General features: G+C 45.5%; 1 protein-coding gene and 1 long non-coding RNA gene across 2 annotated transcripts; one reads left to right on the top strand and one right to left on the bottom strand.

Annotated features, from left to right (window-relative positions):
• Positions 1 to 30,077: 30,077 nt before the first annotated feature.
• LOC123763908 (salivary peroxidase/catechol oxidase) lies at positions 30,078 to 107,824 on the top strand. Its single transcript, XM_069330166.1, has 15 exons — positions 30,078 to 30,156; positions 52,451 to 52,704; positions 55,300 to 55,450; positions 69,238 to 69,476; positions 85,883 to 86,062; positions 86,663 to 86,851; positions 91,425 to 91,619; positions 94,321 to 94,448; positions 96,965 to 97,149; positions 98,933 to 99,176; positions 99,374 to 99,507; positions 102,304 to 102,473; positions 103,090 to 103,195; positions 103,451 to 103,732; positions 106,177 to 107,824. Exons 1-15 carry the CDS (start codon positions 30,137 to 30,139, stop codon positions 106,304 to 106,306), a joined length of 2,607 nt encoding a protein of 868 aa, XP_069186267.1. The 5' UTR covers positions 30,078 to 30,136; the 3' UTR covers positions 106,307 to 107,824.
• A 611-nt stretch (positions 107,825 to 108,435) lies between these two features.
• On the bottom strand, positions 108,436 to 120,795 carry LOC138367901 (uncharacterized). The gene is made up of 2 exons (XR_011229463.1): positions 120,562 to 120,795; positions 108,436 to 110,991 (listed from the first exon to the last, which is right to left on the bottom strand). It is a non-coding gene; the product is annotated as an uncharacterized lncRNA (long non-coding RNA).
• Positions 120,796 to 136,537: the final 15,742 nt, after the last annotated feature.

The raw sequence follows: 136,537 nt of genomic DNA, 5'->3' as shown, positions 1-136,537 counted from the left end.
GAGATAGATTAGGTGTTACGTCCACACCCAGGTCTCTTTCACGCGTCGTCACAGGTAGGCTGTTCCCCTTCATTGTGTACTGTCCCTTTGGTCTCCTATCTCCTAGTCCCATTTCCAAAACTTTACATTTGCTCGTGTTGAATTCCAGTAGCCATTTCTCTGACCATCTCTGCAACCTGTTCAAGTACTCTTGGAGGATCCTGCAATCCTCATCTGTCACAACTCTTCTCATAAACTTTGCGTCATCCGCAAACATCGACATGTAGGATTCTACTCCTGTAAACATGTCGTTAACATAAACTAGAAATAGAATTGGTCCTAGCACCGATCCTTGTGGTACTCCACTTGTCACTGTTCGCCAGTCCGACTTCTCGCCCCTTACCGTAACTCTTTGGCTCCTTCCTGTATAAAGGAGCATAAAGAGCACAGACACAAATGGTCTCCTTTTCACTTAACAAAGACACCCGTGTGTGTGTTTGTGCGACACGGAATTATTACGGGTAAAAATGTTGAGACTGTTTAGGCTACCGAAGGTTATTATGTCCACCACAACACCTTACTCACCAACCACCAAGTGTACTTTACCCCTAAGTGTAGTCCAGGACTCAAGTGAACTCTCAGATTAATACATGCAGTGTATATACAATGAAAAATGAAGCTGGGTATGTATTCGTGATCAATACGTAACGTTCAGTCAGTGGCGCGATTCAATATTTATTTTATTGCAAACAGTAAACTTTTTAATAATAATAATAATAATAATAATAATAATAATAATAATAATAATAATACAAACAATAATAATAATAACTTATTATTATTATTGTTGTTAATAAGTAATGTTAATATCTTCTCACAGACATAATAACAGTAGGATAAAAATACACAAATGTTGGTTCTAATCCATTATTATTGTTGTTGTTAACGTAAAATGTTTAAATTATGGAATTGCGTCTTGTAAAGATATATTTAAATACATTTGCATTTTCAAAACCAACGAAACAAGTTTAACTGAATTTGCAATTACAATCAAAAGGGCCAAGAGCTTAGAGCCACTTAAGTAGAGGCAAACAGCTTTCATATTATTGGTTAAACACCAAATAACAAAAATTGAATTAGTCCATTTGGGAGCTACATTGTAGACAGACTCCTTGTTCTCTTCTGTAAGGAATCTGCCGCTTTCTACAAGAGATTATATTATAATCAGTGAATATTAATCACGAGACGAGCTATGAATTACCTAGGATCTGCTTCATGAACTTTACTCCAATTTTACACCTCGGGGTCAGGGAATTTCCAGTAATATGGAGTAAATAATGCCCTTAAAAACTGGACCTCCTTGGTGGTGCAGGTAAGGCGGGGGAGGCCGCCCCTCACCCTAGCTTCCTGCTGTCTCATAGCTCTCTCCCTGGAGGCCGCCCCCTCACCCTGGCTTCCTGCTGTCTCATAGCTCTCTCCCTGGAGGCCGCCCCCCCTCACCCTGGCTTCCTGCTGCCTCATAACTCTCCCTGGAGGCCGCCCCTCACCCTGGCTTCCTGTTGCCTCATAACTCTCCCTGGAGGCCGCCCCTCACCCTGGCTTCCTGCTGCCTCATAACTCTCCCTGGAGGCCGCCCCTCACCCTGGCTTCCTGTTGCCTCATAACTCTCCCTGGAGGCCGCCCCTCACCCTGGCTTCCTGCTGCCTCATAACTCTCCCTGGAGGCCGCCCCTCACCCTGGCTTCCTGCTGCCTCATAACTCTCCCTGGAGGCCGCCCCTCACCCTGGCTTCCTGTTGCCTCATAACTCTCCCTGGAGGCCGCCCCTCACCCTGGCTTCCTGTTGCCTCATAACTCTCCCTGGAGGCCGCCCCTCACCCTGGCTTCCTGCTGCCTCATAACTCTCCCTGGAGGCCGCCCCTCACCCTGGCTTCCTGCTGCCTCATAACTCTCCCTGGAGGCCGCCCCTCACCCTGGCTTCCTGCTGCCTCATAACTCTCCCTGGGGGCCGCCCCTCACCCTGGCTTCCTGCTGCCTCATAACTCTCCCTGGAGGCCGCCCCTCACCCTGGCTTCCTGCTGCCTCATAACTCTCCCTGGAGGCCGCCCCTCACCCTGGCTTCCTGCTGCCTTTTAATGAGAAATTAACGCCCATTTTAGATAAGTTATTGCGCGGCCAAAAAAGACCACCTTTATATAAGTGTTAATATAGTTGTTGTTGTGGCGGTTGGTGGTGACGCCCCCTGGTGTAGGGCCGCCACGCTCAACCCTTCCCCCCGCCAGCACCTCCCTCTGGTCCTCTGTTACCTCCTCTGGTGGGCTCTGTTGTTGCCTCCGGTAGGCTCTATGGCTCTGCTACCGCCTCCGGTGGGCTCTGTGGCACTGTTACCGAGTTTGGTGGGCTCTGTGGCTCTGCTTCTGCCTACAGTGGGTTCTGTGGCTCTGTTTCCGTATCCGGTGGCTCTGTGGCTCTGTTACTGCTGCCAGTGGAGTCAGACTCACCTGTTGGAAATATTCGTAAAACGTAGGAATGTGGCCACCATTCTATAAGCTGTAGGTCAAGGGGAGTCCACACTATTCTCGGCACGCTATTATAATGTAACCTGTCCTCAGGCCGTGCTCGTCCAGCAGCGGCCGACCTCAACCTGTCCTCAGCCCGTGCTCGTCCAGCAGCGGCCGACCTCAACCTGTCCTCAGGCCGTGCTCGTCCAGCAGCGGCCGACCTCAACCTGTCCTCAGGCCGTGCTCGTCCAGCAGCGGCCGACCTCAACCTGTCCTCAGGCCGTGCTCGTCCAGCAGCGGCCGACTTCAACCAGTCCTCAGGTCGTGCTCGTCCAGCAGCGGCCGGCCTCTAACATCATGAGTTATAATGACAGTACACACTGTATTGGTCGTGTGTAAAGTGACTTTTTTCTATTCATGAAATAGGTGTTTTGGCGGCTTGATTAACGAACATTTGGCGCATGTTTATACGGCCGGACTGTGACACGACAAATTCTCGTGAAGCTTGGCCCGCGTCCTTGTCATTAATACACAACGGACTGGCTCAAGACTTTTTTTTTTTTTTTTAAATTTTGCCCCGAGGGGTGAGTTTATTGACTTATTACTAACGCGACACGCCCGAACATTCCAACATATTTTACAGTGAAAACTTTCATTCAGGGATTCATTATACTGTGTAAGGATTTCATTCACTTGGATCACTGAAGAGTGGAACACGACCCTCAGGTTAAGGTGGAGCCTTTACACGACTTTATAATGGTCCACGACTGACCGAAACGTCACTAATTCTTCATATCTAGATTAGTGGGTTGGGTGTGTATTCTTCGGCCAGGCTATTGTGGTCAGCAAGGTGCAGCCTGTCTCCCCGGGGGCGTCCGTGACGTTGGTAGCGTGTTACAACGAAAGATTACTGCCATGTTTTAACACAGTTGTCATTTTCCCTTGATCACTGCCTGGCAGCTGTTGGTATTCTCACCGTCAGTCTTGATGGTCACTTTCATCACAATCACTGAGACTGTATTTTGCTCACGTGCAGATGAAGTCATTTTGAGTAAGGCTGAATTATCTCTGGCTTTTCCTCTCTGAATCATAAATGGAAGAACGTTTGAATAATGGGCATAGCTAATGTCAGTCTGTCATCTTTTTCGTAAACAAAAAGGTTGTTAGGCACTGTAGTTAGTAGATTATGACAGAATAAGTTTCATGTTAAGAACAACTTTAAGTGATGTTCTCAACGACTTGTTTTTTCCTTCACATCTCCAAGTTTCAGTGAGTGTTATAACAGACCACAATATATCTTCCAGCCTGTGCTGCCCCACACCTGTCCAGTCACAAATACCAGCTTAGTGGTTTTTGCGCCTAAATCACCAGACCAGCGGGAGGTTGGTGCGTGTTGGAAGCACAGGTGCGGTCTGGAGGCGACTTTTGCTTTCTTTATAGCTACGTACGCAGCAGGAGTTGGCGGGTGGCGAGGCAGTGGCTTCTCTGTTCTTCAGGTGGTGAGTGGTCAATATTAGCGAGCACGAATGACTTGTTACAGTGTGAAAATACACATCGTCGTATGGTAGTCATCAGTCCATGGGAGCATGGTATGGTAGTCATCAGTCCATGGGAGCATGGTATGGTAGTCATCAGTCCATGGGAGCATGGTATGGTAGTCATCAGCCCATGGGAGCATGGTATGGTAGTCATCAGCCCATGGGAGCATGGTATGGTAGTCATCAGTCCATGGGAGCATGGTATGGTAGTCATCAGTCCATGGGAGCATGGTATGGTAGTCATCAGTCCATGGGAGCATGGTATGGTAGTCATCAGTCCATGGGAGCATGGTATGGTAGTCATCAGTCCATGGGAGCATGGTATGGTAGTCATCAGTCCATGGGAGCATGGTATGGTAGTCATCAGTCCATGGGAGCATGGTATGGTAGTCATCAGTCCATGGGAGCATGGTATGGTAGTCATTAGTCCATGGGAGCATGGTATGGTAGTCATCAGTCCATGGGAGCATGGTATGGTAGTCATCAGTCCATGGGAGCATGGTATGGTAGTCATTAGTCCATGGGAGCATGGTATGGTAGTCATCAGTCCATGGGAGCATGGTATGGTAGTCATCAGTCCATGGGAGCATGGTATGGTAGTCATCAGTCCATGGGAGCATGGTATGGTAGTCATTAGTCCATGGGAGCATGGTATGGTAGTCATCAGTCCATGGGAGCATGGTATGGTAGTCATCAGTCCATGGGAGCATGGTATGGTAGTCATTAGTCCATGGGAGCATGGTATGGTAGTCATCAGTCCATGGGAGCATGGTATGGTAGTCATCAGTCCATGGGAGCATGGTATGGTAGTCATCAGTCCATGGGAGCATGGTATGGTAGTCATCAGTCCATGGGAGCATGGTATGGTAGTCATCAGTCCATGGGAGCATGGTATGGTAGTCATTAGTCCATGGGAGCATGGTATGGTAGTCATCAGTCCATGGGAGCATGGTATGGTAGTCATCAGTCCATGGGAGCATGGTATGGTAGTCATCAGTCCATGGGAGCATGGTATGGTAGTCATTAGTCCATGGGAGCATGGTATGGTAGTCATCAGTCCATGGGAGCATGGTATGGTAGTCATCAGTCCATGGGAGCATGGTATGGTAGTCATCAGTCCATGGGAGCATGGTATGGTAGTCATTAGTCCATGGGAGCATGGTATGGTAGTCATCAGTCCATGGGAGCATGGTATGGTAGTCATCAGTCCATGGGAGCATGGTATGGTAGTCATCAGTCCATGGGAGCATGGTATGGTAGTCATCAGTCCATGGGAGCATGGTATGGTAGTCATCAGTCCATGGGAGCATGGTATGGTAGTCAAGAGTGGCAACATGGCATCCCGTCAGAGCCAGACTCGAAGGTTGAGACGAGACAGACAACATTGCTTTCATGCATTAAGAGCTATTCTTGGTCGCTTGAGGTGGTGATAATGAGAGCGCTTATTATTGTTTAAGTCAGGCGGAGTTACTCAAGCTCATCACTCTCTCTCAAGACACGAGGGAAGGAGCTCTTTATTTGTTTGTCTTCGTGTTTGCTGGCTACTTATTTCATTATAATAAGAACGTAGAAATAAAGGAAATTATAGAACGCCAAGTGAGCCAATAACGGCAGCCCTTATGGAGGGGGGTGCCGGAGGGTGGTGCTGGAGGGTGGTGCTGGAGTGGGGTGCAGGAGTGAGGTTCTGGAGGGGCGACCGACGCATTCCGTGTTCCAGAAACTCATCAGTAACAGGTCTGGAAGGTTATTGTGACTGGTGAGTGGGCGTACTTGTGGCACAGGCTGCACCCGGAGTTATATAAGCGCGTGTCTGCTGCCTCTTACTACCCATCCTGCTGGTTAAGCCAGTGTCTGCTGCACTTTCCCTCTCAGGGACTGCTTACTACTGGTGGGAGGGGGGGGGGGACTGAAAGGGGTGCTTGATGGGGGTGCTGGAGGATGGTGCTAGAGGGGGGTGCTGGAGGGTTGTGTTGAAGGAGGTGTGTTGGAGGAGGTGCTGGATCGGAGTGCTGGAGTTTTTTTCTACAACAGACGAGGCCACACATTTATAATACTAACTAACATATATATATATTGTTTTCTGATCTCCAAGGACAGGGTTAAAGATATGTTAAACATATAGTTCAAGGATATATTGAATAATCAACCACATAAGGTGATTCGATGCTTTTAGAATGCTAAGCTAACCTACATACGTAAATACATAGATTTACGTATGCCCCTCATAAAGCGTTCGATGTGTCTTTTCCATAGTGTCATTAATATGCATTTACAAAGGTGAAATGTAATTCTGATCATCTTTCACATATACTTTATACACATATACATACTCATACATATACATATATATACACACACATGCATACATATACATTTGTCTCTTTTACTGTGACAGAGTGATATAGCTGATAGAGAAACTAGTGTGCAATTAAGCTTTTAATAAATGAAGGTGATTAAGGTGCTTTTACAAGCTTAGGTTATATAGTTACATCATATATATATATATATATACATTGTATAATTGATATATTACATGGTCAATCTTGGGTACAAGTCCAATATATCATCAAGTGTTCCAGTACTCATATAGTAATTACACAGTTCAGCATACCTTAGCCCAGGAGGGCGAAAGTCAGTCAGTATGGGACATTCTACAATATAATGTTCAAGAGAGTGCATGTTTTCTCTTTCACAAAGTTGACACATTGTGTACTCGACATTTGGGGTTTGAGAAAGCTGCCAGATACGTCTATATCCCAGGCGTATTCTGGCCACTATAACATCACATTGCCGGGTTCTTGTTCTATTAGTCCCATATGTGAATGTCTCCTCACGATATCTATCATAATATTTAATGCTACAACTTTCAGGTCTTTGTGAATTTGTTAGGTTGGTGAGATCTTCATTGGATATATGTTTAAGTATTGTCTTTGTCACTGCTAATGAAACACCCATATCAATTTCTACTAATGGTTTTCTACAGGCTGTCTTTGCAAGCATATCAACAGTGTCATGCCTTGAGATGCCAACATGTGATGGTTACCTTGAGGTTACCTTGAGGTGCTTCCGGGGCATAACGTCCCCGCGGCCCGGTCGTCGACCAGGCCTGCTTGTTGGTATCCATAGGAATTTATTTTCAAATCAGTTTTCTTTAGCAGCTAAAATATTCATTCGAATATCACTGACTATTTTCTGGGTGGTACAACTATGTGCGTTCAATGCCAGAGGAGGTGTTGGAGGGGATGCTGGAGGGGGAGTGCTGGAGGGTGGTGTAGGAGGGTGGTGTTGGAGGGGGGTGCTGGAGGATGGTGCTGGAGGGTGGTGCTGGAGGGTGGTGCTGGAAAGGGTGCTGGAGTGGGGTGCAGGAGTGAGGAGCTCGAGAGGGGGCGCTGGAGGTGGTTACTGGCAGGGGTGCAGGAGAGGGGTGCTGGAGTGGCCACCGATTCCGTGTTCCAGGAACTCAACAGTAACAGGTCTGGAAGGTTATTGTGACTGGTGAGTGGGTGTGCTTGTGGCACAGGCTGCACCCGGAGTTATATAAGCGCGTGTCTGCTGCCTCTTACTACCCATCCTGCTGGTTAAGCCAGTGTCTGCTGCACTTTCCCTCTCAGGGTCGGGTTACTACCTGGTGGAGGGGGGTGCTGGTGGAGGGGGTGCTTGATGGGGGTGCTTGTTGGGGGTGCTCGAGGGGGGTGTTGGAGGGGCTGCTGGCGAGGGGTGCTGGGAGGGAGAGTGTTGGAGGGGTGCTGGAAGGAGGTGCTGGAGGTTTTTTTTTCTACCACAGACGTGGCCACACATTAACAATGCTAACTAACATATATACATTTTCTTCTGTCCTCCATGGACAGGGTTAGAGATGTGTTAAATATGTACTTCAGGGATTTATTGAAAAATCAACCACAGAAGGTGAATCGATGCTTTCCGAATGCTAAGCTAACCTACATACGTAGATACATAGATACACAGATTTACGTATGCCCTACATAAAGTGTTCGATGTGTCTTTTACATAGTGTCATTAATGTGCATTTACAAAGGTGAAATGTAAATCTGATCAACTTTCATATATACTTTATACACATACATATACATACACACACATATACATGCATATATACACATACATGCATACATATACATTTGTCTCTTTTACTCTGACAGGGTGAGATAGCTGATAGAGAACCTAGTGTGCAATTAAGCACTTAATCACTGAAGGTGATTAAGGTGCTTTTACAAGCTCAGGTTATATAGTTACATCATATATATATATACATTGTATAATTGATACATTACATGGTCAATCTTGGGTACAAGTCCAATATATCATCAAGTGTTCCAGTACTCATATAGTAATTACACAGTTCAGCATACCTTAGCCCAGGAGGGCGAAAGTCAGTCAATATGGGACATTCTACAATATAATGTTCAAGAGAGTGCATGTTTTCTCTTTCACAAAGTTGACACATTGTGTACTCGACATTTGGGTTTTGAGAATGCTGCAAGATACGTCTATATCCCAGGCGTATTCTGGCCACTATAACATCACATTGCCGGGTTCTTGTTCTATTAGTCCCATATGTGAATGTCTCTTCACGATATCTATCATAATATTTAATGCTACAACTTTCAGGTCTTTGTGAATTTGTTAGGTTGGTGAGATCTTCATTAGATATTTGTTTAAGTATTCTCTTTGTCACTGCTAATGAAACACCCATATCAATTTCTACCACTGGTTTTCTGCAGGCTGTCTTTGAGGTGATCATTTGCATGATGGAATACTCAATTCCAGGTCCTGATCACACGTCTCCGGTTATCTTTGAGTACATGTCTTGAGTTATCTTGGTGTATACGTCTTAGGTTATCTTGTATTACACGTTCTTGGTTATCTTGGATTTTTCTGATATTTCACTGTGGTCAGGAGCAGCAGTACAGCAGCGGAGTGTGAGAAGTGGGACGTTAAGGTCAAGATAAAGTCAAGTGGTGAGGCTGAGGAGAACAAGTCCAGACCTGGTGATTATGTCTCTACTCCCGCAGAGACATAGTCACCAGGTCACCAGGTCACCACAGTTATCATGACCATGACTATACCTGGTTTTGCGTGGCTAGAACATCGTGTCAGGAAAATGCTGCACACTCCTGGCATTTGTCCTGGTTAATCAACGGGGCAACTGCTACTGAAGTATTTCTATGTTAGAACTACGATTGTCTTAGATCCTTTCTTTGAGTTGCATTGAAGTCTCTGGAGGTGGTCGAGCTCGGGTCTCTGGAGGTGGTCGAGCTCGGGTCTCTGGAGGTGGTCGAGCTCGGGTCTCTGGAGGTGGTCGAGCTCGGGTCTCTGGAGGTGGTCGAGCTCGGGTCTCTGGAGGTGGTCGAGCTCGGGTCTCTGGAGGTGGTCGAGAGCGGGTCTCTGGAGGTGGTCGAGAGCGGGTCTCTGGAGGTGGTCGAGAGCGGGTCTCTGGAGGTGGTGTCGAGCTCGGGTCTCTGGAGGTGGTCGAGCTCGGGTCTCTGGAGGTGGTCGAGAGCGGGTCTCTGGAGGTGGTCGAGCTCGGGTCTCTGGAGGTGGTCGAGAGCGGGTCTCTGGAGGTGGTCGAGAGCGGGTCTCTGGAGGTGGTCGAGAGCAGGTCTCTGGAGGTGGTCGAGAGTAGGTCTCTGGAGGTGGTGGAGAGCAGGTCTCTGGAGGTGGTCGATCGCGGGTTTCACAGATACGGAACCATTTTTCTGGGCGTGAGTCCGTAATTGCGGGTGTGTTTAATTAGTTGCCTTCCTGTATTGGCTCTCCTTCTGTACATTCCTGATCTTCTTTCAGTTCCCGTTGGACCATCCCGGCGTTGCAGTCGTGTTCTGAGGTAACAGTATGAGTGCCTTCGTTAACAATGTTGCTGGCCCACTCGCCACTTTACAGTGTGCTTTACGACCAATCAATATTCGCAATGTGTTGCTGGACCACTCGCCACTTTAGTCTTGGTCTACGTTCAGGACTAAAGTATACTTGCTCGTTGGTCAGAAAGCTAATGTGGTGGCCTTAATAACATAAGGCAACCACATTAGCTGTCCCAGAACTAAAGTAAACTCTCAGTGTATATACACAGAAAAATGGTGATACATCTCTCGATGTATGGAATGAAAGCTCTCAGCTCCTCTTTAGTGACCCCTATCACCATCCTATCCCCTCAGTCATCCACGTTCCTCCTCTATTCATATCCTCCTCACTCCACTCTGTCTCCCCTCTACACCCCCCACACAGAGGGGTGAGCCACACCACACCACCAACACCCGCATACATCTCTTACCTGTCCAACGCTATCAGTGGCATCCTAATTATTAATGTAGTAGATGGCGTACCCGGGAGTGCCAGGCTCCACCCTGGGGCCCAGATGGCCCTCCCACTTCTACCCCCCCCCCAATGGACCCTTCACATAACTTTCAACAAATCTTCCACATGACCTCCCACATACACTCCCTGTCTCCTCCCAGCGCTCCCACACGCCCTTCCCCAGTCTCTTTCTTCCCTGCTCACACACATTCCTCCCCCATCCCCTCCCTCCCTGCCCATACACGCCCTTCCTCTGTCACATCTCTCCTTGCTCACTCAGATCCTTCCTCCGTTAATATAACCAAAAGGGTCTGCCCAGAATGCTAACCTTTCACCTGAACACAAGTTTTGAAAATGAATTTTTGAATTCACGATTATTGAAACTCATGGTAAAGTCTATTGACTAGACACTGAATATTTCACATCCACAGAGTTTGTGGAGGCGAGACCTGGAGCCGTGCTGCCCTTGGGGAAGGCACTGGGCCTACTCCAATCTCCTTATGACACTCGCAATAAAATCAGCAGTGACACTGAGAACTTTAACGAGGCTGGCCCAAAGCACGTGGCCCCCAGCCTCGGACAAACATACAGACAGACATGCGCTTTCACATATATTATTCAGAATCTTACTAACAAATTACTTGTGATAATTGAATCACTGGCGATATACCTACATTTGTTAATACGTACAAACACGTGTGCAATTCTCTCCGGCGTCTAGTCGCAAAGGCAGCTGCAAGAACAGTTAGTGATGCAGCGGCCAACATGCTGAAGCCAAAACAGCTCGGGTTCGGCATTCCACAAGGGTGTGAGGCGGCAGCCTATGCAGCTCGAGCCTTCATCGCCAACATCACAGACGAAAAGGCCCTTATCAAGCTAGATTTCAAAAATGCCTTCAATTTGGTGCGGAGGGATGCTGTACTCCGAGCGGTTCATAGTCATTTCCCTTCCCTCTACCCTTTTGTACATTCATGCTACAGTATGGACCTTAAGCTACTTTTTGGCGAACATGAAATTGACTCGCGAGAAGGCGTCCAACAAGGTGACCCCCTTGCTCCTCTCCTTTTCTGCTTAGTCATCAAACAAGTCACAGAGGTCCTGTCCAGTGAGCTTAACATCTGGTTCTTGGATGATGGTACCCTAGCTGGTTCCCAAGACTCCCTCCTGGAGGACATCAGAAAAATCCAGGAGCAAGGTGCAGTTTTAGGCCTCACCCTGAACCCTTCTAAATGTGAAATAATATGTTCCAACCAGGGCATCGTAGAGAGAATAGAGGGTCTTCTGCCAAATATCCATAAAACTAAACCTGAAGACAGCACACTCCTAGGAGCTCCCCTGGGGTTGAAAGCCATCGATGAGGTCCTTGATAAGAAAATCGCCGACCTTAAGAGGATGGATGGGAGGATTGAGGATATTGATGCTCATGATGCACTCTACCTCATCACCAGATGTCTGTCCCTCCCCAGGTTAACCTACTTTCTGAGGTGTTCACCATCTTACAGTAGCCAAAAACTAGCTGAGTATGACCGGTTACTGAAATCAATGCATGCTAGAAAAAGCCCTTAACCTCTCTCTCGATGACCTACAGTGGAAACAAGCCTCTCTTCCCGTAAGACTTGGGGGCCTCGGAGTTAGAACAGCAACGCAAATCGTTGTTCCAGCCTTCCTGTCCTCCTTATCGGCATCCTTGTGAAGGAAATTCTACCTGCCCACTTACATCAGCTGGCAGGTGTACATGATCCCAATTTTACACGCTGTGCCACAGAGTGGGCCTCTCGTGCAGGTCAATCACCTCAACCGACATCCCCGAAAGCCCACAAGCAATCCAGCTGGGATGGTCCCATTGTAGACCAAGTTGCTGCAGAGTGCCTGGGTGCTGCAACAACACAACATGACATTGCTCGCCTCACAGGAGTAGCAGCCCCACATGCAGGGGATTTCCTGTTAGCAACCCCAATGTTGGCAACTGGCACGCGTCTCACACCACACGCCCTCCGAATTGCTGTGGCCCTCCGTCTTGCTGCCCCAATCCACGCCAGATATAGGTGTATTTGCGGCGAGGTGGTGGTCCTTACTTCACCAACTTCGAGGTCATCCCCGGAACTTACAGTTCCTTCGACGGCTCTGGTACCAATCGTATTGGCGTTTGCCTTTCCATTGGAGACTTTCAGCGCCGTGGAGAGGGGGGACCTGCTGCCTGGATAACAGCTTCTTTCCCATATCAACCTACCCTGGCTTTGCGCCCTGGTGAGGCCATTCCAGACCAGGCCGACACCAGAGCGCAACTCCATAGTCTCCTGAGACTGATGGATGCCTACTATGGTGGCTGACAATTACGGCCACCATGGCCTACTCTGCCAAAGCACAGGGGGATGGCACTCGAGGCACAGTGAAGTTAACGACATCATCAAGAGGAGCCTCACCACAGCTGGATGCCCAGCTGAAAGAGAGCCCCGTTACCTAACGCCCCGTAACTCTGATGCTCTTATTGGTCGCCCGGATGGTATCACAGTGAACCCCTGGAAGAACGGCAAGCAGTTGGTATGGGACTACACGTGCGTATCAACCCTGGCTAACACCTACATTGATCTCAGTGTTGCACAACCAGGTGGCGCTGCCACCCACAGGGAAGCAGCCAAATCCTGTAAGTACAGAGAACTGGATCACCACTAAAATTTTGTCCCCATTGCTTCTGAGACACTCGGCGCCTTGGGTAAAAGTGCTACCAGTTTTTTGAAGGAACTGGGTTCTAGGCTCATTGAAACAACAAGGGACCCTAGAGCTGCCAGCTTTCTTTTCCAGCGCCTCAGTGTGGCGATACAGAGGGGAAATGCGCACTGCATCCAGGGTTCCTGCCCGCCATCTGAGGAGCTGGAGGAACTCGACAACCTATGATAACCATCTTTGTACCCTATGTGTAACTCCTTTTTTGTAACAAAGTTCAAATAAAACAAATGTATATGTGTACATACAAAAGAATGGGGGTGGTAGGAGAAGATAATATTAGTGTTCAGTGATGTTACGGACCCGGATTCAGCGTCCGAGCCTGGAGCAGTGACAAACACGCCATCTGTGGGTCAGCTCCCGAAACCCCCGCCAAACGAACGACGACACCTAGTGAGGACAGCGTGTACTGGCCTCGAGGACCCGTTTCCAGTCTGGTTCAGCGCTCAACACCGCCGCTCCTGACCTCTGGTGAGGTGGTGCTCCGACGACAGCGCCATCTATGGACTGGATACGTCAGGTGTTAGTATCTGAGCCTGTAAGTGTGGTGTTTTAGTGTCCCTGTTATTGATGACGTGTCTGCTTACAGAGCCGACCTGGGACCACTGTGTTGAAGGTGGAGAGAGTCTACCCGAGGCAGCCAGTCTCCATACAGTGAAGTTTGCTGCAGCTGTCGTGACGTCGTCCCCCCCCCCCCGGAAGAACACTGTGGTGTGTTAAGCCTGCCAGTGGAGTGGCAGTGGAAGGATTTACCCGGGACCGACGGTTGGAGACGATAATCCACTGGGGTATTGAGGACAGGAGGGTGATTGGTGATATCACACGAGACTCCTGTCTGGGGCGTACCCCTTATATCGTTCGTGGAGTGGCCGTACCAGCCTTGGTGGCTCTGTACCTGCCAGCAGACCTGCTGGACGTGTGGTTGACGGCCTCCACGACGGTGCCCCCAGTGGACCTGTGTTGTGGCTGACCTGTGGCCAGGGTAGGCTCGGTGTTCTCAGAGGACACGTCTTAAGGCCACGAAGAAAGCACCAAGGAATCGGCACCGAAAGTGGTGTGGCACCAGAGTCTTCAGCAGAAGACTACAGTGAATAATCCCCTTGCATAGCATTAATACCCCTCCCCCTGTGTACTCCTTTTATGTAATATTTATTTATTGGTGGTGGTCAATACATTATATTAAGTTCTTAACTTTCTTTCCCTACTCCCTTTAAGTTACTTGCGTCACGGATCGCATCCCTTGATAGCCTCTACTGGCTTGGGGCCGGATATATATCTTCCTCTAACTACATCAGAGTAAGAACCCCGTTGCGTCCCGAGAGGGCCGTAACAAGTGAGAAACCATAAGGTCTCCTGTGAATACTTTTTATTTTCTTCTCCGAGGCTATGGGTCCCCACATTGGCACCAGAGGTGGTACCCTCACATATAATAAAATAAAATAAAATATATATATATATATATATATATATAGTGTGTGTGTGTGTGTGTGTGTGTGTGTACATAATGTATAATGAATTTCAGCTTCTCCATTTTAACCTCCCACCCCCCTCTCTCTCTCTCTCACACACAGCTCCTCATTCCTCCCAAGGAATCCGCAGGTGTTTCCTGTCCGTGCATCCTTCAACAACGGGTACATGTTGCACAGAGGCAACAGTAGAGATGCTGGCTAGGGAATAGGGATACGCACGGTTGGGATGGGTTGCCGACCAGTGTTAATGAGTGAGTGTAACAGGTGACAAGAATAGAGTGGATAGGTATATGTGTGGGCAACATGTCCTCGGTCGCATTTTGGCTTCAAAATCCCCAACGGACAAAATTTGATGCTATAAATCATAGCAGCTTGCAAACGTTCACATTTTCTATGTGAAGGTCATAGGTTAGGTTAGGTTCGGGAAACTGAGTGCAAAGTCGCGAGAACTGGACGGGACGGGTCTGGGGTGAGAAGGGTGGCCGTGACGTCACCCCGCCTAGTTCTTTTTATTTATTATTTATTTATTTTTTATTTTTTTCTACCACAGACGTGGCCACACATTTACAATGCTAACCAGCATATATACATTTTCTTCTGTCCTCCATGGACAGGGTTAGAGAAGTGTTAAACATATAGTTCAAGGGTTTATTGAACACTCAACCACAGAAGGTGATTCGGTGCTTTTAAAATGCTAAGCTAACCTACATACGTAAATACATAGATACACAGATTTACGTATGCCCTATATAAACTGTTAGATGTGCCTTTTACATAGTGTTATTAATTAATGTACATTCACAAAGGTGAAATGTAATTCCGATCAGCTTCCATATATACTTTATACCCATACATATACATACACACACACATATACATACATATATACACACACACACATGCATTCACACACATTTGTCTCATTTACTCTGACAGGGTGAGATAGCTGATAGAGAAACTAGTGTACAATTAAGCACTTAATCACTGAAGGTGATGAAGGTGCTTTTACAAGCTCAGGTTATATAGTTACATCACATACATATATACATTGTATAATTGATACTATTACATGGTCAATCTTGGATACAAGTCCAATATATCATCAAGTGTTCCAGTACTCATATAGTAATTTACAGAGTTCAGCATACCTTAGCCCAGGAGGGCGAAAGTCAGTCAGTATGGGACATTCTACAATATAATGTTCAAGAGAGTGCATGTTTTCTCTTTCACAAAGTTGACACACTTGTGTACTCGACATTTGGGTTTTGAGATAAGCTGCCAGATACGTCTATATCCCAGGCGTATTCTGGCCACTATAACATCACATTGCCGGGTTCTTGTTCTATTGGTCCCATATGTGAATGTCTCCTCACGATATCTATCATAATATTTAATGCTACAACTTTCAGGTCTTTGAGAATTTGTTAGGTCGGTGAGGTTTTAATTAGATATTTGTTTAAGTATTCTCTTTGTCACTACTAATGAAACACCCATATCAATTTCTACCACTGGTTTTCTACGGGCTGTCTTTGCAAGCATATCAACAGTGTCATGCCTTGAGATGCCTAACATGTGATGGTATCCATAGGAATTTAATCTCAAATCTGTTTTCTTTGGCAGCTAAAACATTCATTCGAATATCACTGACTATTTTCTGGGTGTCACTACTATGTGAGTTCAATGCCAGGAGTGCACTCTGCGGGTCACAGTATATAAGTCCACTGCATTTGTCTTTTAAAAATTCAGTGGCAAGGTATATGCCTGCAAGTTCGGTTTGAGTTGTACTTGCCCAGTCATTGACGCGCTTCATTGCCCCGCTTAGAGTGGAACAACAGTGTTAGTGTTGTCTTCCCCCAAGTCCTAGCGTCAAGTTGCTTCCCCGTCCCTCCCCACCCATCCCCTTCCTTCACCCTCTCCCCAACCATTACCTCCACCCCTTCCCCTACCTACCCCTCGTCCCCTCCTCGTTCAAGGAATTCCAAGAACTACGAAGCCGCCAGCGGTGTGGTTCACCTTGGCGCGGCCGCAGGACACGCGAACCCCAATACTCGCGGCGTTGTCTAATAAAGCGACCTATTTACCACCTGTGTCTATATACTGGGCTGATCTGTACTCACTCTCCTAAATGTACTTGCAAGGTTGAGCGCTAACTGCTGAGCCCCGCCTTCCCAGCTATCTTGTCACGTCTACTTGTGTAGCACTAGTTGTACTCACCCTACTGTCACCCATCTAGTTGTACTCACCCTACTGTCACCCATCTAGTTGTACTCACCCTACTGTCACCCATCTAGTTGTACTCACCCTACTGCCACCCAACTAGTTGTACTCACCCTACTGTCACCCATCTAGTTGTACTAACCAACATAATGTCTATGTGGCTCATCATAACATCTGTGTGGCTCATCATAACATCTGTGTGGCTCATCATAACATCTGTGTGGCTCATCATAACATCTGTGTGGCTCATCATAACATCTGTGTGGCTCATCATAACATCTGTGTGGCTCATTATAACATCTGTGTGGCTCATCATAACATCTGTGTGGCTCATCATAACATCTGTGTGGCTCATTATAACATCTGTGTGGCTCATCATAACATCTGTGTGGCTCATTATAACATCTCTGTGGCTCATCATAACATCTGTGTGGCTCATCATAATGTCTTTGTGCAAATTTGTGGTACCCTGTGGCCTGCCTCCTGTTCCCAGCACCTAGCTTCTTTACTTTGAGTTAAATTCTAATTGTTAATACTTGATCAATCTTAAATTGTGTCGAGGTAATCATTTAGCTGATGCAGTCTTGTGCCGTGTTGATCCTTCAGGTGACTGTTGCGTCAGTAGTCACCTCACCAGTGAGGGGGAGTAGTAGTAGTCAGTAGTAGTCTCCTCCCCCTCGCTGGGGAGGTGACTACTCCTCTGCCAGGTCAGTCACACAGGTCAGGCTGGAAGATTTATCCCTATTAACTCCTCCTGTGGGACCCCGCGGGCAACACCTCACCATTCTGAGCTTTCTTCTCTCATTATGTTTCATGCTGCCTAGGTACTCCCTAATCCGTTAGAGGAACATGTCCTGCCGTGTCGCTGTTTCTCCAACTTGTTCACCCGACTCATTTTGGCTTTCTATCAGTCTAAAATATAGTCTTTCAACCCTTCTCTGATCTCTCGGGTTCTTTCATTGAATTCGTTTAAGCTTGTGAGGCACAATTTGTTATTAAATCCCTGTTGGCGCTTGTCTATAAAGTACCTTTCTCTCGTTGCGGATGTACTAGTCTATTTCTATGGTAGTTTTAGTAACTTGCATGGAATGTAAGAGACACGTGTCTGTAGTTTAGCGCCTTCTGTCTTTATCACTTTTTGTGTATAGGTAGTACACTGAGAGTCTTCTAACTTTCTGGTAGTTCTCCTGTCATTTAACAGCAACTTGATAAATAAAACGATAAGTGCTTAAGTACAGGGCTTAAACACCGTCTTCAGATGCCCCATTCCCATTCATTGGGCAGAGTTGGACCCATACCCATGTTGTGGTGGGTGCCGCAGGTGCTCGGGACACACCGTATCCTAACCTCTCTACAGTCCTGGGAAGAGCGCAGACACCAGCGTGCAGGAGAGGCACGCTCAGAGGTCCCTCAGACCTTCCCGTGGTAGGCAGTGAAAAAGGTCACATGTCGAGGCGAAGGTACTAAACTCTGGTGTCATTTTAGGTATTTACATAGCAAACATACCAGTACAAACACAGTGATTGCGTTAGCAGTTCCCAGGACGATAACCCGCCTATTAGCAAACAAAATAGACGGATATCAGTCCCTGAAATCCAAAGCATCATCAGATATCCCAAAGAAATCTTCGCTGTATGAATAAAAGCATAACTTTTTTGTAATACCACCTGGAGCGGCAGCTTTACCTGAGGTACGTGACGGAGCGCTCGGACCCGCCCAGACCCGCCCGGACACGCCCGGACACTAACTGCGTGGCCAGAAGTGCCATTTGAGTGGAATTTGGTGGACATGCTCGAGGTGGGTCGGGGCGGAAGATGACGGAACTGTGAACATTGTACACTAATGGGGCGCTGCTCCAGACACCCACACATTATCTCCGTTCATGTGCTATTGTGTGTAAATTAAGTTATGGTAAACATTCTCTTCAAGGCTACATCTTAGATACCGATTGTAATAGTGGCGAGAGAGAGAGAGAGAGAGAGAGAGAGAGAGAGAGAGAGAGAGAGGAGAGAGAGAGGAGAGAGAGAGGAGAGAGAGAGAGAGAGGAGAGAGAGAGAGAGAGGAGAGAGAGAGAGAGGAGAGAGAGAGGAGAGAGAGAGGAGAGAGAGAGGAGAGAGAGGAGAGAGAGGAGAGAGAGGAGAGAGAGGAGAGAGAGGAGAGAGAGGAGAGAGAGGAGAGAGAGGAGAGAGAAGAGAGAGAAGAGAGAGAAGAGAGAGAAGAGAGAGAAGAGAGAGAAGAGAGAGAAGAGAGAGAAGAGAGAGAAGAGAGAGAAGAGAGAGAAGAGAGAGAAGAGAGAGAAGAGAGAGAAGAGAGAGAAGAGAGAGAAGAGAGAGAAGAGAGAGAAGAGAGAGAAGAGAGAGAAGAGAGAGAAGAGAGAGAAGAGAGAGAAGAGAGAGAAGAGAGAGAAGAGAGAGAAGAGGGATAGAGAGGGGAGGGCATGAAGCAGGAGAGGACCCAGCCCACCCTGGTCCACCAGTGGCTGCAACAGTAACGGTTTTTGCCCTCACCTGCACAGATTAAGGTCGAGGTGGATGGTTGGGGCAAGACTTGCCTAGTCGTGGTTATATAAGTGGGGGTGGGGGGAGGAGGTGGGGGATCATGAGGGGGGGGGGTCGTGAGGGGTGGGAGGGGGATCATGTGGGGGGGGGAGGAGAAAGGTGTATGAGACAGTTGGAATAGTCAGGAGGAAATGAACTGAAACAGTGACAACGAATCAGTTTATGCTGAAGGCTGTATATAGATGTTTTAGGGCTGCGTTGGGGAGGTTGCCGAGTTACATCTTGGGTTGAGGAATTGGACCTAACTGGTCTTTAAACTCACTCATTTCAATTTGTAGTGAACTTGTAATACGCATTTAGATATTGTCTATCATGCAACCCACACCACTCCCGTGGGCGACGGTCGAAAGGTCACAAACTTTTTAGACATCTCTTGAACATTAGTGATCGAGTTATCTCTAAATTCTGGATTTTTCACAATCCCAACGTGGTGATGCAAGGTGTCGACCACTTTTGCCGACACAGTTTACAGTTGGTCAGGTCCACATTGGCAGGTAATGTGAACTGCTCAGGAATACTTATAACTGAGTGTAAACCGACCAGTAACATCTAGGAGGTCTGCATGATTTTATTCGGATGATCCATAAATAAGGATCATCCAAAAAAAGAGATTGGGGGATCCTTAGTACTTCTTGCATGACAATATGATGATGGATGGCATAGTGAGAGTACAACTCACTTTATTTCAGGTTTATGATGATTGTTGAAGCTGGTGGTGAGTACTGCTCCTGCCAGGCGGCTTACAGGCAGGCCAGCGTCCAGCCCAACATCAGACGCACTCCACACCAAACGCACTAAGGTGCCATCATAAATATTTCTGATGTATGTATACATGATATATAGTGTGGGTTCTGGCACTTCTTATACTACCCAAGCCCGGCCCTTAGGTCAAGCTTGACTTATAAAAGCGTGATCTAAAGGGCTGTTGCTTGAAGCAGCCTGCAAGGCCCACATATCCACTACAACTCTGTTGATCCGGCACTTCCTTAAGGAAGGTGTTTAATTGTTACGGTATCGACACCATCGTCGGAGTGTAGAATGGCAACGTCAGCACCATCTATGGGCCTGCACTTCAACTCCTCTAGTATTGGACGATATGTAGACAATTCCATCTGTTGGTGGTGATTGGTTGATACCTGGTTGATGGGGTTCTGGGAGTTCTTCTACCACCCACTACGAAAGTACTTAAGGAAATTCCTGTTTCAATTCTTCCTCCGTGGTCTGACACTGTCACATTTTGCATCACGTGTTAATTTTCGTGATTTACACAGCATATAGGTACATGTGAATGTAACAGTAACAATTGTGTAACTAGCTTCAAGAGATTGTCACTTGCTTAACTAAACGAACTATTGGGGTCTGAGTTCTTGATACAATTATGTGCCTCTGTAACCCTTTCCACCACGGCAAAAGGCATGGGTATGGGGTGCATAATAAAGAAGGAAACTGAATTGGTGGAGCTGAACACTAGAAGTAAACCAGATGGTGCTGGTTGTCCAGCATCCCCCCCCCTCTCTCTCTCTCTCTCTCTCTCTCTCTCTCTCTCTCTCTCTCTCTCTCTCTCTCTCTCTCTCTCTCTCTCTCTCTCTCTCTCTCTCTCTCTCTCTCTCTCTCTCTCTCTCTCTCCCAACATTTAATATACAGACAAATACCTGCTTAATTATCGATTATTAATTACTTGTTTCAGGTCAGTTGCTGTGGTTGACATTTACCGGGATTACCAGATGTGTGTATCAGTGGTCTGTTTCTCACCTAGTAGTACTCACCTTGTGCTTGCGGGGGTTGAGCTTTGGCTCTTTGGTCCCGCCTCTCAACCGTCAATCAACTGGTGTACAGGTTCCTGAGCCTACTGGGCTCTATCATATCTACACTTGAAACTGTGTATAGAGTCAGCCTCCACCACATCACTGCCTAATGCATTCCATCCGTTAACTACTCGAACAGCTTGTGGCAGTACTGGGTTGCCAGATTGAGTGTCAAGTGTCAGGGGTAGTACTGGGTTGCCAGGTGTGTGTCAGGTATGTGAGACAATATTGTGTTGCCAGATGTGTGTGTGTGTCAGGTGTCTGTTGAGAACGATTGGGTGACTGCAAGTTGGGCCGAGCTTAACAACTTCTAAGTCGTTGCCACACCCACAGCCACCAAACAGAACGCCTTGAAAGAAACCAACGTCGTCTATGCCTTCACATGCCCACTTGGGGACTGTCAGCCCCAAAGAACTCAGTATATAGGCTAAGACAACACCGTCTCTTTCTAGGCGATTAATCTAACAGATAATTTTAAGTAGGTAATTTCTATCAGAATTGATAAATGATAACAAATACATTGCAAGAGAAAAATGAGATGAGAGAGATTAGTAAGTATATTAAAGCACATTGTTATATTAAAGCTCTGATTGATTACATTGACATACATTGTAAGTTAAAGAAGATTAATAGACACCATACAGCAGATTGGCGGCACATTTTTTTTTTTTTTTTTTTTTTTTTTTTTTGAGATATATACAAGAGTTGTTACATTCTTGTAGAGCCACTAGTACGCGTAGCGTTTCTGGCAAGTCCTTAATCCTATGGTCCCTGGAATACGATCCCCTGCCGCGAAGAATCGTTTTTTCATCCAAGTACACATTTTACTGTTGCGTTAAACAGAGGCTACAGTTAAGGAATTGCGCCCAGTAAATCCTCCCCGGCCAGGATACGAACCCATGACATAGCGCTCGCGGAACGCCAGGCGAGTGTCTTACCACTACACCACGGAGACTGCTAAACATATAAATACATATATGTTTAGCATCTCAACACATATAAGAAGACAGCAATGATCACAATGGTAAAGATGTTAAACAATAATATATTTATATATATATATATATATAGATATATATATATATATATATATATATATATATATATATATATATATATATATATATATTAATTACAAACAATTGTGGCAAATTCAAACTACAGAAACGCTGAACAAATTTACATTAGTTTACCAACTCAACAATCAGGGTTTTCTATCTCAGTTTATAAAAGAAAATGAACTTTATTTGAGGATAGACAAAATAAAACATTAAAGTTCGCAAAAGCTGAAGCTAATAATAATGCTTATTATAATACATATAATATTTTATAAAAATGGGGAATCATGTTACATTTGTTACTTATTGGGTACAATATTTATACAGTTTATAAAATCAATAATTACTTAAGTGTACAGGAAATCTATAGGTTTTCAACAACAGTCTTGGCTCAGCGGACGGACTCTCGCCCGAAAGAAACATTATAACTACCTTTAACTCCTTTAAACCAGTGTGGCAGTTCTGTTCCCTAAATGCCCCCCCCCCAACCCATGTCAATAAATTCCATGGCTTTCAAAAAATAAGGTAAGCACTGCAAAGTAATTATTAATTAAACACTTCTGTGTGGGTATTAACTAGATTACAAACGAATTGCCTTAGACAATAAAGAAAGACTGAAAACAAGAAATATATTTGCTAGAAAGTGCATTGTTATTTATGCTAAGTATGCCAGAATGTTCTACACGATGTTCGTTAGTCTCTAGCTGACAACTACGCTTATACATCTCACCAGCCACCAGGATAATTCTTGAAGACTCCCAACATGTATACAAGAACTGTGCCGCGAAACACGGCCCTCTGGTCTTAGGTCATCACAGACTCCACTTCACTTGGCTCATGTGCAGTGGTTACACGTTCTCGACTCATAATTCAGATTTCCAGGTTCGATCCCCGAGCGAGACAGAAATGGTTGGGACTGTTTCCTTTCACCTGATGCTACTGTTAAGCAACTGTCGTGGGGGTTTGCATCCTGGGGAAGGTCAGTAGCTCCACCTATATATAAGTATATAGATTACCTAAGTGTAGTTACAGGATGAGAGCCACGCTCGTCTTCCCAGCACTCTGTCATATAACGCTTTGAAACTACTGACGGTCTTGGCCTCCACCACCTTCTCACCTAACTTGTTCCAACCGTCTACCACTCTGCGAAAGTGAATTTTCTTATATTTCTTCGGCATCTGTGTTTAGCTAGTTTATATCTATGACCTCTTGTTCTTAAAGTTCCAGGTCTCAGGAAATCTTCCCTATCGATTTTATCAATTCCTGTTATTATTTTGTATGTAGTGATCATATCACCTCTTTTTCTTCTGTCTTCTAGTTTTGGCATATTTAGTGCCTCTAATCTCTCCTCGTAGCTCATGCCCTTCAGTTCTGGGAGCCACTTAGTAGCATGTCTTTGCACCTTTTCCAGTTTGTTGATGTGCTTCTTAAGATATGGGACACCACACAACCGCTGCATATTCTAACTTTGGCCTAACAAAAGTTGTGAACAATTTCTTTAGTATATCGCCATCCATGTATTTAAAAGCAATTCTGAAGTTAGAAAGCAGTAGCATAGGCTCCTCGCACAATATTCTTCATGTGGTCCTTAGGTGATAGTTTTCTATCTAGAACAACCCCAAGATCTCTGTCTTTATCAGAATTCTTTAAAGATTTCTCACATAATATATAGGTTGTGTGGGGTCTATGTTCTCCTATTCCACATTCCATAACATGGCATTTATTAACTTTAAATTCCATTTGTCAAGTGGTGCTCTATATACTTATTTTGTCCAGGTCATCTTGAAGGGCATGACAATCATCTAAGTTTCTTATCCTTCCTATTATCTTGGTATCATCAGCAAACATATTCATATAATTCTGTATACCAACTGGTAGATCATTTATGTAGACAATAAACATCACTGGTGCAAGAACTGAACCCTGTGGTACTCCACTTGTGACATTTCTCCAGTCCGATACATTGCCTCTGATCACTGCCCTCATTTTTCTATCAGTCAGAAAATTGTTCATCCATGTTAGAAGCTTACCTGTCACCCCTCCAATATTTTCCAGTTTCCAGAACATCCTCTTATGTGGAACTCTATGTATGTCAAGTTTTGTGAAATATATGAAAAGGCACAAAAAAATTTATTCCAAAACAGAGATACAGAACTAGTTAACAGGATTGGTTTAACAGAAATTGCGAGAGGGCCAGAGACCAAAAGACACAAAAATGGAATCAATACAGGAAGAGGCCGAACCCCCAAACATACCAGCGATACAAAGATGCGAGAAACAACTACACGGCAGTGAGGAGAGAGGCAGAAAGAAATTTTGAAAGAGGGATTGCAGACAAATGTGAAACAGAACCATGTCTATTCTATAAATTCATAAACAACAAATTGCAGGTAAAGGATAATATTCAGAGGTTGAAAATGGGAAATAGATTCACGGAAAATGAAAAGGAAATGTGTGAAACATTAAACGAAAAGTTCCAAAGTGTGTTTGTACAAAATGAAATCTTCAGGGAACCAGACTACAATAAGAATTCCAGAGAACAACATAGAGCACATAGAGGTGTCTAGAGACAAAGTGGAAAAAATGCTCAAGGAGCTAAATAAGAACAAAGCAGTTGGTGTGTGTGTGTACTCACCTAATTGTGCTTGCGGGGGTTGAGGTCTGGCTCTTTGGTCCCGCCTCTCAACTGTCAATCAACTGATGTACAGATTCCAGAGCCTACTGGGCTCTATCATATCTACATTGGAAACTGTGTATGGAGTCAGCCTCCACCACATCACTGCCTAATGCATTCCATCTGTTGACTACTCTGACACTGAAAAGTTCTTTCTAACGTCCATGTGGCTCATTTGGGTACTCAGTTTCCACCTGTGTCCCCTTGTTCGCATACCACCCGTATTAAACAGTTTATCTTTATCTACCCTGTCAATTCCTCTAATAATTTTGTAGGTAGTGATCATGTCTCCCCTTACTCTTCTGTCTTCTAGTGTCGTAAGGTGCATTTCCCGCAGCCTTTCTTCGTAACTCATGCCTCTTAGTTCTGGGACTAGTCTAGTGGTATATCTCTCAACATTTTCCAGCTTCGTCTTGTGCTTGACAAGGTACGGGCTCCATGCTGGGGCCGCATACTCCAGGATTGGTCTTACATATGTGGTGTACAAGATTCTGAATGATTCCTTACACAGGTTCCTGAATGCTGTTCTGATGTTAGCCAGCCTCGCATATGCCGCAAACGTTATTCTCTTTATGTGGGCTTCAGGAGACAGGTTTGGTGTGATATCAACTCCTAGATCTTTCTCTCTCTGTCCGTTTCATTAAGTACTTCATCTCCTATTCTGTATCCTGTGTCTGGCCACCTGTTTCCACTGCCTAGTTTCATTACCTTGCATTTACTCGGGTTGAACTTTAGTAGCCATTTGTTGGACCATTCATTCATTCTGTCTAGGTCATCTTGTAGCCTCATACTGTCTTTCTCTGTTTTAATCCTCCTCATAATTTTGGCATCAAGAGCAAACAATGAGAGGAATGATTCTATACCATCTGGAAGATCATTTACATATATAAGAAATATTATGGGTCCAAGGACTGACCCCTGCGGAACCCCACTGGTGACAGTCTCGCCAATCTGAGTCCTCACCCCGCATAGTGACTCGCTACCTTCTGTTACTTAGGTACTCCGTTATCCAATGGAGTACCTTCCTTTCACTCCAGCTTTTTCACTAGCCTCTTGTGTGGTACTGTGTCAAATGCTTTCTGGCAATCCAAAAATATGCAGTCTGCCCTCCCCTCTCTTTCTTGCCTGATCATAGAATTCAATTAATCCTATGAGGCATGACTTGCCATCCCTGAATCCATGTTGGTGTTGTGACATAAAGTTCCTTCGCTCCAGATGTTCGACTAGCTTTTTTCGCACAAATTTCTCCATTAGCTTGTATGATATACAAGTTAAGGACACTGGCCAGTAGTTCAGTGCCTCCTGTCTATCCCCCTTCATGTATATCGGGATTACTGATACTAATTACTGTCAAATTTCTGGCAGTTCACCTGTTACCAGTGATTTGTTATACACCATGGAGAGTGGTAGGCACAGTGCTTCTGCTCCTTCCTTTAGTATCCATGGGGATATTCCATCCGGGCCTATAGCCCTTATCACATCCAACTCTAGCAAAAGCTTCTTTACATCACCACCGTTAATCTCAAACTCTTTTAGTGGTTCCTGGTTAACTATTCCCTCTCTTATCTCTGGAACTTCCCCTTGCTCTAATGTGAAGACCTCTTTCAATTTCTTATTCAGTTCCTCACAAACTTCCTTGTCGTTTGTAGTGAATATGTCTGCCCCAATCCTCAATTTCATTACCTGTTCATTTACTGTTGTTTTTCTCCTGATGTGGCTGTGCAGCAATTTAGGCTGAGTCTTTGCCTTGCTTGCGAAGTCATTTTCGTATTGTCTTTCTGCCTCTCTTCTCAACCTGACATATTCATTCCTGGCATTCTGGTATATTTCTCTGCTCTCAAGTGTCCTGTAATTTCTATAGTTTCTTTTGAAGTTTATCATTAAAGACCCTTAGAGAAGAGATAGAAGAAGAAAACCCTTAAAAGATTTAGAGATTTGAGATAAAGTTTGTTAAACTTCACTTGTGATGTAAGCAAGTTAGTGCATAATATATATAAGGCTATGGGTCCCCCTTCTTCCAGCCAGAGGTGGTACTCCCTTCCCTATTGTTATATATATATATATATATATATATATATATATATATATATATATATATATATATATATATATATATATATATATATATATATATATATATATATATATATTTTATCATGACACTTACTGTTGACTTTAATAATTATTAAACAAGTAAGATAAAACAGTAAATACAGTGAACAGTGATGCACTCACACCAGGGAATTGGCAGACGCCGTCACCCACACCACAAGTCTGGTGGGCCACACCGTCACCCACACCACAAGCCTGGTGGGCCACACCGTCACCCACACCACAAGCCTGGTGGGCCACACCGTCACCCACACCACAAGCCTGGTGGGCCACACCGTCACCCACACCACATGCCTGGTGGGCCACACCGTCACCCACACCACAAGTCTGGTGGACCACACCGTCACCCACACCACAAGTCTGGTGGTCCACACCGTCACCCACACCATCCCTCCCCCAACAACAGCAGCGTTACAGCGTGTTCGTCACACTCAAGTTTCCAAAGGTTGTCTCAACACCTGTTGCTCGCTGCACCTGTGCTTCCTGCGGTGTTTACAGAACACCTGTGCTGCCACAGGAGGAACTCTACCGTAAATTACGAGTTGGTGTGTACACCAAGTGAGTGAACACACACACACACACACACACCGTGTACTGTATGTATGCACTGTATGTGTGTGTGTGTATAATGCATGTGTGTGTGTGATGTATTTTCGCGTGTGTACTCACCTACGTGCACTCTGCTACTATATCTCACATTCTGCACGCAGTGACATATACTCCTGGTTCACCATCACCTCTCATGCCATTCTCGGCAACAATGCCAACTTCACCATTGCCCCAAAACACTGTACTTCTCGCTTCTCCCGCCACACGATGTCTATACAACAGCAGAAAGCACTTGTAACCTCGATTCTCATACATAGTGAACCTTTAATTAATCTCTCTGTCTCTGTCTCTGTCTGTCTGTCTGTCTGTCTGTCTGTCTGTCTGTCTGTCTGTCTGTCTGTCTGTCTGTCTGTCTGTCTGTCTGTCTGTCTGTCTCTCTCTCTCTCTCTTCTCTCTAAAGTAAGTTATTCAATGCTCAACATTACTCTTCATTCACAGACAACTTCTTTCCTTTCTTCTTTCTGTTCTCTTAATATTAACTTCATTCTACACTTTATTATTAATAAATCACTTTTTTCGGGTCTGACAGCTGAGCTGACAGCGCTTCGGATTTGTAGTCCTGAAGTTCCGGGTTCGATCCCCGGTGGAGGCGGAAACAAATGGCATTCTTTCACCCCTGATGCACCTGTTCACCTAGCAGTAAATATGTACGAGGGAGTTAGACAGCTGCTACGGGCGGCTTCCTGGGGGTGTGTAACCAAAAAGGAGGCCTGGTCGAGGACAGGGCCGCGAGGACGCTAAGCCCCGAAATCATCTCATGTTAACCACAAGACATATTGAACGAAGATGCGCTATGTCCTGGAGATTCAAACGATGTACAGATATTGTGGCGAACAAAGACGCGAAGGTTGCTACAAGTTTAAAGTCAGTAACCCCAATGTAACACCCATTAGGCCAATATTCCTTCACGCTCTGTTATCTCCAGCACCAGACTGCGCCAGCAACAATGACTAAGTACTCTACTGTCCCCCCTCTCTCATGCCCGTTTTCTATGACACGCACGTAAACACTGGCGATTTTATGAAACGGATTACGGGGAGAGCTTCCTGTTGCGGATCGCAGTAACGGGAAGCTCTTTAGATGGGACACTACCTTAATTTTTTACATCAGATTTATATATATACACACATTGATTGATTGATTGATGACGTTAAGCCAGGCAAGAGGTAACACGGGCATGAATAGCCCGTAAGTGGTAGATTTTTTTGGGGGGAGTGAATGTGATCGTTGGTGGTGTATATATATATATATATATATATATATATATATATATATATATATATATATATATATATATATATATATATATATATATATATATATATATATATATATACACAGGAAGCACTCGGTGTATATACACTGAGGAGTTCACCCCGAAATTCCGGTGCCTATACTTGCTTTCCTAATGTCCCTCGACAAAATACTTGGTGCATCCGATGCCTTACATGCCGCTCGCCTGATGTCGCATTTTTGTTCTGACAATGGCGTCCTCAGCGGTATTTAGCGCCTGATAAATACCCAGCGCCACTGATGGCGCTCCTGGTCTCCACGGCCCGTGCCTTCTCATATTTACTCACCGAACACTAACTATGGGGAAGTGAGGTGTAAAGCCATATGCCCCGCCTTCCAGTGTTAGTTGTATCTAGTGTAAATCTGCTCTTAAAGTTGTGGATGGAGGTGGCTTCCACAACTTCCTCTCTCAGTGCAGTCCACTGGTTGCCCACCCGTACACAGTATGAGTATTTCCTCATATTTTCTTCGCCTCATTTTCGAATCCGGCTTCCACTTGCGTCCTCTTGTCCTACTTTCCTCTCAAGATAGGGAGTATTATGAGGATACCTTGCATTGTGAGAATGGTCTGAACAATGAGGAAGGGTGTGTACTGTGAGGAAGGGCTGTACTGTGAGGAAGGGTGTGTACTGTGAGGAAGGGTGTGTACTGTGAGGAAGGGTGTGTACTGTGAGGAAGGGGTGTACTGTGAGGAAGGGTGTGTACTGTGAGGAAGGGGTGTACTGTGAGGAAGGGCTGTACTGTGAGGAAGGGTGTGTACTGTGAGGAAGGGGTGTACTGTGAGGAAGGGTGTGTACTGTGAGGAAGGGGTGTACTGTGAGGAAGGGTGTGTACTGTGAGGAAGGGGTGTACTGTGAGGAAGGGCTGTACTGTGAGGAAGGGTGTGTACTGTGAGGAAGGGGTGTACTGTGAGGAAGGGTGTGTACTGTGAGGAAGGGGTGTACTGTGAGGAAGGGCTGTACTGTGAGGAAGGGTGTGTACTGTGAGGAAGGGGTGTACTGTGAGGAAGGGTGTGTACTGTGAGGAAGGGGTGTACTGTGAGGAAGGGCTGTACTGTGAGGAAGGGTGTGTACTGTGAGGAAGGGCTGGGACTGGAGGTCATACAGTGTGTATGGGTCACAGGAGGGCGGGTGGGGGCTGGGTGGGTGTGAGTGTGTGTGTGAGGGTGGCGGGGGAGGGTGGAGCTGGTCACAGTGAGGGCCGTCCTCAGCCTCACCAGTGTTGCGGGCGGCAGCAGGAGCGGCGGAGCACCACTCAGCAGGGCACCGTTCCTCACCGTCGTCGCCACCATGATGTGCTCCGCTCTCAGGTGGGTGGTGACACCTCCCTCGGGTGCTCGTCCTCGGCTAACTTTCAGCACACAGGACGCGACTGTATGCCGCAGATTACGTTATTACGTTACGCTCAACCTCATACAGCTTCTGTCCGTCCCGTCCGTCTGACGGGTCCTGTCCAGCTAAGACGTTTTTTATTTGTTTTGTCTATGGAAATTTAACGTGGAAAAATGGATGGATGTTGCTCTAGTGATGTTGACAGATGTTCGGTTATCTCACCTAAATTATTGACAGTTGAGAGGCGGGCCGAGAGAGCAAAGCTCAACCCTCGCAAGCACAACTAAGTGAACAACGAAGGGAACTATCCCCTGATAGTTCCCTTCCTCACAAAGTTCATAATTCGCCTGAGTTATGAACTTTGGTTAAATGTTAAATGTTTATTTAATGTTAAACTTATTGGGCGCAGTTTGTTAACACCATTGCTGTATAATCTTACTGGGTAACTGCTTTATAATGGTAATTCCTACCTCACTCGAGGCCATGAGGTCACGTCAGGATAAGGAGAGACGATATGGTAATGAGGACTAGAAGATGAGAGAAAGTCAGATCACCTCAAACTGTCACGATGCCTTGAGGTCCTGGCGTGACCCCAGCGCCCTAAACTTCCTTGTGGCTCTCTTCTGGAATGACCTGACCTTTCACCTGCCTCAGGTGACCGATGTTTGGCCAAGCGTAGATCATGGCGGGATCCCGGTATAACCCACGACTCACAACCTAGGCGTTATGGAGCATTACAAAGTGTCTAGCAAGACATGAAGATTTTGGGATCTTCGCAGAACGCACGAAATAAGTAGGGAGTGAAGGGGAAGAGACTTAATCCCGAGATAGGATAATGAAGGGTGAATGTCTTGCTATGGACCTGAGGGCAGTTGTTGTTGTTTGAGATATGCTACGTAGTGGTACGTGAATATGCTGGGTAGCATACGTGCGTATGCTACGTGAGCCCGTAGTGGACTAACCTGGCACAGGAGCAGGACTGTGACCCGCTGAGGGCAGGGTTGTGTGGCTGATAATTCCAACTTCCTCAGCTGTGAGATGGTGTGACCCCGTGAGACGGAGTGACCCGAGGAAGGAATGACCTGTGATTTCATTCCCTTCATGTTGAGTAGTGGAGTGTGTCACGTCATGACGAGAGAAGTGAGGTGCAGAGTAGTTGAAGGTGTCATTACACGTGATAACAGGGTTGCCAGGTTGGGCTACTTGTAGCGAATTGGGCTACCTTTGAATGTCCTGCGCTCCCAAATGTTTAATTTCGCTACTTGCGACTTTTTTGGGCTAATTTAAAAGCAAGTTGGGCTACTTTGGGCTATTTATGTTAAACTCAATGATCATTATTTATGCCTTTATAATGTAATGTGTATAAATCACAGTCGCGTCCAACAGCCTGATTGATTAGACCACTTACCGCAGGAGGCTTGGTCAGAGACCGGCCCCCTGGGGACGTTGATCCAATGGAACCTTCGAAAGAACAAGTAATTGCAAGGCAAAGTAATCCTCCCCAGGGGCTATAGATGTCCCAACCTTAAGTGTCATTAATACTTCATCCCAAAAGCTACACCTGCTTCCACAGATCTTCATTAAGGGGAGAAAGTTATCTAGACATTTATAGCTTGATAAATGATGGGAAAGATCCCCTACAGTTAATATCTTTGTCAGGAAGACGATGGTTGTCAAGGAGCGGTAGTGTTAAGCGGCTGTTAGATCAGCGGGTTTCTTTAACAACTCATTACCAAATCGCTTCTTCCTCATTGTAATGCAACTATTTTCACTGCACTCTGGTCCCCCAATAAGCTATATTTCACATTTCTCTAACCTTTTCTAAATGATTTTGAAAGGATGAATTTACACTTTTAGCAATTAACAGACAAAACAATTTTGTAACCCAGGAAAAGTTTCAAAATATTCAAGAAAGATGCCATAATTTTTTTAGTGAAGGCTTGCAAATAACTTCTTTCTCGTATTCTAAGTAATGCTGAAACTTTCAAAAAGGTGAAAAATCTGTCACCTGTCATATGCCTTAGCCACACACGGCCACCAACTTTGTTTCAGAACTTCCATAAGTACTGGCTGACCAATGTAAGCTTAGTGAAATTGAAAGTCAGTGGCGCCTACTGTTAACCATTGACTGGTCCAACATTTGTGAGGGACAAGTTACAACAACTGGATTATCATTTTGGACCATGCAATAACTGTCATGAACCCTGCTGGCGATCCCATCCTCATTGACCTCGCTGAGTTTGCGTTGAAAATATACAGTTTACTGATCAGTAGTGCTTTGTTGAACGGGTATTTTCCAGAGTAACATCTGTGAAAACTAAACTGAGAAATCTAATGGGACGTGAACTTTTGGCATCAATATTCAGAATCAAAACATATCTTGAAGAAAACGGAACTTGTCGTCCATAATTTGAACCACTCATGACAATGCGTAAATATGAGTCTGCGATATACAAGAACGAGATTGTGAAATATATATACAGAGATAATATTAATAAAACAATTAAAATCGTGAATTGTACTCTATATATCAAAATCTATTACTTTGAAACCCATATCAGTCACTAAACAAAAAATTGGGCTACTCTTATTATAAATTTGCTACTTTTAGACCCTCAACTCGCTACCTTCAGCAATTTGGATGTGCCAACTCTGCTTGATAGTGAGCTGTTTAGCCTCCCTCACACTCACTACACTTGATAGTGAGCTGTTTAGCCTCCCTCACACTCACTACACTTGATAGTGAGCTGTTTAGCCTCCCTCACACTCACTACACTTGATAGTGAGCTGTTTAGCCTCCCTCACACTCACTACACTTGATAGTGAGCTGTTTAGCCTCCCTCACACTCACTACACTTGATAGTGAGCTGTTTAGCCTCCCTCACACTCACTACACTTGATAGTGAGCTGTTTAGCCTCCCTCACACTCACTACACTTGATAGTGACATAGCCTCCCTATTGGTTGTGTCCGTAATGGTCTCAGTAATAAGGCTCTTGCACGGTCCGCTGGTCACTTCACAGGAGACACAGCTGCTCACACCTGTCAACATGAGGCACCTGTCAACATGAGGCACCTATCAACATGAGGCACCTGTCAACATGAGAAACCTGTCAACATGAGGCACCTGTCAACATGAGGCACCTGTCAACATGAGGCACCTGTCAACATGAGGCACCTGTCAACATGAGAAACCTGTCAACATGAGGCACCTGTCAACATGAGGCACCTGTCAACATGAGGCACCTGTCAACATGAGACACCTGTCAACATGAGGCACCTGTCAACATGAGGCACCTGTCAACATGAGACACCTGTCAACATGAGGCACCTGTCAACATGAGGCACCTGTCAACATGAGGCACCAGTCAACATGAGGCACCTGTCAACATGAGGCACCTGTCAACATGAGGCACCTGTCAACATGAGGCACCTGTCAACATGAGGCACCTGTCAACATGAGGCACCTGTCAACATGAGGCACCTGTCAACATGAGGCACCTGTCAACATGAGGCACCTGTCAATATTGCTAGCAATGCAATATAATAACAAAACATTGTGCATCGTTGCAACATATTGCCTTGTGACTATATGACTTGTGGCACTTGCTTGTGTGCCAGTGTGTTGGTAAGTGTTCGTGCAAGTGCTACATCATGGTCACAACAAGTGCTACATCATGGTCACAACAAGTGCTACATCATGGTCACAACAAGTGCTACATCATGGTCACAACAAGTGCTACATCATGGTCACAACAAGTGCTACATCATGGTCACAACAAGTGCTACATCATGGTCACAACAAGTGCTACATCATGGTCACAACAAGTGCTACATCATGGTCACAACAAGTGCTACATCATGGTCACAACAAGTGCTACATCATGGTCACAACAAGTGCTACATCATGGTCACAACAAGTGCTACATCATGGTCACAACAAGTGCTACATCATGGTCACAACAAGTGCTACATCATGGTCACAACAAGTGCTACATCATGGTCACAGCAAGTGTCACATCATGGTCACAACAAGTGCTACATCATGGTCACAGCAAGTGTCACATCATGGTCACAACAAGTGTCACATCATGGTCACAGCAAGTGTCACATCATGGTCACAACAAGTGCTACATCATGGTCACAACAAGTGCTACATCATGGTCACAGCAAGTGTCACATCATGGTCACAACAAGTGTCACATCATGGTCACAACAAGTGCTACATCATGGTCACCAAATCATTTATATCTTCCTTCAACACTAACTTGTCACGCTCCAAAAAAAGCGTCTTCTTGTGTACTACAGAGAGAGAGAGAGAGAGAGAGAGAGAGAGAGAGAGAGAGAGAGAGAGAGAGAGAGAGAGAGAGAGAGAGAGAGAGAGAGAGAGAGAGAGACAGAGAGTCACATAAATTGAGAGAGAAAACCGCAAGTTCCTTCCCGCTCCATAAAGTTAATGTTGTCATACAGGTGAAGAGTTGTGTGTGAGAGCCATAGAGCAGGTGTTGAGGCCGCCACCGTCGTGGCCGGCCCCGTACACCAGTACCTTAACCAACTTCCTGCCCTACATCACAACCCATTCCCGGCCCTCGAATTGGGTCTTTCCACTGTCTGCTCGTACCATTGTCTCAGGGCTCCTGGTACCTCTGTCTCAGTTCTCCTGGTACCACTGTCTCAGGGCTCCTGGTACCACTGTCTCAGGGCTCCTGGTACCACTGTCTCAGGGCTCATGGTACCACTGTCTCAGGGCTCATGGTACCACTGTCTCAGGGCTCATGGTACCTCTGTCTCAGGGCTCCTGGTACCACTGTCTCAGGGGCTCATGGTACTACTGTCTCAGGGGTCATGGTACCACTGTCTCAGGGCTCCTGGTACCACTGTCTCAGGGCTCATGGTACTACTGTCTCAGTGGTCATGGTACCATTGTCTCAGGGCTCCTGGTACCACTGTCTCAGGGCTCATGGTACCACTGTCTCAGGGCTCATGGTAATCTCTCTGATCAGCCCGTCCTCCAAACAAAGATCCAAAAGTGATTCCATGCACCCGCCAAACCCCCTGTTTATGAATGAAAAGCGGTTTACACACGACTCACAACTGCTGACGTTCGAACATATCCGGAACAAGTGTTTCACTGACGAATTTTGTTCGAATCACAACGCTGTAAATGCTTCACCCACGTACTACAAATGCAAATAATCGCCAACAGAACCTAAACACCTAACCTAACCTAACCTATGCCTATATATGCACAATATGCTAATATATTATAATATTAATTTATACTTGAGAAAATTCCCGTTTTGAATTAACAGTATATTAAAATTTATGAATGCGTCTGTGGGGTCGACCGCTGGATGTAATGGACTTGAGTCGAGGACGGGTTGCTCTCCTCCACTCCAAGAAACAACCGAGTCGTTGCAATTGTCGTGTACAATATTTATGTGTCGCCTCACATATATACATGCGTACGTTTGATAGATAAATACATGTTGCACACCTGTCTGAATATACATGTACACAGGTATATATATATGAACGTATAGTTCATATCATCTACTCATGCTGTATTATCACCTAATTGTAGTGACCTAAGAGTGAGTAGGAAGGTAGTGTTGATAGCTGGGTGTCCCGCCTGGCGGTGTTGGTGGCCCTGGCGCGCTTATTGGCCCGCCGCCGCGAGAGGGAGCACATTACGGCCACCACAACAGCTTATTAACTCCGACCTGCCACTAATATACACTTTAGTCCTGATCATTGTCCAGGAGTAAAGTAAACTCAGTGAATATATATACACCGAGAAGAGGAGTATGGGGTATACACGTCTGTGTGTACACATGTCCATGTATTTCTCAACTTGGCTCACGTTCTTGTTCTCTATGGCATCTGCCCTGGAAGGTGTCCGCACTCTGTACTGACAATAATAATAATAATACCGATGCGGGCGATTCACAAAATTGAGTAATGATTAACAGAGTAATTGATTAGCAATGTGTCAACAAGTGCACGACTCTTGCACCAACAATGTGTCAACAAGTGCATGACTCTTGCACCAACAATGTGTCAACAAGTGCACGACTCTTGCACTAACAATGTGTCAACAAGTGCATGACTCTTGCACTAACAATGTGTCAACAAGTGCACGACTCTTGCACCAACAATGTGTCAACAAGTGCATGACTCTTGCACTAACAATGTGTCAACAAGTGCATGACTCTTGCACCAACAATGTGTCAACAAGTGCATGACTCTTGCACTAACAATGTGTCAACAAGTGCACGACTCTTGCACCAACAATGTGTCAACAAGTGCACGACTCTTGCACCAACAATGTGTCAACAAGTGCACGACTCTTGCACCAACAATGTGTCAACAAGTGCATGACTCTTGCACCAACAATGTGTCAACAAGTGCACGACTCTTGCACCAACAATGTGTCAACAAGTGCATGACTCTTGCACTAACAATGTGTCAACAAGTGCACGACTCTTGCACCAACAATGTGTCAACAAGTGCATGACTCTTGCACTAACAATGTGTCAACAAGTGCATGACTCTTGCACCAACAATGTGTCAACAAGTGCACGACTCTTGCACCAACAATGTGTCAACAAGTGCATGACTCTTGCACCAACAATGTGTCAACAAGTGCACGACTCTTGCACCAACAATGTGTCAACAAGTGCATGACTCTTGCACTAACAATGTGTCAACAAGTGCACGACTCTTGCACCAACAATGTGTCAACAAGTGCATGACTCTTGCACTAACAATGTGTCAACAAGTGCACGACTCTTGCACTAACAATGTGTCAACAAGTGCATGACTCTTGCACCAACAATGTGTCAACAGGTGCATGACTCTTGCACCAACAATGTGTCAACAAGTTCATGACTCTTGCACCAACAATGTGTCAACAAGTTCATGACTCTTGCACCAACAATGTGTCAACAGGTGCATGACTCTTGCACCAACAATGTGTCAACAAGTTCATGACTCTTGCACCAACAATGTGTCAACAGGTGCATGACTCTTGCACCAACAATGTGTCAACAAGTGCACGACTCTTGCACTAACAATGTGTCAACAAGTGCATGACTCTTGCACCAACAATGTGTCAACAGGTGCATGACTCTTGCACCAACAATGTGTCAACAAGTTCATGACTCTTGCACCAACAATGTGTCAACAAGTTCATGACTCTTGCACCAACAATGTGTCAACAAGTGCATGACTCTTGCACCAACAATGTGTCAACAAGTGCATGACTCTTGCACCAACAATGTGTCAACAAGTGCATGACTCTTGCACTAACAAATAATATAAATCTGCTGGGCACCCAAATTTTCCTTAATTGTTTCTCACCGTTTTCTGACAGAGGACATTACAGGAGTAACTGTGACACGCTGTCAAGCTGCCCGCGAGACTGACCAACACGCTCCGGACACAGCAAGTTTTGACAGGAAAATTGCTACATAATGTTGGAACTGAGGGTAATGAAGGCGTATGCTGGTAATCGTATAATTAGGTGGACAGTTTTTTTTATGGGTGTCAAGCTTGTGTAGGCGTGGAGTCTGTTAGGTGGGCGTGATGCGAGCGTGTGTGACGAGTTCATCTGCAGGGTTAGTGATCTTTCCACGCGTAGATTAAATTAAGACTAGTATTGGGGCACATCAGACAAGGGAACAGCGAGGACTGGTTTAATAAGCTCGGGGATGACTCGGGCGCTTGTCACCCATTAGCCAGCAAGCTGGATCCGTGGCTAAGTGTCAAGCTTCTCCTCCGTCATTATGCAGTGCCGTTACCGCAAGGGGCCGTCGAGCAGTAACCTTACGGGAACTAAGAGCAGCTCGCAGGAACCAGGAGTGGTAATTGGGTGTACGGGTGGGTGAGCGCTCAGCGGGCCCTCGCACACAGCCTCCACCGACCCCCGAGGGGCGTCGCTGCCTCTTCTCCACCGGAAGTTGCGTGAAGGTGTGGGTCGACTTGAGGAGCCATTACTCAGAGCATCGTCGGACACGCCCCAGGAACACTGCGGTGATCCACCTTCCAAGGCTGCAGACAGTGACGTCAGCAGTTTAAGATGCAGTGACTGATGAATGCAGACACGTCCACCCCCCCCCCTCCCCCTCCCTAGTCACCTACATGCTGGGATCCATCACCCTGGCTCCCCCGCAGCCCGTCCTCCATAAATGGGGAGGTAAATGTAACAGTACAAGTGCAATTATGTACTATTCATAGCAATCAGGAATTGTACTTTATTCACTTAGTATTAAATCGAACTGTCAAATATATTGTGAATATTTGAGTTTACCCGAAAAGCTGAATAGAAAACCACGACCTAACCTAATCTTCTTAGTGTTTGAAGATAAGCCTTTAATTCCTTCTTAATAATAATTAGTTCTTAACCAATAGCTATATTAATATTACAGTGTTATAAAACTAATAAAATGAAACTAAAATATATCAATACATTGTTAAGTAACTCAGGATACTTAAATTTTTGTTATAAAATATCTATTGTTTAATAAAACTGAAAAAGAAATTCCTGATATTTAAAACATGTATACAGCCGAGGTCAACCCCGACACCTCTGGTTCTCGCAAAACTTGTGCCGGCTGCACTTGGCTGCTGAAGCACGTGGCACGCTGTCTCCTGGCAGTTGACGGCCTATCACTATATATATATATATATATATATATATATATATATTGACTAGATCCCGGGTACCTATTTACTGTGAACAGAGGCCTTTGGTGGCCTCAATGCGTCCCCCAATCATTACTGTCCCGTCCGGGAGTCGAACCAGAGATCCGTGACTGCGAGTCGAGAATGAAGCCAACCGTACTACAAGACCCAGATACAGTATGGGGTTGTTGAAGGAATTTGGCTGGTTAGCGTGCCGGTACCGGAGGTCCAGAGTCTCCACACCTTCACTACTACACACACACTGCTGGGGTATTACCACACTGGCAGGGCGAGTGGGCACGGAAGGTGGAGTGACGCACTTGACGCAGGCCACACCTGGTCTTGACGCAGGTCACACCTGGTCGTGACGCAGGTCACACCTGGTCGTAACGCAGGTCACACCTGGTCGTGACGCAGGTCACACCTGGTCGTAACGCAGGTCACACCTGGTCGTAACGCAGGCCGCACCTGGTCTTGACGCAGGCCACACCTGGTCGTGACGCAGGTCACACCTGGTCGTAACGCAGGCCACACCTGGTCGTGACGCAGGTCACACCTGGTCGTAACGCAGGTCACACCTGGTCGTGACGCAGGTCACACCTGGTCGTAACGCAGGTCACACCTGGTCGTAACGCAGGCCGCACCTGGTCTTGACGCAGGCCACACCTGGTCGTGACGCAGGTCACACCTGGTCGTAACGCAGGCCACACCTGGTCGTGACGCAGGTCACACCTGGTCGTAACGCAGGTCACACCTGGTCGTAACGCAGGTCACACCTGGTCGTGACGCTAGCGGTATAAATCAAAGCTGAGGAAAAAGGAAGATATTCTGAACGAGATTATTTCATAGAATTACAAAGAATTACGCGGGATTACTTACATAATTTCATAGAAAATGAACAATTCACAGATAACAGGAAATCTACCGTTCTGTAACGATGACCAAGAGTTGGCTGCGACAGCGAGGGATCGCTAACAACGAGAGGAAGGAATTTGTTCGAGAGGTACGAGTTTGAGAATGTTGTTGAATGGAGTAGATTCTCGTAGATAGGTAGATGCAGCGTGGTAGACAGTGTTGGGTGGTAGACCGGGTAGATTGGTGGGCCGGGTAGAGTGGTAGGCCGTGTAGAGCCGCTGGCATGCATAGAAAAAACAGGACCGACTGGGTAATAAATTCGGAGGCCTGTTGCCTCTCACGGGTTAGAGCAAGCTATAAGGGAAGGGTGTCTGGGCAAGCTATAAGGGAAGGGTGTCTGGGCAAGCTATAAGGGAAGGGTGTCTGGGCAAGCTATAAGGGAAGGGTGTCTGGGCAAGCTATAAGGGAAGGGTGTCTGGGCAAGCTATAAGGGAAGGGTGTCTGGGCAAGCTATAAGGGAAGGGTGTCTGGGCAAGCTATAAGGGAAGGGTGTCTGGGCAAGCTATAAGGGAAGGGTGTCTGGGCAAGCTATAAGGGAAGGGTGTCTGGGCAAGCTATAAGGGAAGGGTGTCTGGGCAAGCTATAAGGGAAGGGTGTCTGGGCAAGCTATAAGGGAAGGGTGTCTGGGCAAGCTATAAGGGAAGGGTGTCTGGGCAAGCTATAAGGGAAGGGTGTCTGGGCAAGCTATAAGGGAAGGGTGTCTGGGCAAGCTATAAGGGAAGGGTGTCTGGGCAAGCTATAAGGGAAGGGTGTCTGGGCAAGCTATAAGGGAAGGGTGTCTGGGCAAGCTATAAGGGAAGGGTGTCTGGGCAAGCTATAAGGGAAGGGTGTCTGGGCAAGCTATAAGGGAAGGGTGTCTGGGCAAGCTATAAGGGAAGGGTGTCTGGGCAAGCTATATGGGAAGGGTGTCTGGGCAAGCTATATGGGAAGGGTGTCTGGGCAAGCTATATGGGAAGGGTGTCTGGGCAAGCTATAAGGGAAGGGTGTCTGGGCAAGCTATAAGGGAAGGGTGTCTGGGCAAGCTATAAGGGAAGGGTGTCTGGGCAAGCTATAAGGGAAGGGTGTCTGGGCAAGCTATAAGGGAAGGGTGTCTGGGCAAGCTATAAGGGAAGGGTGTCTGGGCAAGCTATAAGGGAAGGGTGTCTGGGCAAGCTATATGGGAAGGGTGTCTGGGCAAGCTATATGGGAAGGGTGTCTGGGCAAGCTATATGGGAAGGGTGTCTGGGCAAGCTATAAGGGAAGGGTGTCTGGGCAAGCTATAAGGGAAGGGTGTCTGGGCAAGCTATAAGGGAAGGGTGTCTGGGCAAGCTATAAGGGAAGGGTGTCTGGGCAAGCTATATGGGAAGGGTGTCTGGGCAAGCTATATGGGAAGGGTGTCTGGGCAAGCTATATGGGAAGGGTGTCTGGGCAAGCTATAAGGGAAGGGTGTCTGGGCAAGCTATAAGGGAAGGGTGTCTGGGCAAGCTATAAGGGAAGGGTGTCTGGGCAAGCTATAAGGGAAGGGTGTCTGGGCAAGCTATAAGGGAAGGGTGTCTGGGCAAGCTATAAGGGAAGGGTGTCTGGACAAGCTATAAGGGAAGGGTGTCTGGGCAAGCTATAAGGGAAGGGTGTCTGGGCAAGCTATAAGGGAAGGGTGTCTGGACAAGCTATAAGGGAAGGGTGTCTGGGCAAGCTATAAGGGAAGGGTGTCTGGGCAAGCTATAAGGGAAGGGTGTCTGGGCAAGCTATAAGGGAAGGGTGTCTGGGCAAGCTATAAGGGAAGGGTGTCTGGGCAAGCTATAAGGGAAGGTGATACAGGTAAGAGGTACAAGGAGCTGATAAAGGAAGGTCGTAAGAATAAGAGACGAGGCTGGAGACGAGATAAGGGGAAGGATCAACAAGGAAGGTGGAATAGGTAAACATGTGCGAGTGGATGGAAGGGTGGATAGAAGGGTGGATAGAAGGGTGGATAGAAGGGTGGATGGAAGGGTGGATAGAAGGGTGGATAGAAGGGTGGATAGAAGGGTGGATGGAAGGGTGGAGGTAGAACACCTGGTGCTACTGTAGCACTGAGGGCGGGAGGGGCATGGACGGAGCATACACTGACCTCTTCCATCTCCCCCTCCCACTTCCCTCCCTCCATCCTTCCTCGCTCTGTCGTGTGCTCACCTAACAGTGCCTACGGCTGACTGAAGCCTAGCTCTATATGGAGGCATTCAGAGTTAGGCTCTATTCATTAGGCCTAGCCCTACCTGGATAGGTTTTGCTGCTTTTGTTCCCAAAGTTTCCTGATATTTCCAGGTGTTGGAGGCGGCTTCCACGACGTGTGCATCACTCCTGCTGGGGGAGTGGTCGTACTGGCTGCCAGTATTACCTTACATTGACTATCTCTCTTTGGGTCTCCAGCTCCCACTGGTGTCCTCTTGTCCTGGGCGACACGAGGGGACACACTGATACATTACCGTCGTCATCACTTTGCTCTGTTCAACCAGGGCTGTTGGTGCTGGCGGGAGCATTAATGTCAATGGTAGCTGAGGTGGTGTTGAGGGTGGTGAAGGGTGACATGCCGGCCGTGGAGCCTCAGTCATCTCCGCACCACACTCAGACGACGCTCCTGTTGTGTGGTGATGCCGCCTGTGGTGTGGCAGGTGTTGTGTGTAGGTGTTGTTGTCCATGTGGTGTGGCAGGTGTTGAGTGTAGGTGTTGTTGTCCATGTGGTGTGGCAGGTGTTGTTGTCCATGTGGTGTTGCAGGTGTTGTTGTCCATGTGGTGTGGCAGGTGTTGAGTGTAGGTGTTGTTGTCCATGTGGTGTTGCAGGTGTTGTTGTCCATGTGGTGTTGCAGGTGTTGTTGTCCATGTGGTGTGGCAGGTGTTGTTGTCCATGTGGTGTTGCAGGTGTTGTTGTCCATGTGGTGTGGCAGGTGTTGAGTGTAGGTGTTGTTGTCCATGTGGTGTTGCAGGTGTTGTTGTCCATGTGGTGTTGCAGGTGTTGTTGTCCATGTGGTGTGGCAGGTGTTGTTGTCCATGTGGTGTGGCAGGTGTTGAGTGTAGGTGTTGTTGTCCATGTGGTGTTGCAGGTGTTGTTGTCCATGTGGTGTTGCAGGTGTTGTTGTCCATGTGGTGTTGCAGGTGTTGTTGTCCATGTGGTGTGGCAGGTGTTGAGTGTAGGTGTTGTTGTCCATGTGGTGTGGCAGGTGTTGAGTGTAGGTGTTGTTGTTCATGTGGTGTGGCAGGTGTTGTTGTCCATGTGGTGTGGCAGGTGTTGTTGTCCATGTGGTGTGGCAGGTGTTGTTGTCCATGTGGTGTGGCAGGTGTTGAGTGTAGGTGTTGTTGTCCATGTGGTGTTGCAGGTGTTGTTGTCCATGTGGTGTTGCAGGTGTTGTTGTCCATGTGGTGTGGCAGGTGTTGAGTGTAGGTGTTGTTGTCCATGTGGTGTTGCAGGTGTTGTTGTCCATGTGGTGTTGCAGGTGTTGTTGTCCATGTGGTGTGGCAGGTGTTGTTGTCCATGTGGTGTTGCAGGTGTTGAGTGTAGGTGTTGTTGTCCATGTGGTGTGGCAGGTGTTGTTGTCCATGTGGTGTTGCAGGTGTTGTTGTCCATGTGGTGTGGCAGGTGTTGAGTGTAGGTGTTGTTGTCCATGTGGTGTTGCAGGTGTTGTTGTCCATGTGGTGTGGCAGGTGTTGAGTGTAGGTGTTGTTGTCCATGTGGTGTTGCAGGTGTTGTTGTCCATGTGGTGTTGCAGGTGTTGTTGTCCATGTGGTGTGGCAGGTGTTGTTGTCCATGTGGTGTTGCAGGTGTTGTTGTCCATGTGGTGTTGCAGGTGTTGTTGTCCATGTGGTGTTGCAGGTGTTGTTGTCCATGTGGTGTGGCAGGTGTTGTTGTCCATGTGGTGTGGCAGGTGTTGAGTGTAGGTGTTGTTGTCCATGTGGTGTTGCAGGTGTTGTTGTCCATGTGGTGTTGCAGGTGTTGTTGTCCATGTGGTGTGGCAGGTGTTGTTGTCCATGTGGTGTTGCAGGTGTTGTTGTCCATGTGGTGTTGCAGGTGTTGTTGTCCATGTGGTGTGGCAGGTGTTGTTGTCCATGTGGTGTGGCAGGTGTTGAGTGTAGGTGTTGTTGTCCATGTGGTGTTGCAGGTGTTGTTGTCCATGTGGTGTTGCAGGTGTTGTTGTCCATGTGGTGTTGCAGGTGTTGTACTCACCTATTTGTGCTTGCGGGGGTTGAGCTTTGGCTCTTTGGTCCCGCCTCTCAACTGTCAATCAACTGGTGTACAGATTCCTGAGCCTACTGGGCTCTATCATATCTACATTTGAAACTGTGTATGGAGTCAGCCTCCACCACATCACTGCCTAATGCATTCCATCCGTTAACTACTCTGACACTGAGAAAGTTCCTTCTAACGTCTCTGTGGCTCATGTGGGTACTCAGTTTCCACCTGTGTCCCCTTATTCGATTGACTGATAAAGATTAGGCCGCCAAAAGAGGTGGCACGGGCATGAATAGCCCGTAATTCCACCTGTGTTAAATAATCCGTCCGTATCTCCCCAGTCAAGTCTTCCAGCGACGTGAGGTGCAGTTTCCTCAGTCTTTCCTCGTAACTCATGCCTCTTAGTTCTGGGACCAGTCTAGTAGCATACCTCTGAACTTTTTCCAGCTTCGTCTTGTGCTTGACAAGGTACGGGCTCCATGCTGGGGCCGCATACTCCAGGATTGGTCTTACATATGTGGTGTACAAGATTCTGAATGATTCCTTTACACAGGTTCCTGAACGCTGTTCTGATGTTAGCCAGCCTATGTTGTATGTTGTATGTAGTTGTTGTTGTCCATGTGGTGTGACACGTGGTGTTGTCCATGTGGTGTGACACGTGGTGTTGTCCATGTGGTGTGACACGTGGTGGTGTCCATGTGGTGTGACACGTGGTGTTGCCCATGTGGTGTGACACGTGGTGTTGTCCATGTGGTGTGACACGTGGTGTTGCCCATGTGGTCTGACTCGTATAGTGTAATGTAATGTTATTCAGTGTTGTGGTGGAGGCGTATCAACCTGTGGAGGGTTATCAAGGCCGCCACACTCACAAGTATACCATAGTCCTGAACATAGTCTTGCACTCTAGTATACATTCAGTGTGTTTAGAACGTATGTCGGGTATACACATCTCTGTGTGTATATGTCCCCTTGAAGCGTGGTACACTGTATATATGTTGCATAGTTACTGTTGCAGGTGTGAAGTAAGGTCACCACCCTGCGGACCTGGCCAGTAATAACGTCCCAACAGGCAATTGTTATCTTGAGGTTATCTTGAGATGATTTCGAGGCTTTTTAGTGTCCCCGCGGCCCGGTCCTCGACCAGACCTCGACCACCCCCAGGAAAGAAGCCCGTGACAGCTGACTAACACCCAGGTACCTATTTTACTGCTAGGTAACAGGGGCATAGGGTGAAAGAAACTCTGCCCATTGTTTCTCGCCGACGCCTGGGATCGAACCCAGGACCACAGGATCACAAGTCCAGTGTGCTGTCCGCTCGGCCGACCGGCTCCCTTGGTGGCCTTGTGTTCTCCAGGTGTCGCCCCGGCCATCATTAGATCACATTTACTTCATATTAAAGTAATATGTGGTGGCGCGTCTCCCGGCCTGGCCACTCACGCCCCCCCCGCCTCCGCCTCATGCACGGGAAATCTTCCATTAATTTAATTTTTGCACCTCATCGTAAAATTTACGTTATCTCAAGTTTTTCTTCACTTAGTAACATTTTCTGTCAGCGATTAATGTCAAGTCGTTCGTTATCACGCATTTGTTAGCAATCAAAACAACGATATATTGAATTAAACAAAAGATATGAAGCGAACTGTAGTGTTTCCGTTTCCCACGTGGGGTAGTAATTAATGCCAGGCTCCAGGCTCCAGGATGAACAAGGTGCTCGGCGCCTGGGCCCAGATGCTCTCAATTGTAAATGTTGCGTGTTAGCAGTGTGCCGCGGAGCCTCCTCCACCAGTAATGGCCACCACACGCGTCATTACTAATAGTTTTATGTGTGAATCTCACTAATGTGTATGTTCGGGTGGCCACACTTCCCTCGTCTGACCTTGCAATATGCTCACGTACATATTGTTGAGATATCTGTGAAGGAGCATTGCAATTTTCACGAGTGAGGTATGGAGTGTATACGGTACACTTCATCACGTGGAGAGGTAAAGTAAGCCGGAAGCGAGTATAGTACACATAACCATTGTAAACTGTGAAGACAGAAGGAAGATACTAACCATAACCTAAAAGATCTTGAAGGGTATAACCAAGTGTATGTCTCGCGAGACCACACAGCAGAGGAAGTTACAGGTGTGCATCATGTGATCAATGCCGCCTCACAAACACAAACTCTTATAATGGGAGATTTTAACCTCGAGACAATAGACTGGGTAAATCTAACATCACAAGCAGAAGGAGGTCAATGTCTACCTGGTTGATACCTGGTTGATGGGGTTCTGGGAGTTCTTCTACTCCCCAAGCCCGGCCCGAGGCCAGACTTGACTTGTGAGAGTTTGGTCCACCAGGCTGTTGCTTGGAGCGGCCCGCAGGCCCACATATCCATCAATAGACCTGGTACAGGACTCATTTCTCAGACAACATGAGGTAGAGCCCACTCGAGATAACAACATTCTGGACCTTGTGGTAACATCAGAAGAGGACATGATCGATCAAGTTCAAGTAGGGAAATGTCTCACTCCATCGTGTGATCACAATATTCTAAGATGGAATACTGTTACAGAAACTCTCGTAAAGGTCCACGATGATGACCTTCTATATTACCATCCAGGAAACTATCAGGGAATGAGAAAGGAAGTACAAAACACCTCATGGTGGGCGGTGATAGGTGATCATGGCATGGTAACATTGTAACATTATGGAGGGTAAATGTCAAGAAGGTCATTGCTAAACTCGTACAAAGATATGTGCCAAAAAAGGAGAAAGAAAAGAAAGGGAACAAGATGGATGACACAAGTAGTAAAAAAGTGTGTTAATAACTAAACGGAACCTCTGGAGGCGATATAAATCCACGAAGAACATCATGGATTACGAGATATATAGAAGGGGCAATATATTCAGCCACTCAGGAAATCAGATTAACCTAAGGTAACTACTTAGAAAACTTGGCCAAAACATAAAGGAAGATCCAAAATCATTCTATGCATAAATACGAAGTAAAACCAAAAGAAAGGACTCTGTAGGACCCCTAAAATATGAGACTAATTAAGTCATATTGGATGATAAAAGGGCAGCAAACACTCTGAATAAATACTTTACATCAGTTGAACAAATCCCGGACGCAGGTTCGAATCCTCGTCACGACCCTTGTGGATTTGTTCATTTGATGCATCACGTTAGTGTGATCTCTGTGTGTTACTTTACATCAGTGCTCACTCTGGGTGCCAAGTCATGTGGGAATGCAGACGAGGAGTCACAGTAGCGTGGCTGAAATATGTTGACCAAACCACACTAGAAAGTGAAGGGACGATAACGTTTCGGTCCGTCGTTGTCATTAAGAATTCGCACTTGAGGACTTGAGAATGATCCAGGACAGACCGAAACGTCGTCGTCCCTTTACTTTCTAGTGTGTGGTTTGGTCGTCATGTGGTAATAATAAGAAATGGCATTGCAGACGAAGCTGCAAAACTTGCAACTAAGAGAAGAAATGTAGACATTTACATACCACAAAGTCTGTCATAAATTAAGAAAGTAATTAGAAACAGATCAATGCAAATGATGTACAGTGACCACAACACAGCAGTTGCAACATCAGGATCTGCGGGTTGGTACAAGAATTCAACCAACTATGAACCACTTAGTTTGATGAAAGGGAAAAGTAGAACAGCAGAAGTACACATACATCGCATCAGGCTTGGATACCCATGTGCATGGGAATTAGGCTTACAGGTTCCGGAAGATGAGAGGAAATGTCAGCACTGTGGAGAAATGCCCGACAGACCACTGGAACATTATCTAACACAGTGCACAGTTACAAACCCATTAAGATTTTACCTTAGATTCAATAGAGCAGGAGAAGTTGTTAAACACATGGGACAAAATCTTACTGAAGCGACCATACGAGTCATAAATACTCATACTCCGCCCAAGTAAAACAGAAACAAGCAACACTTAGTGGGTCAGCCAGAGGCTTAGGGCCCGCGCAGTGGGCCAGCCAGAGGCTTAGGGCCCGCGCAGTGGGTCAGCCAGAGGCTTAGGGCCCGCGCAGTGGGCCAGCCAGAGGCTTAGGGCCCGCGCAGTGGGCCAGCCAGAGGCTTAGGACCCGCCCAGTGGGCCAGCCAGAGGCTTAGGGCCCGCGCAGTGGGTCAGCCAGAGGCTTAGGGCCCGCGCAGTGGGCCAGCCAGAGGCTTAGGGCCCGCGCAGTGGGTCAGCCAGAGGCTTAGGGCCCGCGCAGTGGGCCAGCCAGAGGCTTAGGGCCCGCGCAGTGGGTCAGCCAGAGGCTTAGGGCCCGCGCAAGAATATCCCTGTACAAAAAAAAAAATCGGTTTTCACGCTAGAAAGATTGAACGACATCACATCACCCACACAAATGTTTGAAGGAGGTGAAGAGAATAAATTAAGGGATATATACCCATTACATGCGACACAATCTGGAAGACCATTGACAAACTAAAAGACTCGAAAGCCCCAGGTGTGGATGGATTTCAATCCAAAGTCGTAAAGGAACTGGCAAATGCACTATGCATACCACCGAAGTTCCTTTTCAGCAAATCCCTGGACCAAGGGATAATTCCCCTGAATTGGAAATATGCAAATGTTTCCCGTATTTTCTAAAAAGGCAGAAAGAGCTCGGCAGAAAACTACCGTCCGATCAGCTTGACATCACACATCTGCAAGCTCACGGTGAGAATCCTAAAGGAAGGAATCATACAACATCTCACAGAGAACAATCTTGTAAAATCAACCCAACATGGGTTTGTTAAAAGCAGATCCTGCCTCACTAACCTTCTCACATTTCTGGAAACTGTTACCGGCTATTCAGACAAAGGACTTCCGGTAGATGTGGCTTACATGAACTTTGCTAAAGCTTTTGACAAGGTGCCACATTAGGGACTGGCAAGGAAATTGCAGGCACATGGAATAAGTGGGAGAATACTGGAATGGATAAAACAATGGTTTAAACAGAAAACAAAGGGTCGTGCTATATAGGGAATGAATCTGACTGGGAAAATGTGCTAAGTGGGGGTACCACAGGGGACCATTTTGGGGCCAACCATGTTTGTCATATAAGTCCATGACATAGATGAGATTATTACAAACCACATCATCAAAATTTGCAGATGACATTAAGGTCTATGACAAAGTGGGAAGTGATGGTGATATTGAGACCTTACAAAGAGAGCTACATGAACTCCACAAATGGTCAGACGACTGGCAAATGCTTTTTAATATAGATAAATGTCCACCTTGTGGGGCATAACAATCCACGTCACAACTACCAAATTGACAGCACTTCCTCACAACAAATAGTCAAATAAAAGGATCTAGGAGTCAAAATCCATCATCCACCAAAAGTTGTACAACAAGTGAAAGCGGCAATAAAAAAAGGCCAGAGACAAGGCACCATTTGGGAGATGAAATTCCTTTAGGAAGAGGAAGAAAGAGTGTGATGTTAACCCGGGGGTTAACATCACGCTGGGCCTGTCCCCTGAAGCCCACATCAAGAAAATATCATCAGCTGCATAAGCTAGGTTAGCTAACATAAGAACTATCTTTGAAAATTTGTGTAGGGAATCATTTAGCACCTTGCATACCACATATGTGAGACCAATCCTTGAGTATGCAGCTCCAGCGTGGCGTCCGTATCCAGTCAGGCATAAGACAAAGTTCAAGAAGGTTCAAAACTATGCCACCAGATTAGTACCGGAGCTGAGGGGTATGAGATACGAGGAAAGATTTCTGGAATTAATCCTCACGTCACTTCAAAACGGAAGATTTAGTAAATACGTGATTACATACACAATTCTCACGGGAACTGATAGGGCAGAGAAAGACAGACTATTTAACATTGGTGGGACGCGAACAAGGGGACACAAGTGGAGACTGAGTACCCACATGAGCCACAGGGACGTTAGAAAGAACTTTTAGTGTCAGAGTAGTTAACAGATGGAATGCATTAGGCAGTGATGTGGTGGAGGCTGACTCCATACACAGTTTCAAATGTAACTGAGCCTAACAGTCTCAGGAACCTGTAGACCAGTTGTCTGACGGTGGAGAGAGGACTAAAGAGGCGAAGCTCAACCCCCGGAAGCACAACTATGCGGGTACACCAGCGACCACATACACTGGGGTCCGGACGTGTCCTTGAACCATCACCAACATTAACTTCCAAATAACTTCACCAACAACATGCCCCAAACGATATATTATTTGCAGCGCCCAAGGACGCACTTGTTGAAGGGATGCTCTGGGCGCTCAAGGGTGACAAGTGTGCGCTCCAATGGTGTATTAACTACCTGTGTCTGCACCATCCACCTATTAGCTCCTGGACCCCGCCTTTATAACCAATCTATTTTTTCCTCTATTATAACTATTACATATAATTCTCTCTAACACACGCACAAACACACACACACACACACACACACACACACACACACACACACACACACACACACACACACACACACACACACACATGAAGCAGCCCGTAGCAGCTGTCTAACTCCCAGGTACCTATTTACTGCTAGGCGAACAGATGCACCAGGATGAAAGAAACTCAACCCATTTGTTTCCGCCTCGGCCGGGAACCGAACCCGGGCCCTTAGGACTACGTTTCCCCGAGAACTGTTCATTCAGCCGCGACGCCCCCGTCGTTTTAGGGAGGTAGATCATACTTAGGAAAGAGGGATGGATGGATTGGATATATGGGTGGGTGGATAGGGCAGATAGATCCATGGAATAGGGAGGTGTGGACAATGGGGCCAGGAGGACGGGGGGGGGGGGAGTAATCCACACAATTTATTGGATGATGCTTCTTCGTTATTTGTAATGACAATACCATCAGCTGGATGAGTGGTGAGGATGATATAGTGACAGGGGGATGGTGTTGACAGGACGTGTGATATAGTGACAGGGGATGGTGTTGACAGGACGTGTGATATAGTGACAGGGGATGGTGTTGACAGGACGTGTGATATAGTGACAGGGGATGGTGTTGACAGGACGTGTGATATAGTGACAGGGGATGGTGTTGACAGGACGTGTGATATAGTGACAGGGGATGGTGTTGACAGGACGTGTGACATAGTGACAGGTGATGGTGTTGACAGGACGTGTGATATAGTGACAGGTGATGGTGTTGACAGGACGTGTGACATAGTGACAGGTGATGGTGTTGACAGGACGTGTGACATAGTGACAGGTGATGGTGTTGACAGGACGTGTGACATAGTGACAGGTGATGGTGTTGACAGGACGGGTGATATAGTGACAGGACGGACACAGAGTGGCCAACAAAAGGATGTCACCCGCCTGGCCCTAAGCCTCTGGCTGCCCCACACTATCACACATGCCAATATGGCTGACGATGGCTCAGTATTCATGACTCGTATGGTGGCATCAGTAACGTCATGTCCGAACACCTGTAACATCTTCGTCTGCTGTGTTAAATCTCGGTGATAATCTCATTTGCTTTGTAACAGCGCCATGTATGATAATATTCCGCTAGTCTGCTGGGGATTTCTCCACAATGTTGACGTTTCTTCTCCAGCTGGGGAAGCTGTAAGATAAATAATTCGCCACGCACCTTGGCTGGGATGCCTGCGTCGTGGGGTGCAAGTCTACCCCTGTTCGTCTCTTGTGTTCACTCGACAAACTTAGTGATTCGTATTTGGTTGTATTTTTACCATTGCCCCATACCGATACGTTGTTGCTTGTGTGTTATAATCACTGTGCTTCTTCTCCGTTGCTTTAGTCGTAATTTGATCAATCTGCGCTGGATTGTGTTGTATGTCGCTTCACCTGTAATGTCATTCCCTAGTATTCCTACATGAATGGGGAATCCATTGGCAAGTCGTTGACAAATTTGATGTTTGTGTGTTTGCAATATTGCTATATGTGGCCAACTGGCTGTTGTTGCTCAAGAGATCCTGTTGTAAGGTTTCATTAGCTTAATCTATATGTATGATGGCGTGCAAGCAGTGTTCTGCAAGAACCTGTTCTTGAGCGTTCACAATGGGAGCCGTGTGAGTGCCGACGGCGGTGCTCAGGTAGCGAACACAAAGCGGGGCTCAGCAGCCCCATACGAATGGAAAACTTACCTGTAGTCATGGTTACTAATCAGGACCCAACGGCTCTCAACAACGTGTACAAAACGCCTCCAAGTGATTCCTCTCAGACGCGCAGAGGAAATCTTGTAAAATTTAAGAAACAAAATCCAAGTCTTAGTTATATTTATTATTATGTTGCGGGGGACCAGCATATCACAGCTGCACTGACAGATTCCTGTATATTGAACGATTATATCACACATGTACTCACACCCTGGTGGGCTGACACTGGTGGGCTGACACTGGTGGGCTGACACTGGTGGGCTGACACTGGTGGGCCCACACTGGTGGGCTCACACTGGTGGGCTCACACTGGTGAGCTCACATTAGTCACTGTAGACGCGCCTGGTACCGTAGAGGTGTAATAACCAAGAGCGTCCTCCCACAGGTGGTCAGTATGGCTACTGTGTGCCTCCAGCCTCACCAACGGCCAGTTCAGTAACCTCCGGCCACTACGAGGAGTCCTGCATGACCTGGGAGGCTTCGGGGACCTCAGCAACAGCGTCAGCAGCAGCAGTAGCAGCAGCAGCAGCGGCAGCAGCAGCAGAAGCGGTCATACGCCCGTGCCTCAAGACGTGACCGATGCCTTGAAAGCGGGATTGGATATTGCTCAAGAAATACTAGACATGGAGACAGCTGAAGGTAATTCTTTAAGTTTTCAAGTCCAATAAATATTAGAGATAAATGGTTGTATATGCAACAATGATAACAAAAAACAATGATCACAAGTTTGCGGAAAAAAACACTTGTGAAAAATAGAGAATGCTTAACGCGTTTTCGGCTACATCGCCTTCATCAGAGCAAGGTAGAATGAAGGGATTCTACTTTGCTCTGATGAAGGCGATGTAGCCGAAAACGTGTTAAGTATTCTCTATTTTTCACATGTGGTTTTTCCGCGTGGTTGTATATTTATAATTGAGTTATAACCCGACCACTTGGACTGGACGCTAGAGCGACGGTCTCGCTCTTTGCAAGTCGGCGTTCAATTCCCGACCGTCCAAGTCGTTGGGCACCATTCCTTTCCTTTGTCCTACCCTAAATCCTTATCTTGATACTGTGTCCAAGAGCTGTAGTCATACTGGATCAGCTCTTTCTCATAATTGCTTTACATTATAACTGACTTTACACAAAATTACAGTAAATTATTTATATAAAGGAAAGCCACAATAATAGCACACCATGAAACTTTATCATTATATTCTGCATAATATAGAGTTAGATGCTCCATTTGCCCCAGAGTACAGTACAGAACACTGCACCACATTTGGTGCAGTACAATGTGGCCTGAGGGAACACGTGCACAAGCACAGACAAACATACAGCTGACCATTAGAGCTGTGAGACTTGTACTGGTAGAACAAACAACATATAATTAGCATGACAAAACAATTTAATGTCATATATATATAAACTAATTCTGCTGTGAAGTTATGTCAATTTGCACAGATTCAGCGTTGTAAAATCACTACTCCATATCAACACATTTTGGGGCCAGTCTGGACCAAAATGACTCTGCACGATTAGTCCAAGTAACACAGATCTGATTTCAATGGGATATAAAATGCTGATCAATAAGCAGAATCTTTGTGGTAGTAATTCATTAATACTATCCAGCATCCAGCTGGGTATCTTCCTGCTTCCTCTGGCGACTAGTACCTATATTATATCATGTAGGCCTGCCTCACCATTATATGCTTTAAGGCACAGACGACGTATATATATATATATATATATATATATATATATATATATATATATATATATATATATATATATATATATATATATATAATCGGAATTAATATTTCCTGGTTGATATTTGTTGAGGAGTGTGAGTGGCCAGTGATCAGTAAGTGCCTCAACAAAGTCGTTTGTGTGTGTTGGGGGCAGAGATTCCTCTCACACGAAGGGTATCATTAGATGGATGTTGTTCTCAAGTGTAGAGTAGTGTGGACATGAGGCCAAGTAGGAGACTACAATGAGTGTGAGGATGGACATGCGGGAGAGGTCTTGCACATTGCCTCCATTCGCAGGTAACCTTACTAAGGTCAGCATTCCGTAGGTCCCCCAGGCTTCACATCCAGACAAGCTAAGACATTGGCCGATAAAGAACTTTACTCTCCTTCAGGTCTCTAGATGACCAGATCAGAGATCACTCGTAATTTTCTCTCCTTCAGGTCTCTAGATGACCAGATCAGAGATCACTCGTAATGTTCTCTCCTTCAGGTCTCTAGATGACCAGATAAGAGATCACTCATAATGTTCTCTCCTTCAGATCTCCGAGGCCGTCAGAGACATTGACAAGTAGGTCCTCTGAGGGTGTAATGTGCCCCGGTGACTTTTCGGAATTCTTTATCGGTTTCTCTCTGTACAGCAATTTTTAAGATCTGTTTAAAACAAAATTAGTGATAATAAAGGAGACTTTATTTCATAAAGTTAAAGAGGACATAGATAAACCATAAAGCAGGCTTTAACGGTAGGCTGTATTTGACACTAACTCTTCCGCATAATTCTCTCTATTTTTCTGTAGCATCTTTGGCCAGTGCCGAGCAGAAAACATTAGTTTAGTACCACCTATGTGAGCGTCAGCTTTACTGGTTGTTAACTCTTTCTACCACAAAAGTGTCTCAATTTAGATCAATTTACTAATTTTTTCCCATGTTTCAATGTGTGTCCTTCATGTATGAGCCCATGTATTAGCGTGGTGGCGGCAGGCAATCTGCATAATCAACCTCACTTGCAAATTGACTAAAAATAATGCTGCAGAAGTCAATGTCAGTGACTTGAGTCGGTGGCAAGCGAAAGTGATTTTTAGTTACATTGATGTAAAGAAGCGTGCAGCAGGTGGCCTCGTTAGTTCTTACACGCCTCACACTGATGTTTAAAGATGACCGGAAGTATTTAGGGATGATAAGGTTGCTTACACCACACACTTCACCGCTCACCTTCCTTACCTGTACACTCTCCCACTGGGACCTGCTTTCACAGTCACTCGCAAACACATCCGTGTTCACTTAAAGTCACTAGCACCCACGTAAGCGACACTCACCAAAACAGAGTTGCCAGTGAGTGTGTACTTGCCAGTGAGTGTGTACTTGCCAGTGAGTGTGTACTTGCCAGTGAGTGTGTACTTGCCAGTGAGTGTGTACTTGCCAGTGAGTGTGTTAATGTAGGTGTTTGTCTGGTGGAGAGTATTGTGGAGTGTGGGAGTAAAGGTTATGTCCGTGTCCTTGCCAGGGACCCGTCTGAGGACCACGCTGGAGGACCACCCGCTGGAGCAGAGCGCCATGCTTCTTTTCAACTTCAGACGCGCAGAGCCGGAAGCCAAGCGAGCTGCCGCCTGCCAGGGCAGACTTCTGCTGGAGGCTTCCAAATTCTACGTGAAGAGGTCAGTCCCTATTGCCTTGCCTCTACCCTACGATGTGAGGAGGTCAGTGCCTGCTTCCTTGAGTCAGAGGTCGTTCCTACCAGCACACACGAGGCTAGACACGTGTGCCTAACTGTCCAGTTACGAAACCTGTACATCTTTCGTCAATCTCGGCGGATTAGTTGATATTTTATTAAGGAGTTTGTGGGCTCCGAGGCGCTGCCAGGTGGTCCGTAAGAATAACAACATTAGTTTGAGAAGTTTCGTAACGAGTAATCTGTTCTATTAATCCCATCAAAGCCGCCATTATCGTGGAAAGATGTACAGGTTTCGTACGTGGAGAGGCTAATGTTTGGTGAATCCTGGGTATGAAAGGCAACATGCTCCCTCTCAGTGCTTATACCTTAACCATCCGTATGTCAGTACAGGTCTTGATCAATACACAACACGTGTTAATACACAACACGTGTTAATACACAGCACGTGTTAATACACAACACGTGTTAATACACAACACGTGTTAATACACAACACGTGTTAATACACAACACGTGTTAATACACAGCACAGGTTAATACACAACACGTGTTAATACACAACACGTGTTAATACACAACACGTGTTAATACACAACACATGTTAATACACAACACGTGTTAATACACAACACGTGTTAATACACAACACATGTTAATACACAACACGTGTTAATATACAACACGTGTTAATACACAACACATGTTAATACACAACACGTGTTAATACACAACACGTGTTAATACACAACACGTGTTAATACACAACACGTGTTAATACACAACACGTGTTAATACACAACACGTGTTAATACACAACACGTGTTAATACACAACACGTGTTAATACACAACACGTGTTAATACACAACACGTGTTAATACACAACACGTGTTAATACACAACACGTGTTAATACACAACACGTGTTAATACACAACACGTGTTAATACACAACACATGTTAATACACAACACGTGTTAATATACAACACGTGTTAATACACAACACGTGTTAGAGTAAGGGGTAGAGAGTATAGTATGGAGCACTGGCAACATTAACATTAATGAAATACACTAGAGTCAGGTTGTGAGGTATATTGTGTGACCTGGTGAGTGTGTGAGTGTGTGTGTGTGTGTGTGTGTGTGTGTGTGTGTGTGTGTGTGTGTGTGTGTGTGTGTGTGCCCCTGGGGTGTGTGAGAGTGACCTGGTGTGTGAGAGAGTGACCTGGTGTGAGAGAGTGACCTGGTGTGAGAGAGTGACCTGGGGAACTACCTCCTCGTTTCCTCGACACTGAACCCCTTGTTAAGTGTCTTGTATAATTATATTTCTGGGAAGTACTTGAACCTGTTATCTCAAGCTACCTTGAGTTGTTGTCAGGATAACCCAAGAGATTATCACAACTTTCCGTATAGGATGACTAATAATTCTCACAAATATGGCACCGCCATATTAAACACTTCTCAAGATACATATTAAATTAATTTTCTAGATTTAAAATGGTTTTAGGCCTATTCGCGAGTATCAATAAATATATCACCAGTTATATGCTCAAGACACTCATTATCCCTCACAAGACAGAAACTGACAGAGGCGGGACCAGAGAGCCGAAGCTCAACAGCCAGCAAGCACAACTAGGCGAGCACGTGTTTAAGATTAATGGATGAGGTAAGGTAATTGTGAGGAGAGAACGGCACACCAGTGGCACTGTTCAGCACTTGGACCGGGATTAGGAGAACAATGATCTGGGATATGACGACAAATGGGTTGGGATATGTGACCTAGAGGTTGGGATGTTGGGATGAGAGACCGTCGCTCTACCCACCAGTCCAATATCAACGTGGGTGATGGAGTTTACATTGGTCTACCTCATTTGTCTCACTCTCCTTGTCTACCTATTCCCCTCTCTTCTCCCTCCTCCTCCTGCCCCACCGCAGCCATCATACAGTCAGGGGAACAAGGTGGGCGCTGCGACAAGTGGCTGGAACTGCTGCACTTGATCGGGATGTGGCCAGAGACGTACCTTCAGGATGCCGCCTCGGGTATACAGGCAGCTGCAGGGTTGGTCAACACTAGCCATTACATAACTCTGGACGATCTGATGTCCGGTTACTTACATGCGAGCCTCTTTGATCCTCTCAAGAGTGTGTTAGATAGCCTTAATAAATGGGGACCCGTGGCTCAGCGAGTCACGGGTCCAGCGCCCCACCACTTGCCGGCACGATGGCAAATCATGACATAACTTGTTATAAAAAGATTCATATTCCATAAATGTAGATTCGAAGTCTGTGTTAGTAAATGTTAGTATTGTCGACGAGTGGAACACTGCTTCTTCCCTCCCTCCCCCCTTCCTCGTCTCTTTGTGCTTCGTAGCCTCTCATACGTCTTGGGAGACGACACGCATACACGGATATTCAGACCACTGAACGACCTGGTGTCCGGTTGACTACGCTTACTGGAAGGTGCATTCGTGAAGTGTGCGTGCGTGCGTGCGTGTCACAGATGTGGCCAAGACTCACTCATCCCTCATGACCCATGATTGGGCGAGCGTGGGAATCCTACCCGGATTTGGGAAATGATCTAAATGCTTCACTTAACTCGGGGAGGGGATGATGATAGATGGGGTTACCTTGAGACGATTTCGGGGCTCAACGTCCCCGCGACCCGGTCCTCGACCAGGCCTCCTGGCGGATAGATGGGGGGGGGGGGAATGAAGGACGAGAATATCAACTTACTCGATTATAATAGCCTGAGGATAGACGACCTTGCTACACGATTAATAACTTGTTTATCTCTTCAAGGCTGGAGGGCAGATGTTAAGGGCCAGCCTCACTCAACTTTGCAGGGTGACAGGTGATGGGTTGGTGACTAACATAGGTGGGTCGGCACCATTGCTCCAATGGTGACTTCCATGAAATCCTATTACATACATATACAACAACGATCACGAAAACACTGATCCAATTATGAGGAATAACCACAATAAAAAATAAGGGAATGCTGAACGCGTCTTCGGCTTCATGCCATCCTCAGAGCATAGCCCTTCCTCCGAATAGAAATACGGTTTAATACTAAATGTAATAAGTTCATTCTTCACTGTCGGCATAATACAAAAATACACTTAACTGTGCTACACTTACCTCCCCCATATATTCTCTTCCTTTCGTGTTAATACACTCAAAATTTTAAGATCAAAGATTAAGAACTAAATTCCATATCGTCAAGTTTTAAATGTAAAGAATTTCTTTTTCAGTTTTATTAAATAATAGAGAGTTTATATAAAATTTGAAAATATCCGAAGTTACTTTATAATTTATTGAAATAATTTAGTTTTGTTTTATTAGTTTTGTAAAATTGTAGTATGAATATAGCTATAGGTTAAGTATTAATTGTAATTAAGACGCAATAAATGCTTTTTACATGCTTGTCCTCCTACACTTACACGATTACGTCCTGGTTTTCTATAAAGCTTTTTAGGTAAACTATAATATTCACAATATTTTGGTGCGATGCTGGAGATTAAGTGTATTTATGTACTATGCCGATAGTCAGGATTGTACTTATTACATTTAGTATTAAAACGGACTGTCTAGTCTTAGGATGGGCTGCAGAGCAAAACAGTTCAATGACCCGGCCAGGATTCGAACCCATAACGTCTATGATCACCCCCAAACGTTCACAGTACCGTGACCACCTCACCATAGACCTCTGTACGGGGTTAAATATATATATATATATATATATATATATATATATATATATATATATATATATATATATATATATATATATATATATATATATATACATACATACATACATACATACATATATATATCACCAGTTATATGCTCAAGACACTCATTATCCTTCACAAGACAGAAACTGACAGAGGCGGGACCAGAGAGCCGAAGCTCAACCTCTGGCAAGCACAACTAGGCGAGCACGTGTTTAAGATTAATGGATGAGGTAAGGTAATTGTGAGGAGAGAACGGCACACCAGTGGCACTGTTCAGCACTTGGACCGGGATTAGGAGAACAATGATCTGGGATATGACGACAAATGGGTTGGGATATGTGACCTAGAGGTTGGGATGTTGGGATGAGAGACCGTCGCTCTACCCACCAGTCCAATATCAACGTGGGTGATGGAGTTTACATTGGTCTACCTCATTTGTCTCACTCTCCTTGTCTACCTATTCCCCTCTCTTCTCCCTCCTCCTCCTGCCCCACCGCAGCCATCATACAGTCAGGGGAACAAGGTGGGCGCTGCGACAAGTGGCAGGAACTGCTGCACTTGATCGGGATGTGGCCAGAGACGTACCTTCAGGATGCCGCCTCGGGTATACAGGCAGCTGCAGGGTTGGTCAACACTAGCCATTACATAACTCTGGACGATCTGATGTCCGGTTACTTACATGCGAGCCTCTTTGATCCTCTCAAGAGTGTGTTAGATAGCCTTAATAAATGGGGACCCGTGGCTCAGCGAGTCACGGGTCCAGCGCCCCACCACTTGCCGGCACGATGGCAAATCATGACATAACTTGTTATAAAAAGATTCATATTCCATAAATGTAGATTCGAAGTCTGTGTTAGTAAATGTTAGTGTTGTCGACGAGTGGAACACTGCCTCTTCCCTCCCTCCCCCCTTCCTCGTCTCTCTGTGCTTCGTAGCCTCTCTTACGTCTTGGGAGACGACACGCATACTCGGATATTCAGACCACTGAACGACCTGGTGTCCGGTTGACTACGCTTACTGGAAGGTGCATTCGTGAAGTGTGCGTGCGTGCGTGCGTGTCACAGATGTGGCCAAGACTCACTCATCCCTCATGACCCATGATTGGGCGAGCGTGGGAATCCTACCCGGATTTGGGAAATGATCTAAATGCTTCACTTAACTCGGGGAGGGGATGATGATAGATGGGGTTACCTTGAGACGATTTCGGGGCTCAACGTCCCCGCGACCCGGTCCTCGACCAGGCCTCCTGGCGGATAGATGGGGGGGGGGGGGGAATGAAGGACGAGAATATCAACTTACTCGATTATAATAGCCTGAGGATAGACGACCTTGCTACACGATTAATAACTTGTTTATCTCTTCAAGGCTGGAGGGCAGATGTTAAGGGCCAGCCTCACTCAACTTTGCAGGGTGACAGGTGATGGGTTGGTGACTAACATAGGTGGGTCGGCACCATTGCTCCAATGGTGACTTCCATGAAATCCTATTACATACATATGCAACAACGATCACGAAAACACTGATCCAATTATGAGGAATAACCACAATAAAAAATAAGGGAATGCTGAACGCGTCTTCGGCTTCATGCCATCCTCAGAGCATAGCCCTTCCTCCGAATAGAAATACGGTTTAATACTAAATGTAATAAGTTCATTCTTCACTGTCGGCATAATACAAAAATACACTTAACTGTGCTACACTTACCTCCCCCATATATTCTCTTCCTTTCGTGTTAATACACTCAAAATTTTAAGATCAAAGATTAAGAACTAAATTCCATATCGTCAAGTTTTAAATGTAAAGAATTTCTTTTTCAGTTTTATTAAATAATAGAGAGTTTATATAAAATTTGAAAATATCCGAAGTTACTTTATAATTTATTGAAATAATTTAGTTTTGTTTTATTAGTTTTGTAAAATTGTAGTATGAATATAGCTATAGGTTAAGTATTAATTGTAATTAAGACGCAATAAATGCTTTTTACATGCTTGTCCTCCTACACTTACACGATTACGTCCTGGTTTTCTATAAAGCTTTTTAGGTAAACTATAATATTCACAATATTTTGGTGCGATGCTGGAGATTAAGTGTATTTATGTACTATGCCGATAGTCAGGATTGTACTTATTACATTTAGTATTAAAACGGACTGTCTAGTCTTAGGATGGGCTGCAGAGCAAAACAGTTCAATGACCCGGCCAGGATTCGAACCCATAACGTCTATGATCACCCCCAAACGTTCACAGTACCGTGACCACCTCACCATAGACCTCTGTACGGGGTTAAATATATATATATATATATATATATATATATATATATATATATATATATATATATATATATATATATATATATATATATATATACATACATACATACATACATATATATATCACCAGTTATATGCTCAAGACACTCATTATCCTTCACAAGACAGAAACTGACAGAGGCGGGACCAGAGAGCCGAAGCTCAACCTCTGGCAAGCACAACTAGGCGAGCACGTGTTTAAGATTAATGGATGAGGTAAGGTAATTGTGAGGAGAGAACGGCACACCAGTGGCACTGTTCAGCACTTGGACCGGGATTAGGAGAACAATGATCTGGGATATGACGACAAATGGGTTGGGATATGTGACCTAGAGGTTGGGATGTTGGGATGAGAGACCGTCGCTCTACCCACCAGTCCAATATCAACGTGGGTGATGGAGTTTACATTGGTCTACCTCATTTGTCTCACTCTCCTTGTCTACCTATTCCCCTCTCTTCTCCCTCCTCCTCCTGCCCCACCGCAGCCATCATACAGTCAGGGGAACAAGGTGGGCGCTGCGACAAGTGGCTGGAACTGCTGCACTTGATCGGGATGTGGCCAGAGACGTACCTTCAGGATGCCGCCTCGGGTATACAGGCAGCTGCAGGGTTGGTCAACACTAGCCACTACATAACTCTGGACGATCTGATGTCCGGTTATTTACATGCGAGCCTCTTTGATCCTCTCAAGAGTGTGTTAGATAGCCTTAATAAATGGGGACCCGTGGCTCAGCGAGTCACGGGTCCAGCGCCCCACCACTGGCCGGCACGATGGCAAATCATGACATAACTTGTTATAAAAAGATTCATATTCCATAAATGTAGATTCGAAGTCTGTGTTAGTAAATGTTAGTGTTGTCGACGAGTGGAACACTGCCTCTTCCCTCCCTCCCCCCTTCCTCGTCTCTCTGTGCTTCGTAGCCTCTCTTACGTCTTTGGAGACGACACGCATACTCGGATATTCAGACCACTGAACGACCTGGTGTCCGGTTGACTACGCTTACTGGAAGGTGCATTCGTGAAGTGTGCGTGCGTGCGTGCGTGTCACAGATGTGGCCAAGACTCACTCATCCCTCATGACCCATGATTGGGCGAGCGTGGGAATCCTACCCGGATTTGGGAAATGATCTAAATGCTTCACTTAACTCGGGGAGGGGATGATGATAGATGGGGTTACCTTGAGACGATTTCGGGGCTCAACGTCCCCGCGACCCGGTCCTCGACCAGGCCTCCTGGCGGATAGATGGGGGGGGGGGAATGAAGGACGAGAATATCAACTTACTCGATTATAATAGCCTGAGGATAGACGACCTTGCTACACGATTAATAACTTGTTTATCTCTTCAAGGCTGGAGGGCAGATGTTAAGGGCCAGCCTCACTCAACTTTGCAGGGTGACAGGTGATGGGTTGGTGACTAACATAGGTGGGTCGGCACCATTGCTCCAATGGTGACTTCCATGAAATCCTATTACATACATATGCAACAACGATCACGAAAACACTGATCCAATTATGAGGAATAACCACAATAAAAAATAAGGGAATGCTGAACGCGTCTTCGGCTTCATGCCATCCTCAGAGCATAGCCCTTCCTCCGAATAGAAATACGGTTTAATACTAAATGTAATAAGTTCATTCTTCACTGTCGGCATAATACAAAAATACACTTAACTGTGCTACACTTACCTCCCCCATATATTCTCTTCCTTTCGTGTTAATACACTCAAAATTTTAAGATCAAAGATTAAGAACTAAATTCCATATCGTCAAGTTTTAAATGTAAAGAATTTCTTTTTCAGTTTTATTAAATAATAGAGAGTTTATATAAAATTTGAAAATATCCGAAGTTACTTTATAATTTATTGAAATAATTTAGTTTTGTTTTATTAGTTTTGTAAAATTGTAGTATGAATATAGCTATAGGTTAAGTATTAATTGTAATTAAGACGCAATAAATGCTTTTTACATGCTTGTCCTCCTACACTTACACGATTACGTCCTGGTTTTCTATAAAGCTTTTTAGGTAAACTATAATATTCACAATATTTTGGTGCGATGCTGGAGATTAAGTGTATTTATGTACTATGCCGATAGTCAGGATTGTACTTATTACATTTAGTATTAAAACGGACTGTCTAGTCTTAGGATGGGCTGCAGAGCAAAACAGTTCAATGACCCGGCCAGGATTCGAACCCATAACGTCTATGATCACCCCCAAACGTTCACAGTACCGTGACCACCTCACCATAGACCTCTGTACGGGGTTAAATATATATATATATATATATATATATATATATATATATATATATATATATATATATATATATATATATATATATATATATATATATACATACATACATACATAAATATATATATCACCAGTTATATGCTCAAGACACTCATTATCCTTCACAAGACAGAAACTGACAGAGGCGGGACCAGAGAGCCGAAGCTCAACCTCTGGCAAGCACAACTAGGCGAGCACGTGTTTAAGATTAATGGATGAGGTAAGGTAATTGTGAGGAGAGAACGGCACACCAGTGGCACTGTTCAGCACTTGGACCGGGATTAGGAGAACAATGATCTGGGATATGACGACAAATGGGTTGGGATATGTGACCTAGAGGTTGGGATGTTGGGATGAGAGACCGTCGCTCTACCCACCAGTCCAATATCAACGTGGGTGATGGAGTTTACATTGGTCTACCTCATTTGTCTCACTCTCCTTGTCTACCTATTCCCCTCTCTTCTCCCTCCTCCTCCTGCCCCACCGCAGCCATCATACAGTCAGGGGAACAAGGTGGGCGCTGCGACAAGTGGCTGGAACTGCTGCACTTGATCGGGATGTGGCCAGAGACGTACCTTCAGGATGCCGCCTCGGGTATACAGGCAGCTGCAGGGTTGGTCAACACTAGCCACTACATAACTCTGGACGATCTGATGTCCGGTTATTTACATGCGAGCCTCTTTGATCCTCTCAAGAGTGTGTTAGATAGCCTTAATAAATGGGGACCCGTGGCTCAGCGAGTCACGGGTCCAGCGCCCCACCACTGGCCGGCACGATGGCAAATCATGACATAACTTGTTATAAAAAGATTCATATTCCATAAATGTAGATTCGAAGTCTGTGTTAGTAAATGTTAGTGTTGTCGACGAGTGGAACACTGCCTCTTCCCTCCCTCCCCCCTTCCTCGTCTCTCTGTGCTTCGTAGCCTCTCTTACGTCTTTGGAGACGACACGCATACTCGGATATTCAGACCACTGAACGACCTGGTGTCCGGTTGACTACGCTTACTGGAAGGTGCATTCGTGAAGTGTGCGTGCGTGCGTGCGTGTCACAGATGTGGCCAAGACTCACTCATCCCTCATGACCCATGATTGGGCGAGCGTGGGAATCCTACCCGGATTTGGGAAATGATCTAAATGCTTCACTTAACTCGGGGAGGGGATGATGATAGATGGGGTTACCTTGAGACGATTTCGGGGCTCAACGTCCCCGCGACCCGGTCCTCGACCAGGCCTCCTGGCGGATAGATGGGGGGGGGGGGAATGAAGGACGAGAATATCAACTTACTCGATTATAATAGCCTGAGGATAGACGACCTTGCTACACGATTAATAACTTGTTTATCTCTTCAAGGCTGGAGGGCAGATGTTAAGGGCCAGCCTCACTCAACTTTGCAGGGTGACAGGTGATGGGTTGGTGACTAACATAGGTGGGTCGGCACCATTGCTCCAATGGTGACTTCCATGAAATCCTATTACATACATATACAACAACGATCACGAAAACACTGATCCAATTATGAGGAATAACCACAATAAAAAATAAGGGAATGCTGAACGCGTCTTCGGCTTCATGCCATCCTCAGAGCATAGCCCTTCCTCCGAATAGAAATACGGTTTAATACTAAATGTAATAAGTTCATTCTTCACTGTCGGCATAATACAAAAATACACTTAACTGTGCTACACTTACCTCCCCCATATATTCTCTTCCTTTCGTGTTAATACACTCAAAATTTTAAGATCAAAGATTAAGAACTAAATTCCATATCGTCAAGTTTTAAATGTAAAGAATTTCTTTTTCAGTTTTATTAAATAATAGAGAGTTTATATAAAATTTGAAAATATCCGAAGTTACTTTATAATTTATTGAAATAATTTAGTTTTGTTTTATTAGTTTTGTAAAATTGTAGTATGAATATAGCTATAGGTTAAGTATTAATTGTAATTAAGACGCAATAAATGCTTTTTACATGCTTGTCCTCCTACACTTACACGATTACGTCCTGGTTTTCTATAAAGCTTTTTAGGTAAACTATAATATTCACAATATTTTGGTGCGATGCTGGAGATTAAGTGTATTTATGTACTATGCCGATAGTCAGGATTGTACTTATTACATTTAGTATTAAAACGGACTGTCTAGTCTTAGGATGGGCTGCAGAGCAAAACAGTTCAATGACCCGGCCAGGATTCGAACCCATAACGTCTATGATCACCCCCAAACGTTCACAGTACCGTGACCACCTCACCATAGACCTCTGTACGGGGTTAAATATATATATATATATATATATATATATATATATATATATATATATATATATATATATATATATATATATATATATATACATACATACATACATACATACATATATATATCACCAGTTATATGCTCAAGACACTCATTATCCTTCACAAGACAGAAACTGACAGAGGCGGGACCAGAGAGCCGAAGCTCAACCTCTGGCAAGCACAACTAGGCGAGCACGTGTTTAAGATTAATGGATGAGGTAAGGTAATTGTGAGGAGAGAACGGCACACCAGTGGCACTGTTCAGCACTTGGACCGGGATTAGGAGAACAATGATCTGGGATATGACGACAAATGGGTTGGGATATGTGACCTAGAGGTTGGGATGTTGGGATGAGAGACCGTCGCTCTACCCACCAGTCCAATATCAACGTGGGTGATGGAGTTTACATTGGTCTACCTCATTTGTCTCACTCTCCTTGTCTACCTATTCCCCTCTCTTCTCCCTCCTCCTCCTGCCCCACCGCAGCCATCATACAGTCAGGGGAACAAGGTGGGCGCTGCGACAAGTGGCTGGAACTGCTGCACTTGATCGGGATGTGGCCAGAGACGTACCTTCAGGATGCCGCCTCGGGTATACAGGCAGCTGCAGGGTTGGTCAACACTAGCCACTACATAACTCTGGACGATCTGATGTCCGGTTATTTACATGCGAGCCTCTTTGATCCTCTCAAGAGTGTGTTAGATAGCCTTAATAAATGGGGACCCGTGGCTCAGCGAGTCACGGGTCCAGCGCCCCACCACTGGCCGGCACGATGGCAAATCATGACATAACTTGTTATAAAAAGATTCATATTCCATAAATGTAGATTCGAAGTCTGTGTTAGTAAATGTTAGTATTGTCGACGAGTGGAACACTGCCTCTTCCCTCCCTCCCCCCTTCCTCGTCTCTCTGTGCTTCGTAGCCTCTCTTACGTCTTTGGAGACGACACGCATACTCGGATATTCAGACCACTGAACGACCTGGTGTCCGGTTGACTACGCTTACTGGAAGGTGCATTCGTGAAGTGTGCGTGCGTGCGTGCGTGTCACAGATGTGGCCAAGACTCACTCATCCCTCATGACCCATGATTGGGCGAGCGTGGGAATCCTACCCGGATTTGGGAAATGATCTAAATGCTTCACTTAACTCGGGGAGGGGATGATGATAGATGGGGTTACCTTGAGACGATTTCGGGGCTCAACGTCCCCGCGACCCGGTCCTCGACCAGGCCTCCTGGCGGATAGATGGGGGGGGGGGGGGAATGAAGGACGAGAATATCAACTTACTCGATTATAATAGCCTGAGGATAGACGACCTTGCTACACGATTAATAACTTGTTTATCTCTTCAAGGCTGGAGGGCAGATGTTAAGGGCCAGCCTCACTCAACTTTGCAGGGTGACAGGTGATGGGTTGGTGACTAACATAGGTGGGTCGGCACCATTGCTCCAATGGTGACTTCCATGAAATCCTATTACATACATATGCAACAACGATCACGAAAACACTGATCCAATTATGAGGAATAACCACAATAAAAAATAAGGGAATGCTGAACGCGTCTTCGGCTTCATGCCATCCTCAGAGCATAGCCCTTCCTCCGAATAGAAATACGGTTTAATACTAAATGTAATAAGTTCATTCTTCACTGTCGGCATAATACAAAAATACACTTAACTGTGCTACACTTACCTCCCCCATATATTCTCTTCCTTTCGTGTTAATACACTCAAAATTTTAAGATCAAAGATTAAGAACTAAATTCCATATCGTCAAGTTTTAAATGTAAAGAATTTCTTTTTCAGTTTTATTAAATAATAGAGAGTTTATATAAAATTTGAAAATATCCGAAGTTACTTTATAATTTATTGAAATAATTTAGTTTTGTTTTATTAGTTTTGTAAAATTGTAGTATGAATATAGCTATAGGTTAAGTATTAATTGTAATTAAGACGCAATAAATGCTTTTTACATGCTTGTCCTCCTACACTTACACGATTACGTCCTGGTTTTCTATAAAGCTTTTTAGGTAAACTATAATATTCACAATATTTTGGTGCGATGCTGGAGATTAAGTGTATTTATGTACTATGCCGATAGTCAGGATTGTACTTATTACATTTAGTATTAAAACGGACTGTCTAGTCTTAGGATGGGCTGCAGAGCAAAACAGTTCAATGACCCGGCCAGGATTCGAACCCATAACGTCTATGATCACCCCCAAACGTTCACAGTACCGTGACCACCTCACCATAGACCTCTGTACGGGGTTAAATATATATATATATATATATATATATATATATATATATATATATATATATATATATATATATATATATATATATATATATATATATATATACATACATACATATATATATATATATATATACATATATATATATATATATATATATATATATATATATATATATATATATATATATATACATACATACATATATGAGTAAGTTGTTCTGAACGAGGTGAGAATAGCGTGAGGTACCTCATCCCTTTGTGTGTATTTATATCTCGATAAACATTTTTCAGTTTCTATTTCAACTGAACTCAACAATGTAACCATTTTTATTAAATGCTTTTATCACTTATTTCTGTACACAGAAGAGTACAGGAACTGTAGGGTATAGGTACAGATGACTGCCAACAGGCTGAGAGCCTTCCCTTCCTATAGCTCATGGTGAGCATTACCCACTAGTTACCCTGGAACACTACCTAACAAGCGGTTAACAACCAGGTACCTAATCACTGCTGGGCCAACATTTAAGGATTGGTACCCAGTCAGGACTGTAACCATCATCACTACCCAGGCACCACTGGGTCTCCCCTCTCCTTCACCACCTTCCCGTCATCTCCGTAACTATTTTGGGAACGGCTCCCAATAGTTAAGCCTTTTGGGGTCAGTCCGGACCCCGCTAGGTGCAGTTATCTGGATAATTACCTATTTTTGTTACAGGAGAGGAACTATGTCTCTGAATCCTACCCCCAACTAGACCACTATTTGTGATGAAGCGGTTTTCATTGTCCTAACAACTCCCCAGCGATCAATGACACTATTGTTAGTAGCATTTTTATACTGAACGATTACCATGCCACGTCTTCGTGTCCTTCAGGTACAACATATCTGCCGAGGACGTCCAGTATTTCCTGACGGAGCTGAACGCGCTGATCGAGCCGGAGGAGTGCCGGAGGCTGAGGCCCCGAGGCTGCGAGGCGGCGCTGGGGCCCCCGCGCTGCTCCCCCCTCTACCCTTACCGCTTCGTCGACGGCTCCTGCAACAACCTCCGCAACCCCAAGTGGGGGGCGGCCATGACCCCCTTCGTCAGATACCTGGTCCCTGCTTACGAGGACGGTGAGTACCTGCTCCCTGCTGCATGGCGAGGACGGTGAGTACCTGCTCCCTGCTGCATGGCGAGGACGGTGAGTACCTGCTCCCTGCTGCATGGCGAAGACGGTGAGTACCTGCTCCCTGCTGCATGGCGAGGACGGTGAGTACCTGCTCCCTGCTGCATGGCGAGGACGCTGAGTACCTGCTCCCTGCTGCATGGCGAGGACGGTGAGTACCTGCTCCCTGCTGCATGGCGAAGACGGTGAGTACCTGCTCCCTGCTGCATGGCGAGGACGGTGAGTACCTGCTCCCTGCTGCATGGCGAGGACGCTGAGTACCTGCTCCCTGCTGCATGGCGAAGACGGTGAGTACCTGCTCCCTGCTGCTGGCGAGGGCGGTGAGTACCTGCTCCCTGCTGCATGGCGAAGACGGTGAGTACCTGCTCCCTGCTGCTGGCGAGGGCGGTGAGTACCTGCTCTCTGCTGGCGAGGACGGTGAGTACCTGCTCCCTGCTGCTGGCGAGGACGGTGAGTACCTGCTCCCTGCTTACGAGGACGGTGAGTACCTGCTCCCTGCTGGCGAGGACGGTGAGTACCTGCTCCCTGCTGCATGGCGAGGACGGTGAGTACCTGCTCCCTGCTGGGGAGGACGGTGAGTACCTGCTCCTTGCTGCATGGCGAGGACGGTGAGTACCTGCTCCCTGCTGCATGGCGAGGACGGTGAGTACCTGCTCCCTGCTGCATGGCGAGGACGGTGAGTACCTGCTCCCTGCTGCATGGCGAGGACGGTGAGTACCTGCTCCCTGCTGCATGGCGAGGACGGTGAGTACCTGCTCCCTGCTGCATGGCGAGGACGGTGAGTACCTGCTCCCTGCTGCATGGCGAGGACGGTGAGTACCTGCTCCCTGCTGCATGGCGAGGACGGTGAGTACCTGCTCCCTGCTGCATGGCGAGGACGGTGAGTACCTGCTCCCTGCTGCATGGCGAGGACGGTGAGTACCTGCTCCCTGCTGCATGGCGAGGACGGTGAGTACCTGCTCCCTGCTGCATGGCGAGGACGGTGAGTACCTGCTCCCTGCTGCATGGCGAGGACGGTGAGTACCTGCTCCCTGCTGCATGGCGAGGACGGTGAGTACCTGCTCCCTGCTGCATGGCGAGGACGGTGAGTACCTGCTCCCTGCTGCATGGCGAGGACGGTGAGTACCTGCTCCCTGCTGCATGGTGAGGACGGTGAGTACCTGCTCCCTGCTGGCAATCACCTGTATGACAACAAATTCACATAATCGATATCAATCTGTACAAAAAAGGTATATTGTTTAACATCAAACTTCGCAATAGGCCGACAGAGGGAGTCCACTGTGAGGTCCGTCACCAGGAAGACCAGAGAGTGCAGTCACCGGGTGGCTGTACTCTCCTGACAGTCAGTAACCTCCCGGAACAATAACTGACTGTTCACTCCTCACAGTCACAGGACAACCTCTGGCCACCTACCAAAAAAAGGCCCCAAAAAGGACTTCAAACATTATGGCACTTTGCGACCACAATTTCACGAGCACACTGGAGTCGCCCAGAGGACATTCCTCTATGATAAACGCTCCGTGCAATGTCCCAAAGGAACGTTGCAATGTCTGCAGGGCGAGGCAGATGACCATCGGCAAATAATGCAATTAAACTTGCATGATGATTACCGTCTTGGTCTTTTGTGTAGCGTGTAATGACAGGTTGTACACAGGGGGGACAGGAGACAGGGACAGGAGCGACAGGATAGGAGACGGTGACCCCAACTTGAGTAGCGTGATACTGCAACAACAACATTTGCAATGTAACGTTTGAGATATGGTTGTTGTGGTGCAGGTGTTGTGGTAGTGGTGCAGTTGTTGTGGTAGTGGTGCAGGTGTTGTGGTAGTGGTGCAGTTGTTGTGGTAGTGGTGCAGGTGTTGTGGTAGTGGTGCAGTTGTTGTGGTAGTGGTGCAGGTGTTGTGGTAGTGGTGCAGGTGTTGTGGTAGTGGTGCAGGTGTTGTGGTAGTGGTGCAGGTGTTGTGGTAGTGGTGCAGGTGTTGTGGTAGTGGAGCAGGTGTTGTGGTAGTGGTGCAGGTGTTGTGGTAGTGGTGCAGCTGTTGTGGTAGTGGTGCAGGTGTTGTGGTAGTGGTGCAGGTGTTGTGGTAGTGGTGCAGGTGTTGTGGTAGTGGTGCAGGTGTTGTGGTAGTGGTGCAGGTGTTGTGGTAGTGGTGCAGGTGTTGTGGTAGTGGTGCAGGTGTTGTGGTAGTGGTGCAGGTGTTGTGGTAGTGGTGCAGGTGTTGTGGTAGTGGTGCAGGTGTTGTGGTAGTGGTGCAGGTGTTGTGGTAGTGGTGCAGGTGTTGTGGTAGTGGAGCAGGTGTTGAGGTAGTGGTGCAGGTGTTGTGGTAGTGGTGCAGGTGTTGTGGTAGTGGTGCAGGTGTTGTGGTAGTGGTGCAGGTGTTGTGGTAGTGGTGCAGGTGTTGTGGTAGTGGTGCAGGTGTTGTGGTAGTGGTGCAGGTGTTGTGGTAGTGGAGCAGGTGTTGTGGTAGTGGTGCAGGTGTTGTGGTAGTGGTGCAGGTGTTGTGGTAGTGGTGCAGGTGTTGTGGTAGTGGTGCAGCTGTTGTGGTAATGGTGCAGCTGTTGTGGTAGTGGTTCAGTTGTTGTGGTAGTGGTGCAGTTGTTGTGGTAGTGGTGCAGGTGTTGTGGTAGTGGTGCAGCTGTTGTGGTAATGGTGCAGCTGTTGTGGTAGTGGTTCAGTTGTTGTGGTAGTGGTGCAGTTGTTGTGGTAGTGGTGCAGGTGTTGTGGTAGTGGTGCAGCTGTTGTGGTAATGGTGCAGCTGTTGTGGTAGTGGTGCAGTTGTTGTGGTAGTGGTGCAGTTGTTGTGGTAGTGGTGCAGGTGTTGTGGTAGTGGTGCAGCTGTTGTGGTAATGGTGCAGCTGTTGTGGTAGTGGTTCAGTTGTTGTGGTAGTGGTGGAACTGTTGTGACAGTAAAGTGGTAAATCCCCCCCCCCCCTAGGACAACTGCTGCCTACCTCCATAACGCAACCCACAACAGTCGTTTAAATCCCGGGTGCCTATTTAAAACTAGGTGAACAGAGGCATCAGCTAAGATGAAACATTCGAACCTTGCGCGAGAAGGTCTCAACATCCATAAAGTTGTAAATGGAAGTGGCTTCCACAACTCCTTCTTTCATCGCATTCAGCTTGTTGGCCGCCCCCTCAGGGTAAGATCCGTTCCTTAAATGTCAACATTAGTGTGGTCCACACTGACGTGAGAGAGTTGGCTGGAGGCCTTCACGACGCACGAGCCCAGCTGTGACAAACTACTAAATTCTAAATAAATTATTTAATACGGAACCAGTGTGTCCTTGGAGAGGAGCTGTAACCTCAGCTCACAGGGACGTCTTCTCCTGACATGGGACTCTTCACATAACGTATATGTTTAACGCCAAAACATAAAATTGTGGGTAAATAGTTTTTTAATTAACCAGATTTTTTTGTGAACAACACAGAAGATTTTGCTACAAAAAGTAAATGCACAAAAATTATTTAAACATTTATGAATATAATTGCGAGTAGAGACACGCAGCGACAATGGTGACTCAGTGGTAGAAATGGAGGTAGTGTAGGCCAGTGCTTGTCTACTGGCCGCTCCCTCACCCTCCACTCCTTCTCCACCTTGTGTGTTTGGCCTGTTCCCCCCCCCCCCCCTTCAGCATCCTGCACACCGTGCTGGACACTGTCACACCGTGCTGGACACTGCCACACCGTGCTGGACACTGCCACACCGTGCTGGACACTGTCACACCGTGCTGGACACTGCCACACCGTGCTGGACACTGCCACACCGTGCTGGACACTGTCACACCGTGCTGGACACTGTCACACCGTGCTGGACACTGCCACACCGTGCTGGACACTGTCACACCGTGCTGGACACTGCCACACCGTGCTGGACACTGCCACACCGTGCTGGACACTGCCACACCGTGCTGGACACTGCCACACCGTGCTGGACACTGCCACACCGTGCTGGACACTGTCACACCGTGCTGGACACTGCCACACCGTGCTGGACACTGCCACACCGTGCTGGACACTGTCACACCGTGCTGGACACTGCCACACCGTGCTGGACACTGCCACACCGTGCTGGACACTGTCACACCGTGCTGGACACTGTCACACCGTGCTGGACACTGCCACACCGTGCTGGACACTGCCACACCGTGCTGGACACTGTCACACCGTGCTGGACACTGCCACACCGTGCTGGACACTGCCACACCGTGCTGGACACTGTCACACCGTGCTGGACACTGCCACACCGTGCTGGACACTGCCACACCGTGCTGGACACTGTCACACCGTGCTGGACACAGTCACACCGTGCTGGACACTGTCACACCGTGCTGGACACTGCCACACCGTGCTGGACACTGTCACACCGTGCTGGACACTGCCACACCGTGCTGGACACTGCCACACCGTGCTGGACACTGCCACACCGTGCTGGACACTGCCACACCGTGCTGGACACTGCCACACCGTGCTGGACACTGTCACACCGTGCTGGACACTGTCACACCGTGCTGGACACTGTCACACCGTGCTGGACACTGCCGCACCGTGCTGGACACTGCCGCACCGTGCTGGACACTGTCACACCGTGCTGGACACTGTCACACCGTGCTGGACACTGTCACACCGTGCTGGACACTGTCACACCGTGCTGGACACTGTCACACCGTGCTGGACACTGTCACACCGTGCTGGACACTGTCACACCGTGCTGGACACTGCCACACCGTGCTGGACACTGTCACACCGTGCTGGACACTGCCACACCGTGCTGGACACTGCCACACCGTGCTGGACACTGCCACACCGTGCTGGACACTGTCACACCGTGCTGGACACTGCCACACCGTGCTGGACACTGCCACACCGTGCTGGACACTGCCACACCGTGCTGGACACTGTCACACCGTGCAGGACACTGCCACACCGTGCTGGACACTGCCACACCTGCAGAGGCTTGCGACAAGATTAGTGCCGGAGCTGAGGGTTAATCTATTGGGAAAGGCTCAGGGAAGTGGACCTCACAAGTCTAGAGAAAAGAAGAAACAGAGGAGATATGATCACAATATACAAGATACTCAAGGGGATAGACAAGGTGGACAGGGACAAACTCTTGTTACATAGAAGGTAGTACAAAAGAACACAATTGGAAGCTGGAAACACGTTAGTAGGAGAAATATACGGAAATATATTGAAGAGGTATAAAGAAACTGTTGACCATAAGGAGCCTGTACGGGTGATCAACAGCTTAAAGTCACTGGAAGAGGAGGTTGTGTAAGCCACACAGTAAGGCCAGCCAGGCTTAGGCCCGCGCGGGGCCCTAAATCCCGGCCAAAAAATTCAATCCACAACTTTAAATTAGATTCGTCAAATAATTCAGCCTTGAGAATAGCTAAGATATATATGCCAACATGTGCAGTAGAGTGAGGTTGGGATGAGGAGCATAGTGAGGTGTACCTCACTCACACGTCGACACTCATGACAATTGGACATAATGGGCCGTTTTCTGTCCGTGGATCCTCTGGTAGGTTAGGACACTTTAGTGCAACAGTTTCTTGAGGCTGAGAACGGTGGCGAGAGCGGGCTGGACGGGTAAACAGCGCGCCACCACACCCATTATGTACCGAACGCTTAGTGTCCGTCAGTAAGGCGGGTGGTCAGGCGGGTGCTGGCTCCAGGTGTTCCCACGGAGGCGGCGCTGCGGTGGTCCGGCCATAGGCAGCGGATGTACGATACTTCCCCGTCACCGGCCTGTCTAGCCGGCCGCCGCCCCCGCCGTCAACCAGGCTCCGCTACTGTGTACTAGACGCTGGTGAGGAGGCCGGCGGCCATCACCGTCTGCGCCACACACCCATCTGATGTGGTGGAGGCTGACTCCATACACAGTTTCAAGTGTAGATATGATAGAGCCCAGTAGGCTCAGGAACCTGTACACCTGTTGATTGACAGTTGAGAGGCGGGACCAAAGAGCCAGAGCTCAACCCCCGCAAGCACAACTAGGTGAGTACACCCGGGGAGCTGCGCTGCTTGTACTGACATGTTTACGTGTTCCGTTGTTCTCCCTCTCACCCCCCCCCCCCCCCAGTGTGTGCATGAGGGGAGGTAAGGTAAGGTGACTGTCAAGAGAAACCACTAAGCCATGCCAACTATGTAAATGGAAGGGACGAGGATAAGGATTAGGGACGGTGGGGGGGGGGGGAAGGAATGGTGCCCAACTCCTCGATCGGTCGAGGATTGAACGCCGACCAGCAATAAATAAGATCGTCGCTCTACCGTCCAGCCTAAGTGGTTGAGGGAGGGGAGGTGGTTTGGGGGGGGGGAGTGTCTGGACACCTAAGGGTGGACCAAGGTAAGCGGCCTAGGGGAGGGGGGGGGGGGAGGGGAGAGGGGGGAGACGGGAACTATAGCCAAAAGGTTCCCAGAAGAGTGTGAATGTAACGTTATAATGATGAAGGTGTTTGATAGCCAGCACCGGGCAGGGGGCGTCGCTCCCTCCATGGGGGGGGGGGGGGGGGCTGGAATCGGGGGGAGGGGGAAAGGAACTATCAGGAGAAAGAGCCAAGCCATCAAGACATATAGCACTGGGAAGGGGTCAGGATAAGGACTGGGATGGGACGGAGGGAAGGAATGGTGCCCAACCACTTGGACGGTCGGGGATTGAACGCCGACCTGCATGAAGCGAGACCGTCGCTCTACCGTCCAACCCAAGTGGTTGGTAGGGTGGGGGGGGGAGGGTGTTTAAGACAATTTAGTCATGTATTGTGCACCCCATACCCATCCCATGGGCGGTGGAGGAAAGGGTTACAGAGGCACATAAGGAGTTAAGGAAGTGTGCCCAATAGTCCATTAGCCGAGCAAGTTACAAGCTCGCTACACAGAGGGGTCCCGGGAGTACAGTTGGCTGCGTTCTCTACTCACTATCCTCAATTCCTGGTTCAAATCCCGGGCTTGACAGAAATGATTGGGCACGTTTCCTATTACCTAATGCTTCTGTTCACCTAGCAGTAAATAGAGACCCAGGAGAAAATCAATAGAAGCACTGATGAGGTATGGAACCTGCACACTAGGCCCGTGTGCTGGTCCCCTTCCTCACCCTCGGGGCCACCTCCCCGACCCTCCCTCACCCTCGGGGCCTGATATCCTGACCCCACCCTGGGGGCGCCACACCGTCACATCCAGCGCCTGGGGTGCCGTCCAGGGCGCGTCAGGATCTGGTTAGAGAACATCCCCGTCGATAATAACCAGGAGGCCTTAATACCGGCGTGATCTACACCAAGGTCGGTCAACACCAACAGTCACGCCGCGGCTCCATCGTTCGGGGAAAACTGTTTCCTGCGAGGTTTTTTTCCTATTGTTGGTGTTTAAAAATTTAGTTATTTATCATTCTACCATTTACGTAATTTGGGTATAACTGGATTCTTTATATTTTTTAAATACTAGTCACGGATTTTTTAATTTTAGTCAATCATGTATATCTATATAAGATAATGTCTGATTGTCTATCTTTTCAAAGTAGGCCAGATCCTTGGGGTTAGCTTCACCCGACTTTTCAAGGTGATAGGTGAGTGGTGTGTAACTGTCATAGACTGGTTGTGGACTGTGATCCAAGACGTTTTTTGTAATTTCTGAAATCAGTCAACTTTTCTATTAACATTACGAGCAGTTTTTCCACCTTTTCATTTGTCGATTTGACTTAGTCAGTGACTGACAGTGTCACGCCCCGACCATCCTGTCACTTGGTCAGTGACTGACCACAGTTGTGGGAACCGACCTGTGAGATTTATATTTATTTAACTTATATGAATTTATATTTACGTTAATTTATATACTTCGATAGCAATTTGTATAATGATAAGTGGACTGTATTTCTGCAATAATCTCATAATCTCACAAATCGATCCTCTACACATTAGGGGGGTTTATATTTATATGTATGCAGCCAATCAAACTACAGTAACTACATACATTGAAGAGGTTCCTTATCTTATAGTACAGCAGGTTAGTCCACCAGGTATAACTAGGGTGTAGACACCAAATTATCCTCTTTGAGGTAGCTTCCATATCACCCAGTAACTGGTGCACAAATCTTGCATCCTCGTCTTGACCTGTCAAAAGTGCGCTAGCTGTGAAGCCAGAAACCTATATATGACAAGTATTTCAGAGAAAACTGTATACAGTACATGGAACATGAAAGACCTGGCTTAATTACCTTTAGTTTGAGGCGATTTCGCGTTCTAACCGGCTAACCCTATATCCTGACATTAATGGCCATAAATGAATGATAAACGGGTTTCGGATAGACACTTAACTTGTATTTGTAGACAGCGTGTTGACAATGGTACACCTTTGGGTTCCATAACACTACGTCCAAGTAAATTTAACAGGAGCCGAATTTGCTCCCGTGTGAGCCTCTGGTCTCATATAAACAATGGCTGCCCCTTCCTCCTTCTGACGCCTGGCCTACTTTGTCCAGATTTCAGAAAGTGATAGAAGGGTCACATTTACTCTACTTTAATATTGATAATTAAGTTAATTTATATAAGATGTTTTTATGATGGTAAAGTCCAAAGACTAATGTATTTAAGAATAATTCCCACCATAATAGGTGGTAAATTATAATAGTATGTGGTGATGATATCCCGTTTTCTATAGACGGTAATTCCACTACAAGTTACGTTTTCTATGGTTAACTTGTGGGTAATACAGCAGCACTTATTATCTGTCTGTATGATATTAAATGGTGTCGGATTTTCCGACATAATTCCCCAGGGGGCTGCTCACGGGTCGAAGTCCTATTTAGAACAGACGAACACCGATACTCCTCCTTCGGATTATTAGATTAATTTGCTGTTAGTAGTTAGTAATCACACATTTGTGTGTCTGTTCGTACAGGACGGATGTCCCGTACTAGAGTTGCAAGGGTTAGAAGTCTAATGCGATTTCATTTCCCTGTCAACTCTTGAAAGGCTAATATTCAAGCCTTATTACATATTATTTAACCCAGAAGACTGGATGTGATCAAGTACTACAGTCAAGTATGATTCAGGGACTGCAGTGAGATCAGTGACATTAGATATAACTTGAAGTTTCTTCAGGTAACTGGTCACTGATATATAAACACTGAGGCCCATGGAATACATCTTGATTAAATAATAAATGTATCAAATCAGTCATCAGATTTATTAGGGTTTAATTTAGTTAATTGATTCAGAGGATTGAATAGCTCATCATTAAAGTAAAGTATGGTTCTGAGACTGCAGTGGGTTCAGTGACATTGGTCGCAGTGACTTGTAGCTGTTTTAGGCTACTGTTCACTGATTTGCCACTGAGGCCTCATGAACTCATCTCCAGCTTTAAATGATGATACTAACATCAACCTCTGTTACTATAGTCAGCTGTAATCTCCTTAGTATAATGCTACTGGAGAAATATAATCAGCTGACAAATTTAGATTTCTACTGGTATTGTTTATCTGCAGGCATAGGTCTCCTCAGGCTTGATACTGGGCCTGAGAGTAATTTACCTCCTGCAGAGTTTAACATGGTTATACCCTGATATTTAGTAGGGCTACCGATGAATCGATGACAATAGTCTGTCCCTACAAGGAGACCGAAGTCGGTGAGGTGATCAGACTTAATATTATCTGCCAATTTTATTCCTCTATTTCTCAGGAATTTGGCTGTTGCTCTCAGACCTTGAACTTGTAGGTCTACTGGTATTTTGTCCACCACAATGGCTTGTACTCGACAGACGTACCTGCCTAAGCGTACTGATGGTTGTACCACCTGGTAGACTTGAGGTCCTGCATCTGTTACAAACCCTGAGATGTTGAATGACATCTGGGCTACAGGCCTTAATTGTAATTCATCTGCCAACCTTTTAGTGATGTATGTTCTTTGGGATCCTTGGTCAAACAACCCACGGGTATGGACCTTGGCCCTCTTATTCAGGATGGTAATTTGGGCAGTAGGCAAAGTCGTATTACCTTTAGACTTTGCCGATTGGACACTGTTTGTTTGTTGCACCTTGCAGTACTGTACTGTGGTGGGAATGCTATCTTCCACCTTGGGGTTTGGAGACGTTGTTTTGGTGTCTCTGCACAATGCTGCATGGTGTTGACCTTTGTTACACCTATTACAGGTGTGTAATTGGGTATCACAGTCGATGATGTTATGTTTCCTGAGGCACCTCGTGCAATGTTGCAAATCTTTGAGTCGCTCAACACGGGCGTCACTATCAGGAAAATTAGAGCAGTGGTACATTGAATGTTTCTCATTGCAGAACAAACATGTTCCATAGCTTCCAGTACCCTTTGGTGTCACGTTCTTGGGTGACACAGTAACTATAGGCTTGGAGGGTCCCACTGCATATACGCCCACACTGCTACTGTTCCACTTTGGTGTTGAATTATATTGTCTAGATTGATTTGGAGTACCTTTGGTACTCTGTGGTTTACTATTATTGGTTTCTGAGGGTTTACTTGGTGGTTTTAATTTGTCATGTGTTCGTAATTGATGAACTACTGACTTTAAACCTTCAGATATTTCATTCATGGATAAGATACTTTTATTGTAATGAGCACTCATTTGTCTCAATATGTCCCTAGGTATTTTCTCCTGGACAATTATTTTCAAGACCCACTCAGCCCCGTTTGTATCTGCTGTCAGGCTGAGGGCATTGATCAATGATTCTACCTCCAGCTTGAAGACTTGGAGTGAATCAGCTGAAGCCTCCGGTGGGGGTAAATGCAACAGCTCATGAACTAAATGTGATGTTCTTACTTCTGGATCAGCATAATTATCCTTGAGGAGTTTTACTGCCAGATCATAGCCGTCATTAGTTAATCTCAGATGGGATACTACTGTTTTAGCCTCACCTGATAATTGGCCTTGCAAATAAGAGAATTTACTACTCTTTGGTAAAGATTGTTTTGAGTCTACAAGGTCAACGAATTTGTTCCAAAATTCGTCCCAATCTTCCTCATCTTTTCCTGAGAAAGTGGGTAAATTAATTGGAGGGAGTCGAGCTTCTGCTTGACTCGTATTAGATGCAACTGTTGTTGTTGTTGCTGTTGCCTTGTTCTGGGCAATTAATTTGACATAAGGCTGTAACGTGGCCTGAGTGTGATCTTCATAATTCGCAAGATCAACCATAATGTCGTCTATTTCTGTTTCTGATAAATTAGTGTTGGCAAGTTCAGCCACATATGTTGCTATTTGACATTTGATTTGCTCAAATTTACCTGCAGCTGCTTGATAATAGCTTTCCAGGTCAGCATAATCAACTGTTGATTGTTGTGACAAATCTTCACATTTCTTGATCTGTCTTGTTAAGTGGCCTTTAAGACCTGCAAGGGTTCTTTTCATTCTCCCTGCATTATCCATACTGGCTCGTTGGTGAAGCCTTGTGGGGCTTGTACTTGGGCTGCTCATAATACTGAACAAGCTCTAATGGTAGCCTAGGGTAAATTCTGAACTCACTAGGCAATAATCCTACCTCTACTAGAGGTTAGAACTTAAAATTAATACACATTATATATATATACAATCATACACACTAATGATTTGAGTGATAAACCAGTGTCACTGGAAGTACCTTTAGGTTAGCTCTTCTATATCACCCTAGGATGGAAGAGACACTAATTAATCACTCAAAGGTGTAATGATCATAAGTAATTTATTATATATACAACTCAACTCGAGTTGATAAAAATTACACCCAAAATAGGGTCTGGACCATTCATTAATGGTGTTAGGTTGTTCAATATAGTACAACTGACTATTGTAATAATGGGACTAGGATGAACAATAATAGTTCAACTAGTCATATCCTACCCTGTTGTGGGTTGGCAATTAGTAAATATTATACTATGATCACTAGTGCAATATATATTAAATAATTCTCTATTTTGGAGAAATAATATACACAATTATTGATAATAGCCTCTTAATTAGCCTCTATGAAACTTCTAATATTATCTAGAAGTATTAAATATTATTAGTGACCTCGCGAAATAAAGTCCACAAAATTCGTAGATAATCTCTCGCGAAATGTAACACCACGAAATCCGTGAACAATCTTGCGACAGTCACTAATTGGCTGGCTTCTATATTAGCGCTGTCATTTCACGAAATAACACGCCACCAAATATCTGTGGGTGTGCATGAAACCGCTGACGAAGCTGAACTGGGCTGAGGGAGACTCCTGAGCTCCCACGAGGCAACGCCGCTGTCTATGACTGGCTGGCTTTGTTTAAATAACACTGCACTAGTATTTAATGAATCCACTGGTTAACTGGTTCATCCGGTACTAAGATGACCAAATGTGGGTTCAAAGGATCAAATAATCCGTCATCCGGTTCGAAGATGACCAAATAATGTGGGAACCGACCTGTGAGATTTATATTTATTTAACTTATATGAATTTATATTTACGTTAATTTATATACTTCGATAGCAATTTGTATAATGATAAGTGGACTGTATTTCTGCAATAATCTCATAATCTCACAAATCGATCCTCTACACATTAGGGGGGTTTATATTTATATGTATGCAGCCAATCAAACTACAGTAACTACATACATTGAAGAGGTTCCTTATCTTATAGTACAGCAGGTTAGTCCACCAGGTATAACTAGGGTGTAGACACCAAATTATCCTCTTTGAGGTAGCTTCCATATCACCCAGTAACTGGTGCACAAATCTTGCATCCTCGTCTTGACCTGTCAAAAGTGCGCTAGCTGTGAAGCCAGAAACCTATATATGACAAGTATTTCAGAGAAAACTGTATACAGTACATGGAACATGAAAGACCTGGCTTAATTACCTTTAGTTTGAGGCGATTTCGCGTTCTAACCGGCTAACCCTATATCCTGACATTAATGGCCATAAATGAATGATAAACGGGTTTCGGATAGACACTTAACTTGTATTTGTAGACAGCGTGTTGACAATGTTACACCTTTGGGTTCCATAACACTACGTCCAAGTAAATTTAACAGGAGCCGAATTTGCTCCCGTGTGAGCCTCTGGTCTCATATAACAACAATGGCTGCCCCTTCCTCCTTCTGACGCCTGGCCTACTTTGTCCAGATTTCAGAAAGTGATAGAAGGGTCACATTTACTCTACTTTAATATTGATAATTAAGTTAATTTATATAAGATGTTTTTATGATGGTAAAGTCCAAAGACTAATGTATTTAAGAATAATTCCCACCATAATAGGTGGTAAATTATAATAGTATGTGGTGATGATATCCCGTTTTCTATAGACGGTAATTCCACTACAAGTTACGTTTTCTATGGTTAACTTGTGGGTAATACAGCAGCACTTATTATCTGTCTGTATGATATTAAATGGTGTCGGATTTTCCGACAACAGTGTCACGCCCCGACCATCCTGTCACTTGGTCAGTGACTGTCCACACAGTGTCACGCCCCGACCATCCTGTCACTTGGACCAGGTGACAGGAGCTAGGGGCCTCGTAGCCTGGTGGATAGCGCGCAGGACTCGTAATTCTGTGGCGCGGGTTCGATTCCCGCACGAGGCAGAAACAAATGGGCAAAGTTTCTTTCACCCTGAATGCCCCTGTTACCTAGCAGTAAATAGGTACCTGGGTGTTAGTCAGCTGTCACGGGCTGCTTCCTGGGGGTGGAGGCCTGGTCGAGGACCGGGCCGCGGGGACACTAAAGCCCCGAAATCATCTCAAGATAGGTGGTGGGTGACTGTTGCAGGGGACCAGGTGGTGGGTGATTGCTGCAGGGTTTCTCCCCAGGACCAGGTTTCCCCGACAATAACCACAGCTTCAGGCCCTGAGGGACGCCGCCACCTGCCGCACAGGCGTGACGATGGCCGTCAATTACATGTTAGTTGATGCGAGGGTCAAAATGCGGTTTCCTCGCTCGAGACTGTACCTTGCTTGGCTCTGTCCCTGAGCCCGGCCTGTGCCTCTGTAGCCCTTCCCACTACGGCCCTCACCATGGGTATGCGGTGCATAATAAACTAAACTAACTCTCTCTCGCCTCAATATTAGTGTTTCGACTGTTTGCGTAGACAACCGCGTTTGTGTAAGCACACGCGTGCGCGCACTCGCTGCACAGTGAAACAATGTGTTCTTCACCACCACCAAACAAAGTGTTTACACTGTGTATAAGAGTGTCACAGACAAGTGTTTACACTTGTGTGTGTCACTACTCCAAGCCATCTCTACGTGCTGGGTCATGCTGAAATCACGAAATCATTGATCATGCTGAAGAGTAAGTCGACACGCTAGAAGTGTGTCACTTGTTACGGAGAGTTTAGTCTTAAACTCTTTCTGGGTGGAGGGCCTGGTAGGTGAGGGAGAGGGGGGGGGGAACAAGGATGGAGGCTGACAGTTACTACGTCAGTCGACCCGGTACACTGACAGTTACTGCGTCAGTCGACCCGGTACACTGACAGTTACTGCGTCAGTCGACCCCGTACACTGACAGTTACTGCGTCAGTCGACCCCGTACACTGACAGTTACTGCGTCAGTCGACCCCGTACACTGACAGTTACTGCGTCAGTCGACCCCGTACACTGACAGTTACTGCGTCAGTCGACCCCGTACACTGACAGTTACAGCGTCAGTCGACCCGGTACACTGACAGTTACAGCGTCAGTCGACCCGGTACACTGACAGTTACAGCGTCAGTCGACCCCGTACACTGACAGTTACTGCGTCAGTCGACCCGGTACACTGACAGTTACTGCGTCAGTCGACCCCGTACACTGACAGTTACTGCGTCAGTCGACCCCGTACACTGACAGTTACAGCGTCAGTCGACCCGGTACACTGACAGTTACAGCGTCAGTCGACCCGGTACACTGACAGTTACAGCGTCAGTCGACCCCGTACACTGACAGTTACTGCGTCAGTCGACCCGGTACACTGACAGTTACTGCGTCAGTCGACCCCGTACACTGACAGTTACTGCGTCAGTCGACCCGGTACACTGACAGTTACTGCGTCAGTCGACCCGGTACACTGACAGTTACTGCGTCAGTCGACCCGGTACACTGACAGTTACTGCGTCAGTCGACCCGGTACACTGACAGTTACTGCGTCAGTCGACCCGGTACACTGACAGTTACTGCGTCAGTCGACCCGGTACACTGACAGTTACTGCGTCAGTCGACCCGGTACACTGACAGTTACTGCGTCAGTCGACTCGGTACACTGACAGTTACAGCGTCAGTCGACCCCGTACACTGACAGTTACTGCGTCAGTCGACCCGGTACACTGACAGTTACAGCGTCAGTCGACCCGGTACACTGACAGTTACAGCGTCAGTCGACCCCGTACACTGACAGTTACTGCGTCAGTCGACCCGGTACACTGACAGTTACAGCGTCAGTCGACCCCGTACACTGACAGTTACAGCGTCAGTCGACCCGGTACACTGACAGTTACAGCGTCAGTCGACCCGGTACACTGACAGTTACAGCGTCAGTCGACCCGGTACACACACTCACAGCCTAATTACAACACACACTCCAGAATCCTCCTCACACCACCAATGCACGCGCGAGTCCGCATTGGTGACTACGCTCCCACGTGTGCACTGGAGCTTCAACACCCACCACAGTGGGGGTGGCGGTCTTGCCCACACCTGGCTGGTGGGCGGGCTTCTCCACACCTGGTTGGTGGGCGGGCTTGCCCCACACCTGGCTGGTGGGCGGGCTTGCCCACACCTGGCTGGTGGGCGGGCTTGCCCACACCTGGCTGGTGGGGGCAGTGAAGCCAATCTTCAGCAAGGTGGACCATTACTTCCCTTATGAAGCCAACTCCTTGCTGGACGTTCTTGAGGAAGTGAGGGATGATAGGGATGGATGGAGGGAGGGAGGGAGAGAGGAGAGGGAGGGAGAGAGAGAGAGGGAGGAGAGGACAGGATAGGGAGCGAGGGAAGGACGGACAAACTGGGTGCTTTATTAGGAGCTGAGAGACCTTACTTGAATTAGATTGGTATCAAATTCAGCTTGAGACGTGTTGTGGAGGTCAAGTGAGTACTGAGAGCGAGCTCTAGCTCCTTAGCCCCGGTGCCCGACGCTCTTGTGTTCCGGCATAAGTGTTCTTAAAGTTGAGAATCGACGTGGCTTCTCCCCTTATACTGAAGGCAGTACAGAGCCCACGGGTGACGGAGACAGGTGTGGAGGCAGTACAGAGCCCACGGGTGTGGCTCTCACAGGTGTGGAGGCAGTACAGAGCACACGGGTGACGGAGACAGGTGTGTAAGGTTGCAGCTAGAGCGTCCACACTATATTTTCACCGTGTGTGTACATTAACAGTGAGAGGAGAGGTTCTGACAGCAGTGATTTCTTCCCCAGGTGTGGATGCCATGCGGGGTGAGGGCCGGACGGGTGAGTGGGCGCTGCCTTCACCTCGCACGGTGAGTCGAGTGCTGCACGAAGGGGAGCGGCGCCCCCCACTCCCTCACATGACCCTGATGGTGATGCAGTGGGGGCAGTTCATTGACCACGACATTGTCCACACCCCGGAGGCGGCAGGTGAGGCCAAGCTTCTATACTCTCCCTCCTGCCTCTACCACCACACATACAACCTCCTTTGTCAACTTATCTCTCTAACACTTCTGGCTTTAACACCCATCTCTCTCTCCCTCTCTCTCTCTCTCTCTCTCTCTCTCTCTCTCTCTCTCTCTCTCTCTCTCTCCCCCTCTCTCTCATTTACTTCACTTGTCCCTTGATGTAGGCAGCCGCCTTTTCATAATGACTCTCCCCTCAACAATCTCTTCCTGTCTCCTGACTCCTCCAGCAGCAGCAGGAGCACCTGGACGTCACTATTCCCAGACCATTAATACTGCTGGCGTACCTCTGTGTGGGTTACCACCTTATAAAGCATCTATAACATTATTTACTTTAAGCAAAATATTTTTGTTTCTAAAGAATACAACAGCAGATACCTTTAGAGGGAAGCAATGCATGTTAAATTCATAACCAAATTTAATTACTTTAAGAAAAAATGTTGATAATGCAATAGGGTTTGTCATAAGGTGGTGTATGTATCCAGGCTGGAACAAGGCGTGTATGGATGTATAATGTGTGTGTTGATCTTGCACAATGACTGACGTGGTGCTGTTGCTCCTGCAGTGGTTGGTCACAACGGACAGACGATGCCGGTGACCTGCTGCAGGGACGGGGGTCTCTTCAACGACCCCGTCGACTTGGCCGAGGCTTGCCGGCCCATCGACGTCTCGGCCGATCCGCTCTTCGCCTCCAATGGCAGGATATGCATGAGATTCGTGAGGTCTCTCATCGCCAGCAGGAGCTGCAAGCTGGGTGAGGTCACGCCTGGCGTACACACTTTTTCACACCCTTTCACACCCCGTGCATTAAAGCCTCTCTCCCACCCATCACATACAACAGTGTGTCAGCCCAGACAAGTCAACTTGCTTCATTCAAACACTTTTATGCAAAATCTATATCTAGTTTCCATATAGGAGTGGTAGACACGAAGTGCGAAAATGAATCCAGTTTTTGAGTGTGGGAACCGACCTGTGAGATTTATATTTATTTAATTTATATGAATTTATATTTACGTTAATTTATATACTTCGATAGCAATTTGTATAATGATAAGTGGACTGTATTTCTGCAATAATCTCATAATCTCACAAATCGATCCTCTACACATTAGGGGGGGGTTATTAAATTAATATATATATGCAGCCAATCAAACTACAGAAATAACTACATACATTAAAGAGGTTCCTTATCTTATAGTACAGCAGGTTAGTCCACCAGGTATAACTAGGGTGTAGACACCAAATTATCCTCTTTGAGGTAGCTTCCATATCACCCAGTAACTGGTGCACAAATCTTGCATCCTCGTCTTGACCTGTCAAAAGTGCGCTAGCTGTGAAGCCAGATACCTATATATGACAAGTATATCAGAGAAAACAGTACATGGAACATGAAGACCTGGCTTAATTACCTTTAGTTTGAGGCGATTTCGCGATCTAACCGGGTCACCCTATATCCTGACATTAATGGCCATAAATGAATGATAAACGGGTTTCGGATAGACACTTAACTTGAATTGTAGACATCGTGTTGGAGATGGTACCTTTGGTTTCCATAACACTACGTCCAAGTAAAATTAACAGGAGCCGAATTTGCTCCCGTGTGAGCCTCTGGTCTCAATATAAACACAATGGCTGTTTCACTCCATACTATTGACGTTACTGGCCGACATTGTCCAGATATGATAGGAGCTAAATTTGCTCCACACGTCTCGGAGGTGACACAACAATGGCTCCCTCCTTCCTCCTCTCTGACGCCTGGCTTACATTGTCCAGATTTCAGAACGTGATAGAAGGGTCACATTTACTCTACTTTAATATTGATAATTAAGTTAATTTATATAAGATGTTTTTATGATGGTAAAGTCCAAAGACTAATGTATTTAAGAATAATTCCCAGCAGAATAGCTGGTGAATTATAATGGTATGTGGTGATGATATCCCGTTTTCTTTAGATGGTAATTCCACTACAAGTTACGTTTTCTATGGGTAACTTGTTGGTAATACAGCTATTATCTGTATGATTATTATTAAATGGTGTCGGATTTTCCGACATAATTCCCCAGGGGGCTGCTCACGGGTCGAAGTCCTATTTAGAACAGACGAACACCGATACTCCTCCTTCGGATTATTAGATTAATTTGATGTTAGTAGTTAGTAATCACACATTTGTGCGTCTGTTCGTACAGGACGGATGTCCCGTACTAGAGTTGCAGGGGTTAGAAGTCTAATGCGATTTCATTTCCCTGTCAACTCTTGAAAGGCTAATATTCAAGCCTTATTACATATTATTTAACCCAGAAGACTGAATGTGATCAAGTACTACAGTCAAGTATGATTCAGGGACTGCAGTGAGATCAGTGACATCAGATATAACTTGAAGTTTCTTCAGGTAACTGGTCACTGATATATAAACACTGAGGCCCATGGAATACATCTTGATTAAATAATAAATGTATCAAATCAGTCATCAGATTTATTGGGGTTTAATTTAGTTAATTGATTCAGAAGATTGAATAGCTCATCATTAAAGTAAAGTATGGTTCTGAGACTGCAGTGGGTTCAGTGACATTGGTCGCAGTGACTTGTAGCTGCTTAAGCTACTGTTCACTGATTTGCCACTGAGGCCTCATGAACTCATCTTCAGCTTCAAATGATGATACTAACATCAACCTCTGTTGGTATAGTCAGCTGTAATCTCCTTAGTATAATGCTACTGGAGAAATATAATCAGCTGACAAATTTAGATTTCTACTGGTATTGTTTATCTGCAGGCATAGGTCTCCTCAGGCTTGATACTGGGCCTGAGAGTAATTTACCTCCTGCAGAGTTTAACATGGTTATACCCTGATATTTAGTAGGGCTACCAATGAATCGATGGCAATAGTCCGTCCCCACAAGGACAGCCATTTGGCATTTGATTTGCTCAAATTTACCTGCAGCTGCTTGATAATAGCTTTCCAGGTCAGCATAATCAACTTGAGATTGTTGTGACAAATCTTCACATTTCTTGATCTGTCTTGTTAAGTGGCCTTTAAGACCTGCAAGGGTTCTTTTCATTCTCCCTGCATTATCCATACTGGCTAGTTGGTGAAGCCTTGTGGGACTTGTACTTGGGCTGCTCATAATACTGAACAAACACTGATGGTAGCCTAGGGTCAATTCTGAACTCACTAGGCAATAATCCTACCTCTACTAGAGGTTAGCACTTAAAATTAATACACATTATATATATACAATCATACACACTAATGATTTGAGTGATAAACCAGTGTCATGGAAGTACCTTTAGGTTAGCTCTTCTATATCACCCTAGGATGGTAGAGACACTAATTAATCACTCAAAGGTGTAATGATCATAAGTAAATTATTATATATACAACTCAACTCGAGTTGATAAAAATTACACCCAAAATAGGGTCTGGACCATTCATTAATGGTGTTAGGTTGTTCAATATAGTACAACTGACTATGGTAATAATGGGACTAGGATGAACGATAATAGTTCAACTAGTCAATGGTAATATCCTACCCTGTTGTGGGTTGGCAATTAGTAAATATTATACTGTGAACACTAGTGCAGTATATATTAAATAATTCTCTATTTGGAGAAATAATATACACAATTATTGATAATAGCCTCTTAATTAGCCTCTATGAAACTTCTAATATTATCTAGAAGTATTAAATATTATTAGTGACCTCGCGAAATAAAGTCCACAAAATTCGTAGATAATCTCTCGCGAAATGTAACACCACGAAATCCGTGAACAATCTCGCGAAGACACAGTCACTAATTTGGCTGGATTCTATATTAGCGCTGTCATTTCACGAAATAACACGCCACCAAATATCTGTGGGTGTGCATGAAACCGCTGACGAAGCTGAACTGGGCTGAGGGAGGCTCCTGAGCTCCCTCGAGGCTACGCTGCCGTCTTGACTGCTGGCTTTGTTTAAATAACACTGCACTAGTTTATTTAATGAATCCACTGGTTAACTGGTTCATCCGGTACTAAGATGACCAAATGTGGGTTCATAGGACCGAATATTCCGGTTCCGAAGGTCCAAATAATCCGGTTCGAAGGACCAAATAATGTGGGAACCGACCTGTGAGATTTATATTTATTTAATTTATATGAATTTATATTTACGTTAATTTATATACTTCGATAGCAATTTGTATAATGATAAGTGGACTGTATTTCTGCAATAATCTCATAATCTCACAAATCGATCCTCTACACATTAGGGGGGGGGGTTATTAAATTAATATATATATGCAGCCAATCAAACTACAGAAATAACTACATACATTAAAGAGGTTCCTTATCTTATAGTACAGCAGGTTAGTCCACCAGGTATAACTAGGGTGTAGACACCAAATTATCCTCTTTGAGGTAGCTTCCATATCACCCAGTAACTGGTGCACAAATCTTGCATCCTCGTCTTGACCTGTCAAAAGTGCGCTAGCTGTGAAGCCAGATACCTATATATGACAAGTATATCAGAGAAAACAGTACATGGAACATGAAGACCTGGCTTAATTACCTTTAGTTTGAGGCGATTTCGCGATCTAACCGGGTCACCCTATATCCTGACATTAATGGCCATAAATGAATGATAAACGGGTTTCGGATAGACACTTAACTTGAATTGTAGACATCGTGTTGGAGATGGTACCTTTGGTTTCCATAACACTACGTCCAAGTAAAATTAACAGGAGCCGAATTTGCTCCCGTGTGAGCCTCTGGTCTCAATATAAACACAATGGCTGTTTCACTCCATACTATTGACGTTACTGGCCGACATTGTCCAGATATGATAGGAGCTAAATTTGCTCCACACGTCTCGGAGGTGACACAACAATGGCTCCCTCCTTCCTCCTCTCTGACGCCTGGCTTACATTGTCCAGATTTCAGAACGTGATAGAAGGGTCACATTTACTCTACTTTAATATTGATAATTAAGTTAATTTATATAAGATGTTTTTATGATGGTAAAGTCCAAAGACTAATGTATTTAAGAATAATTCCCAGCAGAATAGCTGGTGAATTATAATGGTATGTGGTGATGATATCCCGTTTTCTTTAGATGGTAATTCCACTACAAGTTACGTTTTCTATGGGTAACTTGTTGGTAATACAGCTATTATCTGTATGATTATTATTAAATGGTGTCGGATTTTCCGACATTGAGTGCCAATCCCCTGAGCACTTTGATTCTTTTAGAGGCCAACTGAAATAGTCTATTCACATCATTTTCATCCAGCTATTCAGTATCCTTAACCTTTTATTCAACAAGTAAGCACTTAGTCTCGTCTTCTTCGTCAGGTCCTCGAGAACAGCTGAACCAGGTGACAGCGTACGTGGACGGGTCTACGGTGTACGGGTCCACTCCAGAGGTCGCTGCCAACCTCCGGACGCACCAGGGAGGGAGACTCCGCAGGTCCAGAGGTCCGGGCGCCGGACAGGGCCACTTCCTGCCCCAAGTCACATGTGGTCATAGTGGAGTCTGCTTCAGGGCAGGTCAGTTGTTTTACTCCTTCAAACAACAGTACTTATTGCATGCCGAGGACGGCATGCAGATAGAATTTGAAATATAAATGAGAATAGTCTAAAAAAAAAAGAGATGGATATTTTGCGCATGTAACCAAAGTGTGTCTATAGCCATCTCTGTTACCTTCATTTACTTCTCAACTTTGCACAGGAAAGTTGAAGTATTAATACCTTGCCAGATATCTGCGCAGAGATTTGAACTCGGAGGCGCACCAGCGTTTGTAAAGCCTAATAATTATTTCCGTTTCCTTGACAACACAAGTCCGTTTGATTATTCCTAGTTTTTTTTTTATCGCAGCTTCTACTTGCTGAGCAACTTTGATCTATAGCTCCTGTGGACCATAGCTCCTGGGCCCTTTTCTTCATTAATCTGCTGCATGATAGTGCTGTTCGTATGTTAGTTATGATGGGTATTGTTATGCCCTACATGCAAGGGTCTTTGTATTTTAAAACACTGGATAACATTTGACATTCTTCTAATCATTAGTAATTATGAAGAGCGCTTTGCAAAGCTTTAAAATTGTTTTCGCTTCCTACTTTTCCATAGATCGTTGGGTCATCTGCAAATTCGATGATTGGGTTTATGATTTTTTCCACCTATAGCCTTGATGTATGAAGGACATTTACCTCAATATGAAACCTTGAGGAAATCCATTCATCATTTTTCACTATCAGATTCCCTTCCATTCAGGACGACCATTTGCTCTTTTGTTTCAGTCATGGTTTTATCCACTCTAGTATATCACTGTTTATTCTATGTGCTTGTAGTTTTGTGGCAGTCTTTCGTGTGGTATTTTTTATACAAGAGTTGTTTACAGTCTTGTACAGCCGCCAGCACGCGTAGAGTGTCGGGCAGGTCCTTATAATCCCATATGCCCTGGAATACGACTCTGCCAAATCGTTTAACAACCAAGTACCCATTTTACTGTTGGGTGAACAGAGGCTACAGTTAAAGATTGGCGCCCAGTAAATCCTCCCCGGCCAGGATACGAACCCATGCCAAAGAGCTCACGAAACGCCAGGCGAGTGTCTTACCACTACACCACAGGGACTTCATCAATTGTTTCAGAGAGGTCCAAGTACACTTCACCTACTGGATGTCCTTTGTATGTGTAGTTTCCGCGCGTCCATAAATGTGAACAGGTTCGTTACTCAGGATTTTTGTGGGTTTGAATTTAAGGTCATTTACTCCTTGGGTTTCAGATTCCTTTAATTTGTCAGTGCTCTTCCTGATTATTGCACATGTAATGGAGATATTTCTAAGTTCATTCTCTTCTCAAACATCCATTTGGGTGTTGGGATGTTGCCAAGTCACTCTAGTGAGAACACTAATGTAAAGTAGTGGCTGTCTCCATAGAAAGTGCTCTGTTAAGGCAGTAACAATCTGTCCCCTCTAGAATACTTTCATTTAACAACTGCATATTACAAACTTATTTTATTTACTTATAGCGTAAGTAGCGGAAGCTAGATGGTATATCAAGGCCTCTGAAGTATTGTTGTATAACTGGACTATCTCTACCTTATAGAGTGGTTTCCCCCTCATACGTTTTCTGTGGTGACTCTTTCAGAAAGTATGAGAATACGTTTTTAACTTGAACTTGGCTGGAGAGTTTCCCAGTGAGCAAATCTGAGCAATTTACGTTAATGATTTGATGTAACAATGAATCAACGTTGTAGATGTTGATTAAGCGTTATTCGAGCATATTTTGCTCGCTAGGTAATTGGAATATTGAGTAGGTTTGGTTCCCGTTGTTAGGAAGAGGAAGCCTGTGCAGACTAATCGAGATTCCCCGTAGGCCAACACTTAACCATTCCCAGAATGCTACCAACAACAGCTGCCTAACTCCCTGGTACCTATTAACACATAGATGAACAGTGGTATCAGGTGAAAGGAAAACTTTCCCAAACGCATGGCATAATGAGATTAAATATTATAACATGTCTTTTTACGATTTAGCAAGAATCGGTCTTTATATCATTGCAAAATTAGGCATCTTTGACAATTTCAGGAAGAGAGACGCACACGCAGAGGTGCACCTGCTTCTTGGTGTGTGTGCATACAGTTCCTTTTAGTCCTGGACTATGTTCAGGGGTCCGAAGTCCACTTGCTGGTCGGTCAATAACCTATATGGTGGATTTAATAGCCGTCCGGAGGTTGATAGACATTAAATCTTGAGTCTATTGAATAAAGCTAACTGCAATAAAATAAAGCTAAAATATTAGACAAAAGTAAACAAAAATGATTTATAACATTATTAAAATTGTCAATAAGGGGTTAATAAATAATACTAGGAAACACAGTCATCTAAACTCTGGGGGCGTGGCCGAGATGTTAGTACAAGTAACCACTTCTCTCTATATTTGTCCCAACGGACGAAATCCGCCGTCCTAACTTAACCAGAAATGCACGAACCAAAGCAACCCACCTAACCTAACCTAACCTTTCAAGCCAATGCATTGAAAACGTGCTGTTGAGAGCCGCAACGTTTCATAGCACGTTGGTCACCATAACTTATTAGTTGAAAGGACCGGTTGACAGCACCGGGGAATATGACCAAACACGCTCGTCCGGAACACCCGTCTAGATTTTAGACGCGACATTCGTATATACCGAGAACATTTTAATAATTAAAACAGAATATACATGTAACAAATTGTATTGTTTTCGCAGGGGACGAGAGAGTGAACGAACAGCCCGCCCTGACCTCCATGCACACACTGTGGCTGCGGGTCCACGAGGGCCTCTCCGCCCAGCTCGCCGCCATCAACCCCCACTGGGACGACGAGAGGATCTACCAGGTAGGTGAGGCTAGGACCCGGGGTAGATATGGTCGAGTGAGGACGACGACAGGATCTACCAGGTAGGTGAGGCTAGGACCCGGGGTAGATATGGTCGAGTGAGGACGACGAGAGGATCTACCAGGTAGGTGAGGCTAGGACCCGGGGTAGATATGGTCGAGTGAGGACGACGAGAGGATCTACCAGGTAGGTTAGGCTAGGACCCGGGGTAGATATGGTCGAGTGAGGACGACGAGAGGATCTACCAGGTAGGTGAGGCTAGGACCCGGGGTAAACATGGTCGAGTGAGGACGACGGAAAGATCTACCATGAGCGTATGATCTAGTTTACATACATTTAATCGTTACGTTTGTGGTAAACATTATTTTAGATTCAAATTATAATTTCACATTATTCACATGATTATTATCAGTTTCACACTGCCCGAAACGCTTTGCGTAATAGTGGCTTTAGGCATTGTATGTACTATCTCTATCTATAAATCCATCAATGTTTGTATCTTACCTTGTATGTATGTACTTTACCTGAATAAACCTTTGATTTGATTTGATTTGATTAATATTAGATCTCATTGAGCATGACACCGGAAATGAGGTCAGCATCTTAGACAACCGTGGAGGGAGGGGCAAGACAGAGGTCACACGGGTTCATGATGCTCACATACACTATTGTATGTGTTGGATACTGTATATAGGGATAATATAGCAAGGCACTACATCCAGGCTATTATTTTCATTAATTTATCACGAATAAATTTATTAGTGAAAATTTATTTCAATAATTCACACATTATATATATATATATATATATATATATATATATATATATATATATATATATATATATATATATATATATATATATATATATATATATATATGTGTGTGTATATCACGAAAATAAACACGTGATTAAGAATGTGACAATGTCAGACCACGAAGGAAAAATGAAACAGGAATTTCCTTAAGTACTTTCGTATATTAACATCTTCAGAAGGTCTTCTTCTGAAGATGTATTTAATATACGAAAGTACTTAAGGAAATTTCCTGTTTCATTTTTCCTCCGTGGTCTGACATTGTCACATTCTTAATCACGTGTTTATGTTCGTGATATACACACACACACACATATATATATATATATATATATATATATATATATATATATATATATATATATATATATATATATATATATATATATATATATATATATGTCGTACCTAATAGCCAGAACGCACTTCTCAGCCTACTATTCAAGGCCCGAATTGCCTAATAAGCCAAGTTTTCATGAATTAATGTTTTTTCGTCTACCTAACCTACCTAACCTAACCTAACCTAGCTTTTTTTGGCTACCTAACCTAACCTTACCTACAAATATAGGTTAGGTTAGGTTAGGTAGGGTTGGTTAGGTTCGGTCATATATCTACGTTAATTTTAACTCCAATAAAAAAAATTGACCTTATACATAGTGAAATGGGTAGCTTTATCATTTCATAAGAAAAAAATTGGAGAAAATATATTAATTCAGTAAAACTTGGCTTATTAGGCAAATCGGGCCTTGCATTGTAGGCTGAGAAGTGAGTTCTGGCTACTAGGTACGACATATATATATATATATATATATATATATCAAAAAGTTTCAAGGCCTTGGACCATATTTTTAAACCCAGAGAAATATGGTAAATATAACACATTCTTTGGGCGATTTTTTCACTGCATATATTATTATAATATGTACGACGTGCTTTGCTACGGCAAACTTCCAAAAAACTCAATGGGTAACAAAGCCTGAGACCAATAGAATCAATATTCTTAAACTCTTCATCTAGGAATTCTGGACTCACAACTCAATGAGCTCTTAGATACATTGAAGAAAAAATTGATTTTTTTTCATATTGTATCTATGCCCTGAGAAATAATGAACATAAGATAAATTATTCGTAGGTTTTCTGTAGACTTAAACTTTAGTGAAAAATCTTCCCTATGAATAAGTACATCTAGGAATGGCAAACATTTATCAGTTTCAGTCTCCATAGTAAATTTTATAGAGGTGACTTGATCATTAAGTTTAGTTACAAATTCGTGATCAATGATCAAGTCACCTCTATAAAATTGACGATTTTACTAGTCTAACCATTTCTGTTCCGCGAGGGATTGAAACTCGAGAACGAACCCAACTGTACTGGTTTATTAGTGTGCCTTTTCCACTCGGATTCAGGATATGACTAGGAAGACCGGGATGAGTCCCAGGTGGTGAGTGGTGGGTGAGCCCCCTGGAGACTGCGGGAGTGCGGATGTTTAGTTGTTTAATATAGTCCCTAGAGAACATCGGCGCTTCCGGCACCGATGTTCCTCGACCGATGCAAGAAGCGCCGATTGTGGGACAGTGTCAGATCTCTTATAACAAATTGTCGCCGTTTTACGTATTTTGTCTTTTGTGGTTAATGAGTTTTCTCCTCATAATTAATTTCTCACTTGAAACACGTCTCATCTCCTGGTGTTTCCCCCGTCAGGAGAGTCGCCGGGTGGTGGCAGCACTGATCCAGCAGACGACCTACAGAGAGTTCCTGCCGCTGATCCTCGGGGACGCCCTGATGCGAGAGTTCGACCTGTACCCGAGTCCCATCGGCCTTCACCCCACCTACGACCCGAACGTCGACTCCTCCATCGCCAACAGCTTCGCCACCGCTGCCTACAGGTTCTTGCTCAAGTCTCGTCTGCTAGTAGTAGCCTCTACCTGCAGGTCATTTACCTCTACCTATAGACGGTTAGGTCTATAGACAACAGTGGAACACCGTAGATAATTGTATGACACCACAGACAACAGTGAGACACCACAGACAACAGTGGGACACCACAGACAACAGTGGGACACCACAGACAACAGTGGGACACCACAGACAACAGTGAGACACCACAGACAACAGTGAGACACCACAGACAACAGTGGGACACCACAGACAACAGTGGGACACCACAGACAACAGTGGGACACCACAGACAACAGTGGGACACCACAGACAACAGTGGGACACCACAGACAACAGTGGAACACCGTAGACAATTGTATGACACCACAGACAACAGTGAGACACCACAGACAACAGTGGGACACCACAGACAACAGTGGGACACCACAGACAACAGTGGGACACCACAGACAACAGTGAGACACCACAGACAACAGTGAGACACCACAGACAACAGTGGGACACCACAGACAACAGTGGGACACCACAGACAACAGTGGGACACCACAGACAACAGTGGGACACCACAGACAACAGTGGAACACCGTAGACAATTGTATGACACCACAGACAACAGTGAGACACCACAGACAACAGTGGGACACCACAGACAACAGTGGGACACCACAGACAACAGTGGGACACCACAGACAACAGTGAGACACCACAGACAACAGTGAGACACCACAGACAACAGTGGGACACCACAGACAACAGTGGGACACCACAGACAACAGTGGGACACCACAGACAACAGTGGGACACCATGGACAACAGTGGGACACCACAGACCACAGTGGGACACCACAGACAACAATGGGACACCACAGACAACAGTGGGACATTATGGACAACAGTGGGACACCACAGACAACAATGGGACACCACAGACAACAGTGGGACACCACAGACAACAGTGGGACGGGACACCACAGACAACAGTGGGACACCACAGACAACAATGGGACACCACAGACAACAGTGGGACGGGACACCATGGACAACAGTGGGACACCACAGACAACAGTGGGACACCACAGACAACAGTGGGACTAGCTAGTATTTCATAAAATTCAAATAAGTTCTTCATGTGGAACATGGAAACCTAATTATGAAATAAATGAGAAAAAACACAAATAGTATTACTTAAAATGTATATACCCAATATCACGCAGAAAAGATTCTACTTTTTTATTGCAAATGGATTTATATTAAAGCTTATATAATCTAATCCAGTCTAACTTGGATTAGCTTAATTCATCCTAATCAATGGTACACAATCTTTAGCAATTAGAAAACGGGCTATGACAGAATATACTCTTGAACGTACATTCGTTTCACACATTGCGTACACTGTACGTTAAGTGTGAAGTGTAGCGTATATTCAACCCTTCACGGTGTAGGCCTGGACCGTGCACGGCGTAGGCCTGGACCGTGCACTGTGTACGCTTGGACCGTGCACGGTGTACGCTTGGACCGTGCACGATGTACGCCTGGACCGTGCACGATGTACGCCTGGACCGTGCACAGTGTCCGCCTGGACCGTGCACGGTGTACGCTTGGACCGTGCACGGTGTACGCCTGGACCGTGCACGGTGTACGCCTGGACCGTGCACGGTGTACGCTTGGACCGTGCACGGTGTACGCCTGGACCGTGCACGGTGTACTCTTGGACCGTACACAAGGTATATAAAGCGGCAAATAATTACACCTGGTGCTACTACTCCACAGGTTTGGTCACACTCTGGTGAACGACATCCTGGAGGGCGCCGGGAGGAATGTGTCGCTTCTGGGGAGCTTCATGGGCCCGCACGTGCTCCACGAGTTCGGCACGAGTCCCTCGGACCTGCTGCACGGCCTGGCCACCTCGCACTCCCAGGCGGCAGACTCCTACATCGTCCCCACACTCACCAACAAACTCTTCGCCAGACCACAAGACGCTGTTGGACTAGACCTCATGGCCCTCAACATCCAGGTAACAGATTTTTTTCCTTGTATTTGACAAATGGGAAGTTTACCATTACCTATTTGGAATTATCAAACAATTACCTATTGTTAGGTAATTAGCATTTGGCCGTATGTATATGAGTGGGGTAGGGGGTAGTTCTCTATAGTGCCGGCAGGTTTGATCATGGCGAACTGACAGTCTTTTTCTACAAATTATTCAAACAGAGGGGGAGAGATCACGGGCTGCCGTCGTACACAGTGTGGCGGAAGGCCTGTGGCCTCCCCGTGGTGTCCACCTTCGACGACCTGGCTACAGTCATGCACCCACAGACGGCTTTCCGCTTCGCTACGATCTACAGGTTAGCGGCACTCTCACTTGCAGTGTATAGCATGTATCGAGGGTTTGGTTTACACACCACGTTTGATGATGTGTAAATGTTAAGCTTTACTAAATAATGTGTTTAATGCTGCCAAGGGATTTTCTTTGGAAAAGTGTTATATTCTAAACTGCTCTTGGACTGATCGGTAGGGCTGTGGCCTCGCTTTTAGCGGGGTCCATGGTCTATCCTCAATGGTCTAAGTGGCTGGGTACTGTTCTTTCACTCCACACTCACATCCCAGCTCCTAAGTGATATAGTCGTACTAGTTTAACTCTTTCACCTAAAATCATATCTAAGCAAACTTCCTAAACATTTGTCTGCAATGTTCACATCTCATAATAAAAAGGATAATCTGATTTAGTATCCGTTATGATCCAGTACAGATATGTTCAAATAACTTTTAGCTTTATAGTTCTTTAAGCCATCAGGATATTGTTAGGAGACGCTCAGGATGATTAACTTATATTTATTCATATATACGAAGTCGTACTTTTTAAACAGTCGTACGACTTGGACTCGACGCCAAGGCAAGGCTTGCCGATTATCATATTTTTTGTTGCTGTGTCTAAGTGATTTATTTTAATATTTGAATGATTAAGTTATATAATATCGGTCGAATTTTAATTCAGTTAGGCATTACTGTGGAGTGATCAGCTTATTAAGGTTAGGGCGAGGACATTTGGCAAGTTTTGCTTTGAATATATGAAATGCATATTTTAAGTGTTACACTGAATGTCTCTTAATGCACAAGAAGAAATTATCAAAATAACAATATTTAAGAGAATTCGGTTTGTTTCTAAAGGATCGGGGTTCTCGGCTCATCGAGGTCAAATTATTTTTTCCAGCACAAAACATTGGTTATGCCCGTCATCCACAGAGCTTGAGCAGCTCTATATTGTGACAGCTTCTTGCATACTGTGCAATGTATATTGTGTAATTATGATTAAAAATTACAAATAATAATTAATTGCAATCATGGGAGCCTAATAAGGCTCCCTGGCTGGTTTATATTATATTTTCGGAAGCGAAGTGTCTCCATATATGAGCAGATGTCGTACTCTCCACACAGGAAATAACAATAATTAAACAAAAATATTATTCCTACACACTTCACGTGCACAAGAGGTTTATTTCCAGCCATAATCCAAATACCAGTTAAATAATTAGTAGTCTTAACTTGGTTAAATGTACAATTTGTGCAGTACGTGTTAAATAGAGGAATGAGGTGATGTTACTGGCTGCTTGTTGATAACGTGTCCCTGTAACTGTTCATAATTACTTTTCTTTCTCTTTTTACTTGTAAAACAAAGTAAATACAGCATAAAAGATGCCGAAGCACCAAAAACAAAAACAACAACACAGAGCATACACAGTAACACCAGAGTAACATCCCACAGTAACATCCCACAGGAAAGCACACAATGACAATAATACAGATAACAAGGCACACAGAGCAATAGAACATAAAAGTGAAACAAAGAACAATAAAAAAAATACATAAGAACATACAAAAAAACAAAAGCTGCACTACCCAGACGGGGCGTGCCAAAGGTGCCTGTAACGACAAACATGTACAGAGAAATCCAATGGAACCAAATGTAGAAACAAAACAAAAATACATATATACAACGTAAAACAAAACCAAAACACATGGACCACGTGTCACACCATTCAACAACAGACATACCACATAACGATAACACAGAACACACAGTCGAAAAAATACATGCCACATGACACACAGAAACCCTGCGTACAAACCAAGACAGCACCAAGGAAAAACAAATTGTGATCACAGAACCGAAACACAGGAAATTGAACATGGTAAATATAACACTGGAAATACATCATAGTAAGTAGAACGCAGTAAATATAACAAAGGAATACAACAAGCACCATACAACACAGTACATATAAACTAGGAAACAGAGCATAGTAAACATTACATAGTAAAGACAACATAGTAATGTGTTTTAGTACAAAGCAACAAAGCAATATACATAACATAGTAAATAGAACATAGACATAACAAATTTGAAAAAGAGCATAATACACACAAACCACCCCACACCCACGCCAGGCGCAAGCAACACCACAACAAATAATCAGATATCATATTTCTCAGGGAACAGTCTCGATGGATACTTCCTCTTATAAGCCTCCCATATTAAATACTCTTGTTCGGTACGGGAAAAGCCCCCACCACACCGCAGGTACGGCATATACTCAGGGACCACCAAATCCGGCGAAAGCGAATGCCCCCAACCAGAGGACATGTCGCCGACACACCAACCAACGCCCTCCCTCACACAGCCAGCACCATTCAACGACTGACTGCAACAATCGGAGAGGTCAGGTGAAAGGTCTTCACCCCACGGTAGCCAAGGCGCAACTCCTTCATAATTATTGGTGGTGGCGCTCGCGGGAGCCAACGGCTGACAACACAAAAGTTAATAAATAAAGGATGACCCTTTGCACGTGAGGGCTGGGCGGTAACTACTCTCTCCGTTTACAAACCTTCGAAAAGGAAAACTATAAAACGCTCTGGCCACCTAGTGATAACTATCAGTACCACTCTTTATTATACAACCATCAATTACTATAAGAGATATAGTCTACTAGCATTTATTGCGACGGGTAACAACTGTTGTACAATGAGTGTATATAAATACTGATATTGTCATAAATCCCTACAGTGTATGTAGCGGTGGTCGATGTTGTGTTGCGGTTCATATAGTAGTAGGTGCAATGGTAACACCGACACTTGTGTTGCAGGAGTGTGGAGGACATCGACTTGTTCCCTGCAGGGCTGGCGGAGGTGGCGGCGCAGGGCGGCCTCCTGGGACCCACACTCTCCTGTATCATCGCCCAGCAGTTCTCCAGTCTCAAGAAAGGCGACAGGTTTTGGTACGAGAACAGCAAACAACCTGAGCCATTCTCTAAAGGTAATGGTTAAATGCGTTTGCAGAAGATATGTTAGGAAGTGAAACTTAGTCAATTAAATTAGGTACTATTTCAACCCACACTCAGTACTAGAGATGATGAGTGGTTGTCTGTCTACTTACATAGATCGCTCAGTAATAGATATATAGTCCGATAAAATCCCCATTTGGTAAATCACACGGAGTGTAAATATGGAAAAGATGGGCATTAATAGATGTCTTTGTCACTAATATCCTCGGGGCGTATGTTAGCGAGCAACTGCGGCAGAAATGGACATTTTTAAAACAACAATGCAACAGCTGTTGATTTAAATTGTTATATTTCACGTGTCCACCTCTGTACTTCATAGTATGGAAGGGAGTTATGTTTTTGTGTTATAATGTTAACTGATGTAACCTATCATAGGATAATGTACTCAATGAGACAAAGATAGGGTTTTCTGACGGCATGCGTTCTCCTGATTCCATTTGAGAACACAATGACCTGTATATATATTATCCCTGCTTTAGAATCTTCATTCCCTTCCTTTCTTCGTTTAACCTTTGTTTTGTGTTCCCTCTGTGTGGGGTATTCCACCCTGCTTCACCTGGTGCATTACGACGTTTGTGGTGTCCGTAGGTCAGCTGGAGGCGCTGAAGCAGACCAGCTTGGCCTCCGTCATGTGTGGCCACCTTAGCCTCCACTCCCTCCAGCCCAGCCCCTTCCTCACCCCAGACAACAACAGGTGAGGTGCCTCCATAGTGCTAGGTGGGAGAGTAATTCACAGTAATTACACAATGATGTAATTACTGTGATTTATATTAAATATATCCATTTCCTGGTTGTCATAAACAAGCATTCAATCCGTTCAGTGGGAAAGGGTGATGGCGGGGAATAGTGTCATCGCTCGTAGTGGACTGACTGCTTCTTATAAGTGGGGTTATAATGACTGGAGGTCAGTTGATATTCATAGTTCAGAGGTTCTCACTTTGCCTTTCAGGAACCAACCCCGGATCTGCAGTTCCTACCCGAGGTTGGACACGCGACTGTGGCGGGAGGTGTTGCAGCCTTCCTCAGTTCCTGTCCCTCAGCCTGTATCTCAGTCTGTGCCTCATCCCACTCCACAGCCTACACCAAAGCCCACGCCACGGCCTACACCAAAGCCCACTCCACGACCTACTCCAAAGCCCACGCCACAGCCTGCACCACAGTCTGTACCATATCCTGTACCACAGTCCAAGCCACAGCCTGCACCATACCCTGTACCACAACCAATACCAACGTAAGTAATAATCCCATGCTACACTTTCCCCTGCTCTCTGAAGGCATTTTAACTGTTGTGTAGTGTAGCCTCCAGCTACCCTCGTATTAACTACACTTACAACATAAAGTGATTGGCTGAGCAGGTGTTATGCCTTTCACGGGCATGGCGGGTGCATGGAATCACTTTTGAGTCTTTGTTTGGAGGACGGGTTGACTCACAACTGATGACGTCCGAACACTTCTGGAACAAGTGCTTCGCTGCAGTCCGTCCCCCAAACAAAGACCCAAAAGTGATTCCATGCACCCGCCAAACCCAATGTTTATGATTGAAAAATGGTTTATACACGACTCACAACCAGCCCGTCCTCGACTCAAGTCCATTACATTCAGCGGTCAACCCCACAGACGCATTCATAAATTTTTACATGCTGTTCATTCAAAACGGGAATTTTCTCAAGTATAAATTAATATTATAATATATTAGCATATTATGTATATATAGGCATAGGATAGGTTAGGTTAGGTGTTTAGGTTCTGTTGGCGATTATTTGTATTTGTAGTACGTGGGTGAAGCATTTATAGCGTTGTGATTCGAACAAAATTCGATAGTGAAGCACTTGTTCTGGATATGTTCGAACGTCAACAGTTGTAAGTCGTGTGTAAACCACTTTTCATTCATAAACAGGGGGTTTGGCGGGTGGATGGAATCACTTTTGGATCTTTGTTTGGAGGACAGGCTGCTGAAGCACTTGCTCCGGAAGTGTTCGAACGAAATCAGTTGTGAGCAGCCCGTCCTCCAAACAAAGATCCAAAAGTGATTCCATGCACCTGCCAAACCCCCTGTTTATGAATGAAAAGCGGTTTACACACGACTCACAACTGCTGACGTTCGAACATATCCGGAACAAGTGCTTCACTGACGAATTTTGTTCGAACCACAACGCTATAAATGCTTCACCCACGTACTACAAATACAAATAATCGCCAACAGAACCTAAACACCTAACCTAACCTAACCTATGCCTATATATGCACAATATGCTAATATATTATAATATTAATTTATACTTGAGAAAATTCCCGTTTTGAATGAACAGTATATTAAAATTTATGAATGCGTCTGTGGGGTTGACCGCTGAATGTAATGGACTTGAGTCGAGGACGGGTTGGCTTCAGAGACGAATTTTGTTCGAACCACAACGCTGTAAATGCTTCACCCACATACTACAAATACAAATAATCGCCAACAGAACCTAATTACCTAACCTAACCTAACCTAACCTAACCTAACCTAACCTACGCCTAACTATTCATAGAATTTTTATGTATAATATTATTAGTTTATATATGAGAAACCAATTTTTAATACATTGGTAAAATTGATGAATGCGCCTGGGGAGGACGGCCGCTGCTTTAACCAGCCTAGTGTGAGGACGGGTTGCTCCCCGCACCTCACGAGCGATTTGGCCTGGGTTCGTATAATGGCCGGGGTGGATTGACCAAACACCAATCCTTAACTGTAAGCCACTGTTCAGCTAGCAATGATTGGGTACTTGGTTGCTAGACGATTAGCGAGTCGTATTCCAGGGAAACCAGTGGATAAGGCTTACCATGAGCAGACGATGAGTCACAAATAACGTGGCTAAAGTCTAAAGATTTAATGACTAAAAACACATCAGAAAATAAAGAACCAACGACGTTTCAGAACATTCTGGACCATTATCAAGTCGTGTAAATGAAATGTGATGAGGAAGCTCTCAGCCTGCTGTCAGGCGTCAACAGCAGTCGACTGTTCCTGTACCCACCTGTGTAAAACTATAAACAGTTTGCGAACTTCGAAACTTCACAGCCTAAGGTTATTATTGTGATAGACGACCTCATAGAGACCATGAACTGTCTGATAATTGTAAATAGAGCCGTCATGAGTGAGGTTGGATGTACAGGTGTCCTCAGTGGATGTGCACGTGTCAGGTGACTCCTGGCCCAGCAGCTGTACTCTGTTGTCAGTCTGTGCCAACATTCTTCACTATAAAGTAAGTTACATTAATCATATGATGAAAAAGTTAAGATTGCAATTTAGGCTTGTCAGGTGGTTGATGGTTGAGAGAGCGGCAGTCTCCTTACTTAGCTACTTTCCACATTTTGGGTGGAAAGTTTGATAAATCCCAATGCCAAGTTAGAACAGCAATTTGTTTTTAAATTGTGTTAATCTGAAGAATGAATTGTCAAATTTAGACTAAAATTCAACCCGCTGGAAGTTTGGGCCAATCAACGTTGTCTAACGTTGCAGGTACGATTTCGGTCACTTAATAATCTCATTAGTATGATAATCTTAATAATTCTTCCCAAACAATTCGTGTTATTATTATTACTATTATATTAAAAAAGTTCAAGTTTATCTGTGTGTTTCAGCAAGCGACTCCCGCATGGTGTCCATCAATTCTGACTTCCATTGTTTCTCAGAGAGTCGTGTCGAGGCGTCGGGGTGTGGCGGTACCTGCCCGGTATAGACGGCTGGTGTACCCTCAATTGTCTCCAGCACACCGTCTCCTTCTGCCCGTCCACGCATTGCTACTGTCCCTTTTACTACTGAAGGGGCCTCCCATCGCCTTTGCACACAGCATCTAGGTTTCAACAGACGACATCCCTATTCAACAGTGTTTGGACTCAACAAATGGTGTCTAGATTCGACACACGGAGTCTAGATTCGATAAACGGCGTCTAGATTCGTTAAACGGGGTCTAGATTCGATAAACGGACGTCTAGATTCGATAAACAGCGTCTAGATTCGACAAACGTAGTCTAGATTCGACAAACGGAGTCTAGATTCGATATATGTCGTCTAGATTCGACCGATGGCGTCTAGATTTAACGGACGACTTGCACATTCAACAGACGGCACCTAGATTCAAGAGTCAGCACCAAGATTTCCTCAGGCAGCATCGACGTGCCCTAAAACACTGACCAACTGCGCTGGACACGTCAACCTGCACAGACAGTACAGACCGATAATGTACGTTGGCCTGTACGTAAAAAACGCGCCCAAATGTTTGATTGGAACATGTTGAGGACGCGTGACAGTGGTCGACGCGGGTTGACATGAATCGATAGACAATTAGTGCGAAATCCGCCGCCAATAATTCGATTAATTATTTAATATTACAAGCAATTTCAGTGACGAGGAGTTAGGCAAGACTTATGTGAAATTAATACAGGGTTATCCATCCCAGATCTCATTACTTATTTTTAAACGAAACGTTCATATTAGAGATTATGTGTTGCATCTGCATGTTGATCCCAGGTCAGGTGTGGCGGGGTCGCTATACACTCGAGCGATGATGCACGTTCCGAAATGTACAGTGTTGTATACAGGGACTTGAGACTCTGTGTATGGAATATACAGATCTCTCAACAGGTACCTTGCTTGGTGCACCGTTCGTCCCAGCCTGGTGTGGTGCACCATGCGCCACAGCCTGGTGTGGTGCACCGTGCTCCACAGCCTGGTGTGGTGCACCGTGCACTCCAACCTGGCTATAACCCAGCCTCCGCAGGTGCTCCTGTTACACCGAACGCACTATATACACCAGTCTTTCAGCCACAGTTAACTGGATCAGTGTGTGATATTCGTGGGCATTCTTACACGCTTATTGTGCAACCTGATCAACAGCCCCCCCCCCCCCCCGCGTTGCTTGCAAGAGTGTGGTGACAGCCGGGGTCCGGGAGCTACCATCTGATCAGTGTTGAAGCTTTTAGGTAGATATTTCTGTTGACATGCTGATTTGTGTTTTTTTTAATAGATGAATAAAGCAGTCAGAAGTGATTGTTTGTGGCACTCATTTGTGATTGTTTGTGATACTCAGCAGTAATTGTAGCACTTAGTTGTTATTGTTTGTGGCACTCAGCAGTGATTGTAGCACTCAGAAGTGATTATTTATGGCACTCAATCACTCATCAGTGATTGTAGAACTCATCAGTGTTGATGATACTCAGCTGTGGTTGTTACAGCAGTGATTGTTGATGATAATACTCTTATGACATATCTCTATGTTCTCGTCATTAAACATTATGTGAAGGAGTTTCTCTGCTCTAAATAAAACTGTAGTGTCTTTAAGTAGTCTTTAATTTATTAAGATTTTGCTTGCCTTATTTTCCATCTGGATCATCAACGACGATGATGTTGATGATGGTCGTACAGATCATCAGCATCATCAGCTAGATGATACCCCAGTTTATCCCCTACTGAAGCATCCAACACCAGCAGCTCCACACAAGTGTGGGTGGTGGTGGAGCAAGTGTAGCTGGGTGTAAGACATGTGTAGGTGGTGGTGGAGCAAGTGTAGCTGGGTGTAAGATATGTGTAGGTGGTGGTGGAGCAAGTGTAGCTGGGTGTAAGATATGTGTAGGTGGTGGTGGAGCAAGTGTAGCTGGGTGTAAGACATGTGTGGGTGGTGGTGGAGCAAGTGTAGCTGGGTGTAAGACATGTGTGGGTGGTGGTGGAGCAAGTGTAGCTGGGTGTAAGACATGTGTGGGTGGTGGTGGAGCAAGTGTAGCTGGGTGTAAGACATGTGTGGGTGGTGGTGGAGCAAGTGTAGCTGGGTGTAAGACATGTGTGGATGGTGGTGGAGCAAGTGTAGGTGGTGGTGGAGGTGTAGGTGTAGTTACCTGTTACTTAGGAGTCATAGTGGGAAACAAATAACGCAGCAGGATAAGAAAAGTGTGACGCCCACAGTAAAGTGTATTGCACTAGGATACGACCTCCCCTACACTCTTCACACCACCTTAAATACGTACCATAAATACAATAAATAATAAAATAAAGCAATACATTTCACAAAAATAAATTACGAGAACTTATTAAATAATTATTATCAATGCGAATAATTGCAACGAAGACAAATGTATTTGTAAGTAGATTAGAATTAATTTATTTTCATTATTATCTAACACTGGATTTAGTCCAGAGAGGAAAGCTGCTTCAGTTTGGTTGTTCGTAACACACGGGGAGAAAATTTCAGGCTTAGATTTACATGTAAATATCGTGGCGATTTATTTCTTGTTTCGAAGGAATCAATTCAAGTATGTTATGTTGAGTAACAAGCGCAAGGCTGTGTGATATACTGATCCATAACCAAACTAATGTTGCAGAGACGCATTTCAACTGATAACATTGATGATACTCATTTAAAACAATTATTTGTATTAAAAACTCATCCATTATGAAAACATTTTATGGAATCGCTCTCTAGCCTAGGATGTTTGAAGACACTGTAATATAGATTTAAGTTTTGCGAAATCGGAGTAACGAATTATTTTTGTCAATATAATCAACGACTGTTACACAAAAAATTAAAAGCTTTTGATTGATTTGGCAGCTTTAGGTTTATAGAGAATACAAAGGAGCCACGAATCAACCCCTGTTGACAGGTCCATTATTTTGGGAGGTCACTGCCTCATTCTTGCTCGGTCCTGGTACAACCCATCCTCAGGCTGACACTGTACTTATATTATGTGTGTGAAGCATAAAGAGAAGAACTCTTCGAACATTGGAAATGAGCGAAGCAATTTTCGAATTTAATCAGTTGAGTCATGTGTGATTGATATTCATAAACATAGAACAGCTGCTGCTATATTAACGAGCATATGGCCAATGTTTGGTGGATGAACTATGTAAGGTTGCATCTAGCCATGACTCTTCACAAGTCAGTTCAGAAGCCAGATCAATCGAGAAGACAAACAATAATACAAATCTCTGGACTTGAGCGTTCCAGTTCTCTGACAATCCAGGTATATCTTGCAACAGTCGAGGTAGCCAAGGTCGTGTTATGCGTCAAATACATGTTCAGCTGTGCCACCTATATGTTGGGATGTGTCATGTATATGCCAGAGATATATTCTACCAAGTCATATGTGTAGCTGTGCCGTGTATGCCATGATGTGTTGTGTCCTCTGGTCACCACATGATCCACCTGTCTTTCCACGAAATATCGTTGAGAACACGGCTAGGATTCAAGCACTTAGATATCTACTTACGAAACCTGTGCATCTTTACTCGATCATGGCAGCTTAGACTGCATTTATTCAACAGTTTACGAGGTCTGAAGCTCTAAAAGAGCAACCTCGGGTCAGGAACGACCTCGCAACGGTTTCCAAGATTTGTATATCGTTAAATACTGACCAAGCCGCCGTGGACGAAAGAAGGTGTACAGATTTCGTAGGCGAACGTGTACCGAATGTAATTCCATACACCCTTCGTGGTAGGAACTTCCTCAGAACAGGTATTACTAATGAGACACTGGCATGTCTCATTAGTAATACCTGTTAGTCGTGCAGCAGAGGTATAGACAACTTCTGACCTGCAATATCAGTGTTGAAGGAGAAGATATCTGCTTCACTGTTAGTTAGAGGATAATCTGATTCGTTGCTGATTGTTGAAGGATCAGTATTGGAGGCCGGAAGACACCGTGTTCCTGAATCCCCACTCAGACACTCCAGCCAAGTGTACACCCGCGTGTGTGTTGTGTGGCTAAGGTCACGAGCTTCTGCAACACTTGCAACACGCGGTTATGTATGCTCATGACATGTCTGAGACATGTGCAGCAGACAGACGGTGATGACTGCCCTGACCATAGTTGCACACCGCGTTGTCTGCATGACTGGAGTTATCTGGAGCATGAACCAAGAGTGATGCACGTGCAGGAGTGTTGCAGCCTGCCGGTGCAGAGGGTGTGACGTGTTGTGTGTGAGTCAGTGTGGCGGGCGTGAACATTGAACATGTATGGCTTGCGAGTATGGAGTTATCTGCCCCAGCGGAGGGGCTGCCCATACGACCTGGCGGGGGTGTTGGGGTCGTCCTGGGGGTCTGCTGGGGCTCCTCTGGGCGCTGGGGACAGAGGGTTGGGGAAGGAGGTGAGGGGGTGCAGCGCCACCCACAGACTGATGGCTCGCTTCATCATCTCGGCATGGTGATGATGCCCGATGGTGTTGGCGGCCTCCAGCACCTCCTGCCTCTTGGCGCGGGCGTGGCGGTGCTGGTGACGACTGCTGGGGCTGGTCCTGGGGTAGCCATCTTCCCGCTGGGGTCGTGCGCCAGCCGGCCATGTCTCAACCTTGCCTTCTGGGGAGTACTGCCACAGTGCGGAGGCTCGCTGGGACGCTGTGCTGGGGTAGAGTAGGTTGATGAGGCGGTCCCCTGGGGGAGGGTGGGCAGCATGAAGCACCCCACACAAGCACACCGCCGCTGCCGTCCACACCGCCGCTGGGGACATCTTCCCGCCTCTCCTGAGGAACACAACACATCCGGTAATTAACATATTGCATATATATCAGTGAGGAAGGCGACCCTGCGGGGTCTGGTGCTGGTAATACCTGCGTCAGACACGTAGTAGACAACATCTGCAACACCTGCGTCAGCTCTCCAACAATATATCCATCTACTTACATTCAAAAGTACATCAAACAGTATTCACACACATAAACACAAATTACGAAACATTTTGCGCCATCCCATTGGTCCAGGTTTGATGTCAAAGATTTGTTTCAATACTCAATAATACTTATTAATAATACAGTATGTAAATAATACACCTTATGTATCATCATACAGTCTTCCCTAGATGAGTCTTGTTGTTTATGTATTATTATTAGTAGTATTGCTTATTAATTATGGAAGCCGAGCTGCCACTAGAGTTAAGGTGGCAGCTAAGAGTTACTACACATAAGGGGCATAACTGGCCGACCCCTCACAATGTTCAAGAGAGAACTGGATAAACACCTCCAAAGGATACCTGATCAACCAGGCTGTGACTCGTACGTCAGGCTGCGAGCAGCCGCGTTCAACAGCCTGGTTGATCAGTACGGCAACCAGGAGGCCTGGTCGACGACCGGGCCGCGTGGACGCTAAGCCCCGGAAACACCTCAAGGTAACCTCAAGGTAAGGTAAGGTGTTCTAACAGAGCCAAGGTGTTCTAACAGAGCCAGGAGTGTTTACTCTGCCCGGCCTCCTAACATGAGAGCACTCTACTGTAGTATTTGGTGTAAAGGACCAATATGGCGTGATGGACCACCAGGAAGTGGATTTTTGTATTATTATTAAATATGGACAAACCGGATTTATTTTAATTCATTGTGTCGTGGGCCAGACAGCCAGTATATATATATATATATATATATATATATATATATATATATATATATATATATATATATATATATATATATATATATATATATATATGCATGTTGGGCTTATATCGAGGGGATCTCCCCCCATCCCTCCAAGGTCGAGTCTAGCTCCTGGGTACCTACTTACTGCTGGGAGAACAATGGCGGAGATATGAAACATGCGCAAGAATCCTCGGCCTAATACACGCCATCTTAGGCCTTATATAGTAGGCCTAGGAATATTTAAGTTTGGATTTTGGCTTATTTCATGTATTTATAATGTTAATAGTACAAAAGTGAACTATATTTCAGTATATAGTTCATATTCAACTATACGTATATTCATCAATATGTAGTGATGAACGGGTGATTCATCGCTGCATATTGCTTCCTTCCACCAAATACTTACTATAAGTACTATCATTTCAAAAGGCTGGGCTGCTCTATACACGTCTGGCTTTGTTAGGGTTGAGCTTCAGCTCCACGACCCGCCTTAACTTTCGATCGGCTAGAGCAGAGGAGCTTGATTACACCTACTTTTGAATGGATGTGTAGAGCCAGCCTTAACTCTGTTCCTTGGCAGTTCCGTTCCATCGCTCCATCAATTCCTCCTCTTCCAGCTCCCCCCTTCCCAACGATCACTCCCACTTCAGAATGTGAGACTGTGACCACTGTCTGTGTGGCAGAGTGTTCCGCTGGTCAGGAACACCACCATTCTTGTTGTACGTGAATACATTGTTCGTAGAGCCAACTCCAGCTTGTAGCGGCACTCCCAAGCACCCACGGGCCACGGGCCACACCCTAGACTCCCATACACACAGACCCCCTCCCACACAGACCCCCTCCCACACACACCCACGGGCCACACCCTAGACTCCCATACACACAGACCCCCTCCCACACACACCCACGGGCCACACCCTAGACTCCCATACACACAGACCCTCCCCCCCCCCCACACACACCCACGGGCCACACCCTAGACTCCCATAAAACACCGTCTTCCTTGAGATGGATCACCCCCCACAGGTCCCCCGGAGCTCACCTGGGGGTAACTAGAGCATTACTCTCGCTACACCCCAGCCAACACCTGGGGCCGCACTCCGCCACGGTAATTGCATCTCTGAAGAAAGTTATAATTCCCCATAATTGGCAGGAGTCGCGCTTAAAAGACAAACGCTCAATATATTTTCATTCTATTCGAAATTTTCGTTATAAATTATCACTTGTAACATCTATATACTAATTTAGACGTCAATACCTTATCAACTTACGTGGAAACAAGTAATACCATTTTTAACTAGTATTTCTAAGTGACTAAAATAGGTTTTGCAAATGTTTATGATCTGCCTATTACCAAGTACAAAAAGTACGTGTTAATAAACGCAGATCAATCTTCTATCCTCACCACTGGCAGTAAATAGGAAAATTGAACACCAAGCTAACTTAAGTTGCTGCCATTAAGTAGAGTTATTCTACAGGAAGTACACTTTGTTAGGCCAGGCTGCAACAGGTTATGATAGGTAATACTTGGTTATACTAGGTTAAGCAGGGTTATACTAGGAAATACCAGGTTATACTACGTTATGCAGGGTTTTATTAGGTAATACTTGGTTATACTAGGTTAAGCAGGGTTGTTCTATTATTGTAAGGAATGTGCGGGAAGCCTCATCATACAAATTTAATTGTCATTACACTGCAAATCTATGCCAGACAAACGATTAATCAGCATACCATTGCACAGCTTGTAATTATTGTTGGTTTATGGTGGTGAGTCTTGAGGTAGGATTGTCTATGCTAATTACATCTTCAGCTTTTGTTTAGTTAGGAAGTAATTATGTTGGCTTAGGTGAACATATGCATATTGTTCGGTACAGAGTAATGTAGTGGATTAAGTAGCAGCTAGTTACAATTTACTTATTTAAAGTTAGTTTACATTTTGAAATTTTCATTATTGAAAATTTAAAGTAAGTTTATATAAATATATTCTGTTGTATTAAGTAGAGTATAATTTTAGTTACAAGCCTTGTTTTGCTTGGAGCATTTCTTTCATTTACATACTGATTGTGTATGTAAAGTAGGTGAAGCCAGTACACCCAGTCAACTTATCTTAGCAATAGAAAATCCATCTGTTGATTGCTGGTGTTGACTTTTTGGTGTGTAGTGCCTCGTAGATGTCGAGTCTCCTGCTATCGCTGTATCTATCGATGATTTCTGTGTTGTTTGTTAAGATTTCTCTGGTGATGGTCTGGTTGTGAGAGGAGATTATGTTCCTTTATGGAGCCCTGTTGTTTGTGCATTGTTAATCGTCTGGAAAGAGACGTTGTTGTCTTGCCTATATACTGAGTTCTTTGGGGCTTACAGTCCCCAAGTGGGCATGTGAAGACATAGACGACGTTGGTGTTCTTCAAGGCGTTCTGCTTTGTGTCTGGAGAGTTTTTCATACGTAGGTTGGCACATAATTAAATATTTTCTTTCTCACTTCCTATTTATGCTACGATGCTGAGACTTGGACAAATTGAAGCCAATTTTATATATAACTAGTAAAAAAAGTTTGATTGAAATCGAACCAGTTTTCATTTACTGCATATTTTGCGGTTATGGCCCCCCCCCCTTAAGACACTACAACACCACCAAACACAGGAGTATGGGTTACTTTATGACACTACAACACCACCAAACACAGGAATATGGGTTACTTTAAGACACTACAACACCACCAAACACAGGAGTATGGGTTACTTTAAGACACTACAACACCACCAAACACAGGAGTATGGGTTACTTTAAGACACTACACCAAGCGCAGGAGCAAGGACTGAATCAAGACACTTCAACGCCTTCAGAATTAAGGAATAATTTTGACCACATTACGTCCCCGGTGTCTATATTAGAGTGACGAGCTCACCTTCAGTACAGTCTACCCTCCACTTGCTTGAGCACCTAGATTAGCTGAGTCTGGGATCTGACAGGATGTGCAGGGTGCCGAGTTATCACAGGATGCAGGTGGGAGGAGGAGGAGGCTGTGTGGTCAGTCTGCGAGCAATGAGGTGGGTAAGTTGTTTTGGGGCGACACAGTGAAGCAAGAGTTGTGTCTGCAAGGAGCGCCCTCTCCCTCCCTCCACGCACACAGCCTCTGCAACCACCACGTCAACACCTCTTGCCTCACGCCTCCGTCACAGGTGAGGATGACAGGTGGCATCTGTCATGACAGGTGGCACCTGTCATGACAGGTGGCATCTGTCATGACAGGTGGCATCTGTCATGACAGGTGGCATCTGTCATGACAGGTGGCATCTGTCATCTCCGCCTCCTGCATCTCAACATCATCGCCGTCTACATCTTTATCACCACCGTCATCTTCTGACATCACCATCCTTATCACCATCACTCACTAGCAGCAGCATCGTTAACCTCACCTTCACCATTATCACAACCACCACTACCATCCTCGAAGCCTCTACACCTCACTTTCATTATCTCCTGATTTAAAAAATGCTTTTCTTTATTGAAATTATGCAGAGAAACATTCCATTATATTTATTGTAAGTTTCAGTGAAACAATGTATGTTACACCACCATAACTTATATTGTAAAATCGTAAATGTATAGCGTATTCTTTGCAAAATTTGTAATGTTGCTTCAACTAAATATTCTTATGTTCTTCCTGTCCTTATGCAAAACATGTAGTTAGAAACTAACATAATTATTGTATTCTAAATTTTCTCGCATTTCATTTCAGTATTGAACACTAGAGACGTAATGACACTTCACTTCTCTTTACCACGTATGGCTTTGATATCTTCTTTAATACAATTTACAATTAAAATACAACTTTATTCCTATAAATATGTATATGAATGTTAATCTCAGTGTCATTACATTGGTCACACCTAATGTTGTCACTAATATGACATCATCACCAACACTGGTGGTGAGTGCTTTAGGATCAATACATTTCACAGGAATGTTTTGGATCAATACATTTCACAGGAATGTTTTGGATCAATACATTTCACAGGAATGTTTTGGATCAATACATTTCACAGGAATGTTTTGGATCAATACATTTCACAGGAATGTTTTGGATCAATACATTTCACAGGAATGTTTTGGATCAATACATTTCACAGGTGTGTTGACCTGTGAAATGTTTTTTTTTTTTTGACCTTTTTTGTTTTTAATTTAACATACAGGACGGAAAAATTATTTCTGAAACGAGTTCATTATCTCTGTTTCACCTTCCGTCTTACTCGTATATAGTGTAGATGTTGATTTAATTGTTGGATATCTTCCTCACCGCAGATATCTACACTCTTCCCTATCTGCAAACCAATTTCTGTATATAAAATCAGATCATTCTTTCACAAACTCAAGTCGTGCGAGGCAAGCGAGCGGCCTAACACCTGCCAAAACTGGACTTTCTGAGGTGTTGACAATCGGACTTATATCCTAGCAGCTGTCGCAAGCGGACTTACAGAGGTGTTGACAATGGGAGTGAGGCCCCCTCCCTCACCGCCACCCACGGGCTGCCCTACAAGAAGTTGTTGATGCGAGCTTCACCACAGTAACGTGCCACCAAATTTATGGCCACCGTGTTTGTTGTGGTTGTGTGTGTGTGTGTGTGTGTGTGTGTGTGTGTGTGTGTGTGTGTATTCACCTAGTTGTGTTTGCGGGGGTTGAGCTTTGCTCTTTCGGCCCGCCTCTCAACTGCCAATCAACTGTTTACTAACTACTTTTTTTCAACACCACACACACACCCCAGGAAGCAGCCCGTGACAACAGACTAAATCCCAGGTACCTATTTACTGCTAAGTAACAGGGGCATTCAGAGTGAAAGAAATTTTGTCTATTTGTTTCTGCCTGGTGCGGGAATCGAACCCGCGCCACAGAATTACGAGTCCTGCGCGCTATCCACCAGGCAGGCTACCAGGCCCCTGTGTATGTGTGTGTGTGTGTGTAGAGAAGGGTAGCTTCCACAATTAACCCCCCCCCCCCACGCACCCAAGTGCTCAAGGCGACGTCTTCAGCAGCACCTCATCAACATTCCGTGACCACTTAAGAGAAATACCATTAAAGATTAACATAACTCTGGGCTGATCAGTGTCTGAACAATACCCAGTAGTGGGCGAACAATTTCATACAGACAGAGACAATGCTTAAGAGACGCTTAGGCTAGATATATCAGATGTGGATCCGTCGTGGATATTAATATCCATAGAGATACGAGATGGAAACAACAGCTGAGCAGCGGAGTTGTAGAATCTGTGGTGAGTGACGGACACCTCCTTGACCACTACCTGAGAGAATGTGAACCTCTAAGAGTCATTAGAAATGTGTGAAGCATAGTAAACTCCACTATTGTTTGAGTTAGGAAAATACCATTTGTCAAGTATTGATACTGTTATTAAGATTTCCCCCATTTTGCACCCGCAAGATAACGTAAGATTTTAAGGGTTGATAGATGTTAATCTTCTTGTTTGATAAGCTGTTCACTTGAGACAGTTAAGCAAGTCCCAGCTGTGTCTGGGTACAAGTGACAGGATGAACAATCCAGCGGGTTTTCTTCCTATTGGGGAGTGTTGTACATGCTGCTATGGTGGTGTGTCCACTCACAGAATGAGTGACGCTGCCCAATACTGTCACTATGGCGGTGTGTTCACTCACAGGATGAGTGGCGCTGCCCAATACTGTCACTATGGCGGTGTGTTCACTCACAGGATGAGTGGCGCTGCCCAATACTGTCACTATGGCGGTGTGTCCACTCACAGGATGAGTGTTCTGGGTGTGTGAATGAGGCTCTGGGTGTGTGAGTGCGGCTCTGGGTGTATGAGTGCGGCTCTGGGAGAGTGAGTGCGGCTCTGGCTATGTGCGTGTGTTCGCAGACTCGCACTCAACTCCATATAATGATCTGTGATACACCATATTGTAGTGTTAACTGTATAATGAACGACCTTGTGATGATGTCCAGCGTTGAGCACATCCACCAGGCTGGTCCGTCTCTCTTGCCTTGGACAAGCAACATCATATATTACTCTCTCACACTCGCCCTCACTTACATACTTTTCTTCACTAAAATTGGTTAAAAACAGATTCGAGGGAAATTTGCATTTTCGAGTTCAAGAGTGAAGGTAAACTGGCCAACATTCTCTTCCCTACCCTCTCACACTCCGTGCCCCCGCACTCACGCCCACGCACTCACGCCCACGCACTCAGGCCCACACACTCACGCCACACCTCACACTCCTAACCACACCTCACACTCCTAACCAAACCTTCTACCACCCTCACTCCCAAATCCCCCACACTGCAGTAAGCACATCAATTCATAGTTTTTCTTTAATTGCATTCCAGCCCCAAGACCATATACTTCCCACGCTGAGATCTCCCACACTCCGGGGCGACGGAAGATGAAGCTTGTAAATGAGAATGCAAAAAATGAAGGGTGCTCTAAAGTCATTTACACCAATGCAGAGGATATTTCAAACGAAGTAACTGAGCTTAAGGGACAGACAAACGAGGAAAACCATGGCTGTAATTGTACTCACATCAAGGAAAGTGTCAAAAAGACTATTGTAGTATAGTCCCAGAGGACAAGCGAGACAGTACAAGGAAGAATCATTAACGACTAGAGATCCGAGCTGTTGTTAAGCGTAGGTTGTGAAGACATCACCGGCGGCATAACATACAAGTATAGCTACAGCTGCATAGATCCATGGGTACATAACTGGACAGGTGGATAGATCGATGGACAGATTGATAGATCTATGGACAGATGGATAGATAGCTGGACAGATGGATAGATAGCTGGACAGATGGATAGATAGCTGGACAGATGGAGAGAACTATGGATGGATGGATTAGGGGGAGGAGTTAACCATTGTTGTCCAGGTCTGTCAGGCTCTTCCTCTGAACATACAGCTGCAGAAAACAACGTAACTACGTTACTTTTAAACACCCTCCCCCACCCCACCTTTCTCCCCCCCCCACCCCTTGTTCTTCCCCATCACCCCCTCCCCGCTTAGCCCATCTTCCCTTCTTCTTTACTTTAATGTATAACTAAAGTTGGACGGTTGGGTTGGAAGCAAAGGTTCAACCCAAGTTGTTTCATTGCCACATTAGGAACACAGTTAAGAGGCTCCTGATGAAACTGAGGATAGGAGAGGTCTCATTCAAAGAGAATGACAGAGAAGTGTGTGAGGAACCCAAGAGGAGATTCCAAGTCTTCTCCAATGAGCAAACAAGGTCCATTAGTAACAAGAGAAAACCCAGCCATAGTGTCCAACCAGCTCTCGCACAAAAAAGCACATATATTACTTATTGCTTATAGTCACTATTTCGCTTATAAATAAGTATATATGCGACATATTTTAAGCCATATTTTTTTCAAGGCACTAATTTTTTTCTCTCAGTTTTATTAAACAATAAAGATTTTATACAAAATTTGACAATATACTGAGTTACTTTACAATTTATTTAAATATTTTAGTTTTATTTTATTATTATTATAAAACTGTAATATCAATATAGGTATAGGTTCAGTACTAATTGTAATATCTTAACATACTAAGAAGGTTAGGTTAGGTTGTGGTTTTTCTATTCAGCTTTTTCACGGTAAACTCAAATATTCACAATAAATTAGTATGCCACATATGCACTTATTCATAAGCAAGATATTGACTATAAGCAAGTGCGAGACCGGGTTGCAGTGCCACCGGGTCACCAGGAGCCTCGATCCCCTCCACGCCCTCCCCCTGGTGAGGACCCACCAAGTATTGCTACGAAATGCTTCACAAAACACTCTAAGGCCACGTTCTGCCTCTCTAAAGGACTGCCTAACCAAGCCCTGCCTAGATAACCCCAGGCTAACCAACCCCTGCCTAGCTAACCCCAGGCTAACCAACCCCTGCCTAGCTAACCCCAGGCTAACCAACCCCTGCCTAGCTAACCCCAGGCTAACCAACCCCTGCCTAGCTAACCCCAGGCTAACCAACCCCTGCCTAGCTAACCCCAGGCTAACCAACCCCTGCCTAGCTAACCCCAGGCTAACCAACCCCTGCCTAGCTAACCCCAGGCTAACCAACCCCTGCCTAGCTAACTCCAGGCTAACCAACCCCTGCCTACCCAGCCAACACGTTATCACCCACCGCTGGTCAAGCCTTCAGAACACGTCAACATGAGAGCAAGCGTGGCCCACAAACATCCCAGAATGGAGCAAATGTTCAACATTTTGTTATTAAAACCAAGTTACCGAAGTCAAACCCCAATGTACAGAGCTTCACCAAGACCACCATCACCAAGCTGCCTCGTTAAGCACAGAGTAACAATGCACTGCCTCGTTAAGCACAGTTTAACAAATCACTTCCTCGTTAAGCACAATTCAACAAAGCTCTGCCTCGCTAAACTAAAGAAACCGTTCATGATATTAACAATAAAGGCTCCGGCATCTATTTTAACGAAAACTTTCATGACAGTAGGTACCAGCCAGTGAATTACGCAAAATATGATTGATAAAACTTTATCGCTGGTTAATATGTATGCTCTTCCTTACAGAAAATATATATATAATATATATATATATATATATATATATATATATATATATATATATATATATATATATATATATATATATATATATATATATATATATATATATATATATATGATGTGTGTATTGGAACTCACCTGAAAACTGATCCGCAAGAGTTTATCCCGTGAGATAAAACTGTTGGCCGCAGAGGAACAAACTTTCAAACGCAGGCTTGTTGTAAGCGTGAAAGTTGAACTCTTGCAATAATATCCTAGCTAGCGCTCCGCTGGACGTGTACCTCCGGAGCCTGCTAGTGGACTTGTGGGACACATCAGGCCTGACCCCGCCTTTTATACCGTACTCCCGGGGCGTGGGTTGACCAATCACCGCCCGCCACGTCCCTCCGGCCCTCCCAGCATGGCATGTTGGAAATGTGGCGACATTGGTCTATTTTTTGTCATGAACTGGGAGGGACATTAATGAAATGTTTTCGTTGTAGAATATTTAAGTGAAAATATATATCCCAAGATTTGTTCACTGACACTTAAGAATTAAAGTGATACTTTAATATATGTTTTTATATGGATTATAATGAGTAGAATTACCGTATAATATCCGTTATTATCAAAGGGAATGTCTGTCTGTCTGTCTTTTTATCTGTAATATTTGTCCAGAGTTTGAGGCCAGATGCTGGCGGATATCCTCACCCAAATTTACAGGGGGACTGGTCTGGGGTATGGGACAGACACGCTGTATACTGGTCGGGGTAGGACAAAATTATTTAAGAAAAATATCCTAAATTGGAACCCTTATCCATGGTTCTTCCTCAAGTTGTTGGCCAGAAATCAAGACGGTTCCATAAATCTTTTTGAGAACTCATCACAGTCCTTCAGAGCCATAGAGTCAGACTATGAAACACAGAATAGAAGTAGTTGGTCTGTTTATATTGTAGGATCTCCACAAAATGTCTAGCCACCCTTTGCCTAGCCACTTTGCCTAGCCACCCTTCAGGTGGCTCCTGAGGAACACCTAGCCGACCAAGACATGCCACATGCGAGGCCTAAGGACGTACCAGAAATTACTCACCAACCGTCAAGTATATTCTCAGTGTGTATGCACCGGTCAGTATATACTGTATGTGTATATACTGAACAACTTGGTACACCTGGTGCTGTACTTACGAGACTCCTCCAACACAGTCCCTCAAGCACCCATCACAGTGAAATAAGAGGTCAGTGTACTCTTAACTATACAACATTGTATCATCTGGGAAGACTTTGTAACTTTGTCTTTTCTTCAGTCGAGGCTCCGTGCTAAGGCACTCCCACCAGTCTGGAGCTGGCAGGTATTGCTTGAGGCTTAGTGACTGCTCTTATGTACGAGACAAGTGTGACTTAGAACTAGTGTATTTACTATTTGTGCCTGCATGATCGAGCTCTTGGACCCCGCCTTTCTAACCGTCAGTTGTCTAATGTACTGACTCCCGACCTATTTTGCCTCTATTATATCTACAATGTATTTCTCTCTCATACACCGCCCCCCCCCCATCCCAGGCTGTTGCCCGTAGCAACTGCCAAGTACCAAATACCAAAATTCCAGAAGTAGCATAATGCTGCTTCTGGAATTTTGGTATTTGGCCACGGTACAAGTGTGCCATGGTGCAGGTGTGCTATGGTACAGGTGTGCCACGGTACAGGTGTACCATGGTACAGGTGTGCCATGGTACAGGTGTGCCACGGTACAGGTGTGCCATGGTACAGGTGTGCCATGGTACAGGTGTGCCATGGTACAGGTGTGCCATGGTACAGGTGTGCCATGGTACAGGTGTGCCATGGTACAGGTGTGCCATGGTACAGGTGTGCCATGGTACAGGTGTACCATGGTACACCTGTACCATGGTACAGGTGACAGGATGAAGCAGCCAGCGGATTGTCTTCATCTCCCGGTGAACTAAACATCCGTCAGTGATGGAATGTTTACAAACACTGTCCAGTGATCCTGCCCCACAAACTCTTAAGAAACGCCTCAACCTCTGAACAGTCTCTGCCACCTGACTTAAGCGACATCCTTCAAGCTAAAGAAAACACAGAATAGAGCTCCATTAAACGTAAGCATTAAATTAACCAATCTTTCCTCGCCTGCCTGTGGTTGAACCAGCCGCTCTTGGCTTGTTGTGGAGCCATCCTTCAGCTCCAGGATGTATCGAGGCTTCGCATGCTGGTTGTGGCGACTGGGGTCAACCTGGTCAGTCAGGAGGTACGTCCTTCCGGCCCTTTTAATAGCACTGAAATATTTCCGCCACAGACAACTGTGGTGGAAAGAACAACGGACACATTTGGCAGTGGACGGCTGAGTACCCAAATGAGCCACAGAGACGTTAGAAAAAACTTTTTCAGTGTCAGAGTAGTTAACAGATGGAATGCATTAGGCAGTGATGTGGTGGAGGCTGACTACATACACAGTTTCAAGTGTAGATATGATAGAGCCCAGTAGGCTCAGCAACCTGTACACCAGTTGATTGACAGTTGAGAGGCGGGACCAAAGAGCCAGAGCTCAACCCCCGCAAGCACAACTAGGTGAGTACTTGGGAGTGGGTGTAAGTGTTCTAGGACCGATCAACACGGACACGCAGGAAACTCTTGGGATTATGAATTCATCTTATATACTAATTTAAATATAGTTTAAAATAATTCCAACTCTTCAACAATCAACTAATTGATAACTAAGTCTTTTACCGCACACTGAACACGCCTCGTTGGTATGCTTACTGACCAACCAGCAGCATGGATACTTTAGTCTTGAACTAAGACCACAGTACACTCTCAGGGTATACTCCGAGAGGCACGGTATACATATCAGTTTATGTATACAGACAAGCCAGGTACACCTCTGTGTATACCCCTTGAGTCGTCTGGTGTAGGTGTAGCAACTATGGCTTGTGGCGAGAGTTGAGGCAACAGTACACAAGTGTGTTCAGACTGACACAACCAGCGTCGTCGGTGGTCACAAGAATGTCGTGAGGCAGCAAGACCCGTAAGGTGGGGGGGGGGGGGGAGGTGGAGTGATGGGGGGAGGGGCGGGGGCAAGGTGGAGTGATGGGGGGAGGGGCGGGGGCAAGGTGGAGTGATGGGGGGGGAGGGGGACGGTGGAAAGGCAGATGGAAGGAGAGGGGGTTGTGAAATGACTGGGCCCAGACATACAGTTGAGGAAAAAATAGTGAAACTATTGACTGTTAAAAGCTACACACAGTCACGTATATGGCTACTAGAGATAAATCCCAATAAATGCAAAGTAATGAGAATGGGCACAGGAGAAAGTAAACATGCCGTACAGTACAAGTTTGGGGGGAAAACAGCTCTCGAAGTAAGACACAAAAACCTTCACATATGGCGCCTTCACTGTCAGACATGAAGCTGGAAAATAAGGAACAATATTTGATCTTAAATAAGGTACCCAAACATAATATTAGGGACAACCTACGTGAGACCAGTACCGAGATGTTCAGCGCCAGCATAAAATCTACATTCTGTGGAGTCCAGTCGGAAGTAACGATATAAAACGCATGATTTAAGTGATGAACTGAGCTTTGAGGGACACGGCCGCCCCGGCCCCTGCCACCACAGCCAGCTGGAACCAGAGGAACTAGAGAGAGGAAGTGAAGAGGGGAAACACATGGTTGAATTACATCAATGTAACACTGTTTAACAAGAGAAGCAAAGTGGAAAGGGTAAACTTTCCTTAATACAGAATTACTAAAGGAAGTTTGCCCAACGATCTCCTGTAAGAGGTGAGTATCGGAAATGTAATTTACTTTTCCTTCTTCCGTATTTAGTGTCTTTGTTTTTCTATTTCCCTGGATTCCCAGTTGTCTATTATCTGTTCTCAGACCTGGCGAGTGTGGGGGAGTCCATAGTGGGACTTTCCTGGAAGTACTAGACCTGACTACAGTAATAGAGATAAATGTACAAACGAACAAACGAGAGAGAGAGAAAATGAAAGAGAGAGAGAGAGAGAGAGAGAGAGAGAGAGAGAGAGAGAGAGAGAGAGAGAGAGAGAGAGAGAGAGAGAGAGAGAGAGAGAGAGAGAGAGAGAGAGAGAGAGAGAGAGAGAGAGAGAGAGAGAGAGAGAGAGAGAGAGAGAGAGAGAAGAGAGAGAGAGAGAGAGAGAGAGAGAGAGAGAGAGAGAGAGAGAGAGAGAGAGAGAGAGAGAGAGAGAGAGAGAGAGAGAGAGAGAGAGAGAGAGAGAGAGAGAGAGAGAGAGAGTGGGTGTTAGAGTAAGACTGGCACCACCCTGGGGTGTTAGAGTAAGACTGGCACCACCCTGGGGTGTTAGAGTAAGACTGGCACCTCCCTGGGGTGTTAGAGTAAGACTGGCACCTCCCTGGGGTGCTAGAGTAAGACTGGCACCATCCTGGGGTGTTAGAGTAAGACTGGCACCTCCCTGGGGTGCTAGAGTAAGACTGGCACCATCCTGGGGTGTTAGAGTAAGACTGGCACCATCCTGGGGTGTTAGAGTAAGACCGGCACCACCCTGGGGTGCTAGAGTAAGACCGGCACCACCCTGGGGTGCTAGAGTAAGACTGGCACCATCCTGGGGTGCTAGAGTAAGACCGGCACCTCCCTGGGGTGCTATGGTGAAGCAGGAATCATTCTGGGGTGTCCACTACAAGCACCCTTCAGACGATGCACCCAGTGGCAACAGTAACCTCATACTCTAAGACACATTGGAACTGAAGACAAAAATATCGGAGTCCTCTGTGCACAATCTCGAAACCTAACACTCCTAACTGGACTCTAAACCAAACGAATGACAACCCTAATGACTTTTTTCCAGATGAGGAACACTATACAAGACCTTAAGTGGAAATGTAGTAGAGAGATGGTAATGTTGGCCAAGTACGGCAGTAAGACAGGAAGGAGGAGGAGGAGGGGTGAGAATGTGGGGTCAGGTAACTGTACACGTATAACAACCCTCAAGTCTTCACCTAAACCTAAACATTTATTTGGATAAAAATATACACTGACCTGCATCAAGGTTACACCTTATTTATCGATGTTGTTGATTATTTGTCCGAGGGATGTGTCCATAATTGATTTGGTGTCTAAATGTAGGTACATTATCTGTGATCGTGGGTTGATGGAGCAGTCAGTGGTGGTCAGAAAGGAGTCTGATGGGAGTCTTTACAAGGAAAGACAAAACCAAGAATAGAGGCCGCACACCGACTTCAGGTAAAGTCGTCAAACACACCTAAACTGTTTTTCACCTTGAAAGCGTCCAACCTCACGGTGGGACTTGTGGGTCAAGCTTGCCGACGAGCCGACGTCTGGACTCCTGCTTTGTTCGAAGGGGCCGCAGAAACGATTTTACACTTCGGATCCCGGTACTGACGTCGGGCATTTTTATTCAATGGCCTGGATTGTTGCAACACCTGGCGCACTTGGCGGCCCGGGTCACGGGAAAGTTAGCAGGGTTTTTTCCGTTTTCCGTTTGGTTTGGGCGGAGAGTCGGTGTCCGGGGCAAGCTTGGCCGAAAGGTGGAGGGAGGTTATCTTCTATCTGGCGGGTTTTGGAGGGCTCAAAGTGAGCTTTCAGGGCAAAGTGTGCGGCTGTCTCCCGCTGTTCTGCCTGCGGTCACGGCAACGTACCATCGAACTTAATTGTGAAATGTGGGTTTGGTTGTCCACAGAGTGTTACAACTGAATATGACATCGATTTTTTAGCTCCAAGTAGCTAGCAAGCTTCTTGGCACACTGTACTCCCCTACATATAGTCTAGCGTAGCTACACAAATGCTGATGTGCCTAAATGTGTTAATAAAAAAGTTATCGACGGCGAGTAAACGTCGACAACATTGATTCGACGTCGATAACGATGGTTAAGCATCAGTTTTGTAGAGTGAATGTTATTCGAGCATCTTATGCTCACTGAGAGAGAGAAAAGGATGGAGGGAGGGAGGGATAAAGAAAGAGAGAATGGGAGGGGGGAAGGGGAAGGGAGTTATCAGTAGAAAGAGACGTTGTTGTCTTGCCTATATACTGAGTTCTTTGAGGCTTACAGTCCCCAAGTGGGCATTTAAAGGCATAGACGACGTTGGTCTCCTTCAAAGCGTTCTGCTTGGTGTCTGGCGAGTTTTTCATGAGTAGATTGGCCGTTTTTTTGGTTTTATAATAATTTATCAATTGTATTTTCTGATTTTTGTCTGTAAGGATGACGTTCCTATCAAGAATATCTTTCAGGACCCTTTCCTCCGTTTTATGAGCCGTCGAAAAGAAGTTCCTGTAAAATACTTTAATTGGGGGTACAAGTGTGGTGTTGGTTGACTCTTCAGAAGTTGCATTGCGTTTTACCTTTCTTTTTATAATGTCTTCAACGAAACCATTGGAGAAGCCGTTGTTGACTAGGACTTGCCTTACCCTACAGAGTTCTTCATCGACTTCTTTCCATCCTGAGCTGTGGCTTAGAGCACGGTCGATGTAAGCATTGACATCACTCCTCTTGTACCTGTCTGGCCAGTCACTATTGGCATTGAGGCACATTCCTATGTTTGTTTCTTTGGTGCAGACTGCAGTATGGAAACCTCCGCTCCTTTCTGTGACTGTTACATCTAGAAAGGGCAGCTTCCCATTGTTCTCCATCTCGTACATGAAACTCAACACAGATTCCTGCTCAAATGCCTCCTTCAGCTGCTTGCAGAGATCTGGCATCAGGTACCTGTGTAAAAATGTCGTCAACATACCTGCAGTATATAGCGGGTTTCAAGCCCATGTCTACTATGACCTTCTGCTCGATGGTACCCATGTAGAAGTTCGCAAACAGGACACCTAGGGGAGAACCCATGGCGACCCCATCTACTTGCTTATACATGTGCCCATCTGGGCTTACGAAGGGTGCCTCTTTAGTGCAGGCTTGGAGTAGTTTCCTCAGTATGCTTTCTGGCATGTCAAGAGGAGTGCAAGCCGGGTCACGATACACTCTGTCTGCTATCATCCCGATTGTCTCGTCCACAGGTACGTTGGTAAATAGTGGCTCCACATCCAATGAGGCTCTTATCCCCGTGGCCCGTACTCCACGCAGTAAGTCGACAAATTGCTTGGGAGACTTCAAGCTGAAAGCACAGGGTACGTAAGGAGTCAGCAACCCATTGCGTCGCTTAGCCAGTCTGTATGTGGGTGTGGGTATCTGGATGATGATTGGCTTAGCTCTCCATGTGTCTGGGCCTCCATGTGGGTCTCTGTTCCCCCAATCTATCTTTCCATGGTTGAAGTCTCCCATGATTAGTAGCCTGGATCCGTTCCTGCTAGCCACAGAAGCTGCTCTATCTATTATATTGATGGTGGCCAAGTTGTTTCTATCATATTCCTGTCTGGGTCTTCTGTCATTCAGTGGGGGGTTATATATGACTACTACTATAATTTTCTGTCCTCCAGTTGCTATGGTGCCTGATATGTAGTCACTGAAACCTTCACAGTTCTGAATTACCATCTCTTCGAAACTCCAACCTTCTCTTAGTAGCAAAGCTTCTCCCTTCTCTCTCTTTCCTCACTACATAGTAGCCCTGTGGAAACACTGCGTTTGTTATGGTGTTTGTTAGCTTTGTTTCTGTGAGTGCTATAATGTCTGGGTTTTCTTCTAGTGCCCATTCTCCGAGTTCACTTGTTTTATTTGTAATCCCGTCTATGTTAGTGTACATTGCCTTGAAGCTCACTTTCTTCAGTTCATTTTCTTGTCCCTTTCTTGGCAAGCATTCTGCTGGTATAGGAAGCTTTTCCGTGGGTGAGAAGATCTGTGAGGTGGTTTGCAGGGTCTCAGAGGAGTTTGGGGTGAGGGGTGGGGGTTTCAGGGAAAGGGGGACAAGTATGGTGTGGGTTAAGGAGAAAGGGGGGACATGGAGGATACGGGGTGAGGGGGGAGGAGGGATAGGGGGATGAAGGGGGAAGGGGGACAGGGGAGGAAAGGTGGGAGGGGGGACATGATGGGAATGGGGAAGGGGTGACAGGGTAAGAATGGGGTGAGGGGGGAGGGAGGGTTGGTTGGGGGCAGGTAGGGTGAGGGGAAGGGAGGGTTTCTATGCAGAGGGGGGTGGTGGTGTTGCCCTCCCCTCTGGTGTTGCTGGGATGCTGGTTTTGGGTTCGCCTCTTGTCTCTAGGACTGTTGTGCTAGGGGCTGTGATTTCCTGGTTTGCTCCTCTCTCCCTGCGCTTCCTCCTTGCCTCTGCTACTCTGGCTCTCTCCTTCTTCGTCCTGTCCCTCTGCAGGAATACTTTCTTGTATCCCTCCACATGCTGCAGTCGACTCTTCCTTTCGAGAATATCCTCCTTCATGGTTTCGTTTGTAAACACAACCTTTACAAGTCGGTTTCTGTCCTTGTTGTACCAGCCCAACCTGAAAACCTTCTCAATGTTTCGTTCAGCCCCTTCCATCTGTAACCCCTTCAGTAGCCCCTGTACTGCCTCTCTATCCTTGCTATTCCATTCTTGCCTGTTGGATCCTTCCTGTTCTTTGATGCCTACAACTACCACTGATCTTTTTCTCTCCAGCAGCTGAGTGGTGCACCTTGCTGCTTCCTGTGAGGTGGCTGCTTGCATGGCTACCTCCCTCACTGTGTTCATAGCTTCTGAGCTCTTTTTCAGTATGTCCGCAAATGTTTCAGGTACAGAGGCATTTCCTTCCAATGTAACATTCCCACCCTCCCTTTGGATGATAATCTGATGCTCGGTCTCTTTATTTTTCTCTGTGAGGGATTTGATCTCCTCCCTTGCTGATGTCAGCTCACTTGGCAGGTTGTTAATTGTAATCCTCCTTTCCTGCATCTCCTTCCTGAATTCCTCCAGAACTTGGGTTAACATGTCCTTCGTTTGGTCACTCTGGCTGTTCCCTGTGTCCCTGTTGTGTCCACCTGCCATTTTGCCCTTGTCAAGAGAGAGAGAGAGCAAGAGAGAGAGAGAGAGCAAGAATAGTCCTAGTGTCAGAGTGGGTGTGGTGGGGGGGTGGGGGAGTGTTTCGGGAGAGTGGGAGAGGTGGGGGGGGGGAGTGTGATGGGAGAGTGAGATGGGGGGTTAAGAGGTGGGTGAGGTGTAGTCTTCAGATTACGGCGGGGGAGAGGGGGGGTGGGATTAGCGGCTTATCTGGGTTCCCAGTGAGCTCACAGTTGCTGTCCTTGTTACCTGTCTACCACGATTGTATTATTACGATTGTATTATTGAATGGAATGTAATAGTGTCTATGATATGATATTATATAAACCTTGTACACTGTTGGAGACTTATGAGAGATACCAGCCAGCCCCCCACAAGCACTCTAGGTGAATACACGGCGTGTCGTCGGTAATCCTGTGAGGTCTTCAGGTCTCCACGTGGGTCCCAGCTCATGCGACTGATGCTGCCTCAAGAAGTCGATCTTCACTAGCTATCTTCTCTAAATTCACTAAGATAATTTACCACGAGATGTGATCAATGTGTTGCATTACAATGCCACTGTTCAATTTACTCTGTCCCTGATTCTCACTACACAGTACACCAGCTCCCTTGAACCCTATTGTTCCCTCGGTTAACGCGGACCGCTGACCCTACACGTCTGCTCACGATCAAAGCTGACCCAAGACCCAAGTGTGTGTGTGTGTGTGTGTGTGTGTGTGTGTGTGTGTGTGTGTGTGTGTGTGTGTGTGTGTGTGTGTGTGTGTGTGTGTGTGTGTGTGTGTGTGTGTGTGTGTATGTGTGTGTGTGTGTGTGTGTGTGTGTGTGTGTGTGTGTGTGTGTGTGTGTGTGTGTGTGTGTGTGTGTGTGTGTGTGTGTGTGTGTGTGTGTGTGTGTGTGTGTGTGTGTGTGTGTGTGTGTGTGTGTGTGTGTGTGTGTGTGTGTGTGTATTCCACATATACACCAGGCGGTCTTCGTAAACATGCGCCAAATGCTCGTTAATCAAGCCGCTAAACACCCAGCTTATGAATAAAGAACAGTTGCCAAATAATACACAATGGCTGACATTCGAGCATGTCTCGAACACTGCCTCGCTAACGTCCTCTGTTCGAATCTCACCTCTGTAAACGCTTCCCCCCCCCCCCACGCACTACAAATTATTGCTAAAAGAACTTGAACATCTAATTTAGCTAAATTTTGGCCAAACAATACACCAAATTCTGATATATAACGAGATGGGATATCCGGATGTGTCCGGGTCTCCCTCCCACTCCCCTATTCCACCTTCTCTACCTTTCCCAGACGAACACGCTACCCATGGCTTGGGTTTCAGCTTGGGCTCCGACGATTGGGTGCCTCTATATTCCTCGTGAATTCGGGAAGAATCCAGGTTGGGTAATATCTAATCACGTCGTGGTCCATGGGTTAAGCCGTGTGTCTACGAGAGACCCAGGACGCAGGTTCAAGTCTACCGCCCAGCTCCGAAGATTTTCACATGTAGTCGACATTTCCTCCAGAAGTCAAGCCTGAGCCGGGTAAAAAAAAACTTAAGCGCAGCTCCTTGTTGTGGGTTTTTGGCCCTTAAGGTGAGGGTGACTCGCAGTAAAGGGCGGTGGGCGGAGAGGGCGTGATACGTCGCCTTAGAGCCGCCCATCATACCGGGTCCACGTGAGGGATTATAACTAATTAAACCAGAATTGGTCTCTGGGCATCTTAGCTTAGTTTGAGGGTGTGGTTGGTGGAGGTGGTAGGAGGTGTGGAGTGTGGTGGTGGTGGTGGTGGTACTGGTGGTGATGGTGGTGGTGATGGTGGTGCTAGTGGTGGTGGTCGTGGTGGTGGTGGTGGTACTGATGGTGGTGATGGTGGTGGTGGTGGTGATGGTGGTGGTGGTGGTGGTACTGGTGGTGGTGGTGGTGGTAGTGGTGGTAGTAGTGGTGGTGATGGTGGTGATGGTGGTGGTAGTGGTGGTGGTGGTGGTGGTAGTGGTGGTAGTAGTGGTGGTGATGGTGGTGATGGTGGTGGTAGTGGTGATGGTGGTGGTGGTGGTGGTGGTACTGGTGGTGGTGGTGGTGGTAGTGGTGGTAGTAGTGGTGGTGATGGTGGTGATGGTGGTGGTAGTGGTGGTGGTGGTGGTGGTAGTGGTGGTAGTAGTGGTGGTGATGGTGGTGATGGTGGTGGTAGTGGTGATGGTGGTGGTGGTGATGGTGGTGGTGGTAGTGGTGGTGGTGATGGTGGTGGTGGTAGTGGTGGTAGTAGTGGTGGTAGTGGTGGTAGTAGTGGTGGTGGTGGTGGTGGTGGTGATGCTCAGGGTGGTGATGGTGGTGGTGAAGATGGTGCTAGTGGTGGTGCTCAGGATGGTGGTGCTCAGGGTGGTGATGATGGTGCTAGTGATGGTGGCGGGTGGTGATGGTGGCGCCAGAGGGGATAAAATATCCTCCACAACACCACTCTCGTACACTATTTGGGTCTCAAGTATAATTAACAAATATAAATCAATTGCAGAGGTCATTTAACGAACTCACAAGTAACTATAACTGTCCCGTCTAATTATAGTGTTAATGAGCCTATCACCAAAGGTAATTGACCCAAATGGCTAATTCGTTTCTTCGTTGAAGCGTTTACATCAACCAATGACAACTACACATATACACCACATCGTGCATCCTTATTACAACCCTCCTAGTGCTCCGGAACCCATGACACACACACAGTATTAGTGGCACAATGTTAATTGTTCTACCTGTCTGTATCGTGCGTAGTTCTTGGACCACCTCCCGTCTGGACTACGAATATATAAACACGGAAAATCAAACATACAATCACTGAACAACAAATATACAATCACTGAACAACAAATATACAATCACTGGACAACAAACATACAATCACTGGACAACAAATATACAATCACTGAACAACAAACATACAATCACTATACAACCTTTTTTTTTGCCGGGATCTTCGTGTGCGAAGCGTGTTACGAACGGTTAGTACTTGGTTCCTAACAATTACAATGTGTGTATAATTATAGCTTCATCTCACCTCATTTTGCTATGGACTATAAATTGTCCATGTTTTTGTTAACTGTTTCATCACTACTCTGTAATATTATATCATTCTGAACGCGTGTGCTACAGTGATGACATTGTATCACCCCTTGTTGTATTGTATTGTATGAGTTGGACAGTGGTACGGGCGTGTAGGTGGACGTGTATTAGACGGGGGCTGGACGCATACGGTGGTGTGGACCTCATTGTTACCAGCTGTACATTGTCATTCATTAACTATTGTTTTCCTTATGAGAAGCATAATTACTTGAGATGTTGTTTCAGAATATCTGAGATATTGTATGCTTGTGATTAGAAGTGTTTGGGAGTGATTATCTAAGTGTAGACGTGAGGTTTGCAAGGTTGTGTTACGTGATTCTCCAGCGTAGCCGTGGGTAGCTGCCTCTCTCTATTACCCTCAACACCTTCATGCTACAATACCTTCTCTATGACAACACCAGACAAGCCACCTCCAGCCAGACGTCTGGAGAGCCTCCACTACCTGACTACCCACCCTGTCCCGAGAGCCCACGTCAGTTTTTTTTTTTTTTTTTTTTTGCAGGGATATTCCTGCGCGGGTCCTAAGCCTCTGGCTGACCCACTGCGCGGGTCCTAAGCCTCTGGCTGACCCACTGCGCGGGTCCTAAGCCTCTGGCTGGCCCACTGCGCGGGTCCTAAGCCTCTGGCTGGCCCACTGGGCGGGTCCTAAGCCTCTGGCTGACCCACTGCGCGGGCCCTAAGCCTCTGGCTGGCCCACTGCGCGGGTCCTAAGCCTCTGGCTGGCCCACTGCGCGGGTCCTAAGCCTCTGGCTGGCCCACTGGGCGGGCCCTAAGCCTCTGGCTGGCCCACTGCGCGGGTCCTAAGCCTCTGGCTGGCCCACTGGGCGGGTCCTAAGCCTCTGGCTGGCCCACTGGGCGGGTCCTAAGCCTCTGGCTGGCCCACTGGGCGGGCCCTAAGCCTCTGGCTGGCCCACTGCGCGGGTCCTAAGCCTCTGGCTGGCCCACTGGGCGGGTCCTAAGCCTCTGGCTGGCCCACTGGGCGGGTCCTAAGCCTCTGGCTGGCCCACTGGGCGGGCCCTAAGCCTCTGGCTGGCCCACTGCGCGGGCCCTAAGCCTCTGGCTGGCCCACTGCGCGGGCCCTAAGCCTCTGGCTGACCCACTGCGCGGGCCCTAAGCCTCTGGCTGGCCCACTAAGTGTTGCTTGTTTCTGTTTTACTTGGGCGGAGTATGAGTATTTATGACTCGTATGGTCGCTTCAGTAAGATTTTGCCATATGTGTTTAACAACTTCTTTTGCTCTGTTGAATCTAAGTTGAAATCTTAATGGGTTTGTAACTGTGCACTGTGTTAGATAATGTTCCAGTGGTCTGTTGTGGCTGTAACTGTGCACTGTGTTAGATAATGTTCCAGTGGTCTGTTGTGGCTGTATCTGTGCACTGTGTTAGATAATGTTCCAGTGATCTGTTGTGGCTGTAACTGTGCACTGTGTTAGATAATGTTCCAGTGATCTGTTGTGGCTGTAACTGTGCACTGTGTTAGATAATGTTCCAGTGATCTGTTGGGGCTGTAACTGTGCACTGTGTTAGATAATGTTCCAGTGATCTGTTGTGGCTGTAACTGTGCACTGTGTTAGATAATGTTCCAGTGATCTGTTGGGGCTGTAACTGTGCACTGTGTTAGATAATGTTCCAGTGATCTGTTGTGGCTGTAACTGTGCACTGTGTTAGATAATGTTCCAGTGGTCTGTCGGGCATTTCTCCACAGTGCTGACATTTCCTCTTACATCTTGTTTACATCTAGAGTGTACACGTTCGACGGTCTGAGACTTTTATAACAGGACTAACACTGCACAAACAACCTAATAATCGCCAAAATAGCTCCCTAAGATACCCAGGGAGGTGTTGAACTATAAATCAGAGCAAACTACTGATAAAATGATCAAAATACGAGTGTAGAGCGTGTCTCACCATGTGTTCGCTTACTATCACCACAGAATCTTAATCCAAGATAAACGTTACAGCATGTATCCAATCACTACAGCAAAACTGCTAAATTTTCATCAAAATACTGTGCCTTATCTCATCAAGAGAGATCTTAAATCTGGTAACGGTCAGATTGGCACCGGCTCTCAGAATGGAGAAATGTTTAAGTGTTTGTAGTGTGTTTAAATTGTCCAATTTTGCATGCTTAGTAACCTTACTCTATCTAATAAGTTTGTAGTTATATCACGGGGAAATCCTCTACAATCCAGTGAGCATCCGACTTAATCTTTACCATCTAATATATTAATCATTATACATTATAAATTGTTATCACAGTTATCATCAGTAAATTATTACACACAGAGATCACACTAACGTGATGTATCAAATGAACAAATCCACAAGGGCCGTGACGAGGATTCGAACCTGCGTCCGAAAGCATCCCAGACACTGCCTTAATCGACGGAGCTTAATCGACATACTGTGTTTTATAATATAATCCATTGTATAAAATACAATGCTAAATATGTTTAAATGCCAATAAGTACATTGTGTTTCTTCAATTAATAACCTTGTGTTTCCCTTTAAAAATGTGCCTGAGAGATACAGGCCACAGTCTTTCCTAAGACAAGAGGACTGGCTGGGCTATTTGTACAGCTATGGACTTATAAGTTCATTGATTTTGCATGCTTATTTTAAAGTAGCATTTATTTGTTTCAGTCCATTTAATTATCTCATATCATATCTATGCCGGTATTTATCCCACATTGGTCATCATAGAATTTTAAGATATAGTAAACTAATTTATTTATGAGAAGAAACTTATTTTTAATGAACAATATTTAAAAATTCATGCATGTGTTTTAGAGAACAGCCGCTGCTTTAACGAGCCTGGCAAGAGGACTTATTGCTCTTCCAAATAATATATAGTTACACAGGCTTTGTGCTTTATCAAAATGATCTTACTTTAACTTGCCTACCAGAAGTATAGTAGAGTTTAGGAGTGGCTGTATGGACATTTTGTGTGCCTAACTGAACCTAGGCCTATGTACAGAACCCTATTATAATATTTATACGTACTTGAGATAATGCCATGATTTTATTGATTACAAGAAACTTTATCAGTTGCACCTTTGGGGTTGGGCTTCGGGTGACCATATCTGGCTTGTGGGTTTGACAACAGCAATAACAACATTAATAATAATAATAATAATAATAATAATAATAATAATAATATTGATAGTAATAATAATAATAATAACAATAATATATATATATATATATATATATATATATATATATATATATATATATATATATATATATATATATATATATATTGGTAGCAGTCTTTCTTGTAAATATATGTTGTTAAATATGACCGAAAAAGTAAGATTAATAATTCTAACACGAATTTTCTCAATATTTCTTATGTTTCTTTGACAATTACCATCGACAGTAAAAAGAAACATAAGAAATATTGAGAAAATTCGTGTTAGAATTATTAATCTTACTTTTTCGGTCATATTTAACAACATATATAAATAATTGTGCTTGGAGGGAAACGTTCATGGCCTGGATGGGTGAACTACGGTGTCGTACTCTCCAGCTTCTTGACCTGATGGGAAAAGCACCAGCCACGGTGCTGGCGGCTCTTGCTGGTCGGCGTTCTATCCCCTACGGACCATGTGGTTGGGGGGCACCATTCCTGCCCTCCGTCCTATCCCAGATCCTTGTCCTCACGTCCCTTCCAAGTGTTGTATGGTCGTTCAGACTGAGTACTTTCTCCACATAATTACCTTACCTAATTGCTCTTCATGCATTGCATTTTACTTTAACGTATACATAAATAACCAACTTTACTTTACAGCAGGAGAATAAGAGCAACTGATGATGATTTTAGCTTTTAATTAGAACAATTATCATAGGTTTAACAAAGACTCGGATCACATAGACACATCTGTAATGCTATCACTGGCCACAGGAATCATAGTAGAAATGGGTCATTCTATACCAAGACTTATAGATAATGAATCACTATATAAATGGATTGTTAGACTAAAGAACTACAGGATCATTGAACTTCTAGAGAACTGAATAACTGGAACATGGAATCAACGAACCATTGAGTGACTAGAAGAACTGAGGTTTAAGAACAAGGCTCACAGAACCTCTGAACCACTGGAGAACAGTG

Source organism: Procambarus clarkii, chromosome 23, assembly GCF_040958095.1.
Source record: "Procambarus clarkii isolate CNS0578487 chromosome 23, FALCON_Pclarkii_2.0, whole genome shotgun sequence".
NCBI classification, from domain to species: Eukaryota; Metazoa; Arthropoda; class Malacostraca; order Decapoda; family Cambaridae; genus Procambarus; species Procambarus clarkii.
The sequence above is the reverse complement of the archived record's forward strand: the minus strand, read 5'-3'. Positions and strand labels throughout refer to the sequence as shown.

What these genes read in the sequence shown, in the direction of transcription:
- LOC123763908 (XM_069330166.1), top strand. Translation starts at nt 30,137, where the DNA reads ATGATGTGCTCCGCTCTCAG. An exon ending in AGACATGGAGACAGCTGAAG is followed by an intron (nt 52,705 to 55,299) that starts GTAATTCTTTAA and finishes TGTCCTTGCCAG; the next exon opens with GGACCCGTCTGAGGACCACG. An exon ending in TCCAAATTCTACGTGAAGAG is followed by an intron (nt 55,451 to 69,237) that starts GTCAGTCCCTAT and finishes CGTGTCCTTCAG; the next exon opens with GTACAACATATCTGCCGAGG.